The sequence below is a fragment of the Nycticebus coucang genome, chromosome 5, assembly GCF_027406575.1.
Source record: "Nycticebus coucang isolate mNycCou1 chromosome 5, mNycCou1.pri, whole genome shotgun sequence".
Classification (NCBI taxonomy): Eukaryota; Metazoa; Chordata; class Mammalia; order Primates; family Lorisidae; genus Nycticebus; species Nycticebus coucang.
In genome coordinates this window covers 99,391,715-99,535,893 of record NC_069784.1, presented here as the reverse complement: position 1 = coordinate 99,535,893, position 144,179 = coordinate 99,391,715, and the positions used below count along the sequence as shown (strand labels likewise).

The 144,179-nt window shown below is 36.5% G+C and overlaps 2 protein-coding genes and 1 non-coding gene across 4 annotated transcripts; 1 reads left to right on the top strand and 2 right to left on the bottom strand.

The window, feature by feature from the left end:
* Positions 1–34,874: 34,874 nt before the first annotated feature.
* LOC128587031 (small nucleolar RNA SNORA2/SNORA34 family) lies at positions 34,875–35,011 on the bottom strand. Its single transcript, XR_008380463.1, has one exon. It is a non-coding gene; the product is annotated as a small nucleolar RNA SNORA2/SNORA34 family (small nucleolar RNA).
* Positions 35,012–59,029: 24,018 nt separating this feature from the next.
* SERINC1 (serine incorporator 1) lies at positions 59,030–86,768 on the top strand. Its single transcript, XM_053591348.1, has 10 exons — positions 59,030–59,200; positions 71,473–71,634; positions 74,410–74,579; positions 75,807–75,886; positions 76,115–76,252; positions 78,234–78,403; positions 78,496–78,586; positions 82,655–82,799; positions 82,915–83,145; positions 84,922–86,768. Exons 1-10 carry the CDS (start codon positions 59,162–59,164, stop codon positions 85,055–85,057), a joined length of 1,362 nt encoding a protein of 453 aa, XP_053447323.1. The 5' UTR covers positions 59,030–59,161; the 3' UTR covers positions 85,058–86,768.
* A 15,350-nt stretch (positions 86,769–102,118) lies between these two features.
* On the bottom strand, positions 102,119–138,107 carry HSF2 (heat shock transcription factor 2). 2 transcript variants are annotated; one of them, XM_053591346.1, is made up of 13 exons: positions 137,832–138,101; positions 124,288–124,396; positions 124,017–124,144; positions 123,064–123,188; positions 119,754–119,829; positions 115,562–115,623; positions 114,558–114,645; positions 112,428–112,576; positions 111,788–112,018; positions 111,063–111,168; positions 106,316–106,369; positions 103,612–103,696; positions 102,119–103,140 (listed from the first exon to the last, which is right to left on the bottom strand). In XM_053591346.1, the coding sequence occupies exons 1-13, from the start codon at positions 137,922–137,924 to the stop codon at positions 102,845–102,847; spliced, it is 1,602 nt and encodes a 533-aa protein (XP_053447321.1). In that variant the 5' UTR covers positions 137,925–138,101; the 3' UTR covers positions 102,119–102,844. The 2 variants fall into 2 exon arrangements, with proteins under 2 accessions (XP_053447321.1, XP_053447322.1); XM_053591347.1 differs by lacking the exon at positions 106,316–106,369 and having other exon boundaries at positions 137,832–138,107.
* Between the last annotated feature and the right edge of the window lie 6,072 nt (positions 138,108–144,179).

Genomic DNA, 144,179 nt, shown 5'->3' with positions numbered 1-144,179 from the left:
TTAAAAAGTTTGAGGACCCCTGCTAGAGCTTTATTCGTTTTTTGTAATTCATAATTTAGGATAGTAGGAGAGCTCTTTTCCATGTTTATACCCCATGTGAACCATTTAAACCTAAAAAAGAATCTTTAAGCAAATGTGTTTGAGTTTAGCTGCATTCACATGAAAATTTCCATTTATTTTCAAAGAAAGGAAAATATATTTTAAAAGTTTTGATATATTGGACCAGTAAAATGGAGCAAATATAATAATTAAATAATTTCAGTATAAATTTATGGAAAATTCTTATTTTAAACATTAAAATAAGAGATGTGATAAATTTTGCTGAAAGGAAAGCATTTTAAAGCCTATTTTAATAGCCTCAGAACAAAGCTGACTATATTATTTGTCTACCCACAATGTCTTTTCTTTGCATTTTAATCTCTCCAAATGAAAATCAGCTGGTTGTATTTAACACAGATCATTTATTTGATGTGGCTACTTGTGTGAGGATAATTCAGATTTCCCTAAGCTAAAGCACGAACAGATTGTCACTTTATTTTCAGTAATAATATTTATTATTTACAGCCTGACCTTGATACATGATGCCTAGAGAAAATATTAAGGAATAACTTTCCTTTTGTCACATAGTACTTTTCATCAGAAACTGACACATCTCAAATTTTAAAATTTGAGTGAATGACCAAATGCATTTTGGGGTGGGGAGAGTGTTGCATTTTTTGGCCAGGGCTGGGTTTGAACCCACCACCTCCGGCATATGGGGCCCTACTCCTTTGAGTCACAGGCGCCACCCCATATTTTTGTAAATACTATTTTGCTTTGTTACTAATTATTAATTAATGAGCCATAAAGCTTAGTAATACATAAATCTCTGCCCTGGAAAACACTATAAGGTAGTGTAGAAAATAAAAAATATATATTGGTATGTTTTTACAATAGAAGATATAAAGTATGTGACACAAAAATAGAAAAATGAGGGGAAAGCCAAAGAATTTGAAATACCAGGAAGGCCTTCTTGGTGGGTCCTAAAGATGGGTTCTGCCATGTTGGATAGAGAGGGAAAGGGAGGCTAGTCCACGTAGAGTGAACACAAGTGCAAAGATATGAAGATGGAAAAGCACGTGCTGTGTCAAGACATTAGAAAAAAGTCCAATGTTATTAAAATATAAGAAGATGGTAAGGAGACCATTGGAAGTAAACCTGGGAAGGTAGACAGCTTCAACTTGTGACTTTATTCTAAAGTAATGAGCAGTCATGGAAAGGATTTGAGCAGGGAGAGTGATATGATCACATTAACATCATTAACTTGGTATAATGTGAGAGCTGGCAGGCTGTGTGGGCTCAGGGACAAAGGTACAGAGACCAAGGTTACAGTGGTGACCATGGGAATGGGGAGAAAGGAAAGGTGGATGAGATGGAGGAAGCCTGGACAGCTAGAGAAATAATACAATGTAGAAGACAGACCCGACGGAACAAGTCTGGTGTCTAGGTGACTAGAGCATGAGCGTTATAACTGGTCACAATAGATTAAGTCCAGAAGAATTAGTTTTGCATGGGAAATTTTGAACAAGTAGAATTCAAAATGCTAGAAAGGTAGCCAGAAGGAGAGGTCAAAAATTGTGTCATCCTTTTTTGTTTGTTTGTTTCACATAAGTAGCAAACTCACCATCCTGAAGCATGTACGTGATGCTAATTCGTTTGCCACCTCTCGTGACATGTTTCGGTTTAACTGACTTAATTGGTCTTGTTTCACTCACGTCTGACATAGAAACTGTGTTCCTGGCTTGTACTGCTTCTATCCACATAATTTAAAACAGAATTTTAATTTCTGTTTAATTTCTGTTCTTAGAACAGAACATGATTTCTTAGCCTTGGATGTCTCCTCTCTTTCAACACCATCCTAAAGGAATTCCTGTTCACTAAGTTTTATCTCTTTATCTTAAATTTTTAAAAAGTCTTTTCTCCCAAGTATACTCTTTAGTGTTTCTCTCCAGTTAGTAGGTTTTAAACAAATCCAAGTGCCCATCGATCCACGAATGGCTTAATAAATTGTGGTATATGTACACCATGGAATATTATGCAGCCTTAAAGAAAGATGGAGACTTGAATTGTTGGAAGGGGAGACAAGATGGCGGACTGAAGCCAGCTTTCAACAAAGGCTCCCGTCCAGAAGGAGAGTTAAGGGACAGGAATTTAGTAAGTATCCTGGTGGACTTGAGCCTCACCAAGAGAGAAGGCTGAAGAACGCACATCAACACCGCTGAGGCAAGTTGTGATCACAAGGACGCAAACAAAAGGTACAAAATCCACCACCAAGCGGACGGGAGTCCCCCTCCCCCATGAGACCGGCTCTGGAGCCCCACAATTGAACAAGCGGGCAGAAATTAAAGCCCCTCCCACTACACTCCACGGGAGAGACCTTCTAAAAACTGGACCTACCTCCCCTACTGGGGTGCCGTGGCGTTCTCCTGCCGGACATAGGGCTGAATAAAACTTTGGGAATCCTTTGCCGGCAACCCTGAATCCCCGGCGCTCCCCTCCCGCCCACTGAGGTCTGGAGGCCTGTCCCCCAGGACTTCGGATCCTTGGGTGATTTCTCAAGGGGAGTGGACAGTCCCCGAGTTGCGACTGGTCAGCATTGACTCTGAGGCGCGCCAAGTGAGGAGAGGGCACTCTGCTGAGGGGGAGTAACGCCTTGCGGCACTTCCCTGCGGTGCAGTGCAGCAACCCTCCCCGGGCATATGGGGCCCAAGACTGAATCAGACTCTGGCCTCCCCGCTGAGAGCTGAGAACCCTTACTCTCACTCGGGGTCTGAGGGCCTATCCCCCAGGAGTTCGGCTCCTTGGGTGATTTCTCGAGGGGAGTGCACAGTGCCTGAGCTGCGTCAGGGCAGCGCTGACTCTGGGACACGTGAGCGAGGAGAGGGCACTCTGCTGAGGGGAAATCAAGCCTTGGCGGCACTTCCCTGCGGTGCAGTGCAGGAGCCCTCCCCGGACCGTAGTATTGCGTGAAACTGAATGAAACTCTAGCTTCCCCCCGCCCCACTTCCAATCCGGGTCTGGGGGCCCATCCCCCAAGAGTTCTGATTCTTGGGGGATCTCTTAAGGGGTGTGGACCCAGCACAAACTGCGGCCGCTCAATGCTGACTCTGGGGCGCGGGACAGAGGAGAAAAGGGTCGCCTGAGTGCCCACACCAGAGCAGCAGTTCCCTGGAGGTAGATCAACAGTCGTTTTTTCTTTAACGGCAGAACGCTCACTTCTGGATATTCTGAGGCCACACCCCCTGTCTCCCTGGGCAACCAGAGGAGGCCACCGGTGACAGGGCTCACAAACCCGGAAGCCTCCAGGGCGGGGCCGACCCAGAGAGGTGTTCAGACGCAATTCTCCAGCAGCAAAGACGTTTGAACTCAAAACAGCCCGTCTCCTGTAGGCGACGACAGGAACAGAGACAGAACCTCACAAAGTTGTCTGTTCTGTTCTGTTCTGTTAGCAGCATCCATCAGGGACGGGGCTAAGCCTGAGTGAACACCTCCTTCCCATCACCTGCATCAAACACTCAAAGATGTCAGGCCCCATCTCCTCCTGCTAGATAGCGGCAGTCTGCGGGGGCCTGGCAGACTTCCTCGCGATTCAGGCAGGTGCAAACCCCTGGAGTGTCTGTTCACTGCAGGCAACTGGGTTAGCCATCTGCAGAGATACCAGTGACTGGGTCCGACGGAGGGGCAAAGTGGGGAAGGAGACGTCAACCTTCCCAGACTGCTCTCTTTGCAGGGTGGCTCCTCCTGACTCCACGCTGCACTGGGGTGAGCTGTCTCAGAGGAGTCACCAGGCCCCTGTGATCCAGTTCCCAGAGACCTCTTGAACCCTTCCACCCGAGACAAGTGCCGATTGAGACAGTTGATTCAGACCTTTTGAACTGGGCTAATAGACTGAGGACTTTTCAGGTGGTGCCCTGGGTGTGCGATTGTAGGAAGGTTTGATTCTCCTTTTCCAACTGGGGCCAGAGGTGGGCAGGCGGGGTGACTTAATTGCTGATTTTTCCACACAGCTGAGACTTCAAGCCAGAGTAGAAGTTGCAATAGGATCGAACAGAAACCAGCTGAAAACAAGACAGAACCACTTTGCTCCACCACACCAGACAGGGCCCCAGTTTCTCAGGCCACAACACTGTACGGGCCCTCGATAAAACCCCAGGGGAAAAACCAAAGGGAGTAAACCATGGGGCGGAATCAGCGGAAAAACTCTGGTAACATGAATAACCAGAATAGATCAACCCCCCCAAGAAAAGATATGGCAGATGTGATTGAAGATCCCATTCATAAACAACTGGCTGAGATGTCAGAAGTCGAATTCAGAATTTGGTTTGCAGACAAGATTAATAAAATGGAATTAGGAATTCGAGGAGAAATTCAAAAACTGTCTCAAGAATTTAACGAATTTAAAGACAAAACCACCAAAGACTTAGACACACTGAAACAAGAACTTACAGCCCTCAAAGATATGAAAAATACAGTAGAATCCCTCAGTAACAGAATGGAGCAAGCAGAAGAAAGGATTTCTGACATTGAAGATAAAGTCTTCGAACGCTCCCAATCTCTCAAAGAGGAAGAGAAATGGAGAGCAAAAACGGATCACTCACTCAGAGAGCTCTCAGATAATTCGAAAAAAAAATAACATAAGAGTTATAGGAATTTCGGAGACTGATGAAGTGGCAGCCAAGGGCACAGAGGCCCTTCTACATGAAATTATGAAAGAAAATTTTCCAGACATGCCTAGAGAATCTGAAATTCAGATAGCAGACAGCTTCAGAACCCCAGCATGATTCAACCCCAATAAGCCATCTCCCAGACATATCATAATTAGCTTCACTAAAGTTAACATGAAAGAGAAGATTCTCAAAGCAGCCCAGCGAAAGAAAGCTATAACGTACAAAGGTAAGAATATTAGAATAACTGCAGATCTCTCTGCTGAAACTTTTCAAGCAAGAAGAGGCTGGTCATCAACTTTTAATCTCCTAAAGCAAAAAAACTTTCAACCCAGGATCTTGTATCCAGCTAAACTGAGTTTCATCTATGATGGAGAAATTAAATACTTCAATGACATTCATATGTTGAAAAAATTTGCCATAAGTAAACCAGCTCTTCAGGATGTTCTCAGACCTATCCTCCACAATGACCAACCCAATCCTATACCACAAAAGTAAACTCAATCAGAAACTTCGGATCAAACTCCAACTTCCACACTGGCGAAAGGATTAAAAATGTCCACTGGACCTTTGAAAAACTCGATACTCAAAATTCCACCAGACTTATCCTTACTCTCCATCAATGTGAATGGCTTAAACTGTCCTCTAAAGAGGCATAGGTTAGCTGACTGGATACAAAAACTTAAGCCAGATATTTGTTGCATACAAGAGTCACATCTCAACTTAAAAGACAAATACAGACTCAGGGTGAAAGGATGGTCATCCATATTTCAGGCAAATGGTAATCAGAAAAAAGCAGGTGTTGCAATTTTATTTGCAGATACAGTAGGCTTTAAACCATCAAAAGTAAGGAAGGACAAGAATGGTCACTTCATATTTGTTAAGGGTAATACTCAATATGACGAGATCTCAATTATTAATATCTATGCACCCAACCAGAATGCACCTCAATTTATAAGAGAAACTCTAACAGACATGAGTAACTTGATTTCCTCCAGCTCCATAATCGTTGGAGATTTCAACACTCCCTTGGCAGTGTTGGATCGATCCTCCAGAAAGAAGCTGAGCAAAGAAATCTTAGATTTAAACCTAACCATCCAATATTTAGATTTAGCAGACATCTACAGAACATTTCATCCCAACAAAACTGAATACACATTCTTCTCATCAGCCCACGGAACTTACTCCAAAATTGATCACATTTTAGGTCACAAGTCTAACCTCAGTAAATTTAAAGGAATAGAAATTATTCCATGCATCTTCTCGAACCATCATGGAATAAAACTTGAATTGAGTAACAACAGGAATCTGCATACCCATACAAAAACATGGAAGTTAAATAACCTTATGCTGAATGATAGCTGGGTCAGAGATGAGATTAAGAAAGAAATCACCAATTTTTTGGAACAAAATGACAATGAAGACACAAGCTATCAGAACCTCTGGGACACTGCAAAGGCAGTTCTAAGAGGGAAATTTATAGCACTGCAAGCCTTCCTCAAGAGAACGGAAAGAGAGGAAGTTAACAACTTAATGGGACATCTCACGCAACTGGAAAAGGAAGAACATTCCAACCCCAAACCCAGTAGAAGAAAAGAAATAACCAAAATTAGAGCAGAATTAAATGAAATTGAAAACAAAAGAATAATACAACAGATCAATAAATCAAAAAGCTGGTTTTTTGAAAAGGTCAATAAAATAGATAAACCTCTGGCCAACCTAATCAGGAAAAAAAGAGTAAAATCTCTAATATCATCAATCAGAAATAACAAAGACAAAATAACCACAGACTCATCAGAAATCCAAAAAATCCTTAATGAATATTACAAGAAACTTTATTCTCAGAAATATGAAAATCTGAAGGAAATAGACCGATACTTGGAAGCACGCCACCTTCCAAGACTTAACCAGAATCAAGTGGAAATGTTGAACAGACCCATATCAAGTTCAGAAATAGCATCAACTATACAAAACCTCCCTAAAAAGAAAAGCCCGGGACCAGATGGTTTCACGTCAGAATTCTACCAAACCTTTAAAGAGGAATTAGTACCTATATTACTCAACCTGTTCCAAAATGTAGAAAAAGAAGGAAGACTACCCAACACATTCTATGAAGCAAATATCACCCTGATCCCCAAACCAGGAAAAGACCCAACAAGAAAAGAAAATTATAGACCAATATCACTAATGAATATAGATGCAAAAATATTCAACAAGATCCTAACAAACAGAATCCAGCAACACATCAAACAAATTATACATCATGACCAAGTTGGTTTTATCCCAGGGTCTCAAGGCTGGTTCAATATACTTAAATCTATAAATGTAATTCAGCACATAAACAAATTAAAAAACAAAGACCATATGATTCTCTCAATTGATGCAGAAAAAGCTTTTGATAATATCCAGCATCCCTTCATGATCAGAACACTCAAGAAAATTGGTCTAGAAGGGACTTTTCTTAAACTGATAGAGGCTATCTACAGCAAACCCACAGCCAATATCATATTGAATGGAGTTAAATTGGAATCATTTCCACTCAGATCAGGAACCAGACAAGGCTGCCCATTGTCTCCATTGCTTTTCAACATTGTAATGGAAGTTTTAGCCACCGCAATTAGGGAAGAAAAGGCGATCAAGGGTATCCATATAGGGTCAGAAGAGATCAAACTCTCGCTCTTCGCAGATGATATGATTGTGTATCTGGAAAACACTAGGGACTCTACTACAAAACTCCTAGAAGTGATCAAGGAATACAGCAGCATCTCAGGTTACAAAATCAACATTCATAAATCGGTAGCCTTTATATACACCAACAACAGTCAAATTGAAAAAGCAGTTAAGGACTCTATCCCATTCACAGTAGTGCCAAAGAAGATGAAATATTTGGGAATTTACCTAACAAAAGACGTGAAAGATCTCAATCTCTATAAAGAGAACTATGAAACTCTAAGAAAAGAAATAGCTGAAAATGTTAACAAATGGAAAAACATACCATGCTCATGGCTGGGAAGAATCAACATTATCAAAATGTCCATACTACCCAAAGCAATATATAATTTCAACGCACTCCCTATTAAAGCTCCACTGTCATATTTTAAAAACATTGAAAAAACATTACTTCGTTTTATATGGAATCAGAAAAAACCTCGAATAGCCAAGACATTACTCAGAAATAAAAACAAAACAGGAGGAATCACACTACCAGACCTCAGACTTTACTACAAATCGATAGTGATCAAAACAGCATGGTATTGGCACAAAAACAGAGAAGTAGATATCTGGAATAGAATAGAGAACCAAGAGATGAATCCAGCTACTTACCGCTATTTGATTTTTGACAAGCCAATTAAAAACATTCAGTGGGGAAAAGATTCCCTATTTAACAAATGGTGCTGGGTGAACTGGCTGGCAACCTGCAGAAGACTGAAATTGGACCCACACCTTTCACCATTAACTAAGATAGACTCTCATTGGATTAAAGATTTAAACTTAAGACATGAAACTATAAAAATACTAGAGGAGAATGCAGGGAAAACCCTTGAAGAAATTGGTCTGGGTGAGTATTTCATGAGGAGAACCCCCCGGGCAATTGAAGCAGCTTCAAAAATACACTACTGGGACTTGATCAAACTAAAAAGCTTCTGCACAGCTAAGAACACAGTAAGCAGAGCAAGCAGACAGCCCTCAGAATGGGAGAAGATATTTGCAGGGTATAACTCTGACAAAGGTTTAATAACCAGAATCCACAGAGAACTCAAACGCATCAGCAAGAAAAAAACAAGGGATCCCATCGCAGGCTGGGCAAGGGATTTGAAGAGAAACTTCTCTGAAGAAGACAGGCGCACGGCCTTCAGACATATGAAAAAATGCTCATCATCTTTAATCATCAGAGAAATGCAAATCAAAACTACTTTGAGATATCATCTAACTCCAATGAGACTAGCCTATATCACAAAATCTCTAGACCAGAGATGTTGGCGTGGATGCGGAGAAAAGGGAACACTTCTGCACTGCTGGTGGGAATGCAAATTAATACATTCCTTTTGGAAAGATATATGGAGAACACTCAGAGATCTAAAAATAGATCTGCCATTCAATCCTGTAATTCCTCTGCTTGGCATATACCCAGAAGACCAAAAATCACAACATAACAAAGATATTTGTACCAGAATGTTTATTGCAGCCCAATTCATAATTGCTAAGTCATGGAAAAAGCCGAAGTGCCCATCGATCCACGAATGGATTAATAAATTGTGGTATATGTATACCATGGAATACTATGCAGCCTTAAAGAAAGATGGAGACTTTACCTCTTTCATGTTTACATGGATGGAGCTGGAACATATTCTTCTTAGTAAAGTATCCCAAGAATGGAAGAAAAAATACCCAATGTACACAGCCCTACTATGAAACTAATTTGGGACTCTCACATGAAAGCTATAACCCAGCTACAACTTAACAACAGGGGGAAGTGGGAAAGGGGGAGGTGGGTAGAGGGAGGGGAATCGGTGGGATCACACCTGTGGTGCATATTACAGGGGTATTTGCGAAACTTGTTAAATGTAGAATATAAATGTTTTGGCACAGTAACTGAGATAACGCCGGAAAGGCTATGTTAACCACTGTGATAAAAATGTGTCAAATGGTTTATGAAGTGAGTGTATGATGCCCCATAATCATATCATTGTATACAGTTATGATTTAATAAAAAAATTAAAAAAAAAAAAAAAAAAAAGATGGAGACTTTACCTCTTTCATGTTTACATGGATGGAGCTTCTTAGTAAAGTATCTCAAGAATGGAAGAAAAGGTATCCAATGTACTCAGCCCTACTATGAAACTAATTTATGGCTTTCATATGAAGGCTATAACCCAGTTATAACCTAAGAATATGGGGAAGGGGGAGAGGGAAGAGAGAGAGGGGAGAGGACGGGCAGAGGGAGGGTGATTGGTGGGATTACACCTGCGGTGCATCTTACAAGGGTACATGTGAAACTTAGTAAATGTAGAATATAAATGTCTTAACACAGTAACTAAGAAAATGCCAGGAAGGCTATGTTAACCAGTGTGATGAAAATGTGTCAAACGGTCTATAAAACCATGTTCCATGATCAAATTAATGTACACAGCTATGATTTAATAAAAAAAGATAAATAAAAATAAACAAATGTGTATCTTCCCTATTTAAAATGAGATGAGACCATTCCATTTTCCCTGGTGCTGCTTTCTGGTTTTCATTTCTTAATTGACATTTAAGAGCAAGTGAGTACTTTTTTTCTAGGATTGATATGGATTTGATTTGACAAACTCACTAACCTGAAATCTTTATCAACTGTGTCCATCAAATTTATGTGAGAAACAGCTTAATGAATCACTATACACTTCTAAGTTAAAAGCAACACACAAAACCAGTCCAAATACACAGTCCATAGGGAGGGTGTTCTCATTGGTTTTTCTTTGCATTTCTTCAACCCTGCTTCCTTCATCCCAGAAAAGATTATTCCACCATAGATTTATGTATAGGTCAGATTTTAATCTCATTTTACTCCTTAGAATTCCGAATTTGAATTTCGCTTATGATACTGTTTGGCTATGTTTTTATCACATTAAAATGTGATACTGTATTGCCATGGTTAATCTGCCATGAACCACTCCAACCTCTATGGACCCCCAGTGATTTTTACAAATGTTATAGTGTCATGACTGTCTTTCCATCATATTATGAGACCTGGAAGGCAGGGCCTATTCCATCCTAATTCTTACATGCCTCATGTCTGCCACAGTACCTGATATATAATAAGTGTGCCAATGTTTAATGAATAAATACGTGAAGAAATGAATGGATGAATGGGAGACACAGACCTGATGGCTCTCCAAGGATGTTTCAGAGGCACTGAGTTTGAAATGTCATTGCTATTTCCTTGATTCTCTCTCCTGATAGTTTTCAATTTGTTTACAAATCAGGCAAGAAGGAAAGCCAAGTGAGTTAGAATTAGTTTAAAAACACATGAGCTAATACATCATATGCTTAGTAAATTAAGATGTGCTTTCTAAACTGTTCCCTTTTAAACAAATAAATATTGTCAGCAATATTTACTTAAAATTAAATTAAACCTTCTTTGTTCATTGAATTACCTTTGTAACTTTTTCCTATTATAAAAGTAACACTGTTAGTTATGAAAGACTTGGAAAATATCGAGAAATCATGAGAAGAAAAAAATTATTCTTTTGAAATACAACATTTTACACTTTTATAGTTAATTCTATCAAAGTTTTCTATTTCTGACTTTTATAACTTAAAGTTATTTTTATTTAGCTACTAGATGGATATTTCTTTACAAATATTAGGGACTACTTATAAATATTTTGCTTTGTTTTACTTAGTCACTTTTATAATAACATTTTCAGGCATATAGAATGATATAGCGATACAGAGCTAAAATGCAACTTAAAAAAATAAAATACCAGCAGTACAATGTACAACCTCTGAATAATATTCTGATCTGTAATGACCTCCCCGCTAGTGAGGAGGAAATTGCAGTTCTGAATTTGACTTTATCATTTTCAAACACGACCTATCCAACAAATTCTGTTACAGATTTTATATTATTTTGCATATATAGCATTGCTTCACATGTATAAATTTTGTGTACATTGATATGGTTTTACACAAGTTCTTTCATGAAATCTATCTGAATTCTCTGAAGGATTCAGAAAACCTTTTATAAATAATATGCATTATTTAATAATATCTTGAGATTTGTGTTATATTGACACAAATAATAGGTAACGGATTTTCTATTAAATTTGCCAATTTAAAAATTAAGCAAATATAAGTAATACTGGTGCTTTATCTTGCATCCCAGAAGCAGAGCCTGAGATGAAGCTCCAAGGATAAGTAGTTCATCTACACAATACAAGGAACTATGGTAGAGGAGGGTAGAGGAGAGATGGAAAATAGAAAATAGCCAATCAAGAGTGCATTGTGATGCCAACTACCACAATGGGCGATTGAAGCTTAATTCTGCAGGTTGGTGTAAAGCACAGGTTTCAAAGGGTGTTTTATTCATCAACTCTCATTAGTCACTATTTTAAAGCTGCTCCCAAGGCATGTTAGTTCTCTAATATTCTTGACTTGGAGGACACACTTGGGGAGAAATATTTTCTACACCTCAAGACCAAGCACAGAGATACAGGTACCAACAACAGGAAGTTACCCGAGTACAGAGAAATGGTGCCATTTGAGAAATAGGGGCAGACAATGGTAGCATCTACTACAGCAGGACAGAAGGAAGCTTAGAGCTCTGTACATTGCCAGGGACACTGTGAATTGCCACAATTATTTTGGAACAACAAAATTTGACATTATGTGTCAAGAGCCTTAGAAATGTTAGTTTCAAGGGCAACTCCATGAAAACAATTATATGTATACGGTGTTTATCATGTTAAAAAATAAGAAATAATTTGACATCAGCAATACAAGATTGGTTAGAAAATTATGTATGTCTGCTGGGTGAAATCTCGCCATTAAAGTTGAGAATTATGCAAATTATATAGATATATGAGAATATGTTTGTGAGGGAGAAGAAAAGGGAAGGAAGTAAAGAAAGAAGGAAGAAGGGAAGGAAGAGAGAGAAGAATTGTATTTTTTATACTGAAAATAATATATCTTTTGCTTGCAGTTTGGCCAAGGCTGGGTTTGAACCCGCCAGCTCTGGCATATAGGGCCGGCGCCCTAGTCCTTTGAGCCACAGGCGCTGCCCAAATAATACATTTTTAAAGGAACATAAGCTTTAGTATAAAATAATTCAAAATATTTTAATCATAATAGCTGATATCTCCATATAAGTTTTGAAGTGATATATCAAACCTCATCTGTCATGACAAAAACTTTGTGAAATAATTGAGCTTTTCATTAATGTCCTTATTTCACTGAGGAGGAAACTAGGCTTGGAAAAGGCCAAACAAGCTAGAAGACAATGGTACTGTGATTAAACTACATTTCCTCTTACTCCTGGCCCAGAGATCTTCACACCAATGATGAATATCTGTTATGATTGCTTATCCAACACACATTTTTTAATAACTGAATTTCTTTTTTAAAAGTTCTTTATTTCATCCTTTCATCCTCAAGAGTAGGTGGTAAACCCAAGACTGGCTGGTAAGAGTCTGATGCACAGTGATTGGTACAGGGTTAGGAATGTGACCCAAGTTAGGCCAGTCCAAGGCAGCCCAGAACATAGAAAAGAGGTGTCTTCTTCCAGTGGAATTCTAGTTCATCTAAATGGTTAGAAGTGTAAAGCCTTGAGTCGCTCATAGCTATAGTTAGTCAGCCCATGAAAGACCCTGCCTGAGCAGTAAGAAAAGGCAGAGGAAAACTGAGATAGAAGTGGGAGAAATAGATTTCTGATGACATTGTTAAAGAGTTCAGACGTTCAGATCTTCCCATGCCTCAAGCTACCTTTGGCCTTTTCAGAGGTATATTACTTTAAAAAGTAATACCTTTTAAAAAAATTAAGATAATTAGATTGGAGTTGCTGTCATTTTTCTACTAAAAATATTCTAGCTAATATGGAAGACAGATGTTACTGGCAAATCTTAGAATGTTGAGTTGACCAAGTTGAGGTTCGCAACACGGTAGTGAATACTACCTGTGCACTATCTTTAGAGTAGTCCATCTCTGCAATATACGAGAAAACCAGATGCTTAAACTATTATCCATTGTACCTTTAGACTCAAATTATAAATCTGCTGAAGCTAGAACTTTAGAGAACTTGGTAGAAAAATGTCAGGATGCTGAAATACCTTAGCCAAATTCTCTCAAGCTTGCCTATTTAAAAGCTAAAAAGAAAACACAATCTCATTTTCTGTCTGTATCTACTAGTCCAGTACAGTTCAGATTCAAATAGCCATAAGCTTTAAAAATTGAGAAAGGCGAATTCTACATCCTAAGAAAAAGTTAGTGCAAGAAACCCAGGGATGTAACAAAAATGTTGCAAATAAGAATAGAATCTAAAAGCAGCAGCAATGATTCTATAGTTCTAAGAACCTTGAGTGCCATTCTACTCCTGAAGAAGGCGTTAGCTAGGATATTTTATGTAAAAATGAAACTCCAATTTAATTCTCTGAATTAAAGACAGTGAAAAGAACTTTCCCTGTGAGGCTACCTAGAGATACTGTGAGAATTAGTTATCACTCCCAAATCCAAAATTGTTCTGAACCACCATAAACCTTTAAGCTATGAATTGAAATATGGGTAGATCATTGAGGCCTAATACTAAGAAATAGAAATCACAAACTCAGATTTCTCCTGAGACTATGATGCAACATGACCTCAGGTTTTAGGTATTAATCTATCACATTGACCAAATGCAAATTGCCTGGATACCTACCAAGGTTTTGAGAAAGTTTTCCTTCCACAGAAACCCTAAACCTGGCAAGTAAACGGTTGGAAATACTCAATCCCTAAACATTCCCTATATCATCAAAATTTCACCAGTAGGAGATGAGTAGCTAACATATGATAGCTACCAAAAATGAGTCCTTCTCAATATCAGTATCAAATGTCAAGTAATTTACTTGGCAACTTTTAATTGTTCAGTGAAGGCTCAGTGCCTGTAACTCAAGCGGCTAAAGCGCCAGCCACATTCATCAGAGCTGGCAGATTTGAATCCAGCCTGGGCCTTTCAAACAACAATGACAACTACAACCAAAAAATAGTCAGGCATTGTGGCAGGTGCCTGTAGTCCCAACTATTTGGGAGGCTGAGGCAAGAGAATCATTTAAGCCCACGAGTTGGAGGTTGCTGTGAGCTGTGATGCCACAGCATTCTACCTAGGGTGACAGCTTGAGTCTCTGTCTCTAAAATAAAATATTGTCCAGTGAAATCCTTCACAAAACAGAATGGCTAGCTAAGGAGCGCACTATCCTACCGGGCCAGAAGGACTTACAATTCCTGATGAGCAGAACCACTGTTTATTAATTTTCTCCCTCTTCCCCTTTATTTCAAAATGATAACTTTATTAAGACTGCTCAATCATAGACTGCTCAACCATGAGAAGCTATATCTGAGACTACTAGGCATAAAGCAAAGATTATGATGTAGAAATACACAGAGTTAGTACTCACTTGAGCGGCACGCATACTGAAAGTACATGGAATTAGCTGTACAATGCACATTTGTGCTGTTTTTTTCTTTTGAAACAGAATCAGAGTACCATGGCATTACAGCTCACAGCAACCTCAAACTCTTGGGCTCAAGCTATCCTCTGGCTTCAGCCTCCCAAGTAGCTGGGGCTACAGGCACCTGCCACGACGCCCAGAAAGTTTTTTCTATTTTTAGTAAAGATGGGGTCCCACTCTTGCTTAGGCTTATCTCAAACTCCTGAGCTCAGGCAACCCACCTGGCTTGGCCTCCCAGAGTGCAAGGATTACACATTGATGCTTTTTACAGAAGGTGTTTTCGTTGTGTATAAAATATTTACAATATGTTTCATCAGAGCAACGTATATATTAAAAGTAACGTGACAATGTATGAATTAAAATACATGTGTTTGCTGGACAATCAAGAGTGATAGAATGGAGGCGCCCTGATTTCACCTACCAAACATCCTGACTACAGAACACCTCTTTTCTTTATGAACATTTTCATTTCTGATGCATGAAGTTTAGATTGGTTGCACTAATTCTTGGGGTACACTTTGACCTTATCCTTCACAAGCAGACTCCACAATTACTGCTTAAGAGGAAGGCACATATCAACCAAATCACCTTAAAAACTTTGGCTAAAGTCTTGGGGGATAATAACTCTTATTCCATTGGCATTATGAAGTTTGTGGAATATAAACCTAGGACTGCCAATGTTCATCTTTGCTACCACTTACAGAGCTTCTGAAAATGGAACCAGCCAGGAAAGCAGAGCTGAGAAGCATGGAGAGAGAGATTCTTGATAACATTGTGTAAGCACTTAAATTCAGCTATGCCCAAAGCCAACAAATACAACCTGTACTTCTCAGCAATTTGAGCCAGTAAATTCATTTTTCTGTTTCAGTAAGTTCAAGATATGTTTCTGAAACTTAGAGTCCTAATAAATATAAATATATTTTCAATCTTACCTCCAATTCAATAGCTCAAACTTTTAATATCTAAGTTTTTCTGTTATATAGCATTCATTAAATTTCTTAGGAAAAAAACTTGCCCAGAAAAGCTTTCTATTAGTAATTCCTTAAAATTCACTTACTTATCCCACTCCTGTCTTAATGTTATGAAGTTTTCCAAGAAAAACAAGAGCTTGGAGGGTGTGTTTGGTTCAGTCATGGAAGGAGAGTTCACTCTGTGTGCTACAGGATGAGGGAAATATTGTAGGGGTCAGACTTTACTCCAACTGGGGGAGGAGCTGGGTAATTGCCAGTCCAGAGGGAGAGCTGGATAATCAGAGAAGAGTGGATTACTCCTTAAGGGCTAGTGCAGGATAAAAAGTCAAATAGTGAATGATTACAGGGAAATCAGGAAAGAGCCACACATATAGCCATCAAAGTGAGACTAAGGGAGGAACTCATGAGAGGTCTATAGAAGCTACCTACGGCCGCTGTTGATTTACGGCCAAGCGTGCATTGATGAATGCATCTGGACTGCTCTTAACTGTCAGGCCAACAGCTGTGAAGAACTCCTTCTGGCCACTTTGGCCACCAAGACCTCTAGATAAAGCTATTGTTTCACACCGTGCCTTCCAAATCTCACACAAGTCTCCTTCTTGCCAGCTTTAACTTAGAATCTTACAGAGGAGAGGATTCTGGGAAATGTGATTCTCAGCATAAACAAGTTTATACACAACAATCTGACCAGTCCTCTCCTGGTCAACTGGGCATCAATGCACAGCTCTTTCACCCAAATTCCTTCTGATACAAAGGGAAATCCATGCTTCTGCCTAGACTATGCAACTCTCTCTTGCAACTGAAACATAGGATACATAGGATTTCTTCTTGCCAATCACAGCTCCCCTTTTGACACCCTGTAACTAAATATTGAGCTGTGAGTTTAACATCTTATTTAGAAACTAGAGGAATGGGAGAAGGAAAGAAGAAATAAAACAATGAGTTAATATAGACCCAAATAAATGTAAGTTAAAATAAAGAAAAAGTACTTGCAACCACAACAAATTCTCTTTTCTGCAACTGGTCATATGATCATAGCTGGTCTGTACAACTTTATTCTTCTACTAGCTACTCCTTAGTCCCTGTGCTCTCAGAAAGCACTTCAGCTGGTGGTGGTTTCTTTCCTGGTTGTACAATCAAAACCTTAATCTCTGAAGGGTGTCTACCTTTACCAGCCACACCTCTGCTGGTCAGTTGCCCTTTTCTATTGAATTGTGTCTCAGGGCATGGCAGTTATGGTTAGAGTTAGGCACCTCAAAATAGGCACCAGACCTGCTCCCCTTTATCTAATGTATAGCAGCCACCCAACTTTTTGCCAATAGGTTAGTTGGCATGAGGAGTCCACTGTGGTCAGGTGTCAGTCTCAACATTAAAACTATCATTGTGTCCTTTGTGGAAATATCCCTCTCTTGGGAACTAAGACCTCCAAATCTTAAAAGTCAAAATTTATAGGAATAAGAAGCAAAAATGCTCATAGATAGCCACTCTGTCAACCTCTTGAATCTTAGCTATTGGAAAATAATACCATATATTGGTCTCAGATTCAGATTAAGACAATAGAACTAGCTCTGGAGAACATTGCTCCAACTGTGGTGCCCTCCAGTTGGCACCAGGCCTGACTTTGCACAAGGTCATGTACTATTGTATCAGGCTAGCTTCTTTGGGGGTGATAAGTAGCCATACTAAGACCAGTAAATTCCATAAACATGAAGCCCTTGCCACACTGCATCTGTTATAAAAAATAAGTTCATCAGTCAGAGGCAATGACCGTAGAAGTCCATAGTGTTGAGTAAGGCACTTGAATGACTGCCATGGATTCAAATCAACCAGGGATGATGGTTTTGGCCGAAGTATTTCAAATGGAGAAAGCAAATCCATACCCAGAAAAGAATCTTTTCTGGGGCAAAAAGCAGCAACACTTCCATGATAAAAATGGTCCAATATAATCACACTGAGAGCAGGCAGCTGACAAGACTCCAGGGAAATGGTGTCATATTAGTAGTGTCTCCAGCTTTGTCAGTTGGCTGACTAGCCATTCAGCAGCAGATATGGCCAGATCATCCCTGGGCTGTTGAGCCCAGGCATCCCCTCCATCCTGCACAGCAGTGCTAGGGACAGATATGGACTAATGTCCACAGAAGAGCACATTTTCCCACAGGAGTCTTTCTTGATGTCACTCTACTGTGAGCATTCACACAGGTCACAAACATCTTAATATTTTGTACCCACTCCGGTCTATCCACATAGCACTTCCTCAGACTATCTTGTGGCCAATTTTCTGATCGTGTTCCTTTGAGGTCTCTAACCATTCACCCAAACACTACACAGTGAACATGGATCAGGGTAGACTCATGTATTTGGCCCTTTTTTCATCCAGGAAAAAAACAGACAACCAGGTGTACTGCTCTGAGCATTTCCCTTAGCATCGTCCTTTGGGGTTCTCTGTATTGAGTGACATCCCTGCAGCCTTCCACTTCCGAGTGATGCTGGCATATTGTGCAGAATGACCTAAAAACTGGACCTCAAATTTTATTCATCCTTAGTCAGTTGGTCATAGGAAGCTCTCCATGAGACCAAGGGACAGGTTGAGGATGGAGAAAGCAAGAAGGCAGAAATAGGAGTGATGAGCCTCTGTGATACTTGCTCCTAAACTGACAAGTGCCTTCGAGACCTGCCTGAGCCCTGCTACGTACCACTTTCTTTTGTCAATGGAGTGTTGTCGTACATACATTGAGTTGGCTTGGGTCCTAACACTTGGTTTGTGATAGGTAGCACATGTGAATGACGGTCAAACTTTTAGTTGCTTGTATCTTCGCTAGCAGTAAGCCAGAAGCTGTTTTTGGTATTTTTTTTTAATTTTTTTATTAAATCATAACTGTATACAATGATATGATTATGGGGCATCATACACTCACTTCATATACCATTTGACACATTTTTATCACAGTGGTTAACATAGTTTTTTTTTTTTTTTTAGGAGAGTTTTCTGCAGAGGAGGCAAAGCTTTGCTTCAAAATTATGAAAGCTTCATGCTAGGATTTACTTGTAAGGATAGTTTCCACATAGCATCTTTATCTATCGCTGACACTTCGGACACCTTAATACAGCCCAAGTTGTAGAGTGGCTTCTATGGCAGCTTGGACCTCATACAGAGCCTTCCATTGCTCTGATCCTGCTCAAAATTGGCAGCAGTCTTTAGAGATATTTGGTAAACGTGTCAGCATAATAGGTCAAATGAAATCTACAAAGCCAAAGAGCCCCACGAGGTGTTATGCCTCTTTCTTAGACACACATGGAGCCAGATGCGATAATTTATCCTTTGCCTTCAAAGAGATTTGTTGACACGCCCCAGACCAAGTTCACCAAGACGGCAAGCCCCTGAGCTTTGGTGTGGTGTTTCTCTATTCTACATACCCTTGCATTTCTAAGATGATGAGTTTTCATCTTACATGTTGTGATAAGACTAGCCTCTTCAGAAGTATCAACACTAATAAAGAAAAACTAAATGATAGTGAACAGGATCTTCAAACCAGCCATCAAGTAATGTTTTGAAAGAAAGCAGACCTTGTTCTGTGTACCCTTAATGAATCCCCAACAATAAAAAAAAAAAAAAGAAAGAAAGAAGAAAAAAAAAAAAGAAAGCAGAACACTAAGATAAGAAATGGAACTAAAAGCGAAAGTCCTAATAGCAATTTGAAAGGAAAAGTAGGTCTGCTGGGCAAGAATCACTAAATTAGGATAAGAAATTATCCCCCCACATCAAAGAGAGAATGCTGCATTCAGCACTAGTTCTAAAGAGCTTTTATCTTCTATTTTTTTCCCCTTGCTTTTAGCCTTGGTGTCTCTTCTACTTTCAACCTAAATGCTGAATCTGATCAATTATTCTCGCTAAAATATACCCAGTTCTAATGCCTCTCTGCTGCCTCCAAGATAAAAGGCACACATCTTATCACCCAAAGGCTCCCACCTATTTTCACAGCTCTGGCTATAACTCTTCACCTCATGCAACTTGTTCTCAGGTCATGATAAATTTCTCACCTTTCCCAGAAGAAATGTATTGTGTTTTCTTAACTTCTAGTTATCCCAGTGCTTCTGCTGGGATGACCTTCCTCTGCTTCTCTTGGATTACTCGGTGTATCCTGAAGACTCAATTCAAATACCCTTTCTTGACTTCCTTGCGTCCCCCAGCATGTGAATTGGTTCCATCTCCAGGTTACCCGCAGCACACAGTCCATACCGACCTCACACAGACAGTGCTGCTGTTCTATCTCCCTGTGCCCATCTCAGTGACGAGAACATAGGAGGAGGATAACAAACATTTGATCAGTAAATCAACGAGTAGATTTACTACCCTCTGGTTTTTCCAAATCCCTTACTGTAGCTTCCTATCTATTTACCTGTAATTTGCTGTTAATTTTACTTAAACCCTTCAAGAGAGAATTTATTTTTCCAAAATAGCTGTTAAAGCAATTACCCAAGTCACTAATAGAATGCCCTATCGAATTTATTTTTTTTAGAGATCACTTAGAAAAGTTCGAAACGTAGTGTTTAATTAGCTGATACTTTTGGTGTCCCAACCTTGCATGAATTGCCATATAAGAAAGGGAAAGAATTGACCTGTTAATTAAATTATTGGTCTTCTTTTTATAGTTTACTCTGTTAAAGTTATGTACTTATCCCAGAGCAATATAGAGAGCCTTCAATTAAAGTTCTTTTTATTTTACAGACCAGATGTGTGAACTTTGATAAATAACCCCATGACTGCTCAATTATCTTTCCACTGTAAAATGAAGATAATAATTCTGGCCCATCTTAAAGGTTACTGAAAACGTGAGATTTTAAAGTGAGTGCAAGTATTATTTAAATGCAGGCCTTATGAGTCTCCTGTGCCTAATGAACATATTGTTGGTACATTTAGAGAGGGATTGCATGAACATCCTCTGTGCTCTATGATTTATTTCACAGTATCTCTATCAACCTGCACAATGTCTGAACAAAACAGAAGCTTAGTTAACACATATTTATTTATTTATTTTTTGTTAACACATATTTAAATGTTTACATTTCAAAGCAAGTCATTGAGACAATGCCTGGAAAATTCAGGAATCTTTGTTTTATAGGTGTAATTAATTATTTGTTCTATCATTATTGTAGGTTAATATGTTACTTGCATAAGAAAGAAAGATGTAGTTTGTAGTTACCATAATGTAGTCTATTAGTCCTTGTATATAGGCTAAATTACAGCCCAGGTAAATCCTAACTCTTTTAATATAGAATAAATTGGTAAATTTAAGGGATCTAAGAAGTGTTAAAATTTCTGCTGATTTTTTTTTTGTGAGGACTATAAATCCCCACTTATGCCTGTTTACCTATGAATGCAAATGTCCACTAGAATACCAGAATATACTAACAATCTATTTTCCCTAAATTAGAAGCACCTGTGTTGCTTTGCTCTCATCCTGTGCGTGTGAAGAGCTCCAACCTCCCGCTGGCCTGACAGCTGCTTTCAATAGCAGAGTGTTGCAGCTATAATTGTGGTGGCAGTGGTGGCAATACGGCTGGACTTCAAGGGAGAATCATCCTACCATTTAACATTTTTTCCTGTCCTCAAACCTCACTTTTATCTTGCCTTATATTCATAGTTCCATTCTTTATGGAGACAACTACAAACAAGATTCCTTAAAAACTAAACATGTTCATTCATTTCACAAAGGTTTACTGCATTCCTAACATGTGTGAAATCTGGTCATATACAGAAGAATGAAGGGTGCAGTGAAAACTCAGGGAGGCAGACCTGACCTGTGATCAGTCTGAATCCAAAGGGGAAGAAGAGGCAAAAGCACCTAATTTCAAAGGGAAGCATCAGGAAAGTCTTTTCAGAGATGGCATTCGGGCAATTCTGAGAGGAGAGTGCACCCAGCTAATATATTCAGGAATTAGTACACTGTGGTAGCCACATACATTTAAGACTCAGGGTATCTATCTACTTTGTGGGTCCTGAAAACTTTTAGTAATTTAGACTCTTGAAAGAAAATGTTTACAGATGAGCAGAGCACAGGCCAGTCAGGACAGTGTGGGGATAAGTGGAGAGCTGTCAAGTCAGATCAACCATGCTATTTACCTCCTGATGGGCTTGAAATGACTAGATTCATCAAGAACAAATCATAGTACCATAATTTGAGCAGGAAGAGTTTAGTATAAAGACTCACTAAGTATAACGGGGGACTGGAGTAATCAAGGATTAGCTAGTAAGAAGTAAAAAGGACTCTAGTAAGTATAGGAATAGCAGGTATAAGGATGAGATAGAGCTCAAGGATGAACCTAGATCACCAGCGCCTCACGGTCCAACTCTCCCCCCAAAGGCAAAGATCTAGACCTCGCTGGAGAAGGCACAGGAGCGGCTCCCTAATGCAGAGAGGATGGTGATGGTGCACTTTTGCGGCTTGCAGAAATACACCCGCAGGATGCTAGGGGAAGCTCTTCCTCGGGAGATGGCTCACAGGAGTCACGCTGTTATGAAACTGCCTGATGGGGAGATGCTGAGGAAGCTGCTGGCTGCTGGGCTCTGTAGCCAGGCATGAAATGCTACTGCAGTGGGAAGAGCCCAGCACTGGAGCAGCTACTCATGCTTTAGACTCCTGATAAAAGGAGCTCACTGGATCCAGGAAGGAAAGCCCCTTCCTCCTGCAGTATCTCATCAATGTCCCCAGTTTCAAAGCTTGACACTGTGCCAGCTGTGAAGAAAAACGTTCAATTGGCCCATCTTTATTTTTACAGAGCAGGTAAAAAGGGTGAATTTAGAATTGAGAAATGGAGAGGGAAGAAAACTGACACAATATCAAGAATGAACAAAAAGCTCAGGAATTGGCACCATCTGTATACTGGCAGAGAAGGCAGAGGCTAAACACAGAGGATTGGTGTAAAGTTATTTTAAGGAGTAATAAGATGGAAAGCATCCTTCTGTCACATTCTGCAGCAAGGTGACTGCCTTCTTTCAACCCAGAAGTACTGGAATCTCATGTTTTGAAGACAAAATATTATAGACGGTCTTTGGACTGGGAGATTCCAAGCACAATGTGAAAATTGTGCAAAAAAAAAGTGGACACACACATAGTGAATACTGAATGCCGAGACCTCTGTATTCTTCTGTTGTAGATTCCAGAAGACTAACTCAATGTTAACAACTTTTTAGCTCCCTGCACATAAAATGAGAAGACAAAGATAAGACACATCTGAAGAAGTCTCCAATATGATCAGTAGAGAAAAAAACCAAAAATTGAATAAAAAGATCTAGAGGGAGGAAAAGTTCAAATGTTCTCAGAGAAATAAAAAAAAAAAAAATCACATCCGTGAAACAAAACAGGAGGCTAAATCAAAAAGGGATATTTGTAAAACAAACAAAATGAACATGATAAAAAGCATGGTGGCAGAGACAAAAAACTCTATGTAGTGATTACAGATATTGTCAAAGAAATCATCTGGTCACTAGAGTACAAAGAGATCGGAAATGGGAAAAAAGATGAGAAACTAAGATAGTCCAGAGGACTATCACAGAAGATATCACAGAAGATTCAACAACAGAAATCAGATTAAACATAGACAAAATAATTCAAGAAACATTTCCCAGCACTGAAAGACATGAGTTTTCTGTTAAAACGTGCCCATTATGTGACAGCAGTGAAGAGGAAATATAGATGCACACTTAGGCCAATTAGTGAAATTTCACGATAACAGATAATCTTGAAGAGAAAAATAAAAAGCAGCTAGAATGTCATGCAGAAAAAAGGCATCAAATGAACTTCAGGCATCTCAAAAGTATTACCAATCTCTAGAAGGGAATCAAGGAATACCTTTAAAAAATCACAAAGAAAGAAATCTTTTCAGCATAGAAATTGATGTCCAGCCTACCAGCGTTATGGTAAAAGAAAGACACTTTCTGGTTTGGAAATTCTCAAATACTGTATTTCCCACACAGGCCTTCTCAGGAAATAAAAGATATGCTACAATAAAATAAGAGAGTAAACAAGAAAGAAGAGGAGATCAAGGACACAGCACTCCCAAATCAGAAAAAAATCAAGAGAATTCTTAGAGCGGCAAGGAAGGAATGCTCCCAGGCAAGTGTTTTACGGTGTCTCTGAAGAGCAATTTATTCAAATAGAAAAAGAAAAGTGATCTCCAGATGTTTGAATCCATAAAAAACAATTTATGGATTACCCCATAAGAATATTCTGTGGGAAATTGGTACTGAAAGACTGTGGGAAGGATATGAAAAATTAGCAGAATGAAATCAATCTAATGAAGAAGCAAGGCTGTCATTAATTTCAAAAAAAAGGACAGAAGGAAATGTAATTTTATTAAACTTCTACAATGCTCAGCCATAAATATTATTTGCATAGTCATAATAATGTAAGCAATGAATATAGATTTAAATGAAATCTTTTAGCATCACTCTACTGTAGGAAATAGGAAGGGGGAGTAGAGAGGGAAGTTTCATGGTGCCAGATACTCAACCAACATATTAGAAAGGCAATAGAGAGAGAGCATCTAAAGTGGAATAGTCAAAATGTATCATTTAGAAATATGGTAACACAGCAAGAAGGACCCTTGGAGTCAAAAGCGATTGCCTCTGCGAAAGAGAACTGGAGAAGGGTTAGGCAGAAAATAACCATAGTTTGTTACATGTCACTTTTGTCTATTTGACTTATAAATTATGAATGTGCATGTATTACTTTTTAAAAAATAAAACCAATTTTAAAAGGACAAGTGAACATATTGATTTTTTTTATATATATATTCACACCCATTAAACCAGTATGTGTAAAGAACTGACTGTGTGTCCATCTCAGTGCTGGGCCCTGGGCATGAAACTGGAGTAAGAAAGGGTCTCCAACCTCAGGGAGCTCATGACGTTAGAGGACCATGGAGAGATGGTGAGAAAAACATGAATAAATACATTAGAGGACATTGCCATAAATGTTGGACATATGGTATGAATTGCAGCATGGGAAATTCAATTGCCTAAGAGAAATACAGGCAGAAAAAATGTGGACAATCAATGGTTTAAAAGAGGTTGCTCAAGCAGAATACCATATCATCTCTTTAATCATACCGTTTCCCTAAAAATAAGAGTCTTATTTTTAGGTGTGCTCCCAAAGATGCGCTAGGTCTTATTTTCAGGGGACGTCTTATCTTTCCTGTGAGTAGGTCTTATTTTAGGAGGATGTCTTATTTGGGGGGAAACAGGGTAGTAGTAACACTATTTTTTTTTTCACTATCTTTTCTGTATGACACACATAGGGAGTCTATTACCTACATCCTTTGATGTAATCCTCCTAATTTTAATGGGGCAACTCCTATTAGACTTATTTCAAAGATGACTTGAATGATAGCACTTTGAAGACTAGAAGAACTTCACATGGGTATGAATGGCTCACACATGATTCAGCCTCCTAGAGAGGGAATACGCTAGATTACCTTCTCGACTGTGATTCAACAATACATTTCTTTCCGTGGGTTGCAGTCAAGAAAAGTTGGAAAGTAACTGGTGTAGGGCACCAGAATCTCACAATGTTTTTGAAATGGACCTGTGTGCTAGAAGACAAGATGACTTTCGTCATAGGAAGCACTAATCTAAAAAATGGGTTGTGACTATGTATTACATATAGTTACCAAGGAAAGTATTTGTTTCCTTGCCTTTAGATAAACTTTAAATTTCCATGTGAATCAATTCAGAACACAATCAAAATAGGCTTAAATATTCTCTTCCTTTGTAATTTTCAAAATGCTAATATTATTGTCCCCTTAAATATATTCTGAATAATGTAATCCAAACTTTAGATACCTAAGTCCCTTTCCCTGCCAATTCAGTCATTGTGTGCTTGCTATATTCGTCTCTTTATAACCTAAAATAAAGGATGTCTCTTTATAACCTAAAACAGAAGAATAAAATGCAATGCTTAACTCTATTTTGTCTTATTCTGCCATCCTATTATCGAAGTACTTTGAATAGTACCTTCACGTGATCTGTATAACTATCACAATACTGCATTCTAAATTGAAATGCAGTAACAGAAGCTATAAATATTAGATGTCTTTTCCTCCTATTATTCTCTATGTGTGCTTTCCATTTTGGTGTCAGATGACCATTTTGAAAAGAGTAGGATGAGATTTCATATTTGCGAAGAGATTTATGTTTTATAATGCTTTAGAAACGTTTGGGGAAATTAAGTGTTCAGCTGTTGAAAGTCTATAAATCATTACTCAAATTCTAGAAGCTTTTAAAATCCTCAGTGTGAAACCTTATTTTCATATTTAAAAATTCACTGCGAATTTATTTATTGCTTTGACCAGAAAATGAGTCAAGTGTTGCCTTTAAGTTATTGTAATTCCCAGGCGTGTTTCAAATTAGCCATGTCAAAACAGGTCTGTTAAAGCAAATTACCCTTGCTTTCTTCTTTTACAAAACATTTCCAAATCTGGAAGGAAAGAGATCTAATAGAATAATGGTAACAAGGTTCCTGTTCTCAAAAATATGAATGGTAAATAACATGTTCTACAGGTGCACATAGATCTATTTTATGAATTTAGCTTTGCTATTCACTGACGTAAAGCTGACTATACATATAAAAAAGTACATCATAAAAGATGCAAGGGTGCAGTCATGAGCTCTTCCTCCCCAGCATCCCTGGTCCGAGAGCAGCTGCTGTTTTCTATCATATGCTCTGTGGAAAGCCTCATTTCTCCTACCGTCATGCAGCTCTTTAAGGAAAAGTCTCCTTCTCTTATTTGTCTTTTTATTTCCCAAAGTACCTAGCTCTGATTTGGCACATATTTAGCATTTGATGAATTAATAATATTACAGTTTTAAAAATGTCATCCTAGAGTCCAAATGGGATGTATCAATTTTTTTGAAAATAATATCTGTCCATTTAAAAATATCTGAAAACCACTAAAGTTAAAAAAAATTGAATGAACTGCAGTTTCTTCATGTGAATTTATCAGAGGAAATGTTTTAAAATAATACCCCTTATTTACTTTTTTCCTGTTTGTCGCTATTTTCTTTTCTTTTCTTTTTCTTTTTTTTTTTTTGTTCCCCAGAAACTAGGTCACCCAAACTGGAACATAGCAGAGCAATCTTAACTCACTGCAGTCTCCAGCTCCTGATCTCAAGCCTCCTTCAGGAGCTGAGCCCATAGGCATGAACCACCACACCCCTGGTTTTCATGTTGTTATTATTTTTTTCTTGCCTGTTATTTTTAAATCAGTTATAATACACACTACATGAAATATTACGTACCTATTTAACTGTACGTAATATTTCATGTAGTGTGTATTATAACATCCTTTTGTTTTGAGGCATAAATTTTCTTGCAAACTGAGCTGAGGCTACAAACCATGCCCGGCCCTCCCTGTGTTTTTAAAATGTGATACATTACTTTGAAGATAAAAGTGTGGTAAGTGAACTGGTGATGAGACCACAGCTCAAGGTGTAGATTTTAGGATGTATTGTGTCCAACCAAAAGACACTCATGCTATCTATAGCTCTAAAGGGCAAATTCTTTGAGTTAATTAGAGATTATTAGCAGTTTTTTTCTCCATTTTTCTATTCTGAGCATTCAAAAAACTTACCTTCTCCAGAAGAGGAAGAAATTCATAGCTGTAAACAGCTGAGGACAAAATTGGCCCTGGTGTTGACACTAAGTCACACTAAGCCTCCCCCTATTTACAGAATGCATCCATTAAAGCAGAATGATCCTTTAAGATAAGACAAGATGCCTGCTCTGGGATTTCACAGCCCATGGGGAGACCCCTGGGCTGTGCATGTGAGTACCTGGGGCCATCTCTCCAGGCTCTACCCCTTTCCCGCGCACAACCCATTAAACACCTCACTGTCCTAGATGCCCATCTCTTTGCTTGTACTATTCAACTCTCAGGCTCTTTTGAAGATAATAGTTCATTCAGATAATTTTTTATTTGGGTAGGAATGGTAAATCTCTATCCCAATTCTGTCATACACATTACATTTTCCAACATCCAGGCCCTGATCTCGAAACTTCCTTCCAGGTTTCAACCTCAGCCCATCTCCTCAAGCAGGGGAAAGTTCACACGCTATTTGGGAGACGATTTTCACATTGTCAAATGATTGTGGGTTTTATTTAATTTGCTGTATTCAGACAATCTGTCCTATTTTTAAGGTTTTAAAAAAGTTATTGATGTTTTCTTTATGACTATGTATATGACTTTTCACTAAATTTTCATTAGACATTTGAAAAAGTGAAATGTGTATATGGGGCAAGGAAGTTTGTGTAAGGACAGTAATTTGAGAACTTGAACACATAGTTTAAATTTCAATGCTGAATTTATTATTGGTGTTACTGCCCTATTAAAATTTACCTTGTGATTATCTACTTACAGATTCTTTTTGTATTTCAAAGTATTTTCTTTTGTGTCTTTTGATAGATATCATTGTATTACGTATGGATTTCAATATTGATTTGATAATGGTATTTATAAAAAATGTACTAGAGTTTTGCTGGAAAGTTAAGTTCTCAGGGACTATTGTGGTCATTTAACAGAAACAAAATAGAAGTTTGGGAGAGAGTTGTGTGAAATGTATGTATTTCATTGATATAAAATGATACTCTGTATCAGTTTTGGATTCGTTTTGGAGGCAGGTGCCATACATCTCACTGTGGTGAATTAGCCATATATGAGTTTATTTCTCCCCGTGTGACAGGTTGAACGTCCACTGTGCAGAGTGGATACAGCAGGTCAGTAGCACCGCCTCTCTGCTCTGCCACCCTTGGCTCTGGCTCTCATCTCTATGGCATTCTCATCTATTACCTACAAAACATGACTCTGGCAGGAATAAAAAAAAAAAACAGAAAGAAAAGAAAAAAAGCAACTAGGATGAAAAGGTAGCACCTAGATAAGAAAAAGAAAAATTTACCAGCAATCTACAGATTTCTGACTATGTTGCATGGGGTGGAGCTGTTACATGGCCTCCCATATACAAGACAAATTAGAAATTAGATTTTCTTTTAGCAGGCAATAGAACATCTTGAACAAAAACTAAGGTTCTTTTTTTTTTTTTTGAGACAGTCTCACTTTGATGCTCTCAGTGGAGTGCTATGATATCATAGCTCACAGCAACCTCAAATCCATGGGCTCAAGTGATCCTCTTAATTTTTTGTTGAATATGAGCTATTTTGTCTTATGAATTACAAAGTATTAAAAAAATTAAGCTGGTCACTTAAAAATCTTTTATTCCCTTCAAGCAATCAACTGTTAATGTTTAATGAACTTAAAGAATGAAGAAATAAACTTAAATTTCAGGTATATTTTTGTGTCTTATTGTTTGGCTTTCAAAATATTCATTATGTCTGGAACAAATAATGCAAACCCAGAGTTTTATCATGAAACAATACTTCTTAAAATGGAAAATTATTTTTCCATTGTACATTAGGATGGAATATAAGGTGTGTAAGTTCTTGAACACGTCCTAGAAAAAGTGCTCTGTACCTTATTGATGAATATCACTATGGCCAGTCCGTAGTGATATTCAAAGTCCTCCCCTTGGGGGACTGTGCACTGATGTGAGCACCTAGTTCATCCTTCAAAGCCATTCTGGAACTCGTTTTATGGAATGGCCATTAAAGCTGTCGTTGTATTACCCTGATGTTCTGAATGTCATCAAAAGGTCTTCCTTCCAATATTTCCTTTATCTTTGGGTAAAAAAAAAAAGTCACCGAGGACCAGAGCTGGTGAGTAGAGAAATACAGTTATTTGCTTACTTGCTAAAAATGCCTTTCCAGCCAGTGTTCATCAGTGAGCTCCTTTTGGACCATTTTTGCACAAACAGTTCTCATGCCAAGATTTTCAGTGAAAATTATCCTAACTCTTTATTGATGTTGATGTTGACCTGATCTGCCATGCTTCTCAAAATCGACTGATGATTTTGATGCACAATTGAACAAATTTTTAAATGTTTTCATCAGATCTATTCTTTACTAGCTGCTTTGACCTCTCTTCATTGATGATGCTTTCTCTACCCTCAGAAAAACATTTAATCCACTTGTACATTGCTGTTTTCTTCATGGCATCATCCTCATAAACTTTGACTAACGTCCAAGAAATCTGTTCACTGCTCTAATTCAAGCTCTTATGTTCTTGCAAAGACACACAACAATAATGAAGGCCACTTAGCAAGACACCGCCATGCATCGTCACAAACACAGCTGTGAGTGGCTGTTGTAAAAGGTTATGAAACCTTACCAAGAAGGTGGCCCAGAGCTGCCAATGTGGGTGCATAGTAGTAAGTTCATGAACTTAATTGTCAGACCTCGTATTTTATAATGCAGTTAACTTTCATTTAAATGTTTTGCTCCTTCTTTCTTCACAAAGAAACATGTGAATTTATGATAAACTAAACTAATTATAAAATTGAAATAGCTTTACTGTTGTCTCAATAAGCATTCCCAAAGACAAGGAATTGCACCACAACTGCTCCACTTACACTTACAAAGACCTCAGTCACAGGGGTGTAAAGTGAATGTGATAGGAAGCCTGAATGAAGCTACTCCATGGGTTGTGCCACCTGCTTAAGGAGGTCCCCTGGTTTCTCACCCCTGGGGCTTGTGTATGGAACATAAATATTTAATGGAGAGAAGTTGCAGGGCTGGGGCTTCACTTCTCCTCCTCCCCCTTCCCAAGCCCAATTTTAAAACAAAGCAAAAAATCCCATTGTTGTCTAAAGCAGTATTTCTTACCTTAGTATCCATGAAAAGGAGATTGGTTAAGGACTTAAAACTGTCCTCTTTTTCTATTAAATATATTAAACACTTTTTTTTTGCAGTTTTTGGCCGGGGCTGGGTTTTAACCTGCCTCCTCTGGCATATGGGGCCAGCGCCCTACTCCTTTGAGCCACAGGTGCCGCCCTTAAACACTTATTTTTATTATCTTTAAGCATTCAAATGCATGTCATTGTGTTAATCTAACTCTTTATTTGTTGTTCTGCTAAATTTTGCTAAAGGTAGCTTATTTTTTCAAGTATTGTTTTAATAGTTTTGTGAACTTATGTTCCTTGAACCTTCATTAACATGACTTCTTCATGGCTTGAGTTTATGTAAAGTATGTATCTCCACAGAGGATGGGTTTGCCAAATTGCCAGTGTTCTGGGTATACTACTAGCTCTAGACCACTTTTACATAAATTTGTGGCTTGGGTTTTTTTTCCAGGCATAAGGGGCATGTGAATCCTGGCCCCAAACCAAAGGGAAGGCTGCTGAGCATTCTTGAAGGAAGAATTTTCATTTCCCTCCACTTCCATCCATAATCAACACCAAGAAAGGTGAGTATCCTTAGTCTCTCCTTTCTCCTGAATAGGATAGTTCATACTCATGTTTTTTGTGAATTCCTGGGTTTACCTCTGGGTCTTGCTCTAATCTCTTTATTTTAAACATTAGCCCAAATGCTCCTGACTCTGATAATCTGCACATTAAAAATACAAAACTTTAAATCACCAAGGTTCAGGCAGATACCCTTAGTACAAATGCTGACTCTAGCACTGCGTTAGACAGAGATTCATAATTTCTTGTTGTTTCTGGTCTTTAAGGAGTTTTCACACTTTTCCTATAACTGCCCTTTTTGTTTAGAAACAGGGTCCTGCTCTGTTGCCCAGGCTGGAGTGCAGTGGCACAATCCTAACTCATGGTAACCTTGACCTCCTGGGCTCAAGCAGTCCTTCCACCTCAACTTCCCAAATAGCTGGAACGATAGGTACATACTACCACACCTAGGTAATTATTGTAATTATTGATAGATGGATGGATGGATGGATGGATTTAATTTTAGGGATGAGGTGTCAATGTTGCCTAGGCTGGTCTCAAACTCCTAGCCTCAGCAGTCCTCTTGCCTCAGTTTCCCAAAGCCTTGGATTACAGGTGTGAGTTACTGCACCTGGGCTAGTTACACATCTTTTTTTTATTTCATAATTTTTAATTTTTTTTTTTTTAGACAGAGTCTCACTATGTTGTCCTAGTTCAAGTGTCATAGCATCACAGCTCACAGCAACCTCCAACTCTTGGGCTTAAGTGATTCTCCTGCCTCAGCCTCCTAAGTAGCTGGGACTACAGGCACCTGCCACAATGGCCAGCCAGCTATTTTTTGGTTATAATTGTCATTGTTTGGCAGGTCCAGGCTGGGTTTGAACCTACCAGCTTCAGTGTACGTGGCTGGCGCCCTAGCGGCTAAGCTACAGGTGCCAAGCCTAATTACACATTTTTTTTTTTTTTTTTTTGGCCGGGGCTGGGTTTGAACGAACCTGCCACCTTCAGCACATGGGGCCGGCAACCTACTCCTTTGAGCCACAGGAGCCTCCCTAGTTACATAATTTTTAAAAAATATTTTATCCAGTAATTTTGTTGTTCTTTCACTCTGGGATCCAAGTTGAAGGAGAATAACTTCTGTGTGATTTGTATTTTTCAAAGCAGAGAGCAAGAGCAAAAGAGCTGGTGAAACCTCACAATGAAAGCCTTCTGCTGAGAGTGGTGTCACCTCTGATCACAGGTCATTGGCTAAAACAAGTCACATGACTGATCCTGATCTAAATGATATGGGAAAGTATGCTCTTCCCAAAGAAAGCACTGTATGCACAATGGAGAGAGATATAGGATCCTCTGGCAGGGCAGGGAAGGATGAGCGGCTGGTAACAATAATACTACCTGCCACAACAGGGATCACGGTGGAAGAGTGAATCTGGGGAGGAAGAAGATGTGCTCACGTCAGGCATGCTATGCTTGAAAGGTCTAGGAGACATTTAAGCAAAGATGCTACATAAGCAATGGATATGTAGATGGCCCAGAAGTTTAGAACAAATATCTGAAAGGGAGGTATATATTTTAGAACAATTAACACTAAAATGGTAGTTAAAATCTCATGGAAGTAAATGCAATCTTTCAGAGACAAGAGGCTACACTTGCTATTTGGACATTGACATTCACATTCTTCCAGTTTTCTTTCATAATATAGCTGTGCCGGTCTTTCATTTTCTAATTTTTTATGGAGGCATAAATGTCAAGAAATATTTCTATACTATAAGGAAAACAATAGCCCAAGTGTGATACTTGATAACTGAAACTTAGACTCAGTTTTTGAAGGATACTAAAGGGAGTGACAGGTGGAAGAGACGGGTATGTCCTGTCCAAAGGGGCATCTGGCACACAGCTCCAGGCAACTATCGCTTAATGGAAAGCCCAACCGAGGTGGTCCAGACAGTTCAGGTTTTCAGGAAAAGCTAGACACAGACTTAGTGGATAATCTCCAAATTGTTAAATATTGAATCAACTTATTTCCCAGTACTGACAGAGCCAAAAAATAATCATTATTATCATAACACACTCTCTGTAGGCCACATTTGATCTGTGAAGTCTCTGATACAGAGTGAGAAGAGAACAAAGAAAGAAATTTGGTAACATTTCAGTATTAAACAGTAAAAGACAAACCCTCTAAGGACATTGGTTGGAGAAGTATGAAAGGACAAGAGTCACAGATCCCAAGAATATTCCTGAATATTTCAAGAAGAACTTAATCTGGTTATTTTAAGATATCGGTGTCCTATTTCTCAGCCATGCACAAAATAAAATGCATTTTATATTACTTGAACTAAAAATATAGTCCTCTGAGACGCTGATGTGTTAGGATACCACTACAATTTTTGAAAGGTTAAGACATGACCTGGAAAGTGTCTTCATTGCAAGTCTTTATATATTTATAAACCAAGACATTTTACTTACCATAGTTGTGCAAAATGTTTGTCTTTCAAGTGCACAAAATATACAATGATGTCTATAACTAAATACAACAGAAATGTGAAAAAACGTTATATAGCATGGTAAAATTTTATTTTTTTAATAATAGTTTAAAGCCAGAAAATATAACACAATTTGTGCTAAATCATTTTTAAAGCTATTTTTAAAGACATAACTATGTCTGAGCATCCAGGCATTTCTAACAAACATGCTAAATTTAGACAGGAAGTGCATTGAGAGAGACAGACACGCTTTCAAGGAATCTTAAATGAAGGGTAGTGTTTTCTGAGCAACTGAACTCAGTTGCTGAACACTGATCACTTAATTGCATAAATGTTATTTGAACCATAGTAAATAAAGCAATGCCCCATTAAATGAATATTTATTCCAGGTTTTCAGAGCCAATATTCCCTAAGACAAGGTGAACTTTATAGTTAAATGAACTGTTTCAAAAGGAAAACGCATTATATTGGTGGTGAAGATTCTAAAATAAAGAACTAGAAAAGAAGAGAGAGGGGAAAGGAACAGAAACTTTAGGAAAATAATTTTGATTATTAAAGGCTCTTTCAGCCATGATCTCTAAATTCAAAAGACTTGACACTTGAAATAAAGCCTCAAAATTAAATTTTTCATTCATTCCTACAAAATCTACCACAAAAGGCAACAAATGTAGGCCCACCCTCTTGCGCTAGGAATAAAAAGAAAATCCTTGTAAGTATGTACCTCATTAGCATGCCTCCAAACATTATGTATAGTTATCTGTTTTAACACCTAAAAAAATATTTGGAGGAACTTTAATAACATCCATTGGAATCAACTTATTATCATTACCATTGGAATCAACTTATTATCATTACCAGAAACAGTAACACAGTTGATCATGTTTGGCTAAATATAATAGAAATCTCTTTGGGTTTTGTTTGTTTTGGTCTACCCGTATTATTTCCCCCTCTCCTATATTTGTTTAGTGTTGGAGTCCCAATTTTCTTTTTTTTTTTTTTTTTTTTTACTGTAGAATTATCTTTTTATTTTGGGTAAAAACCCACAGTCATTTTGGGGAGCTGTAATTAAGATTTAACAGCATTATAATTCTAATAAATAACTTAAATATCCTTGTGAGATAAATATAGTAATATTTTATGGGTATTTTGGAACCCGACAGTATTAAGACTACAAATCACACTAGCCTACATCTATCACCAATGACTCATACTGTTTCTTTCTAATGAATTGACCATTACATTTCCAAAGTTCTGAAATGGCCAACAGACCATAGAAAGATAATTCTTTAGGCTCCTGCTTGAAACCAACAGCTTTAGCAAACTGCTGGCCTTGATTCAGGGCCAACCCAATTTTCTTTAGAATATTATCTGTTCCCCATGCTAGCCTGGGAAATAAGGAGTTAAAAATCAGTGCCCCACCTTCTTGACCTTAGAAGGGCACGTGACATGGACTGATCCGATCTCCATAGCCCTCCATTGCCCCAGGAAAAAGCAGAATGGGCAACACTACAGCTAGGCTAGGCTATTCACTCTGCTTTGTAATTCCCCCAAATAAACAATTTCATTTTTTGGAGGGCAGGGGACAATACTAACCAGGTTAACATAAACCTTCCTGAAAGAAGCCAGCGGTAGAGGAAAAGAAAAAAAGCTAAAACATTAAAAAAAGGGATAGAAAAAGGAAACTCCTGAAAACCTTATTTAAATGCCTGGATCCAGTCATCCTGAAATGCAAAATAAATTCCTTTATTTTCTTAAGCTAGTTTGAATTGAGTTTTAAGAAAAGAAAATATTGGGCAGTGCCTGTGGCTCAAAGGAGTAGAGTGCCGGCCCCATATACCGGAGGTGGCAGGTTCAAACCCGGCCAAAAACTCAAAAACTGAAAAAAAAAAAAAAAAGATAATATTTGTTTAAGTTATTATTACAAATTATAATAGGTACATATAAATTTTTATTAATAACATCAAATACCAACTCTTTATAATAATGGTAGCATTTAGATAAATTTACTACTAATCCATAAACCAATTATAAGGCATATTTTTATGCCTCCTTTGTGACTTTTAAATCTCCACAAGAATTGCTACATGAAAATTTCAGAGACTTGCTATCTTTTATGTACTGAATGCTTCTGTTACCCCAAATTTCAATGTTGAAATCCTACCCCCTAATGTGATGGCATTTGGAGGTGGGGTGTTTGGGGAGTAATTAGAATTAGATGAGGTCGTGAGAAGAGAGCCCTTATGAACAGATAAAAGTCCTAAGAGAGAGTGCTCCTTCTTTCTGCCACATAAAGATAGAAGACTGTTGTCCGTGAACCAGGAAGCAGGCCCTCACCAGACACTCCCAGTAGACACTGATCTTGGAGTTCCCAGGCACCAAAACTGTGAAAAACACATTTTTATTGTTTAAGCTACCCAGTTTGTGATATGTACTTACAGCAACCTAAAATGACTCAGACACTACCCTTTCCTGACTCTTTCATGGAAAATATGCAAATATTACATAAAAGTAAGAGAAAAGAATCTAAAATCTCTATAATTCATGAGCTGCAGAATTCATGCCTCATAATCTAGACTTTACTATATTCAGTATGAATATGAAGAAAATATGTTAGGCATATTTGTGGCAAAGTAAATTTCCTCTTACATAAGAAAATGCAATCCCTGCTTATTTTATAGGAACTGGTCAGATATGGGATTCTAAGCATGGAAGTTCTTAATCCTCTAGAGCAGCCAAAAAAAATTCTAGAGGTAGTCTAAAGACAGCATTTTTGTGTGAAGTCTCAACTACATAGCATAAAGGTTTGCAACTAGCAACGTAGGGAAAAACTCAAAGAAAATTATTTCTTGCACTAACTGTGGATGTGTACTGCAAACAAAAATTTATCTATAGAAGAAGGTTAGAATAGAGAGGCAATATTCTCTTCCCTTCCTCACATTACAATTCAGTTTCATTAATATTTACTGAACACCCAGTATATGCTGGATACTGCATATAAAAAATGAATATGATGCAGTCTCTGCCACTTAGAAATTCAAAGCCTAGCAGGAATTTTATTCCATTATTTCTAATATCTCATACAGTAGCCAATGACTTCAGTATTGAATAGTTTATTAGGGAAGGAGCTTTCTCTGGTGCACTAGTCTACTGTCTCAATAAACACAGCATAAAACTGATTAACTTGCAAGAGTATAGTTGAAAGAACTAGTTGTGTTTAATCTTGTTGCTGTAGTTTAAGGCTTTGTCCCATTATGTCAGTTGTATTATTTCATCCTCCTTATCCACTATCACTACCATCATCTAATGAAAATATTCAAAATACTGGTTTTAGGAGATTCTTTGCAATTTTTCTTTAAATTTAAAACTATACTAAAATTTTGAACGTTTATTTAAAAAATCAGAATGTGTGGATGATAAGATTTTTATGCAGGGATTATAAATTCATTTTTCCAGCGATTATTAATCAATAGTCCAAGACACTGAAAAACAACCTAAGATGTTAACACAATTATCTGTTGTATTAAGGATTTTTATCAGATAAAAAGAGATATGAGACTTTCTTGGAGGTGATTTTTTTCCTGTGTTTTTCAACATATTTTCTAGAACCACAGAAATGAAACTATTTTAAAGAAGCTTAGTCAAGGTTAATGATCATCTGCCAATGTTTCCAACGGTACATCACTGACCTTCGTGTTGAGATAATCCTCTATAACATAACACTGTCCCATGTAGTGTATTAAAGGATAACTAATATTCTGCCCCACTCTTCAATTTTTGTGACAACAAAAGCAGCCCTCTCTCTTTCTAAACACCTGCTGGGAGGAAGATCCACCTGGTACCACTGGCCCAATTCCTGTTTTGAAAAAGGGTAAATAGAAGTCCAGGGAAGTTAAATGGCCTGATTAAGGTCACAGAGCCAACAAAGTTCAGATAGCAGGTAGGCTTTTCTTAATCAATATTCCAATATTCCAAAGATACACGAATGTTTTTTAATGTGATAGCATTCTTTTCAAGTTTTCTGAACTTGAAAAACACATAAATGTTCATTGTTCTGTAACTTTTATTAATTTACATTAAATAGATGTTTAAAACATTCTCAAGTAAGAAAGTTCAGGATTATGTGGAATTAACTTGGCCATATATAAAGTTGGATTTACTAATTGGTTCCAAGTTACTAATAGAAAATTCAAAAAAATTCTTTCACTATTAACATGAGTATATGTTTCATGACTCTTTTTTTTTTCTTTTTTGTTACATTTTCTTTTTCTTTTTCTTTTTTTTTTTTTTGCAGTTTTTGGCCAGGGCCGGGCTTGAACCCACCACCTCTGGGATATGGGGCCAGTGCCCTACTCCTTGAGCCACAGGCACTGCCCTGTTAAGGACAACTTAATAAAATAGTTAAAGATTTAAAGCAAGCAGTGAGGATGGAGAAACATGCCACTTATTTCCAGAAGAGCCACAGTATATAAGTGTCTGCAAGAACCGGAATCCCGGGAGCCACTTGCTCCCTGGCTGTGGATTCAAAAACAAAATTTTATATCCCTACAGTGAAGGTACAAGAGAGGAAGGCCAACATCAAGTCAGTGGATTCTAGACTGGCAAGATCACCCTTCATAGAAGACGGTTAATGAAATTTTAAGGCAAGGAAACAATACAAAGAATGGGGGGGAGTAGATTATAAACTTTGAGACGCATAGAAAGGACAAACCTGTGAATTCTGCATACCACCTAAGCAGAAAATTACTGATAAAACTCCCTGGACTTCTCAGGCTTGTGAAAGACTATGAAGTAGGATCTCTGACAAGGTACTACTTATGGGGTACTACCTATGTCAGAGTTACAGAACAATGAACATGTATGTGCTGAAAAGCACAGCATCAAATGTATATAATAAAATCTGTTGGAAATGTGAAAAAGAGAGAAAACTTACAATTTTTCGTACAATATGTCAATACTTTTTATGTATCTTAGTGTATTCAGGCTACTATAAGAAGGTAGTATAAACTGGGTAGCTTATAAACAACAGAAATTTATCCCATTCTGGAAGCTAGGAAATCCAAAATCAAGGTGCCAGCAGATTCAGTGTCTGATGAGGGCTCACTTTCTGTTTTATAGACAGCACCTTCTAGCTGTCCTCATGTGGTGGAAAGGATGAAGGAACTTCCCTAGGTCTTTTTATCAGGGGACTGTCCTGTTCATTTCCCAAAGGCCCTATCTCTTAACATTGGTGATTATATTTCAACATATAGATTCGGGGAGAGAGGAAACACAAAAATTCAAACTATAGCATCAGGCTTTGATAGCACAAAATGATTATTTCTTAAAACTTACAAATTGTTGAAAAGGCTAAAATTATTCTAATTAATGAATGAGGTTGAGTTTAGACAGAAAATATATAACTTATATTAGAAAATATATTCTCTTCAATAATTCATGAACCGGAGATTAATGAATTACTAGGACACAAAACTTCAGTTACCCCAAAATAGAAGTGATAAACGTCATATCCTAGCTAAAATTAATAAAGCTGTAATTTAATGATAATGACTTAAACAAAAAGGCTCGTCCTTGTGGAAAATGGAAAACGTGTCCTAAATAATTATTAGGCTAAAAGAAAACCAAATCTTCCCATAAAGAATATTGAGAAAATCTCAAAAAATAAGATCTCTTTCTATTAATATGTATGTAAAATATGACAAAGTTATATTCAGACAAACATATAACCTTCTTATACTTAAATTACTTAAAAGAGAAAAGGAAATAAAAATAACAAATACTTTAAAAGAAAACATAAAATGTCAGAGCAACAAAAATAATAAGAGTCAAACTAGAAACTTAAAGGAAAAGGTAGTTTGATTATTAAAAGTTAAGACTGTTCTCTGGGGAAATTTTTTCTTTGGAAAAAATAATAGGAATTAGTAGGAAAAAATATATTTTTTGAAAAGTTTATCTTGCTTCCAGAGTAGTCAACAGAGTAGTATCTTGTTTTCAGAGTAGCTCTGATGTAGCCCAGAAGTAACGGCAGATCACAGATCTGGAAAGCACACAATCTCCTGACATGCTCAGGGCTTCCCTATAATCTGGGTTTTACTTATTTTCTCTCTGTTCAGAATTTTTGTCCCCTAAGAGCTACCCACAAACAACTACACATTCTCTCAACATGCTTATAACTAATTTTTCTTAAACCCAAACTCTTTCTGTATGTAGCATAAATAAATGTATAAATCTGTTTCTCTCTCTAGATCTTGGAGTCCAAACTAGAAAACAGTCTCCTTTGACGTGTTCCAGTCCTTCTCTGTGCTGGTGGCCCTCTGCTGCCCCCTCTTGGTCGTAGACAGTACTCTCTCAAACACTAAGTCATGTAAATTAAACCTCTATAAAAATTCCAGCATTTCAGAAATACCTGTGTAACCATTGGTGGGGCTTAGCTTTTAGTAATGTAATATAATTACAGGGTATTCAGTATTCATAAATTCTAACATATACTTAATGGATTTGTCAACTGTAAGAACATGAAATTTTTACCAAGTCGTTTCAGAAATTAACTTCAGTTCAAAGCTTTCTAGATTAACTTTAGATTTCCAGATAAAACCGGTGAAGGTACAGAAATAATGATCTTTTCCAATAATTCAGTGATTCTTGACATTTTCTAGTCGTAAACAGCTCTAAATCAGATGAAAACCACCGCGCAGGAGAGTGCTTATTCAGAGGGTAGCCACTAGGTCCCTGTAATGAGTTCCCACAGTCCATTTCCAAGGAAGGGCATGTTGCACCGGTTGTGAGTAGTGCTGTCTGCCGACAGCCTTCAGTTGCCCACTTCTTCAGGAAGACTTGGTGTACAGAAATCACATGTGCCTTCCAGTGGCCTCCATCAATGACAAATCATTGATGTCATTGATGTCACACAGGGTGTGAAAGTCAGGTAATCTTCACCCGACACAGGCAACTCTAATTCCAGCTCCAGAGCTTCTCCCATGGAGTCAGCTGAGGCTACAGTTGTGCTGAGCCCAACATAACTTCTCCTGCTGTGTCCTCTCCCTCCCTGCTGCAAGCATTGATCTCTTTATTAAGAGATCATGCTGAATTTCATCTCAGAGTCTCTTTTCTGAAGACCTCAACATGTGGCAACTACCAATGCTTTCTTTCCTTATTCTAGAAATTTTTCGAAAGTTACTAGAAAAAAAAAAATTTAAGTTTGCAACCAATTTTTGAGAATTTAGACCCATGTTTAAGTCTCAGACTCAATTTTGTATCAAACACTTCCAAAAGTAGACAAAATTCTTTGGGAATACAGAAAAACCAGTGAAAACAAGAATCCATGAAGAGAAATCTCAAGAGCAAGACCCAGTGAAAATTGATATCAAAAAACACCAGAAAAACTATACTTCATGAAATTCCGGGCATACTCTGAAGTCAAAAGGTGATATTCTTAATGTGAATTGGAATAAAAAAAGATGAACATCACTTTTATTATTATTTATCATCACCTCCATGTCTTTAAGTTAGTATTTTAAGCTACTGTATACTCCTACAGTGATTATAGTTTACTGGCTGGCTCACCATCTTTTCCAACTGTCTTTTAGTGTGGCTTCCTGTACTGCAAAGGTTGGTCACTAAAAATTATGTTTCCCAGACAATTGTGATGCTCTTATTCTAAATGGGATTTAGGTTTACCTTTCTCATGCACCTTCTTTGGCCTTGAATTCAGACCTGATTTTAGAAGGGAGAACTGTAGAGTTTAACAACAACTACTTTATTGGTGCATATCAGGCAGGTCTAGTGCGACCCTGAAACCAAGATTTCTCATGGTAATTTCCCTTTTCCCAGTTGCAGGTAGGGGTGGCATTTAAGGAACTTACTTCCTGAAGGAAAACATGATGTACCTTAGAGGAGAATGGTATTTAGAAACCAATATCTGAGCACTAGCTCTGCCTGCTGCTCCTGAGATTCAGTTGTTTCTAGGATTTTGCAACAGGCAGAGGTAGGAAATATCTATCTATACACACACAACACAAACACACACACACACACACGGACACACATGCACACACACACAAAAAACACATCTGTCCCTACGGTGGATAAAAAGCTGTGCATACCCAGTGATAACCCAATTTAAAATCAGTACCCCACAGGGATGATTTCTAGCCTTCGGTTTTTCCATATTTGTAATGCCTTTATCTAATAGTGAGAAATCTGGTTCTCGTTATTCTCAATTTATTATTTTCTCCTTTCTCCCATATGTGATCAAACTCATAACCCAGATAGTTACCTTCTAGGCCCTGCCCACCTCAACAACTCCAGCAGTTTTATTAGCCCTACAGAGTCTACAGATGCTTTGCCTGGCTCAGGAGAAGGAAAGTGAAAGGAGTCAATAAATATTTTTTAAAGAAAGGAAAAGGAAATTGAAGGGGAAAGAGGAAGATGTTCTTTTAAAAAATTACATTTTAAAAATCAATTCTGTCCTTTTAAAATATTACTCATCATTGAATGAGTTAGGCTTTCTGAACAGGTCATTTGTAAGAGGTTTCTTTGGAATATGAGGCCAAGGTAGTTTCAGGCTGCCTAATTTTCATAGAGCAAAAGCTTTCTTCTTTTCTGTTATCAAGTTATGTGGCTTCCTACAAACATGACTTTTCTGTACAGTTCTTTTTGTAGCACTATTTCTTCTTAGGAAAAAAGATATACCAACTCAGTCTATCCAGTCCTTGCACAGCTCCTAAACAATCAAAAAATCAATCTGCAGGCCTTTTTGGAAGAGGTAGCAAATGCACTAGAAAAATCTCATTTTTACTTATAATAAATGCCGAATTAAAAATCCCATACGTGTTTAGGAATAACAAATGACAAATAATATGTGACTAGACAGAAGAAATTATTTATGATCACACTACAGGTAAGGCATTTTTTAAAAATTATGTAATATTCACAATCAAACTTTGGACTTTCCAATCAGCTTATTTTTCAGCTCTGTTTTCAATGACTAAAAGCACCTTGTGGGTTTTGTTGTTAAAAGTAGCTATACTTTCGCAAAACTTGCTTCTTTCTCCATCTCTTTAATCTCACCTCTTAAGTAAAGACTGACACCATCTTGAAAACAGGTTGATTTTAATGCCGTGAACCTTAAAATTAACTTGACTGGTATTTCAAAAGCTAAGAGGAAAAGTTTTTTAAATTCCTCAATGTTGCAAGGTATTTTTTAGTTTTATAATTTGAGGCAACTCATATTTCTGCCTTTTTAAGTTAAATTCTAAAACAAGGCACAGATCCAAGTTTTATTTCCAGAATAATCACTTGTTCTACCCACTTATGTATAAAAATAGCAAATGTTTTTAGGACCCATTTATTAGATGGATGAAGTGTTACTGAAATATGCCATCACAATGTGCCAGATATATTACTCTTGTTATTTCTGAGAAAGAACACCACAGAAAAATGAAACTTTGCTTTGTGATCTAGGGCTCAATTTAATATTTATGTTGCATTAAAGCCTTCTATTTTCCTGAAAGTTGGGGAATGGGGTAGCAGAAATTTTCTCAATAGATACTACAGATGTCTTTTCTCTAAACTTGTTAATGTTGTAAGGGTAGTAATAGGTATTTATTTGGGACCATCAACATGCCGCTTGGACTCTTTTTTCATATAAAATAATAAACAATCTAGGAAAAAATAAACATGATTTTCAGCTTTTTATTTTATCTAGATTTTGATATCTTAGATTATTTCTAAGAAAATAACTTTGAAAGACATCAGAAATTTTGAGTCTCTTAAAGAGAACTTTCATCACAGGTCAGCAAAAGGGAAAAGGGGACCCTAAGTAACCATTCCGTTTCATCCAAATATTCCTTCAATTATCTCCCTCTACTATCAAATTCACTGTTACACACGTATTTATAAATATTTATTGAATGTGGATAATGTGCAAAGGCACATCTAGTACTATCAGTGCATATATGCTTCTCCAAAGAAGACCTTAAGAAAACAAACCAGCCCAGGCCAGGTGGCTCATACCTGTAATCCTTGCACTCTGGAAGGCCAAGGCAGTGGATTGCCTGAGCTCAGGAGTTTAAGAGCACCCTGAGAATTTCTAATGAAAATAGAAAAACTATCTGGGCATTGTAGCAGGCACCTATAGTCCCAGCTACTCAAGAGGCTGAAGCAAGGGGATCACTTGAGCCCAAGAGTTTGAGGTTGCTGTGAGCTCTGATGCCATGTTACTCAACCCCCCAGAGTGACTGAGTGAGACTCTGTCTCAAAAGAAAAAAAGAAAGAAAGAAAGAAAAAGAAAACAAACCAGAACCATCATGAAAATTTTGATGTAAATACTTTACAAATGAATTATTTAATTTTTAATAATATCAAAATAATTTCTTAAAAGATTAAGTTCTTTCCATAGCCCCAATTACAAAAAATGTTTAGGAGAATAAAACATTCATTAACCATGCAATGACAAACTCTGCAGTTACCAAGAAAATTATAGCACCTGTGGTAAGCTGACTAGTGGCCCCTCCAAAGGAGTTCACATTCTAATTTCATGACTGTGTAAATACAATGCCTTATAAGACAAAAAGGATTTTGTAGATATTATTAAGCTTAGGATCTAGAGATGAGAGAGTAGATGGGATTATCTGGGTGGCTCCAATGTAATCAGAAGGGTTCTTATAAAGAGGGAGGCAGAGTCAAAGATACAACAACAGGAGAGATTGGAACGAGGAAGGGCCACAAGCAAAGGAATGCACACAGCCTCTGAAAACTAAAAAAGGCAGGAGAAGGAATTCTCCCCAAAGCTTCCAGAAGAAATGCAGTCCTATCATCACCTTGATTATCACCCAGTGAAAAAGTCTTATGAACTTCAGAATGATGAATTTGTGTTGCTTTAAGCCTCCAAGTGTGTGGTAAGGTTAGGTAGGCAGTTAAGACATGAGCAGGGCAGGTGGTGTATGCAATGAGACTATTTTGGCTATTTCAGACTGGCTTGAGTCAGGCTGACCTAAATTGTCATTGTGAGTTGTCATGGGAATGGGGCTAATCAAGACCTTGCAAATGGGTTGCCTTGAGAGAGAGATTAATCAAAGTTCCAGGACTTTCTAATGTGGACGGATAGATGTAGTTATACTCAGACTGACTTGAGTTGTTTTGAGGACAACCTGATTAGGATCTTGGGAAACTTCTAAGAAGCAACTGATAGCCCTCCAAAGTTGTGTGTAAAATCCAGTACTGTGCTTTCCATGATCCCTGCAATCACTAGGAGCCCTGGCTTGCTTTACAAGCCATTAAGATAACATTTCTTTCCTTGCTAAAACTTTACTTGCTCTTGTTCTCCTTAACTGTATCCATGACTACCTCAAGCCATCACCATGCCACCCTAACTGTAATTCGTTACAGCAGCAACAGGAAAATAACATAGGACCTTTTTGAACACTGCTCTGTGTCACAGCACACCTTAGATGTATAATTTTGTTTACTCATACGCGCTCTATCAAGTAGATACTCATAATTATCCTCGTTTTTACAAATGTAGGAAGTAACACGAATTGTTTAAGCAGTTTGGTGCAGACAGAATTCTTAAACATCACTAGATTTCCTCCTGACCAATCAAGTTAATGTTTCTTTGTGAACCAGCATACCAGAATAGCAGCAATTTTGTTATTAAAGAGTTCTACAAAAGTGCTTATAGTTTTTTGCGGATTTTATTTTGTGCCTCAATGCAAATTTTGTTACATTTACACTGTTGTAAATTTGAATGATTGCTTGAATTTCATAATAAATGTAAGTATTTCTGTTTATTATTGATGGCTGTATCCCATTTCTAACATTTTCTAATGTTTTACTTCTGGGAATTTGGTGAGATATCTATCTCTTATTGTCTTCCCCTCTATCTAAATTTTACCAAGACCACAAGCCACCACCAAACACAAATGATATTTAAGTAACTTAAGGCTAAATAATGGGGGATGGGTGTTCTTTAAAATAACATAGAACTGTTAGAGCAGAATGTGTGTGTGTGTGTGTATATATATAACTTATGTGTGTATACATATAAACACATATATGTAAATATATACATATATACATATATATAAATGTGAAGTTACAATATGAGATTTAACTTGCTTGTTTGTTAAAAACTCAATATTTCTCCAGGAGTGAAATATAGAAAAATATTTTCTAGCATATACATCAGCAAATTTCTGTTTAGACACCATAGCACTACTGAGGAAGATACATGTCAGATTCATATTGTTTGATGTTAGAGATGTATTTCCCAAGGGATTAAAAATATGGTACTTTCAAATTTGACATTAAGATACTTGATTTTAGACTATACCAAAGTAATAACTGCTTCTTAATTTTACTAAAAAGGTAATCTTCCTAGTTGTTTACTACAGAAATAATAATGTTTCTGTAATAAATGTTAGAAATAATAATGTTTCTCTTACACTGCAGAATAAGAAGCTAAGATCAAATCGCAACAATTATTACTGATGAGGATGCAAAACACAGAAAGAGCACTGCTTGCTGACAGATCACAGGTGGAGCGTCAGTTACCAGAAGCAACAAAAAGCACTCATGTGAACAGATGGTAGTAAAAATCAAAAGAAATCAAGCAGGTGAGAAAGCGGAGAAGGGGATGGGTAAGAACATACTTTTCAGGTACAGTGAACACAATCTAGGTCAGGGGTTCTCAACCTGTGAACCTGTGGTTCACAACCAAGAGGAACTATATTAAAGGACCTCGGCATTAGAAAGGTTGAGAACCATTGATCTAGGTGATAAGCACACTTATGACCCTGACTCAAGAAGTACAAAAGCAACCCATGTAACCAAACCATTTGTACCCATGTAATATTCTGAAATTAAAAAATAAAAACAAAGCTTTATAGAGTATCAGACTCATAGTAGGTCCTTAATAAATGATGACTATTATTTTTAAAGAATCACATTTTAACCTAGACAGCAGACCAACTTGCTATAGAAATCTCTGAGACAGAAGTAGATCCACTCATTGTAATCTTAATTATACAAATCTATACTTCCCAAGCTGAAATGTTATTTTTATAATTATATCTGTACAATTGTTGATCAAACTTTCTAAAAACCTTAAATTCTAAATGATATTATCTTATGTGTAGGAATGAGATGTTACTGATTTATAATGATTAAACCAAATTTTGAGCATTTTTTCTAAATAAGGCATATATTCATTCAATTCGTTTTATTACTTGCCTAACATACACCTAACATTTTTCTAGCCCGAAGATACAAAAACTCCTAAGACACATTCTCACAGTCTTCAAGAAGCCTAGTCTGTTTTGGAAATAGAAACATAGTAAAATAGCAAGGCAATGATGTTAGTCAGTCATAAACTGCATAGGTCACTTGGAGAGTGGGTGAGTGATGAAACAATGTTAGGGAAGAGTCGAGTTTAAAGAAGAGGTTGTCAGGGGAGTTTCTTACTGGAAAAGCAACTAAGCAGAGTTTTAGTGGATGGATAGATGTCAGTTGATAAAAGCATTTTGCAGGGGGGAGGTGGAGGTAGTGCTGAGAATATTTTAGTAGAACTACATACATAAGAAAAGATAGAAAGATAAGAAAGTTCATTGCATGTTGAGTAAACTCCAAGTAGTATAGAGTGACTGAAGCATGAAATGAAATGCAAGTGACCACATTGGACTTCCAGTTCTAAGATGAGGGAAGAAATTAGCATTTTCCCCATTCTGTTCCTGGAAATGATCCAAGTAGAATGAGGAGAAAGAAAAACAAAACCACACTATCTTTTTCTCAGCAAAATTAGGAGACAACTAAATCCTAGATGAAATTGGAAAAAAAGACTGACAAACAATTCTTAGAGATGAAATAATAGTACATTCATGAGAAAACAAAGAGAAAATGAATTGGCTATAAATCCAGAAATAAACAGTAAAATTCATTTCTTAAGAAGAGAAGCCACACCTTGAGATAAAAACCTAAGTTCCTTCTAGCAATGGTAAAAACCAACCATATGCACTGATTACAATGTTTCTCTGTACCTGGTTTGCATATAAAAAGTAGAGGTAGCGTTAACTAAGTACATGAAAATAAGTCATGTAAGGAAAGAAGCTATGAAAGTAGAAGAAAAGAGAAGAAAAATAAATTTTGGTGGGGTGGTAGAGAATAAGAAGGTGAACAATCTCAACCAACCAAGAAGAAATTAAATATAATGACAACCGCTCCCCACCCCACCCCCAAATGAAAACAAATCCTAGGTCAAAAGGAAAGCTTCACTTAGGGTGGAAAATGGTCCTGGCTATTTCTTCTTCACCTTTAATTAACTAGTCCTGAAATAAAATCACCATTGAAAGATGAGAAACCTGCTAATGGGTACAATCCACACTATTTGGGTGATGGGCATACTTGTAACTTTGACTCAAACTGTACAAATGCAATTTATGTAACCAAAATGTTTGTACCCCCATAATGGTCTGAAAAATAAATAAATAAATAAATAAACAAATGGTGAGAAATAAAAATATTATGAGCACAGAATCCATATAAAGATATAATAAGGAATAAATGAAAACTGGGATAAGAAAGACAAATGGTAGGTGATGATCATGGAACAGAAAAACAATGTCATCGAGCAGATAAAAATAGCTAACCATGATCTTAAACAAATTAGCTTCTATGAAACAATAGTACAAAAAAAGATAGATATAAAAACTTAGTGATGAGATAAAAATAATAATAATAGGAAAAAAGGAAATAATGAATTCTCAGGGGCCAGGCACTAAGTGGAATAAAACTGAATAAAATGAAATGAAATAACAAATTTAAAAGGGTTGGAAAGAAGATGATATGTATAGAAGAAGGCCAAAAGAGATCCAACATATAAATAATTGGTATTTTAAAGACAAAAATAATAGAAATAAGTAAATATTTAAAGACATAATTCAAGGCAACTTTCCTAAAAGAAATATAACTTGAATCTACCCCAAAAAGAGTTCCCCAGGTTTCAGGGAAAGCTGAGTCAGAATCTTCAATATCAAGATATATCCTAGTAAAGTTACTGGATTTGAAATTAATAAAACAACCCCGTGGGTAAAAAAACTTAAGTTACTTATAAGGGAAGAAAAATCACACTGCCCTCAGACTTTTCCCCTAAACATTTAATTTTTAAAAAGACAATTGAGAAATGAATGAAAAATCCTTACGAAAAGAAGTTGGATGTGGAAGGAGGCATCTGCTTCCAGCTGCTAGGGAAGCTGATGTTGGAGGATGATTTGAGCGCAGGAGTTCGAGGCTGCCATTTATTATGATTGTGCCTGTGAGTAGCCATTACACTCCAGTCCAGGCAACATAGTGATATCCTCAACTATCAAAAATAAAAAACCTAAAGAAAAGAAGATCTATGATCCAACAATTTTATTTCCAGCCAAACAACAGTTCAAATAGTTCAAAGGAAACACACAGGTTTATACAAGAACTTAAGGAATCTTGCTCTCATGAGTTTTTTCTTGAGGAATCTACAGAGAAGAACCTCACTTAAACAAAAGCTGACTCAAGTGTAATAAAATACTGAAGGTGAATATTAACTATACTTTATGGTAGACCTAATATTAAACAGAGAAGAGCGCATCAGAAGAGAACATAACTATTGTAGGCCCTTATGCCTAAAAATACTGGTGGGAAGAGAAAATTATTTGAAAAATGAGGAAATGAAAAGAGAAATTGGAGACATAGGCAGATGAGGAACATGACACATTCAACTTCATTCTTTAAACCAGGGATAGAATATGAAAATGACGTTAGAATGACATAAATGTTTAAAGCAATGGCCATTGTTAAGGTCATAGAGCAGAGGAAATCTAGTATCTAAAGATGTTTAATTTTTTTCTAATCAATTTGTGGTTTGCCAGTTTACAACACTTAAGTATTAGGCATTGTTGATTATCCAACCAAAAGCTGTTATCTCCTGACTACAGAGTAGGACTAATAGGTATGACTGTCCAGTAAGAACACTATATATAGATTCCTCATCCAAGGAGGTGTAAATTATACCACAGACATTAAAACATTTTAAATGGAACATTTTAAAATCATATTATAAATAGTAATATAATGATGGGAAATTTGTGTATTTTCCACATACAATAGTGAAATATCTTAGTCTACCACATTTGTTGTAACAGATTTCTAAATGATTAATGTAAATGTGTTTTTAACAGGCATGTGTTAAAATGTGTATATTGTACTGTTTCAATTTGTGCAAGAGAAATGTTTCTAATAACAACATCTTTAGTATGATTCCTCTTAAAATATTACATTATATTTAGCTCTAGTTTCAAAAATTTTTATAGCTTTCATAATATTTTTAACTTTGCCAGTATTGTTTGCCAGGAGAGAAAGTAACCTCTTAAAATTAAAAATTGTTAACTAGTTAAGGTGTGCAATGTCATGAGGAAGGCCATCAAATCTAGCAGACTTCTAAGAAAGTGAAAAATTGGAGCAATTTAAGAAATCCTAGTGACTTGAGTTCTTAACTACTGTAATAAAGGTTCAAATGTTATATTATTTTTTAGTACTTTTGTTTGTATAATCCATATAGAATGAAATTTATTGTAATTTTTATTATTGACAAACATGTAATACAACCAATTTGTAAAATTTGCTTGACGGAGGAGCAGCTCCTACACTAGATATGGCCCAGTAACAGAACTTGAATTTGGTTCAGGCATGATTGAAAGCTATGTTCTTCCCAGGCCCATGTGAGAATACAGAGGAGTAAATCTATCATAGCCACCTTTTCCTGGAGGTAGTTTTATTTAAATAAAGGCATATAACACAATTCTTGCAGTGCGACTGAAGAGTCTGATGTCTAGAGGGGAGAAGAAGTCTGGGAAAGGTCTTCCCTATGATGGGAAAGAGACTTTGAGGGAAAACAGTCCCTCTTTTTTTCCTCTCAGAATTATCATGCTTTGATTAATCATTCCCAGAAATTCCCCCCCTCTAGAATAGGTTCTCATACTAGGTATACCTCCATCCTCAGCTGCTCCTGATATGGAGTCTTTGGCAAGATTTATAAAATAACCCAGAAATTTTCTTTTAACAAACAATGCATGGAAATTGTACGTTGATAAACTAGCATGAACAAGAAAAGGGCTTATCTTGTAGCTGTTTCATTTAGAAGGGCTAGAAGGGCTTAAAGTCCCTCTCCTATTCCACCTTCAGTTTTACTCAGGAGAAAATTGGGTGTACACCTCTGACTGAGAGCTAGACGTAGAATTTAAAAGGCTATGAAAATTTGAAGTGATTAAAACCCAAGAAAACCAAAGAGAAGAAAGTCTCTGGTGTGTGGAAATAGTAGCTAATATTTGTTGAGCCTTGGACGCCGATCACACACTGTTTTATATACTTGCTCTTGATTTTCACAGCAACAGGAAGGTGCTGTTCCTCTTCCCATTTTAAAGTTGAGAAGTTTGAGCACGGAAAACAGAATTTTCCCGAGACTACACAGGTAATTTGGAGTAGGGCTAGACATTAAACATGTCTCTAAGACACTTCCTTCTACTGACAATTAATCCAAAGTCATTTTTGTTTAGAGATGCAGTGGGAAACATTCATCTTTTGAACCCCACTTGTGTGTGAGAGTGAATTATTAAACCATAATTCCCACATATTATTACATTAACTGACTCTGATTGTATTTTTCCTCTCTTCCTGAAGACTGTCATTTGGGATTGCTGAAATTCAAAGCAGTGTACAGCCATGCCTGGATCAAAGCATACCATAAAATTGAACCATGGAATGCACTTTCATGGCATCTCAGCTGCTGGATGAGTATTACTGGCAAGTGGAAAAGTGCACAGTATTTTTATTAATGGTGCTGGGAATGCTCTCTCCATAGCAGAAAACCTAGGTAGAAAGAGCTCTGCTTGTAGCTCTACAGTTCCTAAGAGGATTTCAAAAACTGGATATTTCCAGAAAGGCTGAATGCTACTACAAAATCTGAGTAAGTCACATCAAGTAAGGCAGGAAACTCCCTTTGGAAGATTTCAGTGGAAGATGGCTTGTGGTTGGTTTATACATGAGCTTCATCTAATATTAAATCCTTAAAAAGATATGATGTTTCTGGAGAAAGGGGACAAATAAATGACCAATACCTGAACTAGTGGAAGCCAGCTTTACCTACACCAGGAGTCTGAATGAAAGCCTGGGAAAAATAATAGAACAAGTGATACAGCTGGATACTACCAAGCAGCAAAGCCTAGGACATTGGCAGGTAATACAAAATAGGGCATGGGATATGAAGAGCTTAATACTAGAAAATGCTGAGAAGCCTCATGGAGAAATTAAGATATTACCAGTTACTTACTGAGTTGGGTAAAACGGGAAGGGTGTCCATACTTTTGCTGACTCCAAATCAGTGACAAAGGCAAAAATTTCAATCAATTAAGCCAATTGAGGGAGCACCCCAGAAAAACACAAAATATAGATCTATGGCTGTTTTTCTCAAGGGGAATTTAGATGTTTCAATATTGAAAGGGCAACAGGGAATATAGAACATAAATTGGCAAGGGCAGCACGGGTAGTGAGACAAAATGGTTACATTCTGCGAGACTCAGGAAAATCTACATTTTACTTAGGACGAATGTTAGAGGAGAAAAAGGGAATGAGGGAAGCACCAATTATGTAGATGTCCCTGGGTAGGTGAAAAATATCTGATATTTCTGTTCTGCATCTGTGAAGATAAACTTGTACTTCATCATTAGCGTACAATTGAACAGATTTTAGTTTAGGAACTAGATGCAGCTTGCAGACCCGAAGTTATAATTTTCATTTCCTTATTTATGGAAGGGCAGCAAAGAATTTCCTTAATAAATAATCAGTGGAGCCAGTCTTTCATAGGTGCCTGAAGCCTTCACCTTCCCTTTCGCATAGGAGTTGGGATTAGGGGGATGGTTCTGAGATCTTTATTTTCTTTTACAGTTTTAATTTATTTTGAAGTTGAAGCAAATCTTCAACAGGGTAAAAACTGTAGGGAAAAGAGAATCCAAAGTTCTTGATACTTTAACAAAAAGAGCTTTACATAAGAATTTGCCAAACAGTTATCGCAGTAATGAAAAATACAGGCAGTAGAATGAAGTGTTGAATTCTGGGTGAGAGGCTGGGCACCTCACACCTGTAATTCTAGTATTCTGGAAAGCCAAGGGTGGTTGATCCTCTGAGCTCAGGTTATTGACACCAGCCTGAGCAAGAGTGAGATCAGCTACTCAGGAGGCTGACCCAAGAGGAGCTCATAAGCCAAAGAGTTAGAGGTTGCTGTGAGCTATAATGTCACGGCACTCCACCAGGACAACAGAGTCAGACTATGCCCCTCCCCTAAAAAAAAGAATACTACTAAATGAGAACCAACAATTACTATCTGAAGTTCAGCTAAGAGCAGACTGTTTAAAATGTCAGATCCTCTGGGGATCACCCTGTTGTTACAATTAATTCCTGGAGAAAGAAAGCTAAGGACATAAACTCAGATGAATAAAAAAAGAGATCAGGATATCTGTGCATTGACTATATTCAGGAAAAAAAATTGAAATGAAATAGATTCAATACGTAGAATACACAGGATTAAAACCACTTTACATAAACTAATAACTTATGCAGAGAAAAGTATGTTTGCTTGCTTGTTCGCCTTTTATCACCTGGATAATTGCCTCAATGCTCCCCTTTAGCATTTAGAACTGCACTTGTGGCTGGACACGATGGCTCACACCTATGATCCTAACATTCTGGGAGGCCAAGCTGGGTGGATAGCTTGAGCTCACAAGTTCAAGACCAGCCTGAGCAAAAGTGAGACCCTTGTCTCTACTAAAATTAGAAAAACTGAGGCAAGAAGATCTCTAAGCCCAAGAGTTGAAGGTTGCTGAGTTAAGATGTCACGGCACTCTACCCATGGCAACAGCTTGAGACTCAGTCTCAAAAAAAAAAAAAAAAAAAATGCATTGTCCCACATGGGGACTATTGAAACTTGCAATGTGCTGGTCTAACTGAAATGTGATCTTACGTGCACATTACAAACAGGATTCTGAAGAGTTGGTGTGAAAAGATAATGTAAAACATCCTATTAATGACTTTATATTGATGTCATGTTGAAATGATAATATTTTGGATACACTGAATTAAATACATTATTATAATTAACTTCATTGGTTTTTGTCCTCTTTTTAATGTGGCCACTAAAATTTTTAAAATTACACGTAGTTCAGATTTAATTTCTACTTAAAAGCACTGATTTAGACATTACCTTAATAGCATATTTAACCAGAATTAAAAACTCTGATAAGTGCCAAACTACAAGTAATTGGTTACTTTCTGTAGCATAATAAATAACATTTTTGGGTGAATGCATGCTTTATTTTAATAAAAGTTCTTCAATATGATTTTATTATATTTTACTAACTTCTTGCGAGGGCAATAAATCTTAGAACCTATTTTAGCTAACTTCCCCTAAGATGCAACGATATTTTAGAAATACTATTAACATTGTTTCAAGTAGTCCCTCCCTTCTCAATGATTACAACACAGTACATTAAGCATGAGAAATATATTTGAATTCTGTATCACTTTATTATTTACACAGTAAACACTTCATTTTCCCCCTGAATTTACATATGTTCTGCCTGAAATAAATATATTTTTGTAGACATCTACTTCACTGATACGAATACGTCTGGAATCATCAGAATCACTGGCTTAGACTCCAGCAGTGGAAAGAACACTGTTCACTTGTGATTTTTAACCTTAAGGTAATGAGTAGAGTATTTGTATGTCTGACATTATATCTTAGCTTTTGAAATTTTTTTTCAAAAATAACAATGTCTTAATTGACAAAATCATGTCTTTAATCAGAACCTGGTCTCTTTCAATTCTAAGTTTATACTGACCCCTATGGGTTATTATATCCTAATCTATTTCTAACTAAATCTTAAAATACTTCAACACATTTACATTTAGGATTTAATTATTTGTGGATGAAAGACATATAATACTTTTTATATGTTCTTTACCTCTTAGATTATGTAACAAATTACGCATCAATATTATACATCCTTTGGGAACTTATTTTGGGGGGCCAAGATGTTTTAGTCTTCATTTGTTTTAGCATTGATCTACTAAAGACCAGGGAACTAAGCAGTATAATTTCTAATTTCCAGAAAGATATGATCTGTTTATTTTCCTTAAAATATGTTCCATTCTTACAATATTCCATTTAAAAGTTAACTTTAAAGCTTATACAGAAATTTGTATAAGGCAGGAAGGAGTCCAGGACCAAAGGTGAGTCTAATGTCAGTCAACCTTGATGGAGGAACATTAATACTAGGTTAAACTGAGAACTTTTTTTTTTTTGAGACAGAGTTTTACTTTGTCACCCTCAGTAGAGTGCTGTAGTGTCACAGCTCACAGCAACCTCCAACTTCTGGGCTTAGGCAATTCTCTTGCCTCAGCCTCCCAGGTAGCTGGGACTACAGGTGCCCACCACAATGGCTGGCTATTTTTTGTTGCAGTTTGGCTGGGGCCAAGTTTGAACCCACCACCCTTGGTATATGGGGCCAGTGCCCTACCCACTGAGCCACAGGCACCACCCTAAACTGAGAATTTTTAATATTGTTATGAAAGATTCTAAACCATATTCATATGGATTTCAATAGGAATTATAGGGGGTGGTAAAAGATTACAGATCTTTATTTTCTTTATGCTGAAGCTATGGTTTTATTGCCAAGCAGATAAATTATGAAACCCAAATTATCATTTTTCATAAATATTTTCTCAACACTTAAATGACTGATAACCAATAAGTCTATTTCAGATAACTTATTCAGTCACAGAAACCTAAACCATTCCGGGATTTACACTAGTTAATATTGACTTTTATGAATCCATTACTGAAAGTTTTACTATGAACAGGATAAGCTTGGTAACTCTAGATTTTTTTAAGGCTCAAATAATTATACCTATGCTCTAATTGGGACTTCAATTCTTTTTTTTATTCCATTTGTGAGAATGAACCTGGAATGTCCCTTGAGGAAAACTCTAAGGCTGCCTATAGTATTCCAGAATTTTCAGACCCATGTCTGTTCATGTCTACTCTGATATGTATCTTGGCTTTTAGTCCTGATTTACCCTATAGGATTATTAATTTTACATTTCACTTACTAGAATGTTAAAGTTTATATCTTGTCCTTAATTGGCAGAATGAGAATTTATGCTGAAATTTTGCTGAAGAATATAACCTTGAATTTGGATGCCACACTCTGATTGAAAGTTTAGTTATAAAAAAAAATGCTAGAATTGCAGAAGGCTATCAGTATTTATTAAACTCTTACAGAATTATACTCTTATGATTTCCTAATAAAAAGATTACCAGCTCATAAAAGGGGCATTGTTTGTGCTGTTATTTGTTCATGTAATTCTGTAACCTAACAATATCACACTCAAGTACAAAAGGGTATTACTTCTTCCAAACCCTGTATATGAACAACTAAAATATAACAGGACATAGTGGTATACTGGAGGTAGATCAAATTGACCAGTTGCTAAATATTCAAGAATTTAAAAAACTTATTTTAAAACTGTTATGGCTGGGATACAGCCATGCTGGGAGTATTTTATACAATGGAAATCAGCAAATGCTACATCTCAGGGCTCTCCAGACCAAGCGAGAGCCAGTTTACCAACATATCACTGATTACATCTCTACTTCACACCACACATACAAATCAGTTTTAAATGGATTAAAAACATAAGTGTGAAGAACTAAGTATAAGATAGAGGAAAATACTTTTAAAATCTTGAGACTGAGAATGAATTCTTAGAAAGAAATAAAATCATGTAACTCAAAGGACAAATTTGCTAAGTTTGAATACACTGTAATAATTTTTAAAACTATACTGAGGGATCATCAAAGGATACAGCAGAAAGGTGAAAGAGTAAGACCAGATTGGGGGATGATAATTGCCACACACATAACAAAGAATTCATATCCAAAAATATACTTATCAAAAATGGGCAAAAGACTTACAAAGAAATTTTTTTACAGAGTAGGGTGTTCTCATGACCAATAAATAAAGTTCTCAACCTTACCAGTTATGAGGAAAATGCAAATTAATAGCATAATGAGACAATTCACTTCTTCCATGTTCATTAAAATTTGACAAAACCAATTATTGGTAAACATGTGGAACAACTCATATACTGTGAGAGAAAGTGTATACTGAGAAAACCACATGGAAGAGCAATTTTCAAGGGTCGGTAAATTGAAGATACTGTACAGATCGCTAGTTAGTCCCGAACATTCATTCACTATGTTCATTTCGAGCAAAGCAATCAAGAACAATTCTCTTTGTAAAGTTTCATTTCTTGAGGACAGTGGAAAATTCAGAGTTATGACATCATTCTCTTAACCTTTTTATAGGTCTAAAATATTTCACATTGTAAAGATGTCTGTAGTTTATTGGGTGATACACACCTACCTCACCTTTTGATATGTTGCATTTAAGTGCCCATCAGGCATCCAGATGAATCCTCCTATGGAGATGAAAATGTGGATCTGGAATTCTTTCTTGAAATTCTCCACTGTAACCATGCCATCCCTTCTTGACTCCCTTCGGTAGATCCTTTTCTGATATCCTATACTGGTAGATTCCCCAAAACGTCTTCTCAAGGCTTATGACAGAACAAATTTATGCATAGAAACTATGATCTTTATAGTTAAGATACCACTATTGAATTTGTATACGAGGCAGTCTCATACAAAGTATAAATTACCATAGGCTTTCCCGAAGAAAAGACAAATCTCCCACCTGAGTAGATCTTTATATGAATGACAAAGATTAAATGTCAACTAGGCTTCATCCATAAAAATATTAACATGTGTGGGAAGCAAATGTCCATATCATAGATCACAACATCATATCCTTTCCAAGGACACAGACCAGGAAATTCTAGGGAATTTGAGGAAATTATCTGAGAAATTGAAGTAGCCCTTCAAGTTGAGATTATTCCTATTCTAGGTGAGCAAGCCACAGAAAAAAACTACAATCTTGTTAGGGAAAAAAGAAAAGGATACTAGGCTGTACTGATTGTCTACACAAGGTGCTATCATTTATAAGAGCATGTCATAAGATTTAATCCTCACAATTCTGTAAGGTAGATATATTACCAATAAGGATGCGGAGACGCTAGGAGTCAAGTATCTTAGATATTTTTATAATTTATACTGAAAGCAGAGTTTAAAATGTAGAGCTTGGGGTAAAGGATGTATGAACAAAACATTAAGAACAAAGGGAAAAGATACAAACTAAAGTCAATTTGTTTCAATATTAAGGTCTCATGTAACTCCACAAAATTTCTTTTTGGTTCTTCCTCAATCCTGTATCTTCACTATAATTGCAATATAAATTACTTTAAATTTTGTACCTCATTAACTCCTGGTTTTCAAGTTTTCATTTTCAAACACTGAGCAGGTAACATTTCACAGATTTTATGTTCAACACATCCAAACTAAACCCATTATCTTTTATCCAAGATATTCCTATTCCTTCCCTTTTGATCCCTGCAATTAATGGTTACGGGTCTCCCAGATTCCTAGGTCTACCAGTAATTTTTGTAGATTTTATGACACTTTCTTTTTAGCTGTCAAACTCTTTTCCCAGAAAAATTTTCAAGAACCAATGACTATAAAAATTAAAAACTAGCCTTAATACATTCCCTGCAGATGTGCATTGTCACCAAATACGTGTCACATGTGTCTCAACAGCTCCTGACATTCAAAATCTATTGTATGTCTGAGTTTTTATGATTAGTATGTCTTATCTAATTTAAAATTTTCATATATGCAAACTTCTTCTAATATTTTACTAGGCAAGAAATAAATATGCCTCAACAGCAAAATAAGTGGGTTAATACAAATATCCCATTAAAACTTGTCCCGGGCAGCAGGCTGCAGTCGCGAACGTAGGTGAAACCAGTAAATGCAAAAGTGGAAAAAAAGGGAAATAAGTGCCGGTGGAGTGGATAAACAGAGAAAGACGAAGCAATGCCCCCCAAAGCAGTTACGAAACAGTCCTCAGATGTGGGAGGGCGACAATCGCCAACCACCGCCTCAGCTCTGTGCTCTACTAATATGGGAATTCAAGTAAACGGTAAAGGGTTTTTCACACGCCGTGTTCTTAATTTGGCAAACTGCCGCCGGCCCTGCATTAGCCACAAGGTTCCACCCGGCAGCTTTGAGGAGATTCCCCCAAAAGGAGATTCACCGGCCGCGGTAGAGAGGGCACAATCCCGGGGCCGCGCCCTCCGCACGTCTGACTTCTGCCCGGACCTCGGAGGAAGTGACGCAAGCCGAGGGGTGGGGCGGGCTCTGCGCCGGAAGTGCCTAGCAGATAGTAAATAAGCCCCAAAAGGCGAAAGTGAGGCTGTCTCCATCTTGTCTGCGCCCTCTGGAATTGGCGACGTTGTGGAGATGGGGAGCGTTCTGGGGTTGTGCTCCATGGCGAGCTGGGTAAGGTGGTTTTTTTGCAGCCTCCGGGGCGCTAGCGTGAGAGGCGGAGAGCAGGCGAGCGGGCCTGGCGAGGGCCCGGCGGGGAGGTGGTACCCCACCCAACAGGGAGTTCTTTCATCCCCCATGTTCTTTTCATCGCTCTGGTCCCTCCGATTCAGCTTCGGGGCGTTGGTCTTGTGAAGAACTGACCATGTTGGCCGTGAGGTGCAATGGCGATGGGAAAACGGCCCAATGGAAAAAGTCAAGGGAGCAGATATTGCTCCTCCCCGACCCTTCGCGAAAGCAGTCTCTTGTTCTTTCAGGCCCCTTTTGGGTTTTTTTCTTTTTGTCTGCGTAGGCCATCTCCATAGAAGTCTTTAGTTCCTTCTTTCTGTGGAGAACCCACTCTTTCTCGGCATAGCTTCCCCGCCGACCGCAGACTGCAGCACTGTCATTCCCGGAGGCATGTCGGCCTCTTTGTTCTGTGGCGCAGACTATGATTAATAAATGCCGGGGATTTGGGACAGCCTAGCGGTAATAATTGATGCGGTAATACCGTTTTTGAAATAAACAGCCCTAGCTCTTCCTTGGGTCTTCTAGTCACTAGTCAATTACGTGGTTCTCAAGTAATAATTTTTGAACCTGAAAAAGCTGGTCAGTTCTGTGGTATTACACATCTTTTGTCTTTAGACATAAAACATGCGTGTGTCATCTGAAATTTCATGCTTAATTAGGTGTACGCTGCATTTTCATTGAGTTGTTAGAGTGAAATCATTTCATTATAGTGGCATGATTTCTTGTTGCAAGTGGCACAGTTTCAGTTTTTTTTAAGATAACCTCTCCCTCGTCCATTATAGTAGACAAAACATTTACAGTACAGTTAATAAAGATGTTTGTAATTTGGGACTAGGTATTTGGGGTCAAGTCATATTTCTTTAGTCTGATTTCAGAATTCCATTTCTAACAATTGTTATCTGATTTACCCGATTTCACTTTTTTTATATATATCAACCAACATAATGATAATTTTACATACCTTTTTAAAATTTTACATCTTTTCAAAAAGGCATTGATATTATTTGAACTGTAAATACTGCATTTTAATAAAATAATATGCTGCAGGTGTTGTTACTCCAGCCAGGCCATCCATGACTCTGTTGTATATATTTTTTCAATGGGGTATGGAAACCTTATCTCGATAATATTATAGAGTTTACTTGAGTTGATTGACTGTTTTGTACAAAAGAAGGATATTTAGTTTCATAAAGAGTATTGAAAATGAATAAGTGATTATTATAAACGATTGTTTTCTTTTTTGGAGGGGAAGATGTCATGTAATTTAATTTGTAATGTCAGATTTTATCTACATGGTAGTATCAAGTGGGCATGCAGTAGTTCTGTATATGTAATAGAGATTTAAAAGGAGAGATACATGTTTTCCATTTTGTTCCAAATCTCCAGTTGAGTGATGAGCAACCTTTTTTGTCTGAAGGATAATGATTATTTAAGAACAGCAAATGTTTTAAATATATTTGTACTTGTATGTGTTTTAAGTCAGAAAATAGCTTTAGTAAACACCATGGAAAAAATTGTGTTTTCATAATACTTCTGCATGTTGGATCACAGCATCTATTAACTAGAAGAATGATACTACCTTTTAGTCACTGTTAAATATTTTTAGTCACTATTAATACCAAAGTGCATTAGGAAAGTAGTGACAAGTAGGCAGCTTTCTTCCAATAATTAGATCTCTAGAGATAGAGAACCTAGGTGGCCAGGGTTGCTCATCATACTTCTAGGTCATTGTGGTTGGTTAAAGAATTGATTTTATTTATTTTTTTAATTTTATTTTTTCATTTTTTATTTTTGTATTTCAGAGGAGAAGATCTCAGTGTTTTACCCAGACTGGAGTGTATTGACTATGTATAGGCAGAATCTTAGCATATGCAGCCTTTAACTCCTGGGCTCAAGTGATCTTCCCTCCTCACCCTCCCCAGTAGCTGGGGCTACCAGGGTGTGGCACCCGCAGCAAGTTTAGAATTTATTTTAGAGTTTGCAGTTTTAGTCATTTTCCACCACTACCCCTTTTTTTTTCTTCCTTATGCCTTTGTCTCTTTATTGATTATTCAATTTTAGTACAGGTCAATAGTAATTGAAGGAGAATTTGCCTTACAGTAAACAGATTACCTCTTCCACATTCTTAACAGTCAGTATTTACTTAAGAAGTTTTGATGAAATTAAAATATATTCATATTTTCAAAAGTAGCATTCACATCGTTAAATTAGATTAGGTAAGCCACAATTCAAAGCAAACCAGCCTCATGATTTTTTCAAGTTTCTGTAGGCCTCGTCAAATTTAGTAAAAGTTTTTTCTTATAAAAGATAAAAATACCTAAATATTAAGAGAAAAATGATAAGAAATAACCATTGAGATTACAATGTTAAATTGTTGATTTTTTTGTTTGCTTTTTCAGAGGCCTAGAATTAGATTGATCATAATTTTTGGTTCATGAACTTTTTTGATTCATGCATGGTTGAATCTTTGTTTTCTGGTAATTATTTAAAGCATTATCATAGGCGTCCCTGGATCTCCCATATTTTTGTGCTTTTCTCCATCCCATTCTCAACATTGGTGTAAGAGAATAGAATTGATTTTTTTTTTTTTTTTTTTTGTGTGGCTGGACCTTGAATGCAATAACTACTCATATCTTTCTCTCATATATCTAATGTTGTTAAACTGTTAACAAGAAAGAGCTAGTAATTTCTGTGTGCCTGTTTTGTGCCAGCTTTTCCTAGTTTTTATAAATACGACTTGTTTTGTAGAAATGATTCATAGTTGCCACGAATGATCAAGTAATGCAGAAGGCAAAGCAAGTAAAAATGTCCCTCCAAATTCCCACCACGAATAGCATTCCTCTGTCTCAGTGCATATGCATGGTACACATGGTTGACTAGACACAAAATACTTTCTTAGGAATCTTAGCATATTAAACATGGCTTGTTTTAAAACAAAGGAGTAAATCTAATTTTTCTTGAATTTAACAAAGGAAAAAAAATTAAAGGAATTACTAAAAGTTAAGTAAGCATTTCTTCAACAGGAGATTCCTAAAATTCCTAGAATGTTCCTCTGAGGAGTAATTTTCAACTGGCCACAGTTTTCCTCCCACTTCTCACTCCCCTTGCATTGCACTTTGCAATGTCTGCAGACGTTTTTCCTCGTCACAAGTTGGGTTGAAGAGCGCCACTAAGATCTAGTGGGTAGAAGCTATGGATGTTAAATATTCTACAATGTACAGCACAGCCCCCAACAACAAAGAATTACTTTGTCTAAGATGTCAGTAGTACCATGGTTGAGAAAGCCTGTTCTAAGCTTAAGAAAATGTTGTATAAAACATTGAAATTGAAGTAAATTTTTAAAGGACATTTTCATTTTAGACTCACTGCTATCAAAGGTAGAAATAATTAATATTTACTTCTTCTCCTACATCCTACTTCTTATTTATTAACTGTATAATTTTATAATTCCCAAGCAGATAGTTCTGTGCAGCTTAATAAAACCGATGCACTACTCCCATTTCCACCTTTGGAGGCAGTGTTGCTTTAGGTGTTCATCATGGTATTTCTAAGTAACATGTATATGATATAGCTTTGTTTTTTTTAGAACTGGGGTTGTTTTAGACATTGTCTCTTAACTATGGTAGATGAAGATTAGCAACTATCCCTTGATTTTAACTGGCCCTACTCCCCATGCCTATCAAACACATACTCATGATGTTCCCTTATAATACTAATAATTTGGTGACTATTTAAATGAGTTAATATATGTACAACTATAGTAAGCACTTAAATATGTTCTTCAGTATTCTTATTACTTTGTAATGCCTCTCATAGTTTAGCCATGTAATAAATTTGCAATGGCATTTCCTTTCATGCACAGCTTTTTCTGTTCATTGGAGTTACTGCTAGCTTTATTTTCTATGTATTTAGTTCATTTAACCCCAAACTTTTCCCCAGCTGTATACATCTCTGTAAATTCCGATGACACGTGATAATTAATTTAACCTTGTGGTTCTCTCCTGGAATCTACTGATCTGCTCTAGAATGTATAGGTAATCACTCTTTTTTTATCCTGGGTCTCATTTTATCCTTAAATAAGGATAAATGTTGCCTTTGTTGGGTTGAAAACTTTTTTTCTGCATTTCTTGTTCTTTTTTTCTTGATTTATAACTATATTTTGGTGTAATGTTCCTTGAGAAAAGAACATAGGAATTACACTTTGGGCTAGAATTCTAGGTGGAAAGTAATTTCCCTCAGAATTTTAAAGGCGTTGCTCCTTTGCAGTTCTGACTTGCAGTGTTGCACTGTGCTGCCAGCTAGTCTTAAGTCTCTTAGGAAACTTTTCTAAGTGGTCTCTTCCTCCTCCCCATCAATTGATTAAATTTGAAATCTTTATTTTCTCATCTGTATTTTCTGTAGTCTGTTATTCACAGTGCTTCTTGGACTGAAACTCTAGGTTTCTTATTTCCTGTTTTTTTTTTTTTATCTCATTGGCTTTTTGCACTATTTTCTAAGAAATGTCCTTGATTGTTTTTGGGACTTTGTGGAGTTTCTAAACTTCTGCTATGTTATTTTTAATTACCAAGAGTTTTTTCTTGTGCCTGTTTCGTGGAAACACTTTCTTTATAAGATACTCTGTACTGTATGTTTTACTTAATACAGAGTCTGATAATTAAGTTTGTGAGGTCACCACCGTGTGGTACGTTGACAGCACTATATAGGCAACTTGGTAAGGTTTGATAAACTTCGAATATCAATGTCTCAGGGCTGTGTTTGGGTCAGCATGTGGCTGTTTCTTGCTGAGCAGTGGTCTGCATTGTTACATGTTTTTGTGTGCTGTCACAAAAGTGTTGGAGCTTGAGTTACAGCAGTGAACAAACATCCATATATTTTTGTTAAGTTTGGCAAGAGTGGAAGTGAAATCAGGGACCTGTTTAAGTTTATGGGAATAATGCCATGAGGAAAATGGCAGTGTATCAGTGTATTAAACGTTTTTCTGAGGGGAGTGAAAGCATTGCTGATGAAGAGAGGCCAATAACAAGCAGAACTGATGAAAACATTGCAAAAATTCAAATTATGCATCAAAGGCATTGGCTGACTGTGAGAAGTGTAGCAGACCAAGTAAAACATCCATAAAGAAGCAGGAGAATCTTAACTGAAAACTTTGGCCAGCAGTTCATGGCTCTTGCATCACAACAGTGCATCAGTTCACGTGACACTGTGAGGGAGTTTGTAGCCAATAAACAAATAACCATATTGGAAGATCCTCCCTTCTCACCTAACCTTATCCCCAGTGACTTTTTACCCAAAGATAAAGGAAATACTGAAAGGAAGACATTTTGATGACATTCAGGATATCAAGGATAATACGATGGCAGTTTTGTTGGCCATTCCACAAAAAGATCTAAAATGGCTTTGAAGGCTATATGAGGTGCTGGCGTTGGTGCCTAGCTTCCCAAGGGGAGTACTTTGAAAGTGACTGTAGTGATATTTTCTAGGATGAGTTCCCAAACTTAATTGTCAGACCGTATATACTTCATAAGTATATTTAAAACACTAGATATTTTTATGCTTTCATTTCTATGCATAGTTTGTTTATGTTCCCCTATGTAGACCCCCCATTCATGCTAGAGTTTTGTTCAATATTCAATGGTCTTTTGACTATTCTTATTTAAGAATGAGATAGTAAAGACTTTGGTTGGACTTGTCAACTGTACTTGCTGTGCAACCATCTGAAGGTGCCATTTTATTGTAGAAGTCTGTGCAGGTATTTAGGCCTTTTGATACACATAGACCAAATTTCCAGTCTCTTTCCTGGGAAATACTATGTATACCTGCATTCTGGGGGTATCCAAGTAGGAGAAGAATGCTGAGGTTCTCACCTTCCATTATATAAACTTAATTTTATGTTTTTAGTTTGGTACTCATGTCAGTTCTACTTGTTCATCTGTCAAGACCCATGTTTTGTCCTTCTTAGTTGGTTAGTCAAGAAATGGAATGAAATATGGGGGTCTGAACTGCTCTTTGAAAACATAGTGAACCGTCCTATTTTCAGTCTACCTCAGTATTGCTTATAGAGAGGTACCTGGTGCAACCAATTCCTGATCTTTTTGAGGATTCTGCTAAAAAAGTGTGTTGCTTGTTAGCTTTCTCCTTTAATAATTTAGAATTCAGTTTTCTTGCTCTGTTAAGGCAGTTACTACTTTCTGCTTTCCACCTTCCAAATTTGTTCTCCTGTTCTTTTTGATCTTTTGTTTTATTCTTTCATTTAAAAAAAATCCCTTTTTCATTTTATTGGGGATTTCTATAGGGAGTATAGGTAAATTCATATTGTTTGCCATCTATAACCAGAAGCCCTTTGTGCCATTATTTTTATGTTGCCATTATGATTTATACCCCAGACATACTTCAGGCATGAGGCCCAGCATTTGAAGTTTTAGTAGGGTTTCCAGCTAATTCTGATAAGGTGCTACAGTTTGAGAACCACTGCTCTAAACTTAAGTGGATTCAAATCTCTCCACTAGTTCTTTTTACCATGGCTTCTCCCTGATTTTTTTATTTTAATTTCATCTCCTAATTAAGCACATTATTTATTGTTCAGTAGATTTTTCAAAGAAGTTTCATGGGTACAGAAAGCCCTGATTCTTTGATATTTGTAAATGCCTGCCAAATTCTTGAGGGACATTTTGACTAGTATAGTGGTATACTCATTTCCTTTAGAATTTTATAGTTATTTTTCCATTGTATTCTGTCTTATATCAGCCTGCCATCCACCCCCTCCCAGCACACTTCTGCACATGGGCATTTGACTTATTTCTTCTGGTTGAGTATCTGAAGAGTTTATCTTTGAAGTTATATAACCAGATAAGTCTGACTTTAAATCTTTTATCACTTTTCTTTCTTCTCCAAAATAGTGTGCTCCTTTGGTCCACAGATTTATGTCTTCATGTAAGGAATTTTTCTCATATTAGATCTTTGAATATCCTTTAATTTGTTTATTTAGAGGACTCTCTATTTTAAGGATTTTTTTAAGTAACTAATTTACATATGGTAAAATTCAATCTTTGTAGTATACTGTTCCATGAATTTTGACAAATGCATGTAGTCATATAACCTATAAAGAACAGTCAGAATCCTAAACAATTCCGTCCCATCTGTTTCTGTCTTTAGAATTTTCACCTTTCTAGAAGGTCATAAATGGAATCACACAGCATATATAGCCTTTTGTGTTTGGCTTCTTTTACTTAGCATAATTCATTTGAGAGTCAGGGTTGTTCCCTATATTGGTAGTTTGTTCATTTTTGTTGAGAAGCATTTTATTCTTTGGTTGTACCACAACTTGTCTGTCTATTCCCTGCTGTGATTTTGATGATTACAAATAAAGTAGCTATAAGTGTTCTCTTAGAGGTTTTTTTGTGTGATGATTAAGTTCTTTTTTTCTTGAGTAAATATCTAGGAGTGGGATTGCTGGATCATATGGTAGATGTGTGTTTGACTTGTAAGAAACTTGCCAGATTGGTTTCCAAAATGGCTATACCATTTTTCTTTCTCACCAGCAAAGTTAAGAGAATTCTGATTATGCTGCATTCTTATCAGTAAGTTGGTATGGTCAGTTCATTTGACTGTAGCCATTCTGGTATGTGTGTGGTAATGTCTCTATGATTTTAATGTGTATTTCCCTAATAACTAATGATACTGAGCACTTTTTATATGCTTATTTGCCATCCATGTGTCTTCTTTGGTGATGTATCTATTTGAACACCTATTTTTTAACTGGCTTTTGTTATTACTGAGTTTGGAGAATTCCTTTTATATTTGGGACAGAAATGATATATTAGATACCTTTCTTACATTTTCTTCAAGTCTGTGGCTTACCGTTTTTTTCTCTCAACAGTGTCTTTCAAGAAGGCAAAAGTTTTCATCTTGATGAGGCCAAAATTATCCATTTTTTTTCTTTTGTGGTTGTGGTTTTGTATGGTTTATAGGAAATCTTTAAGTTAATTTTTATGTATGGTTTGATTATGGCTTAAAGTTCACTTTTGAAAAAAATATATGGCTATCCACTAATTTTAGCAACATTTATTAAGGAGATTATCCTTTCTATATTGATTTGCTTTGGTACCATTGTAAAAAATCCCTTGGCCATATTTGTGTGAGTCTGTTTCTGACCTGCTCTGTTCCAGTACAGTTTTTTGTGCTATGTTCACCCGTTTGCCCATACCACTCTGTTGATTGCTGTAACTTTAAAGTTAGTCTTGAAATCAGGTAGTATGTCTTCTAGCTTTGCCTTTTTGTCAGTTGTTTAAGCTATCCTAGTTCCTTTGCCTTTTCATATAAATTTTTGAAGCAAGTAGTTTATTTCTGTAAAACTGCTGTTGGGCTTGTGATTAGAATGAATCTGTAGATCAGCTTGGAAAGACATCTTAAAAATAATGAGTCTTCCAGTCCATGAACTTGCCTTTTATTTAGGTTTTTGATTTCTTTCACCAGTGTTTATAGTTTTCATCATTTTGCATCTTTTACACCTTCTTAGATTTCTATCTAAGTATTTCTTTGTTTTAATATCAGTTTCCAATTGTTTTTTACTAATCCACGGAAATATGATTGATATGTGTGGCTCTATGTCCTGTGATCTTACTAAACTCACTTGTTTAATACCAATTTCCAATTGTTTGTTAACTAATACATAGACATATATGTATATTGGCTCTGTGTCCTGTGATCTTTTTAAAACTCATATCAGTTTCCAATTGTTACTAATACATAGAAATATGATTGATATGAGTATATTGGCTCTGTTTCCTGTGATCTTACTATACTCAATTGTTAGTTTAGTTGCATTTTTGTAAGTTCTTTGGAATGTTCTATGCAGACAATTGTGTTATATGTGAATAGCGCAGTTTTTATGTCTTCTGTTCCAATTTGTATGTCTTTTGTTTCTTTTTCTTGCCTCATATTGACTAGGACCTCCACTGTGCCGTCGAATAGAAATGGCCAGATAGTTTCTCCTTGTTTCAGGTCTTAGAAAGCATCCAGACTTTTCAGACTTTTTATTCGTAAATGCCCTTTCTCAAGTTGAGAGTAGGGTATTGAATAGGTATGGAATTTGTCAGAAAGCTTTTCTACATCTATTGAGATGACCATTTCTTTCATCTGTAGTATGGTATATTTCACTGACTAAAAGTGGAACCAGACTTACCTTTCCAGACTGAACCCTACCTGGTCACTGTGTATTATCTTTTTTTATATACTTTTATATTTTGACTTGCTAAAATGTCATTGAGAATTTTTATGTTTACATTCATGAGGGGTTTTGGTCAGGGAATTTTATGATTTAGGATCAGTTGTTCTGGCCCACGTTTTAAATAAGAAAAAAAAATATGTATCTTAACAGTTTTTATTTTTCTTCTTCCTTTGCATATAGATTTCTGTGTGGTACAAAGGATTTCCTTCAACATTTCTGTTACTTGGGGATTTTTGCTAGTTTTTGGATTTCTGGTCTTTTCCGTGCATGGAAATGTCTTCGTTTTGCCTTAACTTTTGAAAGATATTTTCACTGAGTGCAAAATTCAATTTACAATTTTTTCTCTTAGTGCTAACTGTTGGTTTAAAATGTTTCTTACTAGAAGTGTGATTTATTTCTTTGTTTCTCTGTATATAGTATGTATTTTTCTGTCTGTTTTAAGATTTTTCTGGTTTACATTGTTTTAAGGTAATTTGATTAAGATGTTACATGGTATAATCTTAATCATGATTATCTTGCCAGGGCTTTGTTGAGCTTGGAACTGTGAGTTTATAGTTTTCATTAAGTTTGGAAAAATTTTGGCAATTATGTCTTCAAAAGGGACTTACTTGTCTCTTCCCTTCAGTTGACTTCTCTATAGTTGAAGTCCAATTCAGAGACTCTTGTTTCACTTGTATTAGACTGCTTGAATTTCTTTCACAGTGCTCTAATCCTTTGATTATTTTTATCTCTTTCATTTACAATCATGTCTATTATGTCTTCAGGTTCATTTATCTTTTTGCTGTCTTATATGTAATTTTGGGGCTTAGGTATTTTATTTTTCGTTTTTAGAAATTTGATAAGGGTTTTTAAAATTATCTTCCATGTCTGTCTTTAATATCATCACATTTTCCTCTACCTCCTTAAGGATGTGAAATAAAGGTATAAAATATTACAGTGCCCTATTTATAAATGAGCTCAAGTCATCTATATCATTTCTAAGTTGGTTTTGACTGATCAGTTCCCATTTTAGGTTGTACTTTCTTGTTTTGCATGCCAGCCAATTTTTATTAGCTGTAAGGTACAAATTTTATTTTAAGTGTTGGATATACTTATAAAGTTTAAAAAGTATTTTTGGGCTTGGTTCTTGGACGTTGGTTATTTACTTGGAGAGAATTTGGTCTCTTTGATGTTTGCTTGTAAGCTTTATTAAGTGGAACCAGTTTAGCCTTTAGTCTAATGGCTGATTTTTGTCTAATACTGAGTAATATAGCCTTTTGATATTTCTACCAAATGACTCATAGATCATAAGGTTTTTCTACTCTGGGTGGTAGAACTCCCAGACTCAAACTTGAGCCTTTGAGTAATTTATTTATGTGATCAATGCTTAGTTAGCTAGAGCTTGCTCTCTTTGTGGCTCTGTCAATTCAGGGTTCTGGCCTGTGAATTTCTTCCTGTGAACTCTAGCTGCCTTTACTTCCCTGAACTCTCCTCTCCATTTCTTCAAGTTACATATAGACTAGCAGGCTCTGCCTGGATCCTTTTCCCTAGGCTACATTCTTCCCAGGCTGAAAGATGGGCCAATCCTAGGGCTCACATTGTCTTCTCTCAGAAATTACTACCTTACATTGTTTGTTGTTTATTATCTGAAGAACCATTATATTATTTATTTTTTTCCATTGCTTATTGCATCTGCTCACTGTTTGCCATCTTTACCTAAATTTAGGGTAATGATCCTAAGCCTTTTTTCCATCAGTAATTTTATTTTTAGCTGTCTCTTGTGTTCCTTGGTAGTTAACTTAATAGTTCCTTAAGTTTGTTTTTCCTTTTCTCATTTCTTTCTTTAGCCTTTTAATTTCCCCTTTCCATTTTGTTTTATTCTTGTTTCATTTTTGAGGGGTTTTTTTAGCGTATTGTTATTTTTCTGTAACGTAAGTGAAATACTGGTAGAGAATACTGAGTTATGTTTGTATCAAACCAGATTCTTCATATGTCTTTTCTTTATTTCTTTCTTTGAGGGGAGCTGTTTATTTTTAGTGTTTGCTATAGTATGTTTGCGTAGTTACTGTAACATTTCTGCTGGAACTTGCTGAAACTTAATATAAAGTAGCTCTGTTCCACTTTATATTGGTTGCTATAGTGTGTCTGGCTACATTATTGCCTTACTATGATTTCTAAGACACTTTTCTCCCAGAGTTATGGGTTTAAGGCTAGAATATCCCAGTTCATCCAACTTCTAAAGTGTAACCGTATGGTGGAGCTCAGTCCAGCTTATGGTCAGTCCTTTAGATAATTACTGTTTGCCTTTTTCAGGTATTTATTGTTAAATGCTCTGAACCACTCCTAGACCGGACGCTATCCTAGTCCTTTGGGGTGTACTACTAGTTAATTTTAGAGTTTACTGGAAACAGTTAGCTAGGCCCAGTTGTTTACATATCTGACTCTAGTTAGTTTTCATTTTGTTATTACCATCACCAAATCAAAAGAGATTAAAGAAGGGCGGTGCCTGTGGCTCAAAGGAGTAGGGTACCGGTCCCATATGCTGGAGGTGGCGGGTTCAAACCCAGCCCCGGCCAAAAAACTGCAAAAAAAAAAAAAAAAGGAGGTTAAAGATAGAGATGCCAATACACTTTTTTTTCTTCCTGGAGGAAAATAATTCTTGGAATTTTATGAATTCAGTAGTATAATTTTGGGGAACTAAGGGGCAAGGGCTGGATGTTTGCTTAGCAGCTATGCTACTCATGATTATTACATTTTTTTCTTAGATAAGCTTTGGTTGCTTTTTGGTGATTTTTTTTTTTCTTTTTGATATCTTCATGAATTTATTAATTTTGCTTAGTATGCAGTGCAAGGGCCTTTTTTGTTTGACTTTGTAGATAATATATAGGAACCATATACCTTTTGACCCTTGGTAATAACTTTGCCTTTTTTTTCCTTTTTGAATAGGTACAATTTAAATTTTCTTTGTATCATTTTAAGCTATACTGATTTTTAATAATACTCTTTTTCCCAGATACCATGTTTGTGTGGCAGTGCACCATGTTTGCTATGCAGATGCTGTCCTAGTGGAAACAACTCTACCGTAACTAGACTGATCTATGCATTTTTCTTGTTTGTTGGAGTGTGTGTAGCTTGTGTAATGTTGATACCAGGAATGGAAGAACAACTAAATAAGGTTAGTTTTTTTCTTATTTATTTACTAATTGAAGCTGTATTATGTATGTACAAAACTGATTTCTGGTTATTGAAAAGAGAATAATGAATAATTGAAAAGAGAATTACATATTATAAGAATAAGATAATATGTAATCAAATTTTAGTAGTTTATAATCTTTTAGGAAAGACAAAGATAATACAAGTTAGCTAATTTTATGATGTTGATAATGGATGTGCTGTGTTCATTAAGGAAAAAGGTAATTCTTACTAGGTGAGTGTCAGAACGTCAGGTCTCATAGAAAAAGGGACATTCTAAGAATGATTAGAACTTTTGTATGCTATGATTGAAAAATAAGAAGCCCATGAGTATAAAAAAGAGCTTTTTAAGTGGAGTGTCTGTGCTTTAGAAAGGTTCTTTTAGTGATTAGGAAAGTATAGAAGTCAAATCGTTAAGTGTGGAGGCTGTGCAATGGTGTAATCAAGAAGTATATACACAGGGGTGGCGCCTGTGGCTCAGTCGGTAAGGCGCCGGCCCCATATACCGAGGGTGGCGGGTTCCAAACCCAGCCCCGGCCAAACTGCAACCAAAAAATAGCCGGGCGTTGTGGCGGGCGCCTGTAGTCCCAGCTACTCGGGAGGCTGAGGCAAGAGAATCGCTTAAGCCCAGGAGTTGGAGGTTGCTCTGAGCTGCGTGAGGCCACGGCACTCTACGAGGGCCACAAAGTAAGACTCTGTCTCTACAAAAAAAAAAAAAAAGAAGTATATACACAGCCTGAAATAGATTTTCTGGATGTAGAATTGACTGAGTCTGGCATTACATTAAAGATTGTCAGTGATAGAATCATAAATAACAGCCAGATTCATTCTGATCCTAGAAAACTGGGAAGAAAGTGTTTCTGTTAACCCAGAAAGAAAAGTTTTTATTAAAGAGTGTCCTCCACCCCACCAAGGGAGTCAGGTGTGGAAGGATATGGGGAACATAAAATACATTTAGTTTCTATCATGTCAACTTTGGGAACTTGCATAATATATATCTTAGTCAGTTCAGGCTACTGTGACAAGAATTTGATAACGCTTAACCAACAGAAATTTCTTTCTTCATTCTGGAGGCTGAAAATCCAAGCCAGGGTGCCTGTGTGGTTGGGTGCTGGTGAGGATCTTCTTCCTGGCTTACAGATGGCAATCTTCTTCCTCGCATTGTTGAGAGAAAGAAGCAACAGCTCTCTCATATCTTTTCCTAAAAAGCCACTAATTCCATTGTGAGGGCTTCCTTCACTCATTATCTAATTATCTCCCAAAGGCCGCATGTCTCAGTATCCTCCCATTGAGTGTTAGGGTTTCAGTGTTCAATTTTAAGTAGCAAAAACATGAAGCCCATAACAGTAAAATGTAGGAAGTAGAAAATATGAGTGTACAATTCAAAAGAGAAATCAGAGCTAGAAACTGTCTTGAGATAGAGATTGAAAGTTGATAGCATGGCAGTGTATGGTGGAGAAGACCATTTAAAGTGAGCAGAGCTAAAATTTAAAATTATTTAAATAATTTAGGTCGGCCAGGCGTGGTGGCTCACGCCTGTAGTCCTATCGCTGTGGGAGGCCGAGGCGGGTGGATTGTCTGAGCTCAGAGGTTCGAGAGCAGCATGAGCTGGAGTGAGCCAGACTGAGACCCCGTCTCTACCAAAAAAAAAAAAGCCATTGTGGTGGGCGCCTGTAATCCCAGCTACTTCAGAGGCAAAGGGCAAGAGAATTGCCAAAGGATGAAAGAAAAAAAAAATTAAAAGAAATAAAATTATTGGGTGGCACCTGTTGCTCAGAGGAGTAGGGTGTCAGCCCCATAGGCCAGAGGTGGTGGGTCCAAACCTAGCCCCAGCCCAAAACTGCAAAAAAATAAAAAATAAAACTATTTAAGGGAGTTGATGGAAAAAGGGAAACCTGTGAAGGAACGATAGAAAAGAAGAGCCAAGAGAATGTATAGGCTTTAGAAAGAAGGTGTTAAGAATGACAGGGACAGTGTCCACGTAAAAAAGAGATAAAGGCATGTGAGGATTAAGCAGTAGCCTTTGAGTTTGACAACTGATACATAACTAGTTGTTTCCTTAGAGTGCTGGGGGCTGGAAGTAGTGGCAGGAAATAATTCTTTTATATGTGTTATGTATATGAATAATATATGAAGTTCTGAATAACAGTTCCCCTTATTTCACATGCAAATTCTTCTTTGTGTTCTGATTCCAGTATTACTTTCTGAAATAGTCATCAGTGTTTTTAAGATTCTGAGTTAAAACATTAAACTGTCAGCTCTTATACTGTTGAGCCAAATCCATTCATGATCAAAAATAGCACTTGTATTAACTAGTAGAATAGGGAACCAGAACAAAAAACTGATTTAAGTAATACTGGCTTTGAAAGCCATTAATGTTCTTTTTAGTACCTAGAGGCAGACTTAGTTGCTCCATGAATCTTTAAGCTCATAATAACTTTTTCTCTTTCCTTATGCACATAGATACACCTCAGTATATCTCAGTAGAATGCAAGTTTTAAGAATTCAGCATAAATCTATAGCTCAGTGAGTGTCCAGTTTAGTAGTGGGATAGGTAGTTTATCATTTGGTCACATAGAAGTTCAGAACTCTTTCCTTTTTGTCTGTTTAAACTATATCAGATTTCATCTTGGTGGTCCTCAGAGTCTGTAAAACAAGCTCCCATTTTCCAACCCAACTATTTGATTACATAGAATTTTCATTTTTGCCTAATGAAAACGTTACGATTCATAAACTCTTGTTTTAACGTTTTTTCTAGATTCCTGGATTTTGTGAGAATGAGAAAGGCCTTGTCCCTTGTAATATTCTGGTGGGCTATAAAGCTGTATACCGTTTGTGCTTCGGCTTGGCTATGTTCTATCTTCTCCTGTCTTTATTAATGATTAAGGTGAAGAGTAGCAGTGATCCTAGAGCTGCAGTGCACAATGGGTAAGAAATGTCAATATAAAAGTCTGGGCAGCCTCTTGTCAGTAATTTCTAATCTGTCTAGAGCAATGTTTTTCAACCTCATTAATCTCACAGCATACTTGAGCCTATAATTAAACTTCCGTGGCACACTTAAATTACACTGATCAAAAAAAAACAGTAGAAAATGAATATACTACTGTGCTTCGAACTTCTTTTGAAATGATTTAATTAATGGTCTTTAAAATTTTTCTCAGTACACCTAAGGTCTCTCACAGCTCAGCAGTGAGCCATGGCACACAGCTTGAAAATTACTGATCTAGAGAAACTGTAAGGTGAATTAAACTTTTGTAATTTGCAGTTATTTTGTCTGTACATGAATGACAAAGTTTAAGAAAATGTTCTTGTCAATACTAGAGAATTTAATACTTTGGAAATTAAATAATAGCCTTTAATAGTTAATAATTAACTTCTGATCCATAGTGGGTTTTATTTTTATCATAAAAAGAAGGTCTATCATATTTGTGACTATTAAAGGAAGAGCTGTTTCTCCTTCTCTTTGTTTTTGGTGGACCAGGCCCTCTACATAGAATTCTCAGCTCCCTAGACCTAAAGAGCAGCCAAAATAGACAACTTCATACCTAAGCAGGATATTGATTTTTTTAAACAGTGGATTGCACAGTACAACTCAGAGAAACCGCAGGGTTCCTTTTATCAATCTCCCTTAGCAGAGAGCACCACTTCCAGTACTCTATTTGAGTGTTTTGATTTAATATCTGCTATTACTTATCTGATGGTATGTGCTACTAAAGACAATAGGAATAAACAGTGGGATATACATATTAATGAAAAATAGGTTGTTTTTATTTTGTTCATTTTATTCCTTTAGTGGTTGATTGTTTTGAAATACCAGTTTGGGATGGAGGCATTATTGTGCATTTATTAAAACTATTTGCAGAGTGCACCTTACACTTTCACATTTTACCCCTCTTGTGTAAAATAAACCTGTGAAATGGAAATAATTCTAATTTTATCATAATGAATTAATGGCAAATATCTTTCTTAACACTGTCTCAAAAGTAGTTTAATGTAATAGTCATCTTTTCTGATTTTCAGAAACTCCTCAGAAAGCCTAGAATAGTCAAGTAAAGTGTCGCTGTTCTTTAAGATTCTGTTAAATCATTTTATATATGAAAATATTTATTGAATGAGTGTTTATTAATAAAATATTATTTTTCTTTTTTGTTTTAGATTTTGGTTCTTTAAATTTGCTGCAGCAATTGCAATTATTATTGGGGCATTCTTCATTCCAGAAGGAACTTTTACAGCTGGTAAGAAATCTTTTTTTTCTTAAATTGTTTTATGTGGATATTTTATATAGTAATCCAAAATAATTGTTACCTGGATGTTGTTACTGTAGTTGTTTTTGTTGTTGTATATATGTTTGTTTTCTCCCTTATTTATATAGCATTTATATAAAATTTTATTGTCCCTTTTGTGTATAAGGACATAATAACAACCAAACCAGCGTTCACTTGTATGTGTGCTTTTTCTTTCAGTGTGGTTTTACGTAGGCATGGCAGGTGCCTTTTGCTTCATCCTCATACAACTAGTCTTACTTATTGATTTTGCCCATTCATGGAATGAATCATGGGTTGAAAAAATGGAAGAAGGGAACTCAAGATGTTGGTATGCAGGTAAGTTCTATCTCATAGAACAACCTCAAGATAATTGAAGATGAGAATAGATATGTAGAGCATAGGAAAAAAAATCACTTAGGATTTTTATGGTCTATTTTTCTGTGAAGAGGTTTTTAGTTTAAAAGTTTATGGGTGGTATCATATCATGCTATATCAGCAACTTGTTGAATGGATCTTTTGTCAGATTAACTGGGAACATACCTAAGACCAGGAAAGAATCCAGAAGAATACCAAATAGCTAAAGTAAATGTTCCAAAGCCTATTGCTGAAAGTGTGTGTATTTATATAGTGTAATGTCTAGCCTACAGCAGGTTGAATGTGAAATATTAAAGGGAAGAAGACTGCTAGAAATAGGTAAACACAATGATGCAATTCATAAACAGCAGCAAACAGAACAAATATGAAAAACCATTCTGGAACATTTTATTTAACTGCAAAGGGTGCTTTTATGTGTATCAGTAACAGGTAAGGTAATTCCTATAGTAGTGCAGTTAATGATTATTTACTTATGGAGAGTTTGAATCCTGTAGCTGTACACTAAATTGGGAATCAAAACAGATGCTTACAGGGGCCAAACAGGCAACAAAAGTGAGGGAAGAGCGCTAAGCGTAAGAGGACTGAGTTTAAGTGCATACTCAATCTTTGGGCAAGTAGAAGGGACAATGGTGAATTAGAGAGTGTGAATGCCCCTTTTAAAGTGCATAGCTAATGCTCAGCTCCATCTGTTAGTTGCCTTGTGAAAATAAAGTTCAGTATTACTTGATTGTTCTTTGAAGAAGCCATACATCTGGACTTTTATATAAAATTATCTGGTTTTCAGCTAAACAAAAAATTAAATCAGAGTGTAAGCTAAATTCAGTTTATCCGTTGGCCTGATACTTCTCTAATACAATTATTTTGTGGTATTTGATCTCAGAGGTAAAAGTAAAAAAGAGTTTGATACTCAAATAAACTTTAGTCATTTGGAAACTTCACTTACATAGAATACCTTTTTTTTTTGTAGAGACAGAGTTTCACTGTACCGCCCTCGGTAGAGTGCCGTGGCGTCACACGGCTCACAGCAACCTCTAATTCTTGGGCTTACGCGATTCTCTTGCCTCAGCCTCCCAAGCAGCTGGGACTACAGGTGCCCGCCACAACGCCCGGCTATTTTTTTGTTGCAGTTTGGCCGGGGCTGGGTTTGAACCCGCCACCCTCGGCATATGGGGCCGGTGCCCTACTCACTGAGCCACAGGTGCCGCCCAGAATACCTTATTCTTTAATGCAAAGTTTTCTATCTGTTTTATTCCTGGCCCAGAATAAAAGGGTCTGGAACACTGTTGATATCCAAAAATAGATGTTGAATGTATCCCCTGTCATTGAGGCAAATCCATATCAATACTTGTATATTGAACCCTTATTAGCACAATGACTAAAATTTTGTGTATGTTAAAATTTATGTAGAAAAAGCTAAGGTTGACTTAATTAAATAATGACTTACTCTTGCATAATACATATATTTTTAGATGCTAGTTGATGAAGAAAAGCATCATTGTTTTGTGAGCTTAACATTAACAATGAAAACAGTTTTCTTTCTTAATGTCCTTGTTTAACCTGAATAATTATAGTTCTTTAAAAGCCTTAAGTAATATTCCTCTTATAGTTATTTTTCCTTATTTTGAAAATAATGGCTAACTTAAGTGAATGTGGTTTTTAAACTCTGTAATATAGATATTACTACTAATAAAAATTATATTTAGTATGTTATTTATTGTTCTTTAGAAAATGTAATAGTAAGCTGTGTGTAAAAACTAAAACTCTTTGGCAATAAAGGTCAGAATTAATTGTATTCCCTGGTTTCATAGCCTGCACAATGCTGATAATGTTAGTTGCTTAAAGTATATTTTTTATTAAAATGACATTGTTTATTAAACAGATCCCATGCCTAATTCCTAATTGTTTGTGGTAAAAGCTAATTCCAATTATATTTCCTTTACAGCCTTGTTATCAGCGACAGCTCTGAATTACCTGCTGTCTTTAGTAGCTGTCGTTCTGTTCTTTGTCTACTACACTCATCCAGCCAGTTGTTCGGAAAATAAGGCGTTCATCAGTGTCAACATGCTTCTCTGCATTGGTGCTTCTATAATGTCTATACTGCCAAAAATCCAAGTATGCTTTTCATAGCATTAGTTTTTATGAAGCCTACACCTTTCCAAGTTTTCAAAACTCATATTTATCTTGCTTAATCTCCTTTTTTGTAGGAATCACAGCCAAGATCTGGTTTGTTACAGTCTTCAGTAATTACAGTCTACACAATGTATTTGACATGGTCTGCTATGACCAATGAACCAGGTATGTACTTTTGTGTGTTATTTATTTTTAATGAGCTCTGCATTCTTTCAAAGATTGCCATTTTATGATTAAGCTACTTAAAAATGAGGCTCCTAGAGGAATAAAGAATGTAAGCAATACCATTTTTTTTTTTTTTTTGTTGAGACAGGTTCCCACCCTATGCCCCTGAGCAGAGTGCAGTGGGCGTGGTAGCTCACCACAACCTCAGACTCGGGCTGCGGGCACCCCGCTGCCTCAGCCTCCAGAAGCCGCTGGGATTACAGGCGCTCGCTGCGGTGCCCGGCTGGGTTTTTCCATTTTTTTCATGAGTCGGGGTCTCACTGTCGCTCAGGCGAGTCTCAAACTCCTAAGCTTAAGTGATTCTCCCTCCTCAGCCTCCCACAGTGCTGGGATTACAGGCGTGAGCCACCACGCCCGGCACTATTTTTATCTTTGATGTATTACTATTTTTAATACTTTATTGCTAAAAAATGCTAATAGTCATGTGAGAACCTTCAGCGAGTTGTTTGTCTTGATGTTGATAGTTGCTGACTGATCAGGGTGGTTGTTGCAGAAGGTCGAGGTTGCTATTTTGATTTCTTAAAGACAATGAAGTTTGCTGCATCAGTTTTTCTTTCAAGAAATATTTCTTTGTAGCATGCAAGACTGTTCAATAATATTTTGCCCACAGTATAACTTCTTTCAAAATTGGAGTCAGTCCTCTCAAATGCTGCCTGTTTTATCAACAAAGTTTTGGTAATATTCTGAGTCCTTCATTGTCATTTCAACAGTGTTCATAGCATCTTCACCAGAAAACAGATTGCATTTCAACAAACTACTTTTTTTACTCATTCATAAAAGCAACTCTTTATCGGTTTAGATTTGATCGTAAATTTGCAGCAGTTCAGAGTTCAGGCCCTAATTGTAATTCTAGTTCTCTTACCATTTCCGTCAACTTCCTGTACTGAAGTCTTGACCCCTCAGAGTCACTTATGAGAATCAATTGTTTCTAAGCTCTATTACTGTGATATTCTGACCTCTTCCCATGAATCACAAATGTTTTTAATGGCATCTATTATGGTAAACCCTTTCCAGAAGATTTTCAATTTACTGTGCCCACAACCATCAGAGAAATCATTATTTGGCAGCTATAGCCTTCCTAAGTGTATTTATAAAAATTGAGACATGAAAATTAGAATTATTACTTGATCCATGAGCTACAGAATGACTGTTATCTTAGGAGGCATAAAAACAACATTAATTTCCTTGTCCATCTCCATCAGAGCTCTTTGGTGACCAGGACCATTGTCAGTGAATAATAATATTTTGAAAGGGATCTTCTTCTGAATAGTAGTTCCCAACATTAGCCTTTTAAAATCTTAGTAAAGCTTTCTGTAAACAGATGTGCAGACGTCTAAGCTTTGTTGTTCATTTATAGAGCCTAGGCAGTGTAGCTTTAACGTAATTCTTAAAGGCCCTAGGATTTTTAGAATGATAAATGAACATTGGCTTCCACTTGAAATCACTTGCTGCACAAGATATTCAGCCTGTCCTTTGAAGCTTTGGAGCCAGGCATTGATATTTCCTTTCCAGTTACAAAAGTTCTAGATGGCGTCTTCTTCTAATATAATGCTTTCTTTTCATTCAAAAAATCGGTTGTTAAGTGTAGCCACCTTCATCAATTTTCTTAGCTGGATCTTTTGGATAACTTGCTGAAACTTCTACATTGCACTTACTACTTTGCCTTGCAGTTTTATGTAAAGGAGATGGCTTCTTTCTTTAACCCTAATTAACCAACCTCTGCTAGCTTCCTTTTGGAACTTCCTCACCTCTCTCAGCCTTAATAGGATTAAAGAGAGTTTGAGCTTTGCTGTGGATTAGGCTTTAGCTTAAGGGAATGTGTGTGACTGGCTCAGTCTATCCAGACCACTCAAACCTTCTCTGTATTAGCAAGATGGCTGTTTTGTTTTCTTTTTTTTTTTTTTTTAATTGTTGGGGATTCATTGAGGGTACAATAAGCCAGGTTACGCTGATTGCATTTGTTAGGTAAAGTCCCTCTTGCAATCATGTCTTGCCCCCAGAAGGTGTGGCACACACCAAGGCCCCACCCCTCTCCCTCCTTCCCTTTCTCTGCTTTTCCTCCCCCCCCATGACCTTAATTGTCATTAATTGTCCTCATATCAAAATTGAGTACATAGGATTCATGCTTCTCCATTCTTGTGATGCTTTACTAAGAATAATGTCTTCCACTTCCATCCAGGTTAATACGAAGGATGTAAAGTCTCCATTTTTTTTAATAGCTGAATAGTATTCCATGGTATACATATGCCACAGCTTGTTAATCCATTCCTGGGTTGGTGGGCATTTAGGCTGTTTCCACATTTTGGTGATTGTAAATTGAGCTTCAATGAACAGTCTAGTATAAGTGGAATAAGTGTTTTCCTTCCATAGTTTTTCCTTGTATTCACAGTTTGAAACCAAGAGGCCTGGCTTTTGACATGCCTTTCTCCTTAAGGTTAATCATTTCTATCTAGCTTTTGATTTAACGTGTGAGGTGTATGACTGTTCCTTTCACTTGAATACTTAGAGTCTACTCTAGTAATTTCAATATTGTTGTGTCTTAGGGGCTCGGGAGAGAGAGACACAGATTTTGTTTTATCAATTAAGTTTTGGTAATATTTATTATTGCCACACACATTTATTAAGTTAATCATTTTATATGGGCATGGTTTGTGGTACCCCAAAAGAATGTTACAATGGTAACATCCAAGATCACTGATCATAGTTCACCATAAAATGTATAATAATAATGAAAAAGTCTGAAATAATTGTGAGAGTTACTAAAATGTTCACATATGGGTGAGCATGACATTGGAAAAAGGGCACTGATAGTCTTGTTCAACACAGGCTTGCCACAGACCTTCACTTTTGTACAAAACCACAGTATCTGCGAAGTGTGTCTTTTTAAAAAATGCACAATATAATGAGAGGTATACCTGTATGAGAATTATAACAAAATGTCCAGTTTGTACATACATACAGAAAGAAATAAAAGCTCTTCAAATGCTTGCTGATTGAACTGTAAACAGTGTAAGTTCTTCACATTACCAAATTACTCTGAGTACCTTGCAATTAAATATGATAATTTGGCTTTGTAATGAATCTTTATAGACTAGTTATTGGATTCCATGGGAATAGGAATCAATATAAGTCAATTAGTGAGAAATTATTATTTTTAGAAGATGAAGAAAATGATCTTTCCTCCTAAAAAAATTATAAAATATGTTATCTGAATCTCATTTCATTGAGTTTACAAACTGTGAAGATATTTTTATCACTTGGAGAAAGGTGGGAGTTTAGTTATTTTTTGGTTTTCGTGATTTATATATTAGAGAAAGCTTTTTCCTAGGTAAGTGATTAGAAAAAAATTAATTAGTAATTTACTTGGAGATTAGCTTTATCCACCTGGCCCTAAGGTCAGAATTATGTTCATTAGTAAGATGGAGTTTGAAAGATACTGCTTTGTAGGAGGAAAATATAAACTTTGGACCAATCCTACTTCAATATGCCTTATTTGGTCATTCGTTCAAAGTGTGCTAGGGTTTGTAAGCTATCTTGCTTTTTCAATAATGTTCTTTGACAAACTGATAAACCTTATAAAGTCAGTATTGTAATCTCACTCTTTCCTGCAGTAGGAAAGCCAGTGCATTATGCAGTGCAGATTTAGAAAACCTGAGTTTTATATCTGAATCTACTAGAATTTTACTAACCTTGAAAAGTCATCTGTAATTTTACTTCCTAATCAATAGACAGTATATATCTCAGCTTGCAATTTAAAATTGAATGATTTAACTTTTCTAAGCATTTCTATAAAATTAGAACTATAAAACTTAAAATGAAAAAAAAAGAATCTCATTATTAATAAATATAAGTTTTTCTGAAGTATTTTGTTATTATACATGTGCCTTTGCCAATAAAACTTTTTGATTTTGCATGTGTATGAAGAGTTAAAAAGAATTCCTGTTATGCTGTAAAAAATAATTTTTATGTTATTCTCACATTTTAATTTGGCCTTAATTTGTGTTACAGAAACAAATTGCAACCCAAGCCTACTCAGCATAATTGGCTACAATACAACAAGCACAATCCCAAAAGAAGGGCAGTCAGTCCAGTGGTGGCATGCTCAGGGAATTATAGGACTAATCCTCTTTTTACTGTGTGTGTTTTATTCAAGGTAAGAAAAACTATGGAATTTTTTTTTTTTTTAATGAGCCCAGCTATCTTTTTATGAATTGCTTGTCTTAAAAATGCTCTTTTCCTTCTTTCTTCCTATACTTTCTATTATACAGCATCCGTACTTCAAACAATAGTCAGGTTAATAAACTGACTTTAACAAGTGATGAGTCAACATTAATAGAAGACGGGGGAGCCAGAAGTGATGGATCATTGGAGGATGGCGATGATGTTCACCGAGCTGTAGATAATGAAAGGGACGGTGTCACTTACAGTTACTCCTTTTTTCACTTCATGCTTTTCCTGGCTTCACTTTATATCATGATGACCCTTACCAACTGGTACAGGTACTTACAGTTAATGAAAAGTTTGGATGTGGGTTTTTTGTTGTTTTGTTTTTTTTTTTAATTTGCAGTGTTTGGCTGGGGCCGGGTTTGAACCCATCACCTTTGGTATATGGGGCCAGCATCCTACTCCTTTGAGCCATAGGCGCTGCCCATTTTGGTGGTTTTTTAAGGACTCCTTTGCAAAATATCATATGAAATACTTTTTAGTTTTGATGTATTTAAATATTTACAGCTAAATGAATAGTGATCCGTGTGAGAAATGCAAAGTTTTTACCTCCTTACTTTAGCAATAATGAATCATTAAAATAGTTCCAAATCTGGAAGAGATTAAAATAAGATACTTCATGAAACTAAGTTTTTAATGGAAATGTATGTTGATAGTTGATCTGACAAGTTTATTTTTTAATATTATAACTAATTCCCAATATAGTGCAGTAAAAGGTACCTCCTTTTCTGTTTTGTATGCACTTTGTCAGTAAAAGCTTTTTTATCATTTCAAAATTAATTTGTAAATCTTAATAAGGAAGCAATTTTTAGTATTTCATTTTTTAAAATTCTAACTTTGTCCAAAGAAAGATTTGGTTAAGGTTCAAATTGAAGTGTAATGTTTTGGTTGTTATTAATAATTTTTTTTTTTTTTTTTTGTAGAGACAGAGTCTCACTATATTGCCCTCAGGTAGAGTGCCGTGGCGTCACACAGCTCACAACAACCTCTAACTCTTGGGCTTAGGCGATTCTCTTGCCTCAGCCTCCCAAGCAGCTGAGACTACAGGCGCCCGCCACAACGCCCGGCTATTTTTTGTTGCAGTTTAGCCAGGGCTGGGTTTGAACCCGCCACCCTCGGCATATGGGGCCGGTGCCCTACTCACTGAGCCACAGGCGCCGCCCCTATTAATAATTTTTTAATGCATAATACCCTTAGATAATTTGTACGAAGGCTTTCAGTACCAGCAAAAGGTGGAGAAGAAAAATTATTCTTCGCTGCATTTCTTTGAGAGTAGCCTTCACTGATTTTATTATTAAAAAGACTGTATTTTGTAAAATTCCTACCCTATAGCACATTTTAAGGTATAAGAATCCAAATAGTTCTTAGTAATTCAGCCTTTGGGCCAGAAGGATTTTTGGTATGTTTCATTAACACAAAAATCAGCTAAACTTTGTGGGATAAATTTCCTTTCCAGTCTCGTACATCTGAGAAGGCAAAGGTGAAGGGGAGATCAGAATGAAGGGCTCTTAAATATACCTCAAACAATCTTTTGCATAGGTCACTATGAAAATGTTTCGAGACAGACTGTATTATGGTCCATTATTTCACTTCCAAGAAACATAGTTGACAGCGTCCTTTCTGATGCACCCGTGCAGATTTCAACTCACTCAGCTTATAGGTGTTGTGGGGAGAGCCTCATTTAAATATTTCCATCTGTGTGGATTTTACATTTCTTGATTTTTATGTATCTCAAAACTTTTGTATGACCCCCAAAATAGTAATATCTTCTTTATCCAGAGTTCACATTCCATTTTTTCTTCTAATAACATGTCAGAAATAAAGTACCTCAAAGTAATTATTTCAGAGACCTATGTGCTTTACTCCATTAAAGGCAATGAATGATTTTTATTTTCACACTGTATATGGAAAGCAAGACAGCAGATTAGATGCAGCAGCTATGTATCTGGGATATATAGAACACTACTGAGTTAAAGAAGTATCATAGCCTAATGGTTGATAATGTAGTTCCTTCCGTCTGCCCTTTTTAAAAGTTTTTCCTTAAATTTTAGGTATGAACCCTCTCGTGAGATGAAAAGTCAGTGGACAGCTGTCTGGGTGAAAATATCGTCCAGTTGGATTGGCCTCGTGCTGTATGTTTGGACACTGGTGGCACCACTTGTTCTTACAAATCGTGATTTTGACTGAATGGGACATCTAGCATGAAAGTCCCACTACAATCATTGCTTATTTGAAGAGTATTCCAAACTTTTGTAAAGTTGTGTATGTGTGTGCTTCCCATGTATCTTTTCCAGTGTTGTTCTGGCATGAATTAGATTTTACCGCTTGCCAATTTATTTTCTTGCCAAGTGCACTGATACGTGAGTTAAAATGAATTGTAAAGGGAGAGTTTTATGACTATGGTGTTAACATTGTTAGGCCCTATTCTCTGCCCTGTACCTGTGAAATTAAGAGTGAAAACAAAACTGCTTGACAGTTTGATTTTAAAATTGTGTTGGACCGGGCAGCGCCTGTGGCTCAGTGAGCAGGGCACCGGCCCCATATACTGAGGGTGGTGGGTTCAAACCCAGCCCTGGCCAAACTGCAACAAAAAAATAGCCGGGCGTTGTGGCGGGTGCCTGTAGTCCCAGCTACTCGGGAGACTGAGGCAGGAGAATTGCCTAAGCCCAGGAGTTGGAGGTTGCTGTGAGCTGTGTGACGCCACGGCACTCTACCGAGGGCCATAAAGTGAAACTCTGTCTACAAAAAAAAAAATTGTGTTGGACCTTAAGCTGTTTCAGAATGTTTTATAAAAGCAAATGCATGGCTGCCTTTTGAAATATTTAATATGTTGTCTTTCAGGAGACTGCAAAGAAGGTGGCTATTGTAAAATTGTCTAAACAAGTCACTTAAATGCCAGTTGTCTGAAAAATCTGTCCACATTTTCTCCTTGATATGAAAGTAGGAGAGTGTTTGCTTGCTGGATAATACTGTAGGTCATATAGATGGAGCTTGAAGCAGAGTCATTAAAGAAAGTCAGATTAGTGGTGATAGGTACTAAATTGAATACCCAGTGAGGAGATAATCTTTCTTGGGTAGAGATGGCTGTTGCCAACAAAATGAACGTTGTTTTGGTCATTACAAACTCAGGCAGAAGTTTGGGTTAACAGAGATACTAGGAACTGAAGGATTTAGACAAGGTTTTGAAAAGGATAATCATGAGTTAGAAGGAAGTTATTGGAAGCTATTTTGAAAGGTTTGAAAATCAAAGGTGATAACTTTTTAGAGGGTAGGAAAAAACTGCAAAATACTAGACTTTTATAGGTACTTTGATAAAACCTACTCTAGTTCTCATTTTTAAAATGAAGAAACTGAAAGTCATCCTTAATTGCTCAAATAGCCAATTACTGGCAAAGCTGCGGAATTCCAAGCCTACCATTCCCTGTGACATTCAAAAATAATTTCTATTAAAAATAATTGCATAATTGATTTCACACCTCATTTTGGTGGGTAATTTATGTGATGTGGATTGCTGGTGTTCAGCATGCTTTCTGCCCATAAACTGAGGTCAGGAGAATGATGGAACATTTTAAGTTCTGCTTACAGTGCACTACACAGTTCAAAAGATGTTTAAAATGCTTTTGTATTTACTGCCAAGTAGCTGAAATATATAATTATAATATTTCAACCAAATGAAAAAGTATGACAGTAAACTTAGAAATTCTTAGTTGTTTTATGTCATTGGTGTCTAATGAAAGCTTTTAAAAATCTACATTTGCATCTTTAAAAGTATTTATTAAAGTAAATGGAATATAACAATTCACCTTATTCCTCAACCTTATTGTGTGTGTTGGCTATTGTGTTCCACAATTTTGAATGCCTGTGTTGTATCTCTAAATAAATGAATCTAGAGAAAGTGTGTAGTATATTTTTTAGCAACTCAAATTTAGGCGGCTATAGTAATACTCAGACTTCCTTTTCTTTCTGTTGAAAAAAGAACCTAACACTAGAAGTACCCGTTTTCTGTCCCCAAAACTGAATTGTTTTGAAGATACTTTTTACTCTTTGGTTGTCTGTAAAGTAATCCCTGAAGTTGGATCTCAAGGGTAAAATGGTGTTCTCACCCTAAAGAGCCTTCAATATGTTAATTAGTTTGGAGAATATTTTTAATATATTCTATGTCTGTCATTTTTTTTCTAGTTGCCAATTCATGCTTCTCTTCTCACTGACAATTAAGATCGTATAGAAATTTCCCTTACTAAAAAATATGGAAATCCGGTTCTACTGATAAAATATTCCAACCTGGAAGAGCTACCAAACTTTAATATATTTTATTCAATAATTATTTTGAAATGGTCTGTGCTTCTCCAGTATTTTAGGTAACACAATGCCAATAGAAGTCTCAGGCATTTATCCCAAATAAAATCATATGTTCACACAAAAATCTGTACATAAATGTTCATAGCAGTTTTACTTGTAATAGCCAAAATTGGAAACAATGCAGATTTTTTCAGGTAGTGAATGGCAAACACACTGTAATACATCCATTATCATCTAATATAGTAAAAAAGGAGTGAACTTTCAGTACATGTGACAACTTGAGAGATGGGTGCAAAAGCCAAACCTGAAAGATTGCATACAGTATAATTACATTTATGCCATGTTTAGCATCTTGCAATGTTAATATTATAGAAAAGGCAAATGGATTAATGGTTGCTTGGGGTCAGAGATGGAAGAGGAGAGAGATCCTTGTGGATTATGGGTTGTGGTGCCTTTGGTGTGATATTTAAAGTTTTATTGCACTCTCAAAGCCATCTAGATTTTTTTTCTGTTACCTTATAAACATAACTTTGCATGTATGTTTGTGATACATTTTGAGTTAATTTTTGTGCAGCGTTTAAGGTCTGTGTCTAGATTTCATTTTTTGCATAAGGATGTCCAGTTGCAGCACTGTTTTGAAAACATCATCTTTGCCCCATTATATTGCCTATTGCCTTTGTCTTTTTTTTTGCAGTTTTTGGCCGGGGCTATGTTTGAACCCACCACCGCCAGCATATAGGGCTGGCACCCTACTCCTTTGAGCCACAGGCACCACCACCTTTAACCTTTTTTTAGAAATCAGTAGGTAGGTCTATTTCTGGGCTGTTTTGTTCCATTATCTATTTGTTCCTTCACCCATACCAAACTATATGGATTACTACTGTAGCTTTACACTAAAGACGAGTAGTCATCAGTCTTCTCATGTCAGTTTTCTCCTTCAATATTGTGTTAGCTATTGTGGGTTGTTTGCCCCTGCATATCAACTTTAGTTATCAGTAACAACAAAATTGCTGATTTTGACTGGGATTGTGCTGAATCTAAGATCAAGTTAGGAAGAACTTAACTTGACAAAACTGAGTTGTCTTATCCATGAACATAGAATATCTATTTAGTTCTTTGATGTCTTTCATCAGAGTTTTTATAACTTGCTTCATGTAGATATTGCACATTTTTTTAGATACATACTTAAGTGTTTCATTTTTGGGATGCCAGTATAAATGAGATTGGGTTTTTAATTTCAAATTCCACTTTCTCATTGCTAGTGTGTAAGAATGCAGTTTACTTCTGTATATTAAGCATATATATCCTACAACCTTGCTATAATTCCTTATGAGTTCTAGTTTGTCTGTTCTTTTGGATTTTCTTCATTCTTCAAGTCAGAGATAATTTTAAATTTTAGTTCTTCCTTCTCAAGCACTATACCATTTATTTCCTTGTCTTACTGCATTAACTGGGACTTCTGTTAAAATATTAGAAAGGAATAATTAAGGAACAGCTTTGCCTTCATCCTGATTTAGTAGGAAAGCTGTTAATTTCTCAACATTATGTTAACTGTAGGTTTTTGGTAGTTATTCTTATCAAGTTGAGAAAGTTCCCCTCCACTACTATTTTACTCAGTTTTTATCATGAATGTGTTTTCGATTTTGTCAGATACTTTTTCTTAATTTAATGATAGAATTATGTGATTCTTCTGTAGTCTGTTGAGATGATGGATCATATTATTATTAATTGATTTTCTACTGTTGAATCAGTCTTGTATACATGGGATAAATCCCATTTAGTCCTGGTGTATAACTCCTTTTATACATTGTTTTGATTTGCTAATTTTTGTTGAGTATTTTTACATCTATGAGAGATTCTAGTTTGTAGTTCTATTGTCCTGCAGTATTTTTTTCTGGTTTTGAACCTCATAGAATGAATTTGGAAGTATTCACCCTGCTTTTTCCTTCTGGAAGAGTTTTTTGAGAATTGGTATAGTTTCTTCTTTGAAAGTGTTGGTTTGGGGCACAGAGTCTTCCTTGGTTGCCCTCAGTAGAATGCTGTAGCGTCAAAGCTCACAGCAATCTCAAAACTCTTGGGCTCAAGTAATCCTCTTGCCTCAGCCTCCCAAGTAGCTAGGACTACAAGCACCTACCACAATGCTCAGCTAGTTTTTTTGTTGTTTTGTTTTTTTCTATTTTTAATAGAGACAGAGTCTCGCTGTCAGGCTAGTCTCAAATTCCTGAGCTCAGGTAATCCACCTGCCTCAGCCTCCCAATTTTTTTTTTTTTTTTTGTAGAAACAGAGTCTCACTTTACAGCCCTCGGTAGAGTGCCTTGGCGTCACACGGCTCACAGCAACCTCCAGCTCTTGGGCTTACATGATTCTCTTGCCTCAGCCTCCCAAGTAGCTGGGACTACAGGCGCACGCCACAACGCCCGGCTATTTTTTTGTTGCAGTTTGGCCGGGGCTGGGTTTGAACCTGCCACCCTCAGTATATGGGGCCGGCGCCCTACTCACTGAGCCACAGGCGCCGCCCTACTCCTCCCAATTTTTCAAATGTTTAGAAGAATTCACCAGTGAATCCTAGCGTCTTCTGTTTTGGAAGTTGATTAAAATAGTTTTAAAATAGATATAGACCTATTTGGAGTGTTTGTTTTCTCTGGTGTGAATTTTCGCAGATTTTTGTCTTCTGGAGATTTGGTCTGTTTCATCTAGGTTATCAGATTGTGGGCATAGAGTTATTCATGACATTCCTTTATTATTGTAATGTCCATGGGCTCCATAGTGATGTCTCTCATTCACCTGATATGAATAATTTGTGCCTTTTTTTTTTATAGTCTAGCTAGAGATTTTATTCATCTTTCAAAGTCCAGCTTTTGGTTTCATCAATTTTCTCTATTGATTTTGTTTTCAATTTAATTGATTTCTGCTCCAATTTTTTTTTCTGCTTGCTTTGGATTGATTTTCCATTTTCTGGTTTTCAAAGGTAGAATCTCAGACCATTCCTTTTAATTAATTTTTTTTTTATGTTTGAGATTCATTGAGGGTACAAAGAATTAGGTTACACTGATTGCGGTTGTTAGTTTTTAAAGTTCCTTTTGTGATTGTGTCCTGCCCCCAGGAGGTGTGCCATACACCATAACCCTCCATCCCACACCCTCCTCGGTCCCTCATGACATTATTACTTTTAGATCTTCTTTTCTAATTCACAGAATTCCACAAATTTTGACAAATTGTACTTTCATTTAGCTCAAACAACTTTTATATTTTTCTGGGTATTTTGACCCATTTGTTACTTAGACATGTAGTTCAATCACGTTTTAATATTTTCTAGTTCTTTATTGATTTCTAGTCCTAAGAGTAGACATTCTGTAATTTCTATTTTTTAATTTTTTTCTGAGACAGAGTCTCACTCTGTCACCCTGAGTAGAGTGTCCTGGCATTATAGCTCACAGCAACCTCAGACTCCTGGGCTCAAGGGATTCTCTTGCCTCAACCTCCTGAGTAGCTGGGACTAATAGCCACAACGCCCAGCTATTTTTAGAGGCAGGATCTCGCTGTAACTCAACTGGTCTTGAACTCGTGAGCTCAGGCAACCTGCCCGCCTGGGCCTCCCAAAGTGCTGGGATTAGAGGAATGAGCCACTGCGCCTGGTCTAATTACTATTCTTTTAAACTTAAGATGCATTTTATGGCCCAGAAGGCCATCAATTTTGGTGAATTTTCAATGTGAGTTTGAGAAGAATGTATTAAGTTTTTGGATATGTAAATTATATCCAGTTAATTAATGGTATTGTTGAATTCAACTATGTCCTTCCTAATATTCTACCTGCTAGAGATGTCCATTTCTGATAAAGGGTGTTGATTGTCCAATTATAATAATGAATTCATTCTTCTGTTTCTCCCTATTGTTCTATCAGTTTTTGCTGCATATATTCTGACCCTTTATTCTCAAGTGCATACTTGTCAATCATAACTTCTTGGAGAATTTGACTCCTTTATCATTACGTACTGTATGTTTTATTCTTTTTTTTGTTAATTTATGTATTTTTGTTAAATCATCGCTGTGTACATTAGTGCAATCAATGGAAACTAGCAATGAAACAATGTGCTAGTTTCATATGCAATCTGAAATATTCTCATCAAACTGTTCACCGTAGCCTTCATGGCATTTTATTAGTTACCGTATGTAGGCATTTGCATTCTGCATTTAGTAAGTTTTGCCTGTACCCATACTAAGATGCACCGTAGGTGTGGCCCCATCCATTACTCTCCCTCCACCATAACCTCTCCCCTCCCTTCCCCTTCCTTGGCCCTTTCCCCATAGTCTTGTGTTATAGTTGGGTTATAGCCTTCATGTGAAAGCTATAATTTAGCTTTATAGTAGAGCTAAGTACATTGGATACTTTTTCTTCCATTCCTGAGATACTTTGCCAAGAAGAATATGTACCAGCTCCATCCATGTAAACATGAAAGAGGTAAAGTCTCCATCTTTCTTTAGGCTGCATAATATTCCATGGTATACATGTATCACAATTTGCTAGACCATTCGTGGGTCGATGGGCACTTGGGCTTCTTCCACGACTTAGCAATTATGAATTGGGCTGTAATAAACATTCTGGTACAGATGTAGAGATCTTTCACATCCTTTGTTAGGTATACTCCCAAATATTTCATCTTCTTTGGCACTACTGTGAAAGGAATAGAGACCTTGACTGTTTTTTCAGCTTGGTTATTATTGGTATATATAAAGGCTACAGATTTATGGGTGTTAATTTTGTAGCCTCAGACATTGCTGTCTTCCTTGATCACTTATAAAAGTTTTGTAGTAGAATCCCTAGTATTTTCCAGATATACGATCATATCATCTGCAAAGAGTGAAAGTTTGATCTCTTCTGACCCTATGTGGATACCCTTGATCATCTTTTCTTCCCTAATTGCAATGGCTAAAACTTCCATTACAATGTTAAAGAGCAATGGAGACAATGGGCAACCTTGCCTGGTTCCTGATCTAAGTGGAAATGATTTCAATTTAACTCCATTCAATACGATATTGGCTGTGGGTTTGCTGTAGATGGACTCTATTAGTTGAAGAAATGTCCCCTATACCAATCTGCTTAAGTGTTCTGATCATGAAGGATTGCTGGATATTATCAAAAGCTTTTTCTGCATCAATTGAAAGAATCATATGGTCCTTATTTTTTAGTTTGTTTATGTGTTGAATTACATTTATAGATTTACATATATTGAACCAGCCTTGAGACCCTGGGATAAATCCCACTTGGTCGCGGTGTATAATTTTTTTGATGTGTTGTTGGATTCTGTTTCTTAGGATCTTACTGAGTATTTTAGCATCAATATTCATTAGTGATACTGGTGTATAATTTTCTTTTCTTGTTGGGTCTTTCCCTGGTTTGGGGATCAAGGTGATGTTTGCTTCGTAGAATGTGTTGGGTAGTATTCCTTCTTTTTCTATATTTTGGAAGAGGTTTAGTAGTATAGGTACTAGTTCTTCTTTAAACGTTTGGTAGAATTCTGACATAAAGCCATCTGGTCCTGAGCTTTTCTTTTTAGGGAGATTTTGTATAGTTGATGCTATTTCAGAACTTGATAAAGGCCTGTTCAACGTTTCCACTTCATTCTGGCTAAGTCTTGGTAGGTGGCGTACTTCCAGGTATGGCTCGATTTCTTTCAGATTTTCGTATTTCTGAAAGTAGAGTTTCTTGCAGTATTTGTTAAGGATTTTTTGAATTTCTGAGGGGTCTGTTGTTATTTCATCGTTACCATTTCTGATTGATGAAATTAAAGATTTTACTCTTTTTTTTCCTGGTTAGGTTGGCCAAAAGTTTATCTATTTTATTGATCTTTTCAAAAAACTAACTTTTGGATTTATTGATCTGTTGTATATTTATTTTGTTTTCAATTTCGTTTAGTTCTGCTCTGATTTTGGTTATTTCTTTTCTTCTGCTGGGTTTGGGGTTGGAGAGTTCTTACTTCTCCAGTTGCTTGAGATGTCCCATTAAGTTATTAACTTCCTCTCTTTCTGTTTTCTTGAGGAAGGCTTGCAGTGCTATAAATTTCCCTCTTAGGACTGCCTTTGCAGTATCCCAGAGGTTCTGGTAATTCGTGTCTTGATTGTTGTTTTGTTCCAAAAATTTAGTGATTTCCTTCTTAATCTCATCTATAACCTTTCTATCCTTCAGCATAAGGTTGTTTAGCTTCCATGTTTTTGTGTGGGTATGCAGGTTCCTGTTGTTAATGAGTTCAACTTTTATTCCATGATGGTCTGAGAAGATGCAAGGAATAATATCTATTTTTTTTAATTTGCTGAGGTTAGATTTGTGGCCTAGGATGTGGTTGATTTTGGAGTATGTTCCATGGGCTGATGAGAAGAATGTGTATTCAGTTTTGTTGGGATGAAATGTTCTGTAGATGTCTGTTAAGTCCAGATGTTGAATGGTTGAGTTTAAATCTAAAATTTCTTTGCTTAGCTTCTTTTTTGGAGCATCTATCCAGCACTGCTAAAGGGGTGTTAAAATCTCCAACTGCTATGGAATTGGAGGAAATTGAGTTGCTTACGTCTGTTAAGAGTTTCTCTTATAAATTGAGGTGCATTGTGGTTGGGTGCATAAATATTAATAATTGAGATCTCATCATATTGAATATTACCTTTAACAAATATGAAGTGTCCATCCTTATCCTTCCTTATTTTGGTTGGTTTAAAGCCTATTGCATCTGTGAGCAGGATTGCAACACCTGCTTTTTTCTGCTTTCCATTTGCCTCGAATATAGATGACCATCCCTTCACCTTGAGTCTATATTTGTCTTTTAATGTAAGATGTGATTCTTGTATGCAGCAGATATCTGGCTTGAGTTTTTGTATCCAGTCAGCCAACCTGTGCCTCTTTAGAGGACAGTTTAAACCATTCACATTAATTGAGAATATTGATAAGCCTTTCAAGAGTCCAGTGGACATTTTTAATCCTTTTGTGACTGTGGAAGTTGGAATTTGATCAAAATTTTCTGGGTGGGTTTACTTTTGTGGTGGAGGATTACGCTGGTCTTCATGGAGGATAGGTCTGAGAATATCCTGGAGAGCTGCTTTAGTTACGGCAAATTTCTTCAACATGTGAATGTCATTGAAGTATTTAATTTATCCGTCATAAATTAAAACTCAGTTTAGCTGGGTACAGGATCCTGGGTTGAAAGTTATTTTGTTTTAGGAGATTAAAAGTCGATGACCATCCTCTTTTAGCTTGAAAGGTTTCAGCAGAGAGATCTGCAGTTATTCTAATATTCTTCCCCTTGTAGGTAATGGTTTTCTTTCATCTGGCAGCTTTCAGAATTTTCTCCTTCATATTAACTTTAGTGAAATTGATTATGATGTGTCTGGGGGAATGTCTTATTTGGGTTGAGTCATGCTGGAGTTCTGTACCTGTCTGCTATCTGAATTTCAGAATCTCTTGGCATGTCTGGAAAGTTCTCCCTCATAATCTGATGGAGAAGAGACTCTGTGCCTTGTGAAGCCACTTCATCACTTTCGGGGATCCCTATAAGACGAATATTGCTTTTCTTCGAATTATCCCAGAGCTCTCTGAGAGAGTGATCTGTTTTTGCCCTCCATTTCTCTTCCTCTTTGAGAGTTTGGGAGCATTCGAAAGCTTTGTCTTCAATGTCAGAAATCCTTTCTTCTGCTTGCTCCATTCTGTTACCGAGCGATTCTACTGTGTTTCTCAGATCTTTGAGGGCCGCAACCTCTTGTCTCAATGTGTCAGAATCTTTGGTCATTTGGTCTTTGAATTTGTTGAATTCTTGAGATATCTTTTGGGTTACTGCTTAGAATTCTAATTCGATCTTATTTGCTATCCAGATTCTGAATTTGATTTCTGACATCTCAGCTATGTTTGTACATGGGATCTTGTGCTGTTTCTGCCCCATTGATTCTTGGGAGAGTTGATCTACTCTTATTATTCATATTGCCAGAGTTTTTCTGTTGATTTCACCTAATGATTGTTTTTCACCGTTGCCTCTGGCTGTCCTCAGAGTTGGGGAGGTGTCTCTCCAAGATTAGACCCCAGTGGGATCACTCTATTGTTGCCAGATCTTTGTAGGGAGTGACCCTGTATAGTTCCTCTGGGGCTGACCCAGCTAGGGAGTTCTGGTTATGGAAGCAGCTCCGGCATGTGACACACCAGGATCCAGCAACAGGGCAGGTGGTGGTGCGCACGGTTCTGGTAGTTCCTTGCGCTCAGTGACTTTGGCACAGAGCACCCAAGGCTCCAGTAGTCTCTGGCCAGGAGAAGGGCTCTGCTCAGAGGCAGGGAGGGCTCCGGAGGGCACGCTGCTACGAATATCCCTGGCCAGACAAGCGGGCCAGTGTGGAGGCAGGGAGGATACAGGAGGGAGGACGCAGGGTTGCGCAGCTCCCACAGTTTTTGGTCAGGGCATGCAGAAGCCCAGCAGGTGCAGGTCACAGGTTGGGGGTCGCGGCTCAGCTCTTATGGAGGTCTGGGGGGCGCCAAGCCCAGGAGTTTGAGGTTGTTATGAGCTGTAATGCCATGGCACTCTACCCAGGGCAACAGCCTGAGGCTCCAGTGTGCCAAAACCAGTCTCCCTCTGCCCCTAAGGGTTAAGGCTGTAAGGCAGCTCAGTCCCCACCTTTAGGCTGCTCAGTCACTAGGTTACTAGGTCCCGCCGAATCCTTGCTCTGGGACCCTGAGGGCGGAGCTTGCCGGGACAGTTCTCTCACAATGGCTTCCTGCAGCCCAGCTCAGCGGCTCAGTCGGGGGGCCCTAGACAATGCCCAAAGTTCTCTGCATTCCTGCGCAAGCTCTCCCTAAGGCAGTTCAACCAAATGCCAAGTACAAAAACACCAGAACAGTTCACCCGGAACTGCAAGCCCTTTCCGGTTTGCAGTCAGTCTCACGGCTGCTTATACTTACGGTTGCCAGTGGGATTAGGTTGATCCAACACATGCAACCACTTGCCAGTTTTCCACCGTTTTTGTCCTCTTGGGATCCAGAAGTCCCTTGCTGACTCCCTGTATCCTCAAAGGGATGATTATAGGCAGATCCCACCAGCCAGAGATGCCTGGAGTCTTATCTCCCCAGACTCATCATGCCCAGTTGCAGGGAAGCTGCTACTCGGCCGCCATCTTGCTCCACCCCCCTGGACCAAGTTATTTTAAGTCCTGTATGTTTTATTCTTGATGATGATGCTTGTTCTGTAGTCTATACTAAAATTAATAGTTATTTTTGCTTTCTTTTGATGCTTTCTTTTGATTAGTGTTAGCTACCATGGTGTGTTTTTCTCTATTTACTTTTAAAGTAGGTTTCTTGTAAACAATACATAGTTGGATCTTGTTTTTTGCTCTACAGTGACATCTTTTAATAGGTGCAATTAGACCACTGACATTCAAGGTATTTATATTTGGATAAATATCTCCCATAATGTTACTATTTTCTGTATGTTGGCCTTATTCTTTGTTCCTGTTTCTCTTCCACTTTCTCTGCCTTTTATGGTTTTAATTGGGCATTTTATATGCCTTTGTTTTCTCTCCATTCCAGCATATCAATTATCCTTTTTTTAGCAGTTGCTCTAGAATTTGCAACATACATTTACAACTAATCCAAGCCCACTTTCAAATAATAATATACTGCTTCATGGGCAGTGAGTAGTACTTTACAGTAAAAAATAATCCTAATTTCTCCCTCCTGTCCCCTTCTATCATTTATACCATTTGTAACCATACTTAGACATGGTTTACGTAAATGTAGAACCTCTGTTAAGCTGACTACCCAAGGGACTGTAACAAACTGGTCAAAACACGGAAGTGGTAAATGTAAGAAATAGGCCTACTCAATAAATACATGTGGGGCATGTCTGGTCTGTGAAAATTAGGTCAACTTATGGAGGTGATCGCTGTAGTGAGGTGGTCAACTATGGAGCCTCTATTATATATGTGTGTGTGTGTGTGTGTGTGAGCATATGTAATAAATACGCCATTTATTTGAATTAAGAATACAAATTGGTATCATGGTTATATTAATTTCATACAGGAACAATTTGGTTTAACTTAATGATAAAACACTAGATCTGGTATTTGGGGCAAATTTCAAATTACTGATACAATTTATTTAGTAGTTATAAAATTACAGATGTCTTTAAATAGTTTGGGTATTTAAAGGGTGTCCATAAAGTTCATGTGCAATTTAATAATATGTAGTAATTTGGTTATTTTGGTCAGTTTTTAAATTGTTCACAATACTGCATTTTTAAATATCATGTGTCATTTATAAAATTCATCTTTGTTATTATCATTTGTGCCTTATTTCTTGCTCAATCTTAATAGAGATTTTGTTTCAGTAGTTTTTATTATTTTTTTTTATTTCTATTTTTTGTAGAGACAGAGTCTCACTGTACCGCCCTCAGGTAGAGTGCCGTGGTGTCACACGGCTCACAGCAACCTCTAACTCTTGGGCTTACGCGATTCTCTTGCCTCAGCCTCCCGAGTAGCTGGGACTACAGGCACCCGCCATAATGCCCGGCTATTTTTTTGTTGCAGTTTGGCCGGGGCTGGGTTTGAACCCGCCACCCTCGGCATATGGGGCCAGCGCCCTACTCACTGAGCCACAGGCGCTGCCCAGTTTCAGTAGTTTTTAAAAGAAACAAGTTCTGGCTTTCTGTTCTTACTTGCATCTTTGTTTTCTATCATTGATTTCTGCTGTTATCTTTTTTTTATTTCCTTTTTTCCATTTAATTTGGATTTATTCTATCTTTTGACTTAATCTGTTTTTGTTTGTTTTTGAGACAAAGTCCCACTTTTTCACCCTTAGTAGAGTGCCATGGCATTGTAGCTCATCGCAACCTCAAACTCTTGGGCTCAAGTGATCCTCTTGCCTGTTTTTTAATTTTAGTAGAGAAAGGGTCTCACTCTTGTTCAGGCTGGTCTTGAACTCCTGAGCTCAAGCGATACACCTGCCTCAGCTTCCCGGAGTGCTAGGATTACAGGGATGAGCCACCATGCCCAGCCCATTTGACTTAATCTGAATGTTTAGTTCATTTGTAAAGAAAGCATTTAAGCCTAGATTTTTTTCCCTAGGCATCATAAACTGTTACCTTACAAGTGTTGGTATGTAGGAGTATTATTAATATAATTATTTCCAATATTTCTTGCTTGATTCAAGTTTACAGTTCAATTTCAAAAAATATTAAGAAATCTTAAAATGATATTACTGGTTTCTAAGCTTATTTGTATTGTGGATAGTCTGATACCACTCCCTTAAAATTTATTGCCTGACTTTATGACCTAACATGCCATGTATCAATTCTCAAAAAATAGTCCATGTGCTTGAAATGAAGGTCTAGGCTCTAATTCTTCAATGCTGCAGTATCCTAGATGTAAATCCTAAGTATCATTTGGGCATTCTGCCAGTCTACACACGTTTTTTCTCACACTGGTCTAATATCCTAAGTGTATCATCTGTATGAAACACACTGACACACCCTTTAAGAATATTTTGCATTCAGTAAGCCATCAACTTTTATGGCCCTACTTTTATTTCCCTAAGGCAAAAGAAAGCTATGGGGGGATGAAGATTGGGGTACCCCCTTTTTTGTTTTTGAGACAATCTCTTTTTGTCTCCCTTAGTAGAGTGCTATGGCATCCTAGCTCACAGCAATCTCAAACTCTTGGGCTCAAGTGATCCTCTTGCCTCAGCCTCCCAAGTAGGTGGGACTACAAGCACCCACCACAATGCCAGCTAGTTTTTAGAAATGGGGTCTCTTGGTCAGGCTGGTTTCAAACTTGTGAGCTCAAGCAAGCCGCCTACCTCAGCCTCCCAGAGAGTGCTAGGATTACAGGTGAGAGCCCCACATCAGGCTGGGGGTGGGGTACCTTTTTAATTTTGTTATCGTCACACTGTGGTACTCATTTCCCAGACAGAACAGAGAGACTTCCTATGGCAAAGAAACTAGATTATTTTTAAGGAAACCAGAGCTTTCTAATTCCCATGTATACAGTTGCCTAAAACTGGTTTTTGCCTGAAAAGGTACGGCAGAGCAGGGCATCATCCCCATCCCTTTTAACCTTTGCATACTGAATGGTATTTGTGCTTTATCAAAATGCCCAAACCATTACTCTTTGCATACTTGATAAAGCACAAATACATTTTTTATCCATTCTGCATCTTACCAAGGCACTTTGGAAAAATTCTCTCATCAGTATAAGGCATTTTTAAATGCCAGTGAGAAAGAGATAACCCTAACTGGTTTAAAAAAAAACAAAACCTCTTTTGAGTCAGACGGTTTCTAATTTTTTGCTTTCAACAAAATTGAAAAGATGATCTAATTGAGTCACCAGTTGATCATAAAAAATAACTTGATTAATAGTGCATTCTGGCATATAATTCTGAACAAGTTCAAAGAATTGATTATCTCTGCTATATATATAAACTCCTTTCTCCTCTATTTTGTATTATAAGCAAATTTCTTAGGACTTTAACATCAATGAAAATAGAAACAGGAATAAAACTGACACCGAATAACTTATTAACCCAATACATGTTTATCCCACTAAAAGATGTAATTTTTAAAGAGATAAGGCTTGCTCTGTTGCCCGGGCTGAAGTGCCACAGCCTAATCCTAGCTCATAGCACTCTCAAACTCCTGGGCTCAAGCAATCCTGCCTCAGCTTCCATGTATCTGGTTACCAGGCACATACAACCACACGCAGCTAATTTTTCTATTCTTAGAAAATAGGAAAATTTGGTTGGTTTCAGAACTCCTGAGCTTAAGTGGTGCTCTCACTTTGACCTCTAAGACTGTTAGGATTCTAGGCATGAGCCAACATGCCCAGGTAAAAGATGTACTTCTGATAAACATACCATGTTTAATAACGGGTTATCAAGATTTGGACTGTATCGTATTAGTAAACAGTACAAGCCATTAGATGAACTCCCCAAACTGTTTGTTCCTCCCTCATCTGAAGTCTAAAGTCAGTATTGAGGACTGATGGCTTTCCTCCAAGCCCTACTTCAGGAAGCCAAGTTCTTTCTTGCTTGTCTACCTGGAAGCTACATGTGCCCCTTCATCAAGTCAGTGTTGGGTAAAGGGTGTAGGATCGCGTGGGGGAAGTTATTACATCAGACCTGAAGTGCTATACATAACTTCTCCTATTTTATTACATAGAACTTAATTACACAGCTACCCCATTTGTAAAGGTGGGAACAATCTAGTTGCATGATAGGAAGAGGAAATGGTTTGGCAATCAGTTAAGACCCTATTGTGTTTATTCTGTTTTGATCAGTTGCATAATTGGAGATAATTTCTTAAATGCCTGGAACCTTGTAAGTACAGGAAACAATCTGGACAGGATCATCAATGTATAACTTTCATGCATAATAAAAAGATGAAATTCTTTGGGGGAAGTGAAATGGATGATAGAGATCAAATCACTATGGTATTCACATTCCTTTAAATAAATTTAAAAGTAGCACTTATCAACCGTTATTTTAAAATGGCAGTATTAACAATATCCTAAATTCCCTCCCCCTACTGTTTAAACTTTAGATGAAAAATCTTAAAACATCAACTTAAAAACTACCAGGCTAGTAATCAAGTTTTAAAAAAAGTTTTAGTGTGCTTTTAGAGCTCCAAAATGCCTAAGGAGAAAAAAATTAGTCATATCCTAAAGTGAGAAAGGAAAGGCAAAAAGAAAAAAAGCTTTTTCAGTTTTTTCCTTTTAGTTTCTAAATTCTTCTTAACCTTTAGGAAAGTGACCTCTTCAACTCATGCAGAAAACTGTTCTAGGGTTTTGAACTCATCAAGATCCCACTGTCAGAGCCAAGTACCTTAGCTTCTATCTTCTTTCTAAGGCAGGGTTAACTATTTTTCTGTGATAAGCTTTACTTTTAAGTATTTGTATCATAGTAAAAGAAATTCTAAGACAATGAGAGACTGAATATGGTCTTTTTAAAAATTCATCATCAAGGGCGGCACCTGTGGCTCAGTGTGATAGAGCGCTGGCCCCATGTACCGAGGGTGGCGGGTTCGAACCTGACCCCGGCCAAACTGCAACAACAACAACAAAAATAGCCTGGCATTGTGGTGGGTGCCTGTAGTCCCAGCTACTTGGGAGGGCTGAGGCAAGAGAAACCCCTGAGCTCAGGAGTTGGAGGTTGCTGTGAGCTGTGATGCCACAGCACTCTACCGTGGGCAATAAAGTGAGACTCTTGTCTCCAAAAAAGTAATAATAATAATAATATTAAAATAAAATAAAATTCATCAAATAGTCTTATACAATATTCAGATATTAACTGCACCGCTTCCCACCCTCTGCCTGAGATGGAATTCTTCAAGCAATAAAGTGCCCTGGCTTTGCATTAAGTCTCTAAAATCCTTGTGAGCAACTTTCAAAAGGAAGGACATTTGACTTTATCTTCTTTCATGGTAAAAGTTATAGGCCCGAAGACAAACATATTCAGAAAAGAAATCAGTATTTGTCTTGGTTCGTTGCGAGGTTGTTTCTGGTCCCTATCTTAAACATTGTTACTATTAAATTTGGAGCCTTTTTAATTTTGTGAAGGCAAAAAGTGGAAGCCTAATGAACACATGTGTATGTGAAAATAAAAAAATAAAAATAAAAGTTATAGGCCGTTGGTGGCATCCAGTGATAATGTTCTTACTACATTTGGGACAATGAGAGGCATACTTCTTTCAGTTTTTTATTAGAAACATAGAAAACTAGTGAGTATAATTTATTAACACAGTACTTTAAAATACATTAAATTTAGAGACATTATATTTCTCCCTTGTAGCCATATACAGTCTATTTTTTGAGATGAGGCAAAAAGAAGCTGGTATAACTCATATTAAAAATAATGGACAACAGTTTAAAGCCACTACTTCCTATGAGATGGTTTCATTCATGTGGGTGTCACCGCCAAAGAAGACACACAGCAGACACTAATACTCAACATTTATTATATTTATTTTACTAAATAGTATGGTTCAAAAAAACACAAACCAGAAAACCTTTACTTAAAACTACTCCAACTAAGTGGATGAGGTTGACTCCATCCCATCCCCACTTCTTTCTATATATATGGAGCTGGAACCCTATCAGACAGTGAGCACTCAGGTATGCTTTGCCTTTCCTGTTGAATATGAATGAACTTTTCTGAACATAAATGAATTTCTCTGTACCAACAGACAAATGAAGTTTTACAAGATACAGGCACTTTATGTTCCCAGTTTTAAAAATAAGCCAAGTGAAAAATATTTAATAAAAGTAACTGGAACAGAAAAAGCTTTAGGAGTTCTACCATTAGTTCAAATGACTTATACTCAATGCAAATAGACAGCATCAAACAAGTAAAACAAACACAAAAGTTTAACTGGGGTTAATGGTCACACTTGTGAAAAAATCCAATTTACTATAATTGGAGAAAAATGGCCATTTGAATTCAACTTAAAGATATGCCAATAATGTGCATTGAATTGTGCACGTATGTCAGCTGAGTAACATTTGAAAGCTCTGCAAGAATGTGTGAGAAAAAGCAAAAGGTGCTTTTATTCCACAGTATCCGATTAAAGAAAACAAAGCAATTTACAAAAAAAGTACCAAATGATACTTTAAAATAAATAGTTCATCATTTTGATGAATATATACAGGTAGAGTCCACTTCTGGGGGATTTAGCTATCTAAAAGTGGCATATCACTATCCAGAGGTGCAGGAGCAAGTTCGCATAAATAAAACAGTGTAGCTTCACTAGCTTCCGCTTCAGTCAATGGCTCCAGGCGAACAAGCTTACTTTGGGTTGGTTCTGGGTCTAGGCTGCTATCCAGAAGCTCATCAACTTCTATGGGTTTATCTACAGAGGACATAACTTCTGAAGATGCTGTTGTACTCCCCTGTTCAACAGTAGAAGCAGGGTTCCCATCAAGGAATGCAAGAAGTGGAAAAGCAGTGTACTGGATAAGCTGCTTATCTATAAAGATCAGAAAAACAACTCTTTTTATCACCAGCTTATACTGAATTCAAGCCAAAGGGAGGAAAATGAAAACTGAGATGTGTACAAATGCAATCACCATGCTCATACAGCCAAACAAGAAAATGACATGATGCTTTGTCAGTTAAGTTTTAAAATAATCAGAGAAGTTAGTTTTTATTAAACAATAAAGAATGAGGGTTCTTACAGTTCTCCTAAAGTTAAATTAACAAAAAATGAAAAAGAAAAAAAAAAAAAAAAAACCCCACAACTTAAAGAGAACCGTTACCTCACCTATTCAATTTTCTCTACATGGTAGAACCTTGACACACTATACACCGAAGTGACGCCAGTATATTTTGTGTTCAGGTATTATATATGACAAGACTTTCCTTGGTTTGCATTTGTTTCTACATAGGATTAAAAAAAAAAAAAAAAAACTACAGAAACTAATACTATATCTATACCTACCTGGTTTGGATTTAGATTTTCTTCCCTCTTCTGAAACTGGCTGAACTACATTGTTCTTGGTAGTTTCTAATCCTTTATTTTCAGACTAAAAGGAAAAAAAAACATGAAAGTACTCATTTCGTATTTTATGTTCCTAAACAATAAAAACTGATACAATATACAATATTGGTGTATTACCTGAAATGTATAGGAAAGGGAAACATCAGGAAAAATGGACTGGAGAGAGAAATGTGAGTAGAGGTAACTGGTTAAGAAGACTAATGTTATCACCAAGAGGATGAAACAAAAAGTATGAACTAGAATGACAGTAAGTGTGAATGGAGAGGTTATTTCAAATATTAATAGTAGAACAGACAGAATGGTAAAAGAAATGAATCAAAGACAACTTGTTTCAAAATGCTAATTGGAAGATAATTAAATTAATTTTAAACAGTTATGATCAAAAAATGTATTATACATTTCACTCATAAACAGACTATTTAGCATTAATGAACATATTTAGAATAGGTCAGGACATATTTAGAATAGCTTTGGAAGCCTCAAAATTAAGATGATGGTTCTTCTTGTCCTTTTTGTGGCTCTTTAAGTTCTTTTCAGTTACTTAAATTGCTTCTTTCAGCCACTTTCTTCTTTCCTTATATCTGATTGTGGCAGGGAAATTAAATCTTTAATCATGTTAAATCCTTCAGCGTTCTTTTCAACAATGTTCATACTTCGAGGTGCAGAGGTTCGTAAATTTTCTTGAATACCTGCAAGTCCCAGACATCTGCATGCTGTTTAAGTACACACGGTGTAACAAACATCTGTAAATTATTACTAATGATTCCCCTGATATTCATCGAAAAGTGATGTAGTGTAAGTTTCAGGATTCAAAGATAATAGCCTTCCATATATAATAAAAACTACTAACCTTTAAAAAAATTCATAAAAAATTATATCATTGGCATTTATAAAGCATAAACATCAATGCAATGATACCTATTTTTGTACTTTGAAAAATAGGTATTTTACAAAGAAGCCTACTGCTACTCAAAACATGGGGACCAGGATGACAAAAGGGTTTCATTTCCCATGCAAATTCTCATTCATTTATAGTGGTCACATAAATTGCTATACTGAGGAGTGTAAGACATTCTGATTTATTAAGAAAGCGTTACAATCTGTGACATAAAATACTTGCCACAAACAAGGGAATGACAGCTAATGTGCCAATTATTTGAAAATGTTAATCTGGATTCAAACTATAATGTAAAGTCACTCTCTAATTTTTCTACATTATTGTAGAACAACATCCAATTTACTGCTTAATTTCTAATTCTGAAAATTGTATTCAAGCTACTGGTTTTGGAATAAGGAAGATCATCAAAGAATAATACAATGCCTAACAATAAATAACTGGTAAAGTGTATTTACTAAATGAATGTATGATGAATCTACTTAACATAACGTCTGTGACTTAGTAACATTCAATACCATCATATTTACTGAAACACAGAGCTGAGATGTTCCACAGAATCTTATCATGTAAATATAGGCAAACTGGTCCATATGCCAAATTCAGCATGCTGCCTATCTACAAAGAAAGTTTTATTAGAACACAGCCACAACTTAAGTATTTGTATCTGCTTTTGCACTATAATTGCAGAACTGAATAGTTATGATAGAGAATATGTGGCCTGCAAAACCAAAAATATTTACTAGGTGGCCCCTTACAAAAAAAAGTATTTCAACCTCTAATATAAATCATCCAGATAGTGAAGGTATACTCAACTTTCCAGTTTACAATTTCATAAATTCTTTAAGTTATCTGCACTGTAACCTTGAAAATATAGGAAATCTAGTCAAACTATCCTCATTGATGATAGTTACAAACATTCCATCCCCTCTCCCTATTTACTCAGATTTATTTGTGATGTGCTTATTATTTTTGGACTACAAAGAACAAGAACAAAAATAAAATTCTGACTTTATTAATCTGAAATGTGGACTTAATTTTTTTATATTCAATGAAAAACGGGTTACTAACAATATTGTATAAGACAGAGGGAGTATATAACTATTTAAGAAAGTTAGACTAAATTATTTATAAACATCTGCTCTAGCAACTTTAAATTATCCTTACTACTCATTAAAAAAATAAGTTCTAAAGAATCTCTTAAATTTGCTGAACCCAATTTCCTGTAAGTTTAAAAAATTAATAAAATCTTCATTATTTAAAAAGAAAGAAGTCCAAAATCTATATATCACTGTTCCAATTTCTCTGTTCTCCAGTAAGTAACATTTCCTGAGTTTTTGCTGAATGCTAATAAAATTAAGGAAACATTTAGAAAAATATGGGTACCAATGAAAAAGGCTGAGAAGTTGTTTAAAGAAGGAATAAGAATGTAAAATGATAAAACGCAAGGAAATGTTTTAATCATTTATTTCAACGATATACCTGAATATGCCGAATTTATTTAGGTGATCTCCCAGCATCAAAAGAAGTCAATTTCATAAAGTAAATCCCACAAATGGCAGAATTGGGCAGTAATTCACCACATCACCAAAAGCTAATTTTTCATCAAGAATTTTATTATCTTGATCACACATCGTAGGTAAGAATATAAAATGCTTGTTGTAACTGGAGTGATACTGCTCTCTGCTTACAGGGCTTTTTTCAGGTATTTATAGCTATGGGTCCTGAGCAACATGAATTAAAACTTACTTTTGTATTATTGATGTAATCTGTGGGATTCATCTGCACAGAACTAGTGAAAAGCTGAAAGACCAAACAAGAAAGATGATAAGTTTAAAAAAATATTAAAAAAGAATTGTGTGTTCAAAATTTCTATATAGCCATGTTGGGTAAAGAGATGTAGCTCCTGCAGCACTAGGAAGTTTACATACAGTAAACAAGTTTGGAAGAGAAAGGCAAAAAAGAAAAAAGAAAAACAGTAGCAGAACAAGCTAGCCCATGCATTAGAATTTAATGTTGTAAGAATATTTTATAAAACAGTGAGATAAATCAGTTGAGACAAATGATTTATCCCTTCTCCTTCCTGATTCTCCATTCAATGGCACTTCCTGTAGTTTTTTTTAACCTCTCAGTGCCTCTGGCCTTAAGTGGTACCTAGGGCAGAAGATATGTGCTCTGACATCGAGTCTTCACTAAGTACCTGCTAAACAGGTAATACATTTATAGAATCTTCTCTGTAACACTAACTCCAAAATTATACCTCAAGCGAGCCCTCTGACCAAATGGCAGAATCTATTCTATTCTGTTGGCTCTATTCATCTCACCTAGCAGGGGAAGTTGTCAGTGCTAAAACAACTGCTTACTATACCCCTCAGTCCAGCCAGTTTACGGATAAAATTTCTGTTCAAGTAATACGCTTCAAAGTCATTCGTTCCACAGGAATTTGCTGAGCATCTGAGAAATAATTGTCATCATGAAGTATTTAAGATGAAGATGTTATTCTTGCTCTCCAAGAGCTTAAAATCTAATAGACAAGGTAAGACCAACATCTAATAGAAATGTACACAATCCAATACTTTAAAAAGGATGCTTGGGCTAAAGAGTACTGAGGAGTTGAGAGAATGGGAAGTGAGGAAAGTATACACAAAAATACACACACACTGAAACAAAAAGCCCTTGATAAAAAACCATGTGATAATGTATCAGTACCTGAATAATGTTAGGTTAGAACTTGAAAAGGAGAAGGTAAATGAAAACAGTACATTGGTATAACATTAGCAACAACAAAGAAAGTATAGTGTATTCTAGAAATAAGTAAGGCCAGTGCAAATAGCACAGAAATTCTCAACTGAATAGTTACATACATAAGTTCAAAAAGTACAGCATGATCAGTCATGAGGCCATATTCTGTCAGTAACAAAAGCCATATTTTGCCATACTTTGTCTGTAACAAAAGCCTTGGGAATGGCCTAAGCAATGAAATAAAGTCATATGAGATACCAAATGATTTTTAGGATAGAAAGAAATGCAGAGAAGCAACAAGTAGGTAGATCCGTCCTCCATTATCTCAAGACTGATTCCTCTCCTTAAGTTCCACGTTCACAAAAGTCTTACAAAAGTCCCCAGCTTTGCCTTTTCATTTCCTTTTTCTCCTTTCTTTCCAACTACTAACCCAGAAAAGAAAGGGAGCCCAGATTCCTTGAGAGTATACAGTGACATGTGGCAACTAATCTCTGCCAGTTCAGTGTTATTCCATATGAGGCCTAACCAGATTTTGCTCCTACTGAGGGTGGCACCTGAAAAGGGTCAGTAATATAACCTCCTGTCTTCTCTCTTTGCCCCACAACGCCTACCCACTGACTTAGGGATATCTTACACATACTCCCAGCAGAAAAATGGTTTAAAACAGGAAAAAGGACATTACATATAAGCTGACACAACTGGCTGAGTTTTAAGGCCAGATCCTTCCTGCTGTCTGTATTCTGGGTTACCCTGTACTCAACTCTGCAGACAGAAGTTCTAAATCAGTCAGCACTTTATTCACATTTTCATCATCTTTGCCATTCCAGAAAACAAGGTAACCCATAAGTGAATTTGTTTTTATGACAATAAAGTATAATTCAAGGATAAAATAATCAAGATCTTGTATGATGATCAATAGTGGAAACTGAAAGTAGGTATGACTTGTGAACATTGTTTTAGAAAATAGGACTTAATGAGTGAAGAGATAAAGAGAAACCAAGATGATTCTGTAGTAACTATACTGGGTGAGTAAACAGAAGTCTGATACCACAACAGAAAATAAGAAAGCTGTACAGGGAAGCTATTACAGAAAATAAAGAAAAGTATGGCATTGAACACAATGTAAGGCAAGAAATAACTGATGATGGAATTAGAATTTATGCCAAATTTACTTTTAAAAAAAAGTTAATAGAATACTGAGGGTGACAAAGTGAGACTCTGTCTCAAAAAAAAAAAAAAAGTTAATAGTTAATAGCTGTCTCAAAAAAAAAAAAAGTTAATATTTGAGAGCAATCTTCTAAGCCAAAAATCTCATCAAGAGGAGAAAAAAGTAGAAAAAATAAAAGGATAAAAGACTGGGTACAGTGGAGAATGCCTACAAATTAAGACAGTAGAAAAAAGAAAACCTCTTATAGAAAACAGAGATGATTTGGCAGACGAAAAAAAAAAGGACAAAAAAAGTCAGTTCCTCTACAATCAAGCTAGAAAAGTTCTATTGTACAGAACACTCAATAATGTTAATATTAGCATGAATTATTTATAATTCTTGCAAAGGTCCTTCATGTTAGCTTTCACGAACCAGCACGAAAAAGGAGAATGAACCAGAGCGGGAATGGTGGGGAAAGAGGAAATAAGACACCCAAGAGACATACACAAGAGAGAAAGATAGGATCAGAAGGACTGGAGCAGCTGAGACTGCAGCCAGCACTGAACCGTGGTTCTAGCTTTATTTATATAGTGCCTTAAACAAGGCTACTAAATGACATAAATCTTGGCACATGGGGTAAAGATTAACTTTAAGGAGAAAATGCTACATGCTCGCAGGCAAGATAAAAAGGAAAGTATGTAGGAGCTACATGACTTCTGGCAGAGTAGAAAAGAATGCTTGTTGTTAAAGGAGGAGAAGCAGCTCAGGGTCATCCTTTGAACATCTCCCCAGGTAGCGGGGGCCCTGCTACCTCACAGCCCGTCCTCCACCTAGCCATTAGCCATATTTAACAGATAGAATACTAGGCAAGAGAGGTTAACTTTCCCAAGGTTAGTAACATAGCTAGTAAATAGTGTCAATAATGGAACATAGATTTGTCTGAGTAAAAATAAACCTTCTTCCACTAGCCCAATGTACTGATGTAGCAAAACAAACAAAAAAAAAACCACACGCAGTTTACTTACAATGGAAAACCAAAATAATATAGGCAGCACATGGTTAGAGTAAATAAACAAGACAATATAAAGTTTCAGAAAAAATAGAATACAAGAGGTAACAAACACAACTACTCATTTCTAAAGACTTGTAGTGAAAAAATTAAACCACAGTATTAGCAAAACATCAAAATCCTTGTTTTTTAAGATGAGGAAGATGTATAGTTATTGAGGGGAGATGGAAAAGACTAAGGACAGAAAAAAAAAATAGAGAGAGGCAGCAAACAAGAATATAAATTCGCTTTAAAGAGGAACTAAGTACTTTCTCTAAGAAGAAAAGACATGAGGAAACACCACTATGCAGTGAATTAACCTTCTGTGAACAAGGAGGAGTTGGATAGATAAGATCTTGAGGACAAGTGTGGTAAATGTTCCAAAGTTGAAGATTTGTAAAGATTGCAAAAGATTTGTAAATTTCTAGAATTGTATAATTTTATTTTATTCTTAGCGATTTAAAGGAGCAGAGATATCTTAAGGGTTCTTGGATTCTAGAGTGGGAATAAGAGCTGATAGAATCTGTTAGGTTACCATTAACAAGTTGAAGTAGATGATCAAAATGGGTGCTTAACTGACATAATTATAAAGGTCAGCACAGAAAGGAAATATTCAAGGAAAAGTGAAATCAACCCTCAGAAGTGCTGATGATTTGAAAGGTGACAAAGTCATAGATCATTGACAAAGACTGAAGAGAAGTAGAGGAGTAAGGCAAATTAATGACTTGAAACAATATTAAGAATAGAAAGACTAATTCCTTTAGCCTCACTGAGAGATCTTAAAGGGTAAGACAACAGAATCTTTTGATGTGAGAGAAGTTGCAATATAAGTCAAGAAACAAAAAGAAGCAACAAAATTTTTCAGAATAAAAAGAGAAAGCTGTTCACAACATAAAATGAACTAAGAACTAAGGAAAAGATTAATCTGAGCAGGACCATGCCACCCAGGAAGCTTTAGGTAAGCAAAGGAGGAATACACGAGCAAGACAAGAAGAGTGATTAGTGCCAGAAATGGTAGTTAAGGATTCATAGCCGAGACACTACTGGAGTCATGTTCATAGAGATAGTAGTGGGTACTGAAGCAGGAGAACCTTGGGACTCAAGATAATAAAATCTTTTAAAAATATAGCAAATTATTAAAATATATTTGAATACAAAAATGTTAATTTGCAAATTAATATGTCCATGCTATTTCCTTGCCAAGTACCTCTATCAATAAATTTCCACAGTTTTCTAGTAAGTGATAATTTATTCCAGAGCAAAATATAACAAAAGTGACAAGTCCTGACAAGATCTGGACTTAATAGTACTGCTGCACAGATCTGATCTGTTGTTACAGGGGGGATTAACTGAACTGCCCTATTGAGAAGCAGGTAGTGATCACCCTCCTTCAAAGTTCCAAATCCATTTATTTGTTCTTTATGATAAATAAAACAACACTCATTTTAAAAGCAGAAAATGTAAAAACAACAGTGTATAATACAAAAAAAATTGATTTTTAAATAATACATATAAATGCAAAAATTACCAATACAGAAAAGATTACCCAAAATACCTACATCAACGAGGAGATCTGGGTCTATGCTAAACTGTCTTCCTGACAGCATGGCTTGGAAGTCCTCTAAACTGCAATCAATACTGTCAAGATAATCCAACAGCTCAACCCTAAGAAAAGAAGATTTAAAAAAATCAAATGTTAGGTTTCCTTGTTTTTGCATTTAAAAGATCATCATTGCAACCTGATTAGGCAAAATATTGCTGGCAATTGCTGAATGCTTATCAGTTCTTAATCTCAAGAAAGCCCATTCAAGATTGGGATTCCTACAAATGTGGTTAACTGAGAACTCATAGTCTTTATACAAAACTATAGTATTTTCACCAAAAACCTTCTATAACACAGTCTGACTTACCTTTTTCCTCTATAATTATGAAATGTTTAATCTCATTACTAATTGTTACTAATACTAGTTTTTTATATGTTACAAAATAAGTCTCTTAACAGAAATTATTCTACAGTCCTAATATAGAGACAAACATACAAAATCACAAATACCTCAAAACAAATATATATCATTAAAGAAATTTGAGGAAATGCCAGGAAAATCCAAAGACTACTCTTGGATAATTAAATCCCTTTCATTACAGAGCTCAACCATGAACAGAACAAAGAAAGATGGAGTATATGGGTTTACCATCTCAAAAGACTATCACTAAACAGAAATACAATATGTGAAGTGCACACAGGAAGCAAATATTTTTAGACAACACCTAGATGAGCACTCACTTTCCCAAAAGATTGATGTTATCATTCAAAATGGAATCCATCATGGTCACAGGATCTTCTGTGGTCAGAGTGGATGAACCATTTAGCTGGACAGCGCTAGACATGAGAGGGTTGGTGCCTGAACCTATGGATTCTCTGGCTGGTTCACTCTGTTCTCCACTCTGAATGACTGGGGCATATTCATCTTCATTGTCATCTTCAACAATGACAATATCAGGATACTGGCTACAGCTAGATCAAAAGTATTAGAAAGAAGACCAGTTACATTATCAGACAAATTCAGTAGTATCCATTCATTTCCCATGAAAACTCTCTCCCTATGCCACACATATTGAAAGACTTAAATTTCTTGAGTAGCTTAATCACAGTACTAACACTTCATAGGGTACAAGATCACAAAGCATCAGTGAAAACTGTTTAATTACAAAAAAAAATAAAAATCAATCAATTCTTATTACTTTTACATTTGGGGGAAGGAGAAGTGAGGCTTTACCTGGTTGAATAATTTGGCTTAATTGTTCAGTTTAATCAATTTGAGATAGATACTGATTTATCAAAAGAACAATGAAATTTTAACTTTAGCTCTACAATAAGAAAAGTGATCCATATTTTCATAAATTTTATCTCACAAACTCCTTACTTGGAAGGATCAGATATAACATCTTCATTAGTTTCTGGAATAACTGGGATATTTTCTTCATCTGCATTATCATCAGTGACATCATAAATAATGATATCATCTGAAATCCGCTCCCTTGGCTTTAAACCTTCAGTCCTACTGTGTGGAACCTAAAAAAATCAGAAAGAAAAACACGTCTAAAAATTGAAATCATACAACTATCAAACAAATTATCATTTAAGAAACAACTGGGGACCTACAGATAAGCAAAACAGACATGCCCTCTGCTTTTATGGAAATTATATCGTAATTGGTATTAGTAGTACCAATTCACAGAGGTATAAGAGCCTTATATTACTCTCTCACGCGTGCTCTCTCTCTTTCCCCTCTCCCTCCTCTCTTTCTCTCTTTCTCCCCTCTCTCTCTTTCTTTCCTCACTCCTCCTTGGTGTTGTCCTGCAATCCCCCCTCCCCCCACTAATAAAGACCTTTCGTACAAAAAAAAAAAAAAAAAAAAAAAGAGCCTTATATTATTTTCATTCCACTTAATTATTTCTTTTATTATAAGGGACTCTGAAGATGACATGTCTAAGAAAGTTTGTATGGAAATATCTTCAAATCAGAAGTATTTGTTATACTTCAAAAGTAAAAAAAGAAGTCTTAAGACTTCACTAGAAATTTCAAGCGTAACTAGATGGCCACTGTGACAGTAAAGAGATGATTTTGGCTCAAGCTACTCTGTTTTTACACACATTTTCTTACTCATTAACTAGTTTCACTACAAGAAAAAAATACTTCTACTATGTCATAGTTAAATGTCAGCCTGGCTTTTTATTAATTTTTTTTTTAATTAAGCTACAGATATATTCAAGACATAGTTACATTAATAGAATAAATTCAATTTTCTAAAGCAAACTAAAGACATTATTACAAAACTCAATAAATATCAACCCAATATAAAGGCAAAAGATATGAAATATTTTAAAATATATAAATCCAGTTAAATTAAAAAATCTTCATTTACATGAGCCTTCAATACTAAAAACACTATAGTTTTAGGTATGTTTAATTATTTAGAAATAGTGATGGCAAGAGAAATCAGATGTGAGATTAACTGATAGGTCCAAGAACAAAAACCTTGATAATAATAAATATGAAGCAAGATTTAGAATTTTAAATTTGAAAGTAATGAAGATAATAAGATAATAGAGGTCTAGACTCTGGACTGGACTAATTTCCCATTGGCTATAAGTTTTATAAATTCGAGAGTCTGTGACAAAAGTAAAGGTAAACAAAAATATTTTTTCAAAAAGTCAAAAGCAGGTCTAGTCAGTGCACATTTGTAATAAAAAAATACCCAACAGAAGAATGCATATTATACTATCATAATTACATCTCACATTCAATTAATGTAACATATTATAGTATTGATATGAACTAAATATCAATGTTTAATAAATCTCTAAAGCAATACTAAAAAAAAGTCACACTGCAAAATGATATGTACAAAATAATACCATTTATATCAAGTTTAGATATATGCAAAATAATACCAAATACTATTCCTGAATTCACACATACACAATGGCCATTGGAATGATAAATATTAACTAAGGTACTGATTACCTCCAAGTGAGATGAGAGATGAAAGGGGGAGAGAAATGAACTTGGAAACAGGCAACTGGAACAACCACTATCTTTATAATGAATTATTTGTTAAAATAATCTGAAGCAGGGCGGTGCCTGTGGCTCAGTCGGTAAGGCGCCGGCCCCATATACTGAGGGTGACGGGTTCAAACCCAGCCCCGGCCAAACTGCAACCGAAAAATAGCCGGGCGTTGTGACGGGCACCTGTAGTCCCAGCTACTCGGGAGGCTGAGGCAAGAGAATCGCTTAAGCCCAGGAGTTTGAGGTTGCTGTGAGCTGTGTGAGGCCACGGCACTCTACCGAGGGCCATAAAGTGAGACTCTGTCTCTACAAAAAAAAAAATAATAATAATCTGAAGCAAACATTGACAAAGTCACAATTTAATAAAGGTGTGGAATAAGCACTTAGTCCATTATTCACTGAACTTTGAATGCATTAAACATTGCAATAATAAAATTTAGTTTGAGATAATAAATATAAAATGGACTCTAATTAAAAAAATTACTTTATGATGGTGAGTATCACTTGGTTCCTTGACTATGTGCTGAAACAGGTTCTTCTTTTGAGCTCCATTAGTGTTTAGAAGTAGAGGCCTGAAAATCAAGAATATTCATGCAGTTCAGTGAAGCAAACATACAAAGAATTTAAATTGTTTCTATTAACTTACACACACACATTCACTTTAACAATGAATAAAAATTTCAGTACGAATAAACAAAGAACTCCTAAAAATAATATCATCTTAGGAAAAGAAAGGGGAACTATAGTCTAGGACTTTTAGTTCTCCAGGTCTCTATTCTTTTATACTATTTTTGTTATAATAAATACAAAAACTAGTCTCTCCAGATATACATCACTACCTACTGAGCTACACAACTGTATTTACATAATAAAAAATAAATAGGTAATATCTTCAGAACCACCTACTGGAGACAGCGTGCATTAAGGCCACAAAGCTCTGGTGATAATCAAGCTTCCCCAATATCTTATAGCCTTACAGATAATCTCTTTTCGTGCCATATATTCTTTTTGTCCATTTTGGTTCTTCTATTTTCACCCTGACAGTGGTAGCTACTGATATTTATTGCTATTACAATCCATAGATGAGATAAAGGTTTAAAGACTATTGAGTGGATTAAACATATAAGAAATCAAGTAAAACAAATTTTGATTTTTTAAAAATATATGGCCTCATTTCTTAGAATTTCACTCAGGCCTCCTAATGCTTCTTTAAATTGCTAGGATGAATAAAAAATGAATTATTTATTAACTCTACATATGTCTATAAAGTGACCACTTAGGATAGGCTATCCTTATCTATCACAAACATCAGCAGGAAAAAAGCAGCATTTAATAACATACTCTTGAGGTGTTAAAGGTATAATTTAACACGGGAGGACTGTTATTTTGGGACAATAGGCATACAATAAGTATATGTAAACCATCCATAGTTAAACACTAAAAAGTCTGTCTACATTTAGGTCAAAATGTTTTGTCACAAAAACTTACCTTTTACGTTTTAAACTCACAAGTTGGTTATTTTGAACCAATGTAACAATAAACTGGACAATCTGAAAGAAAAATATAAATAAAATTCTTCCATTATAGCAGTGATTCTCAACCTTTCTAATGCCTCCTAATGCCAAGACCCTTTAATACAGTTCCTCATGTTGGGCCCCAACCATAAAATCATTTTCATTGCTACTTCATAACTGTAATTTTGCTGCTGTTATGAATCGTAATGTAAATATTTGATATGCAGGATGTTTGTTACAAAGGGGTCGCGACCCACAGGTTGAGAACTGCTGCATTATAGACTCATTAATTCTTTTGTCTACATTACCAAGTCTTATAAAACTAATTCAGATGATACACATGTAATAACCTCTATTCTCAGTCACACAATTTTTCACACATTAACATTTGAAATTTGTATGCATCTTACAACTGACATCTAAATAAACATACCAACTTCCAGGAGTTATTTGTTTTAGTACTAAGTACCAAACTTGCCTAGATGTAGATTCCAACTTTTTACTTCAAATATTTTCAAGATTACATTATAATACAAAAGAGAAATCTCATGTTTGATCCGTAACATATTTCTTATACAGTAATTAAATTAGAGACAAAAAAAAAATCTGCCAATTCTGTCAGAATAGATTATAAAATTTTCAAGTTAAAAAGGTTTACTAGCTGACTCTATAATGATTAATGTTAAGGCGTATCTGTCAATCTTTTTACTGACAGTCAAAAAAAGCTAATTTAATCTTCAGTGTGATTAAATTTTGAGGGAAAATTATTAGTTAAACACATTAAGACACACAAACAAGTCTTCATATTTTACAGCAGTGTTTCTTCAAGAGTGGTCTCCAGACTAACTAGGAACTTATTAGACATGTAAATTCCCAGCCCTACTACAAAGTTGCTGAATGTGAAATTTAGAGCACGGGGCCCAGCAGTATGTTAAGCAAGCTCTCCATTGGGTAGTGATGTGAGAACTACTGGCTTAAGGTATGCATTTATACATATTATATGTACTGTCAAATTCCTAAAGGTGCCAAAGGAACTGAGGACCAAAAAACTATTGTATAGCTATTGGAACTATTGTACAACTCTAATATTGTGTATTCGCCATGATCTAAAAGAGGATATTAAATGGTCTTCTCTATAATGAATATCAACTTTTCAAAGGACAAAATAACAGACATGTTAACTCAAGAGTTATAAAGCAGAGTCTATTAAAATGCTGGTCAGTCCACAGACAACTCAAATGTATAAGCAAAAAAAGAACAAGTGATCCCATCGCAGGTTGGGCAAGGGATCTGAGGAGAAAATTCTCTGAAGAAGAGAGGCGCGTGTCCTTCAGACATATGAAAAAATGCTCATCATCTTTAATCATCAGAGAAATGCAAATCAAAACTACTTTGAGATACCATCTAACTCCAGTGAGACTAGCCTATATCACAAAATCCCAAGACCAGAGATGTTGGCGTGGATGTGGAAAAAAGGGAACACTTCTACACTGCTGGTGGGAATGCAAATTAATACATTCCTTTTGGAAAGATACGTGGAGAACACTTACAGATCTAAAAATAGACCTGCCATTCAATCCTATAATTCCCCTATTAGGCATATACCCAGAAGACCAAAAATCACATCATAACAAAGATATTTGTACCAGAATATTTATTGCAGCCCTATGCATAATTGCTAAATCATGGGAAAAGCCCAAGTGTCCATCGATCCATGAATGGATTAATAAATTGTGGTATATGTACACTATGGAATATTATGCAGCCTTAAAGAAAGATGGAGACTTTACTTCTTTCATGTTTACGTGGATGGAGCTGGAACATATTCTTCTTAGTAAAGTATCTCAAGAATGGAAGAAAAAGTATCCAATGTACTCAGCCCTACTATGAAACTAATTTATGGCTTTCACATGAAAGCTATAACCCAGTTACAACCTAAGAATAGGGGGAAGGGGGAAAGGGAGGGGAGGGAGGTGGGAGGGGGGCAGAGGGAGAGGAATTGGTGGGATTACACCTGTGGTGCATCTTACAAGGGCATATGTGAAACTTAGTAAATGTGGAATGTAAATGTCTTAGCACAATAACTAAGAAAATACCAGGAAGGCTATGTTAACCAGTGTGATGAAAATGTGTCAAATGGTCTATGAAACTAGTATATGGTGCCCCATGACCACATTAATGTACACAGCTATGATTTAATAAAAAAAAAAAATAATAAATAAATAAAATGCTGGTTAGTCACTAAACAGCTTATTCAGAAGAAAATGTAGATAGCTAATGAATAAATTTATGGAAAATTCAGAAAATAGCTAATGAATAAATTTATGGAAAATTCAGAAATTCAGAAATTCAAAAATGTCAGTGTTTGAATATATAACATAAATCACCGGCCAAATTTCTCCTGAAATTTATTCATATCTCAGTTCTGTTTTGGCACTATTACATCACGTTGTGCAGAGTATTTTCTCTAATAAAGAAGATGAGGCATCTAACATTCATAGCATCTAATTTCTGTACCCGACATGTCCTATTACTGGCACCTCACATATTATTCTCAATTAATCCACAGCCAAAGAGTAAATGGCAGAGTTAGGAACCACTCCCCAAAACAGAGTAAAAATTACTGATTGTTATCACGTTATTACATAAGTTCCACTCACCAAAACAAACACATTCAAACTTAAATTTCAGTAGACATAATGTTAGAATTGTGACATTCATGAAAATGTCAGCAACCATCTTTGCTTTTATTTATTTATTTATTTTTTTTTTTTTTGAGACAGAGTCTCACTATGTCGCCCTTGTAGAGTGCTGTAACGTCACAGCCCACAGCAACCTCAAACTTTGGGCTCAAGCAATTCACTTGCCTCAGCCTTCCAAGCAGCTGGGACTAACCACCATTACTTTTAGAAAAAAAAGTCTACAGATTGTTGAGTGTTGAGTTGATAATTAACCAAAACACAGTTTCTGAAAAATACTAATAGATTTTTCTCTGTAAAGTATAGGATAAGGTATATATATATATAGTTTTAAATTAGATATTTAACAAAGCTGTTCATTAGAGTTGCCTAAAGACGTTTTAAAAACTTAGACTAAACACTTAGATTCAGTTCTACTACATTCAACCTTCTCTTGCATACTGATTTAAAAAATAATAATAATAATATATCTATTTTGACCACAGGCCAAAGGCTGCAACTGCTATTCATCTCTGCTCTAAGCCTGCTCCACCAGACCCAGATCCTGTCACTCATAACCCTATTTTTAGCTCACGGGCTTTCTGAGCAGGAACAAGCTGAAGCTTCTCCCCTCCCCGCACCAAATCCCTACTGCTTAAACTCAGAGTCCAGTTTGCTCATAAGTAAAAAATAGCTGCCTTAATTACTTTTATGTTTCCCCTCTTATTAAGAAATGAAAGCTGATATGCAAAGAAAAATCACAAAGACACAAGGAAACAGAGGGATTCCAATTCCCCCATTAAATTTTCAACTCAGATACTAAAATTTAGGATTCATTTTACAACACTGTATTAAATGCTTTTCTTCATAGACTATCATGGCTTCCACTGATGAACCATTTATTGAACTCATAATTTGGTCAACTGATTTGAAAATAATTATCTTCTGAGATAAAATGAAACTTTTTACAGTTTAAAAAAAAAAACCACCAAAACATGGCAAGGCCACTTTAGAATTTAAAAAAGTTAAGAAATTGATAGTAATATTAAGCTCCTAAGACTATAATCTCTCAAAATTGTTATATTAGGCTAACTATAATCTACAAAAAACTACCCTGTTTCCCCGAAAATAAGACAGTGTCTTATTTTAAGGTGTGCTCCCAAAGATGCGCTAGGTCTTATTTTCAGGGGACGTCTTATCTTTCCTGTAAGTAGGTCTTATTTTCGGAGGATGTCTTATTTTCGGGAAAGTACTAAGACATTATCTTGAATTATAGAATGACCATCTTTGGCTAATGAGAAATACTTTGATTAAAAAGAATATATGACGCTTGGCTTAACTAGTTTGACTGTTTTACTACTACCTGTGTACCCAATGTGTAAGAAACTAAGATCAATGACTGACCACCCAAATAGAGACTTTTTGGAATCACAAACAGTACTCATTAAACAAATGCAATTGTAAGGCTGAGAAAAAAGAGTTTCTTACCTTTCGAATAACTTGCTGCTGTTGTGCGTGCTTTGCTCGTAATTCTGATACTTCCTTCCAAAGGGATTCATTCTCACTATGATATAATTTATGAAATTAAAAAAAGAACAAAAAAGACAGTCAGAAAGTAGGGCTCAGTATCTTTAATTGAGAATACAGAGAACAGGGGTAGCACCTGTGGCTCAAAGGAGTAGGGTGCCGGCCCCATATGCCGGAGATGGCAGGTTCAAAACCAGCCTCGGGCAAAAACTGCAAAAAAGAAAAAAAAAAATACAGAGAATGTAACTATACTTATTTTTACTGTGTACTTTTTTTTTTTTTTGTAGAGACAGAGTTGCACTTTATCACCATTGGCAGAGCCGTGGCGTCACACAGCTCACGGCAACCTCCAGATCCTGGGCTTAGGCAATTCTCTTGCCTCAGCCTCCCAAGTAGCTGGGACTACAGGCACCCGCCACAATGCCCTGCTATTTTTTTGTTGCAGTTCGGCCATGACTGGATTTGAACCCACCACCCTTGGTATATGGGGCCCTACTCACTGAGCCACAGGCACTGCCCTTTACTATGTTATTTTTTATGAGAGTGGGAAAACTTTGGTTCAATTACGTAGGAATAAAATACCTTGATTCAACTCCAGAATCATTCCTTAATTGTCATATCTGCTGCTCATGGAAATACACAAAAACTTAAGAAATACATCTTCATCCATACAGTAGTTGGCAATTTACTTCTTTTAACTATCTGGTTTAAAAATAAGCTAACCTTTCAATCATGGCTATACCAAATGATTGGGCCTCATTAATCACCTTAGGAAAAAAATATAACATTCACCTAGTATTTACTAGGTTCTAGGCACTATGCTAACCATTTTATGTGTATTACTTATTTAAAAATTCTCTAAAAACTACCAAAAACCACCAAGAAAGGAATCATTATTTTATAGGTGGAGACACTAATATGAATTAGTGAATTTAGACAATTGAGGGAACTTGCCAGAGATCAAATAATTTGGTGTTAAAGTCAAACTAAAGTTTCAGACTCTAAAGCTGTCCTAAGATCTGTCTCAAACAAAACCATATGCATACTTTTTTTTTTTTTTTGAGATAGTCTCACTATGTCGCCCTTGGTAGAGTGCCGTGGCGTCACAGCTCATATCAACCTCAAACTCTTGGGCTTACATGATTCTCTTGCCTCAGCCTCCCAAGTAGCTGGGACTCATAGATGCCCGCCACAATGCCTGGCTATTTTTTGGTTGCAGTTGTCACTGTTTAGCAGGCCCTGGCCAGGCTTGAACCTGCCAGCTTCGGTGTATGTGGCCAGTGCCCTACTCACTGAGCTACAGGTGCCCAGCTACCACTAAGATGTTTTGTGTTTGAAAATGATATCCAAGAATATGACAAACTAATATAACAATAAAGAATTATTTTCCTTCATTCAACCTTTTTTTATGGAAACTACATTAGAAGCAGCACTGATAATGCTGAGATGCGATGACAGATAATCCATTCATTAAATGTTTTAATTCTTGATCTTTTGTTAATCCCCACAAAACCCATCTTCCTTAATCCAAACTATAGTAGAACCTCCATAGTTGACCACTTCCCCACACTGACCACCTCCTTAAGTTAACCTAAATTTCCACAGACTAGACATGTACTAGATGCAGTTATCAATACAGTATGCCTACTTCCTTAGGTTGACCACCTCCATATGTTGACCAGTTTCTTACAGTCCCTTGGGTGGTCAATTTACAGAGATTCTACTGTCTTAGAAAAGAGACTGTAGGCTGGGTGAAGTGGCTTTTTTCTATAAATCCATAGGAGGCTGAGACAGGTGGATTGCTTGAGCTCAGGAGTTCAAGACCAACCTGAACAAGAGGAGACCCTAGTTCCACTGAAAACAAATAAACTAACCAGATGTGGCAGCACATGCCTATAGTCCCAGCTATTGGGACAGATGAGGCAAGAGATTCTTTTGAGCCCAAGAGTTTGAGGTTGCTGTGAGCTATGATGATGCCATGGCGCTCTACCCAGGGAAGTAGAGTAAGACTCTATCTCCAAAAAGAAAAAAAGAAAAGAAAAGAGACTGTAGATTTACATATAAAAGTATAGAAAAAAAAGATTTTTCTTAAAATTTACTCAATAACATTTTTGACTCAAATTTAAAGAGTCCAATACCTAACAAACACATACCCAACCCTCAAATTAGAATTATATATGAAAATAATACTTTACCTTTTTAATTCAGATAGCCTAGACTCAATGGTTTCTTGTTTTATTTGAACCTTCTGAGCACTACTGATATACTGATACTACTATATACTAAAGATAAGTAACAGAAAATGGCTCCAAAACTTAAAAGATGACTCTTAAAAGACTCCTTTTAAGAGCTAAACTTGAGATCTAAAGAATTGGATCAAAGGGCAACCAATAAACAAACACAAGATCCAAAGTACAGTTAACAGTGTTAAGTGGTTAAACAGGCAAAATGGGAAAGCCTACAGCTTATTATACTTACAAGGCTTAAGAATTATTCAAAACAAAAACAAAATCAAAGTTCAAAGTTCCTCTTTCAATGAAGGTATTTGCATTAAAAATAATTAATGTCATACAGTTGAAATAGGAGAGAGGATACATAAAATTAACTACTCTCAAGCCCTTGGCAACTATTAGAATAAGGGAAGATCCCAGTTAGTTATTAACAAGAGTAATACACATTTACTCTATACATAGTTATTACTATAGCAAGTTAGGATAATGGCACCAAGATATAGTAAAATAAAATAAAGCATCTTTCTGTAGATAAAAGTTTTGACAAACACATTCCCAAATCTATATGGAAGTAGGTATTAAGTAGGACAACTCTTTCCTATTTTTCCTATTTTTTGTGTCCTACTCTTTCTAAGAGGTAGAAAAACTCTTAAGAAATAGCCATAAAATAAAGCATAAGGAACAGGTAGGGTTTTTATGTCAAGTATGGCCTCATTTGTCTGTGGACACCACATGAAAGCTAAGCTAAGTAGAAGCATATCTCTTATACCAACATAAAGACCGACTCATCAGTAAGACATACTTCAAATTGTTTTGATGTGCTTAGGTTTATACATTCTCTGATTACCATAATTAAAACATAGCATTAGGGTAAAGTCTATGCCCACAAAAGGAACCAATACTTGCAGAAAAATGTTCTTTGATCCTGGCTTCAGCAAAGAAGTTTAAGTACTTAAACACCAGACAACCTCCAATACCTAACAAACACATACACATACCAAACCCTCAAATTAGAATTATATATGGAAATAATACTTTACCTTTTTAATTCAGATAGCCTAGACTCAATGGTTTCTTGTTTTATTTGAACCTTCTGAGCACTACTGATAATTTTTGTTAAATCTTCCTGACGAATTTTATTTTCTTCTGGTTTTGAAGATGAAACCTTTCAGAAAGTAAATTTAGAAAATCAAACAAATATTAAATATCAGTAATTGTAATTCAAAGATTCCCTATTACAGGAGGTTTTTGAAGCCTGTTCTGGAAGTGCGATCTAGATCCAAAAAGCTCAAGATGAAATTCTAGGGAAAGGATAAACTTCACAGTTGAATGGAAAAGGAAGTAAAAAATAATCGGCTCATTTTTTTTTTTAAAGTTTCTACAAGAACATCTTAAGAGTCTTTCTTCCCTGCTTCTGCCAAATTTCCTGTAATTCCCCCAGCTTCTTTATTACCACATTCCATGTTTAACTGAATTTCTATAACAGGAGCATGTTAAGCCATTTTCTTCCATGGTCCGCCCCTTTTATGGACTTAGTAAAATATCTTATTCTCACAAAAGATAATGTATTCAAAAATATATTGTCAATATCTACTAAGTGAAAGAGACTTCTTGGGGGCACAGGATATCCATGTAAAACAATGAACTACAGAAAAAGCCCTCCAGGGAGCTGGTATTCTACTGGAAGCTAACGTTCTTTTTGAATGAGCTATCCCATTATACTGAATGACTCTTTTACCCTCATTCAGAATGTAAACATTTTCTTCCCCTCTAGAAAGCATTTGAAGACTGAGCCTTCAATAAAGTTGAGCACAGGAGAAAAACACAGAGGGAAATAATTAAAGTTTTATTGGTCTAAACTCATCCTAAAAAAGAACATCTATGTACTTCTGTACATTCTTAATTGTAGCAGCTGAAATAAAAACCTTTGCCAAGTATATTCTATGTTCAATATTCTAACATGAGATGTTAATTCACATTAACAATAACTTACCTTCCTCTTAATGTTCTCCAACAAGTCATCCTGGCCTTGTTTGAAGTAAGGATGCTGAAATTCAACAGGACCATCTCTTTCCTGTTTTACAATTCCAGAGTCAATATGTACTACTTTACGAAAACCATCTGAAAAAGATTCAAACTTCAAATGAATGAAAAAGCAGCAGTTTGTGTACAGAATATATTTTCCATTATCGTCCTGATGAGAAGAAATGATTTAATTGGTGGTTCATAACAACACTCCAAAGTAAACTGCTGACAATACTCACACATATTCAGTTGCCTCACAAAGCTTGCCATATTATTGTGTTTAAAGTATTTGGGAAGAATTTCTTTGGCAAATCTTTGTTCATCCAAGACTAAAAAACTTTGGCCATTCTGGAGAAAAAAAAAAAAAAAAGGTTAATTAGTTAAGGACCTCTGAAACATCACAGTGAAAAACAGACAAAGATATGCTCAAAAACTGTCTTGAGTGGTTCTTCCACGATCCTTTAAACCAACATTCTATTCCTGATAATGGCAAGAAGAAACAAGCAGCACTTAAGTGCCAAATTGCAATTAAGCTTTTGGATGTCAACTTCAAAACTTTAGGAGTATGTCTCAAACCAAAAGCCACTTCATATTCTGTAACAAAATATTACAATTTCCATTAATGAAGAAATGATTGAAAAATACAGTATGTAGCCAGAATAATGAATAAGCATTGTTTTAAAACCAATGCAATTAGACAAGATAAATTTTTAGAGGAAGAACATTTCAAATTATTTGCAGCAGAAATAATTACATCCTTGTACAATCAGTTGAAAAACTCTAATAATAAAACACATAATTATTAAATTAATATTAAAAGCCATGAGTGTTTTTCTACATAAAAAATAAACATTTGGAAACTTGCTATAAAAATACAGTAATCAAAACAGCATGGTACTGGCATAAGGATAGACACAGAGATCAATGGAATAAAGAAGCCGAGAAATAAACCCTGATAAAGGATTTTGACAAGAGTTTCAAGACCATTCAATGGGGAAAAGACAATCTTTCTAACAAATTGTGCTAGGGAAACTGGACATTCTCATGCAAATAAGTCAGACCATTATCTGACATCATATACAAAAATCAACTCTAAATGGATCAAAAACATAAATATAAAAGCTAAAACTATAAAAATGTTGGCAAAGATTTCATGAATACCAAAAGTACAGTCAACAAAAGCAAAAATAGACAAATACATAAATTTAAAAACTTTTATACAAAAAACACTATCAACAGAGTAAAAAGCAAACCCTCAGAATGTAAGAAAAGATATATGAATTACATTATCTTCTAAGGAGTTAATATCTAGAATAATATAAAATTCCTACAATTAAGAAACCACCAACCTGATTAAAAAACATTAGGTAATGACTTAAGTAGACATTTCTCCAAAGAAGATATACAAATAGTCAATAAGCACATGAAGACATAGTCAACATCACTTATCATTAGGAAAACGAAAATCAAAACCACAATGAGATATCACTTCACATCCACTAGTTCAGTTATTATAAAAATCCTATTAAAATAAGTATTGGCAAAGATGTAGAGAAATTAGAACTTTTGTTCATTTCTGAAATATAAAATAACATGGCTGCTGTGGAAAACAATATAGTGGTTCTTCAAGAAATTAAACATAGAATTACCATATACTCCAACAACTCTGGTTCTAGATATGTATTCAAAAAAACTGAAAGCTGGGATCTGACCAGTCATTGGTACCCCATGTTCACAGTAGTATTATATTCACATTAGTCAGAAGGTGGAAGCAACCTAAGTGTCCAGTGACAAATGGTAATATATACCATAGGTGGATAAACAAAATGTAGTATGTACACACAATAAAATATTATCCTACCTTAAGAAAAAAAAAGGAAATTCTGTCCCAAGTTAAAACACTGATGAACCTTGAAGATATTATGCTAAATAAATAGGCCAGTCACAAAAGGACTAATACTATCCAATTTATATGAGGTATTTTAATAGAATAGCCAACTTCATAGAGATAGAAAGTAGAATGGTGGTTGTCAGGGGATTTTCTCAGAGGGAGTTGGAAGTTATCTCATGGATATAAAGTTTCAGTTTGGAAAGATGAAAAATGTTCTGGCATAGATGGTGGTAATGGTTGGACAAAAATGTAAATGCACTTAATGTTGCTGAAAAGTAGGCATTTAAAAATGGCTAAAATGATTAATGAAACTAAAATGATATAAAAGATCCCAATAGTAACAGAAACATGTTAAGTATCTAAAAATAAATTTTTAAAAATGTACAGAATCTTTAAGAAAATATTATAACTATAGAGGTACATAAGGATAGGAAAGTCAAATGCAGTACCGTAAGCTGTCTAGTCTCCCTAAATTAACCAATACATTAAATTCTCTCAATTAAAAAAACTTTTTAGCATAGAGATGGAATGCTATCACAACCAAATATGCAATACTTTGGTTCATTTGAAAAATAATTATACAACAAGCAAGAAAATATTTAAAAAAATGGTAAATTTTACAGATAATTTTTTTTTTTTTTTTTTGAAATAAGATCTTGCTCTAGAAGTGCAGTGGCACAATACAGCTCACTGCAGCCTTGAACTCCTGGACTCAAGAGATCCTCCTGCCTCAGCATCCTGAATAACTGGACTATAGGCCTATACCACCACACTAAGCAGAATCATACCTCAATGCAACCTCGAACTCCTGGGCTCAAGTCCTCAGCATGTTAAGTGGCCTATAGGCATGCACCACTGCACTATGTACCCCAGGCTAGTCTCAAACTCCTGGCCTCAAGTGATCTTCACACCTCAGCCTCCCAAAGCACTGGAATTATAGGAATGAACCACCACACTTGGCCCATATAAAATTATAGTGCTTATTAGAGTTTGGTACTATGCCAACCCAGGTAAAATTACAGTGTTTACAAGAGCGTGATACTAAAGAAGAGATGATTAAAGAGATGAATGGACAAACGAGAGGACAGAAGCAGCAGCAAATCTATTGGAGAATTTAATAGGCAATGAGTAACAACAACATTCTAATGGGGGGATGAGAATGGAAAAGGATTATTTAATAAACTTTCCATTCAGGAGGAAAAAAACAAAAGCTATCTCACTCTTCACAAACAAGCTTTTGGAAACCTGACATACTAAGCCTGGAATATCAGATAAAAATAAGGAAACTGCTAGTTTCTCACCCATCTCTTTTTTACTAATACAAACACAATTTTGTTTGAAGAAAACCCAATGCATAATTTAGAAGAGGCCCAGTCTTATGCATATTTGAAGAAATGTACAGCAAAACAAATAATTTTCCTTAGACAACAAAACTTAACATGTCTGACAATAACCAGTATCATCAACATTAAAAGTGCATACATCTTTTCCTGCCTTAAAAGAACTTTCCCTCTTAAACTTTACTTCCCTCTCAATCTGTTCATTTTTCTTTTCCTTGTATGTAAAATTTAACAAGCACAAATTTCAAATCCCCCTTTTCCAATTCATCCACCTACTTTTGCTAAAAACTGGCTTTGGTGGCTCACGCCTGTAATCCCAGCACCGTGGGAGGCTGAGGAGGGAGAATCGCTTGAGCTCAGGAGTTCGACACTCGCCTGAGCGACAGTGAGACCCCGACTCATGAAAAAAAATGGAAAAACCCAGCGGGGCGCCGCGGCGAGCGCCTGTAATCCCAGCGGCTTCCGGAGGCTGAGGCAGCGGGGTGCCCACAGCCCGAGTCTGAGGTTGTGGTGAGCTACCACGCCCACTGCACTCTGCTCAGGGGCATAGGGTGGGACCCTGTCTCAACAACAACAACAACAACAACAAAAAAACTGGCTTTGGTTCCTTTGTTAATGAAATTGGCTTTCTAAAATGTCAAATTCTAAATTCAATACCCTAGTTTTGATCTTCCTACACTTTTCTGTTGGCATTTCATTTGGTACTACTAACAATCCCCTCCTACGATGTTCTATTCTCTGAGCTTTGACTGTATAGGTTATTGGGTTTCTTACCTCTCATACTCTTCCACCTATCAAATAAAAGGCAGGTGTGTTTCTTAAGTTTCTATCCTTGATCATCGTACCATTTACATTCTTTCCTTAGACGATCTTTAGGATTATCTTTCTCTTTATTAAAGACTTGATTTTCTTTATTTTATATGATGATTATCACATCTACATCTCTTCCCCTGACCATCTCAAATTTCATACTTGAATTTTCAATTAACATTACACAATGTCCTTTAACTCAGTATGTTCTTGACCCATTTGTTTATCTCAAATCTATTTTCAACTCCACCAAAGTCAACTTTTTTTTACATCCTCCTTTCAGTTTAGGAGGATGTAAAACAAAGAGATAAGTTAAAAACTCTATTAACAGCTAGTAATTTAAGGGGTAAACATTTAAAACTTTCATTTTAAAATTAATAAGGCAGGAATCCCATGATCACTGCTTTTATTCAACAACGGGGTCTTAGTTACTATAAAAAATAAAAATTGGGTGTATATGTTTCTGAAAGGAAGAACAAAACTGTCACTCAAACATACAGTGGGTGTATACTTAGATAACTCAAATCATTGAAATAATTTGCTCACTGGTTTATTATCAATATACTTGTATTTGTATACTTGTATACAAAATTACTTGTGTTTCTAATAAGCAGCAACAACTAGAAATGTTATTTTTAAATTAAGCACACACTTGTAACTTCTGTTAAGATATCTTGGAAGAAATCTAACATAAGTGTGCAAAATCTAACAAAAAATTATTTATTAAACAAAATAAATCTAGAAATATGCCTGTTCATATGTATATTCTATATCATAAAGATATCTATTATCTCTAATCTAATTTATAGTTTCAATGCAATTCCAATAAAAATCCAATAGACTTTTCCTTAATGGAACTTTTATTTTAAAATGTATATAGCAAGGCAGAGTGTGGTGGCTCAATCCTGTAATCCTAGCACTATGGAAGGCCAAGGTGGGTGGACTGCCTAAGCTCAGGAGTTTAACACCAGCCTGAGCTGAGGTGAGACACCATCTCTAAAAACAGCTGACCCCATTTCTAAAAATAGCCGGACAATGTGGTAGGCGCCTGTATCCCAGCTACTTGGGAGGCTGAGACAAGAGGATCTCTTGAGCCCAAGACTTTGAGGTTGCTGTGAGCTATGACACCACAGCATCCTATTTTGGGCAACAAAGTGAGACTTTGTCTCAAAAATAAATAAAATGTATATAGGAGAGCAAGAGCAGTCAAGGCACTCCTGATGAATATATTACCCTACCAAAAGGCTTTCTAAAGTTACAGTAACTAAAACAATGAAATATAGGCACAGGATAAATTGTCCAATTAAATGAAACAGAAACTCCAGAAATAAAATCATAGTATCTATAATGGACTGAATGTGTTCCCTCAAAATTCACATGTTGAAGCTTCATCCTCAGTATGGTGGTATTTGGAGGTAGGGCCTTTAGGAGGTAATTAAGTTTAGAAGAGGTCATTAAGGTAGCACCCCCATGATGGGTTTAGTGTCCTGTAAGAATAGAGAGACCAGAACTATCTCCCACTGCCATCTGAGAACACAGGTAGCTATCTGCAAAACATGGGCAGCCCTAACTAAGGAACCACACTCTACAGCACCTTCACCTTGGATTTCCCAATCTCCAGAAGCATAAGAAATAAATTCCTGTTGGTTTCTATTTTGTTATGGCACCCCAACTGACTTAAGACAGTATTTATGTGCAATTGTGGCAGAAGACAAGAAGTGGCAATACAGGTCATTGCAAAAAGAACTATTTCAATAAAGATATTAAACAACTAAATATTACATGGAAAATGTTTAATAGTAAAATTGGATCCTCCAAACCACACACAAAAATCTAATCCATATGGATTCAAGACTTATGTATGAAATGTAAACCTTAAAAATGTTCAGATTAAAGGTGGAAGAGTATGTTTCTCTCCCTAGGGTAGGCAGAAAAAAAAACAATCCGAAGAAATAAAAAACATGAACCACAGAACTGATATAATTTATCCCAGTAGAACCTCTAATAGGTTGAGCACACAAGAGACTAACAAATTGGTCGACATAGGAAGGTAGTCACCTAAGGAGGATCTACTGTATACTAAAATTAAGAATTTCTCTTTCCAAAAGGAATGTATTAATTTGCATTCCCACCAGCAGTGTAGAAGTGTTCCCTTTTCTCCACATCCGTGCCAACATCTCTGGTCTTGGGATTTTGTGATATAGGCTAGTCTCACTGGAGTTAGATGATATCTAAAAGTAGTTTTGATTTGCATTTCTCTGATGATTAAAGATGATGAGCATTTTTTCATATGTCTGAAGACCGCGCGCCTGTCTTCTTCAGAGAAGTTTCTCTTCAAATCCCTTGCCCAGCCTGCGATGGGATCCCTTGTTCTATTCTTGCTAATGCGTTTTGAGTTCTCTGTGGATTCTGGTTATTAAACCTTTGTCAGAGACATAACCTGCAAATACCTTCTCCCATTCTGAGGGCTGTTTGCTTGCTTTACTTAGTGTGTTCTTGGCTGTGCAGAAGCTTTTTAGTTTGATCAAGTCCCAGTAGTGTATTTTTGAAGCTGCTTCAATTGCCCGGGGGGTCCTCCTCATAAAATACTCGCCCAGACGGATTTCTTCAAGGGTTTTCCCTGCACTCTCTTCTAGTATTTTTATAGTTTCATGTCTTAAGTTTAAATCTTTGATCCAGTGAGAGTCTATCTTAGTTAATGGTGAAAGGTGTGGGTCCAGTTTCAGTCTTCTACAGGTTGCCAGCCAGTTCACCCAGCTCCATTTGTTAAATAGGGAATTTTTTTCCCCACTGAATGTTTTTAATTGGCTTGTCAAAGATTAAATAACGGTAAGTAACTGGATATGGAGAACACTTAGAGATCTAAAAATAGATCTGCCATTCAATCCTGTAATCCCTCTACTGGGCATATACCTGGAGGACCAAAAATCACATCATAACAAAGATATTTGTACCAGAATGTTTATTGCAGCCCAATTCATAATTGCTAAGTCATGGAAGAAGCCCAAGTGCCCATTGATCCACAAATGGATTAATAAATTTTGGTATATGTACACTATGGAATATTATGCAGCCTTAAAGAAAGATGGTGACTTTACCTCTTTCATGTTTACGTGGATGGAGCTGGAACATATTCTTCTTAGTAAAGTATCTCAAGAATGGAAGAAAAAGTACCCAATGTACTCAGCCCTACTATGAAACTAATTTAGGGTTTTCACATGAAAGCTATAACCCAGTTACAACCTAAGAATAGGGGGAAGGGGGAAAGGGAGGGGAGGGAGGGGGAGGGGGGTAGAGGGAAGGGGATTGGTGGGATTACACCAGCGGTGCATCTTACAAGGGTATATGTGAAACTTGGTAAAAGGTCTGTGAAGCTAGTGAATGATGCCCCATGATTATATCAATGTACACAGCTATGATTTAATAAAAAAATAAATAAATAAAATTAAGAATTTCTCATCAGTAAAAGGTAAAAAGATAAGCTGCACAAACTAAGAGAAGATATATGCAATACATATACTCAAAAAATAAATATAAAAAATATATTAAAAATTCCTACAAATAATCAAAGACCAACAGGGAAAAAAAAATGGGCAAAACAAACATTTCACAGAAAAAGAAACAAATGGCCAAAAAACACGACAAGGTTTTTTTTTTTTTTTTTTTTTGTAGAGACAGAGTCTCACTTTATGGCCCTCGGTAGAGTGCCGTGGCCTCACACAGCTCACAGCAACCTCCAACTTCTGGGCCTAAGCGATTCTCTTGCCTCAGCCTCCCAAGTATCTGGGACTACAGGTGCCCGCCAAAACGCCCGGCTAAAACATGACAAGGTTTTATAACTCATTAGTAACTGGGAAAATATAAATAATACTCTATTAAGACAACACTTTACATTAACTAGATTGGTAAAAATTAAGATGTTTTGAAGAAGAATTAGATTAACAAAAAGCCTCATACATGGCTAACAGGAGAATAAGTTGCTTTGATATCTTGGGACAACAATTGCTCTATCTTGACGTTAAACATTTTGTCCTGTTTTCCAGAAATTCGTATGGATGTAAAGACCTTATAGAATTCTGCTTCATATACCAGGAGATGTATATAACAATATTCATAACACACAATACACTTGATCATCTCTTTCTTGTACTACTTTGTTTCATTAATTTCTACAACCTCACTCCATTGATTTTCCTACTTTCTCACTATTTCTTCTATCTCCTTTACTGGTAAGCTTTTCCTTATCTTCATCCCTCTAAATGGAATACCACACACCTTTCAGTTCCTTCTAACTTCATGCATCTTTCCAGATGATTTCATTCAGTCCTATGGCTTTACCAGTCACAAGCTCCAAACTCCACCCTGAATGCCAAAGTCCCATAGTCAACAACCTATTCAATATTTCCACTTGTGCACTTGGTATGCAGAAGTCAGTCAAAGCTATTCAGAAATATTGTTGCTCTTCCTAGCTCTATACTTCCCCACCCCTTTAAAATTTAGGTGTGACCACATCACTAAGCACGGTCAATCAAATGTAAGCACAATAAAACAATTTCTAACTAGAATTCCATTTTTACTCTCAAAGTTATTATGACCAAACAATCTCCAACCCACATTTCTCCTATCCTCCCCTATCTCACAAATGGATTCATCCTGTTGCTCAAGCCAAATCTACAAGTCATTCTTAATTCTTCTACGTCCCTCTTCCAACTACTGCTTATTTATCAGCAAATCCTACAGCTCTGCCTTTAAACTAGGTATCAAAGCTGACTACTACTCACCATCTCTACTGCTACTATCCTAGGCTCAGCCACCACTATTTATCAATACTATACTGTAAAACTGCATTGTTTTCTAATTGGACCCTTCATTTGAAATCTCCTTACTACAGCCCTAAAGGCCACTTACACCATCTTCTGCCTACCTCCCTACTCTCATTCTCCTACTCTCTAAAGATACTCTAACCACATGGGCCTTCTTGTTACCTTGAACATGCCATATTCAAGGCCTTTCCATTTTCCATTCCTTGTTGTCTGGCCCACTTTTTTTCATCATTTAATTCTCTGCTTAAACATCAATCACCTCCTCATAGAGGCTTACCTCATCACCCTACCTAAAATACCCACAAAACAAGTCAGTTTACCTGGGAGTTCTCAATTCACTGCTCCAAATTCATTCTTCATTGTCTGCTCTGCAAGCACGGAGCTAGGTTCCCTGATTTTTTTTTTTTCCTAACTGCTATGATGTCAAGCTTTGTAAATAGGGATACTAATCTTGGCCTCTTGGCTCAAACAATCCTCCTACCTCAGCCTTCCAAGTAGCTGGGACTACAGATAACCATGACCATGCCAAGCTATTTTATTTTTATCTTTTTGTATAGATGGGTCTCAATATGTTGCTTAGGCTGGCCTCAAATTCCTAGTCTCAAGGGATCCTCCTACCTCAGCCTCCCAAGCTGCTGGGAACACAGGCCATCACCACTATAGCCAGCTTGCATTTACCTACTTTTCATTTATCAGTCTTCACCACTAGATTGTAATCGCCACAAAGGTAGCCATTTTGACTCAAGAGTGACTGAACTCCTAGTATCTAACATAGTTGTCAAGTCATAATAGATTCATAACAAATATTTACAACTGACTAAATGAATCTTGGACAAATGGACTGAATCATATTTTTGGAATGTTAAATCTTTGATTATATCAGTAATGTCCAACTTGTGGCCTATGGAGCACATGCTGGTTTTATGAGGACTTTTTTGCTCATCTGTGGTGTTCGACATCATGAAAAAGTATGCAAAGACCTTTTTATTTTTTTTGTTAATTAGTTTTCATTAATGTTTGTGTATTTAATGTGTGGTCCAGGCTAACCCTTCCAATTGCATGAGAGAGGGAAAAAAAGGTAAGATTATATCAAAATTTAATAAATGTCTCTTTCTTATACCTGTGCTTTCTCTCTCACACATACACTTATTCACTTCACTAATATTATTCTGTATCTGTGTTTAGGTGTTCTTTCAGTTTCCACCCAAAAATTAGTAAACAACTTCTACTGTAATTTAAACCTGTGAGGCTCAAGCAATATAATACAGATTATATTGATACAGATATATACATATAATATATCCTACTGATAATTTAATTGTTTAGATCCACTACCTTAGAATACTTTTCAAATTTGTAACTTTAACAAACTGTCTATAGCCTCTTAATGTTCATCAACTATTTCTTCTGAGTCTTCAGCTCATTCTTTCTCAAATAAAAAATACTTGCAATGAACCTCTCAACTTTTCTACAGACCCATTTAAGCTGGATTTTAGCCCTATCCTGCCACACTTGGTAGCCTAATTTTCATTCTGGAATACTAAAACAATGCAATGGTTGCTGGGATGTTCAAAACAATACTAATACACTGGGATGTCAAGGGCCTACTGCTTAAATTCATCCAAAACATGAAACATTGGAAAATTTCTGGGACTACACCCAGAAATTTTTGCACCCTCTGCCTTCTATGTCCAATTCATCTCTGCTGATATGAGAGGGATGGAGAAGCACAGTATGCCAGAGAACACAAAAGAGTGGCACAGATAGGTATGAAGACTTTAGTGGAAATCACTTGGTCTTAACAAGCAATCTGAAAAACTGGTTGCTTAGTAAGAACACTAACCAAAGAAATGACCTTCCAGTTCTTCTTTTATAATGCTTCACTTCAACATACACTGATTATCAAATTTTAGTAGTAGTAAAGACTGTCCTTCACTATATAGCAAGAACTTCCATTTAACCTCCACAACCTGTCTCTGAATATCAAGTTTCCCCAGTTGCTTCCAAGCTAAACATGTGCCTCTCTTTAGAACCCTGTTACATTTAAAATAGTTTTTGGTTGTCCAACAGTACCAACTCTGTCTGACTTTGGCAACAGACTCTCCACCAAAGCCAAGAATAGATATATAACATTTTTAAATTATAGGAAATAAATATTTTTTCAGGAAAGTAAAAAATGGAAATATGTACAATGTTTTCTTAAAGATACTTTGGTCCTAAAGATGTTTTTATTATTTTAGAGTCAATAACACATTCATTACGATTTTAATTGCTTAGAATATTAATTTCTAGATTTAATGATGAGAATGAGGTTACTACCTCAATTTTGTCACACTGCAAGTTTCAAGGAAAACTAAAGTTGTATGCCTTATGAATATTGAGCCTAGTTTTCCAAAATATAATTGGTAAGAGCTTGTTTTCCTTGTCTTATATTCAAGCTGGAGAAATAAATTCTTTTCCACCAGAGAACAAAAATTGCATAGAAGATTGCCTGGCTCCCCAGATAAATGCTTCTTCTAAAAGTTGTCAATAAGATTTTCACTTAGTATAAATGGTGAAATTACCTCAAAAAAAGTATAGCACAACAAACTTGAAAGAAACCAGAAACAAACTTAAATATAAAAGATTAAGGGGATTTATTTTGGGTTTTCCACCCAACATCATTGTAATTAAAGTTTTACCTTTCAGTGTTAGCGCTACTTTTAGAGAAAAAAATCTGTGGAAAGCAAGAGTGAGAGAGACAGCTGCCTAAGGAACCAGGCTTAGCCCTAAAAAATATTTATCCAGATTGTCCACTAATTTTTGGAAAGTAGCATTTTGGTATAAAAACTAAACATGGCACCAATCAGTATTAAGGTTAGCGCTGTTTATGAGAGACTGATCTGGGACCTTAGAAATCTCTGTTAAGAGTCTTACCCCCAATCCTGGCTTCCTATATAATTAGGGATAAGGAATCTAACCTGTTCAAAGCCTTCAATCCTCATCTATACAAGGATGAAGCTAAACTAGATTATCTCATAAGAGTCTTTTCGAACATAATTCTATCTTTGCCATTCCTACCACTTCACTGCATTTTCCAGGGATTTCACTGATTCATCAAACATTTATGAATGACCTTACTGGGTCTCTGGCACAGACACTGACTCTGTCATCAATGAGTTTACATTTTGCTTGTTCCACAGGCATATTAGAAAATGAGTAGTTAAAACATAAGCTTAGACTTAATAATGGGATAAATAAAAATGATTAAGTGATTTGGCTTAACATTCTAAGATAATGCATTTATGGATTGGTATGAAACTCCACATTTGATACTGCTCAGAAAACAAGAATGTTATTAAAACATTTTGGCTAATGAGAACTTATCAGATCTGCCACTGATACAATATCCTTTAAAACCAACTGCCAAGACATTTAGGTGCCATTTCTAGGCAGTAAAATCAAGACAACCTGTCCAAGCCAAAAAGGTACAATAAAGTCATCTTGGGTGGGGAGAAAATCTCAGTACAATCTCTAACATGAATACATGGCTGAGTAACAGTTTGTGCTGATCTACCCTTGTCAACTTCTAATCCTTCCGACTGATGAAAAGCATGAGACATCTATTTATTTTAAGTACATGCTAGTGGCTGGCTTACTTTCACCTTTGTACAACTGTACAGAATTCATCAAATGCATACACAATGACCCCCACAAAAGATGCCTTTTATTTGCCACATAAAAATTAAACCCTAGAATAAAATTCAAGAAATAAACAAATGACACTAACACAAGGCCAAAATATGGTTTCATAATAGTCAAAAATTTTATGTACTCAATATGGTGCTCCTTGCTAAAAGTAAATAAAACTAAGAGTTCGTACAACAGGAAAGGAATGAAAAGAAAGGGAGAAGGAAGAGATGACATTTACTTAACACCTAACAGGTGCCACACTCCAGGCAGGTAGTGTTCGCATCTACACAGAAAAATATGCCCAAATAGATAATCATCTGCAATAAGAGAAATCCACTCTCCTTTATAAAATTATTACAACAGGCCAGGAGTGTATTCTAACACAAACGCATAGTTGATGTTAATCATTCTGCCTAGAATCTTCCTATTTGGAATGAGGTGATCTTGGGTCACCTAGGCAACCCATCCATCTTATGGATGACTCAACTTAGGCCAGACAAGCTAAAGGGCTTGACTAAGATCATCCTTGTTTAAAAGAAATTAGATCAAACCAATAATCAAGGCATCCATATACCACCCTTAGTCCTTACTAAGTTACTGAACACTTAGTAATGAGCACTTTTATCATAATAATCATGAAATCCTATTACACAAATGGCCCAGAATCTCCAAAGAATAATTTGCCATTCTCTATGAATCTGTATGTATTTGATCGTATTTGGCAATTCCTCATTGCTCTATTCACGAGATCCCAGATGCAAAGCGGCCTGTGTGTGTGGAAGAGGAGATCGGGGAGAATCGAGTCCGCGAGGTAAAGATTCCCTCGTATAACCCCCTGCGCGACAATCCCGGCCCGGACTCGGTGTCCGCTCCGCGATCGCGACCCGTGAGCCGAGCGGGCGGACGGAGGATGAGTGTGCAGTAACGTGGCTCCGGCGCCCTGCGCTCGGCCGAGCGGCCTCGGAACGCTGACCCGACCGGACCGGACCGTTACCGGGCTCCGGGGCCGCGACGCCCCGCGCGGGCCGCCCCTCCCCCACCGCGGCCTGAGCGAGCGGCGTCCGCCCGGCCTCCGCGGCTCCCCGCGCGAACAATACCGGGGTCCCCCGTCGGGCCGAACGCCGAGGACTCGGGCTGCGGGCCTCGCGGGCGGCGTCGAACCGCAGGCCGCAAGAGACAGCCACGCGGGAGCGAGAGAGAGGAGGGGCTCGTCAGGGAGTTCGGAGGCCGCTGTGGCCCGACCGTACCTGGCTCCAGGTGATGAATTCGTTCGTATGGGTTTCCTCCACAAGCGTCCACAGCTTGCTGAGAAAAGCCGGCACATTCGAACTCTGCTTCATTGTTAAAGCCGTGCAGGGATTCCAAATTCTACACCCGAACGCGGCGGTAGCGGCGACGGCGGCGGCAGCTGCTCCCCGAGAACGCCCACAACGCAGGCGCAGCAGCTCTCCGGCCCCGCCCCCCAGCTCCGCCAGGCGCGCAACACCCCCGGGAGGCCCGGCTGCCGCACGTGACGGACAAGTCGCCTTGCTCCGCCCGTGCGTAGTGGTCCCGCGCCGATCCCGTTCCTGACCAATCCCAGGGGCCGAGCACAGGACAGAGGAAGGAGATTGGATGTTGCAGAGTGGCGGGGTGGGACCAGAAGGGGGCGCTGCCCTCTCATTTGCCTTTTATTCAGGCGTCTTCTCCGTAGCGGGTTAGGAGAGCGTGTTTGGTTGTTTCACGTGGAAACGGCTTAGGGTTTCTAGGTTGGGGTGGGAGGCTACAAAAGTCCTCAGAGTCTTTTGAGTCATACGTTTGGCAGGCAAAGTGTGGTTTGCATAGAGAAAGGAATAGTTCACGTAGGGGAAAAAATAGCTTTCAAGCATGATGTAGTAGGCCCCCAAATGAAACTGTCTTAACAATAAAGAACGGTGGACTTAAACTTTCACTGGGAGAACATGGCCCCTTTCAAATACGCTTGTCAAAAAGAGGAATTTAAATAATAACTCTCTACTAAGTGCATACCACTGCAGAATAGGAGACGGTGATAGACGTGTCCCATACTGTTTTTTACTGTTTTTTTGTCTGTCTCTCTCCGTTGCCCTGGCACAGTGGTGTCATGGTCATCGTAGCTCGCTGCAACCCCAAACTCCTGAGCTCAGGCAGCCCTCGGCCTCTGCCTCCCGGAGCGTTAGGGTTATCCGCGCACAGGGCCTAGAGCTGTTTCTATTTGCATAAGAAGAAGTGTCATTTGTACTATTTTAGCCAATTAAAATAATTGTACCTCAGTCTACTTTACAGATAAATTCTTGTTTACCTGAAGTAGTTTGGTATTGTGGAAAAAAGTATAGGACAAGGAGTCAGTAGATCTCTCTCAGTGTCGTGGACATTTTGCAATAGATTAAATTATACTGGTCCCTGTCATATAGAGCGATTACTTGATCCATTAGGGCTTGTTTTTCTTGTTTCTTCATTGGGAATAATAATATCTTTTTACCCATTAAGAGTGACTTTAATAAAATCATACCTGTGAAAATGTTTTGAAATTATGAAGACGTCTACAATATTAAACTTTTTTTTAAGACTAAATGAAAGTTCTTTATCAGGCTCGGCGCCCGTAGGACAGTGCTTACAGTGAAACTTTTTTTTTTAATGAAGGTCAGTGTGAAGACAAAAATGTATCAGCAAGTCAGAGATAACACTTTATAGCATAAGATAGACTTACCTCCTAGGTATATGTAAAATAGTACATTAAAAAGTAAAATATACGATATCTTCCAATGAACAATATTCAATATTTATTGAATATTACCTTTGTCTTCAGTACTTGTCTGTTTGCTGAAGCAAAATTAGATATGTGGAGGGATATATGTGGTAAAGAAACTAATATTTGATGAGTTTTTATATTTGCCCAAGACTTTATATCACATTGCATCATTACAACCACAATGAACTTCTTATCCCATTTTCCCAGTCAAGATTTTAAGACTCAAAACTTGATTAATTTCTCTATAGTCACATCGAGTAAATAAAGGGGCGAGAGTATTTACACCCAGGCTTTATTGAACTCAAAAGCCTGCTCTTTTCATTGTGCAATGATGACACCATTTTGAAGATCAAAATGCTTGTATTCTAACGCAAGAAACTAGGTAAACACAGTGATCAGCAATCATTATTTTATAAAAAGAGCTAAATGTATAAAACGAATTTATTTATAAGAAATAAATTAGTGAGGGTGGTTAGGGAATAATTCAAGGAGTATAGCAGTCATTTTCAACTGGTGCGCTGCGGCACACCTGTGTGCTGTGAGAAGCTCTTGCAGGCGTTCTCAAACTTTTTAAACAGGGGGCCGGCACACCTGTGTGCTATGAGAAGCTCTTAGGTGTGCCGCGAAAATGTTTAAAGATCATTAATTGAATTATTTTTGGAAAAAGTCCAAACACAGTAAATATATCCTTTTTAAAAAAATTTTTTTAGGATCAACATAATTTAAGTGTCCTGCAGAATTTTAACTATAGGTTCAAGTGTGCCGTGAGATAAAGAAAAAAGTTAAAACACACTGGAGTACAGGGACCTTAAGCTGTGTCTTGAAGGACAAATATATTTGAATACCTAAAAGGAAGTGACAGAATGAGTAACGACCTCAAGATTGATGCACGGGATTGTATCTGCTGTTGGAGAGCAGCAGCTCAGGGTTTAAGATTGGTAGTATTTGAGGGGGAATATGGCCGCCTGTCATGGCATATTTTCATCTGCATAAAAGTATAATTAAATACAAGCAGAAACTCCTCTTTGGGCATTTAATGTGTGCAATTGTAGGGTGTGCTTAATAGGCACCATGCTTATAATAGATTAATGCTTTGCTATCATCATCATGAAAGTCCTAATTTTTGAACAAGGGACTCTGCAATATCATTTTGCACTAGGTCAGGTTCTGCTTCCAATGTATGGTATCTTATAGACCATAAGTTTGAGAAGAATGATTCTCAAACTAAGCACACATCTGAGTCATTTGGAGAAGGGAGCCTGCCAATAATAAACAGAATATTCATAACACCAGCTAAGGAGATAAAGTTATTAACCAGATAAGGAAACCATAGCACTGGAAAATTAGATGGTGTTATCTAAAATCATCTAGCTAAGGATGGAATTGAAACCATGTCTTTATAATCTGAGATGTATGCTTTTTGCTTTTACAACATCGTGACTCAAATTTTAGCCAACATCAAAATCACCTAGATGGCTTCTTAAAAAACAGATTGCTGCTGCTGCTCCCATTGCCCTCTTTAAGTCTGGGGTGCAGGCTAAGAATTTATGTTTCTTATAACTTCCCTGATGATGCAGATGCTGCTGGCCCTGGGACCACATTTTGAGAATCACTGTAATGCAGGAAAAATCAGAAAACTGACATTCCCTTTCTAACCAGAGAACCCTACCCCTCTTAACAAAATCCAGTCTAGCTCATCCAGAAATAAATTAAACTACTGTGTTTTCTTTTTCTATGAACTTAATTTTTCATATTTATTGTATTTAATAACCTTTCTTAAAAAATAAGTATTGACTACAGAAATGAGGAAGGAGAAGAAAATCATGATTATTGGCTTGTTCACACTTATTTATAAAACCAAGAGGGGAAGAAAACCGAATCAAGTTTTATCTCACAATTACTTGCTTCCTATAATAGTCCACAAATATCAGAAGAAACATATTTAAGCCACTGTCAACAATGTTGGAAGGTTTATAATATTAAAAGATAAAAATAACATTCTCTCAATGGAGTTGCCTCCTATTGACTACACTTTAAAAAGCTGTACTATTGGTGGCGGCTGTGGCTCAACGGAGTAAGGTGCCGGCCCCATATGCTGGAGATGGTGGGTTCAAACCCAGCCCTAGCCAAAAAATGCAAAAAATATAAAATAAAAAATAAAAAGCTGTACTATTTCCATGGCTCATTTGCAGCCTGGAGTTCAAGACTTAGAGGTTTAGAATAATATTAGAAAATAAAGTTTTCCGGAACTTCGTTTAGAAAATAGCAAAGCATATTGTGAAGTAATGTGATTTCTTCAAAACATCTGGTTCAAATTGCCACAAATTTTATCAATCAATTATGCAAAAACTAATTGGAATCAACAGCACAACCAGAGTAAGTCTTTAAAGATTATACATTATTTTCAAGGGTAGGATGACTGACACCAAAGGTGAACTGCATAGAGGTTTCTACCTGCTTTTTTTTAATCTGGACAAAGTGTTTATTTTCTTCAATTTTGGAATGACCTAAGGGTTATGCAAGTCACTTAACATTTCCTAGCCCTTGTTCCTCCTATGTAAAATACAAGTGAAAATACCACTGTATTCACTTCAGGGGATGGTTTTAAAGATCAGATAAATCGCTTTTTTCCTTAGTCCACCGTCACAGTCTTTACAGAAAACTTCCTAAAACACAATTCTGAAAAGATCATTTCTTGACTTAAAACCATTTCGTGACTTCCCATGATTTCCATATCCAAACCCCTTAAGATGGCATAAAATGCCAGCTACCATTCCAGTTATTGTCTACCATTCTTCACAAACACCTTACCCTTAGCCACACCCAACTGTTTGTAGTTACCTTACTGGTTAAATTCTTTCACATCTTTGTATATTTCAATAGGCTATTGCCTCTTCTCCATTTTCCTCCAGTTTCCTTCCTAACCTTCAAGGTAAAGTATAATTCCATACCAACTTCACTTCTTTTGTGAAATCTTCCTTGGTGACCTATATTATAGTACTTATTACATCATATTGTAATTATTTATTTACATGTATGTTTTTCATACTAGACTATGAAACCCTTCTACATAAATTCTATGTCATATTTATGTTCTTCCATCTACAATGAATTTACAGTGCCTAGTTATATATTCAACTCTCAATAAATACTTGTTGAATTAATCAATGAATACATGAACAGGTAAGTGCTAACCATCCGTTTAGTGTTCCATAACCCCCAAATCTGGATCAGCTCCTCCCATCTGTTCTCCTAGATTCTGGAACTTAACCTTTGTAGTATTTGCCAGACTGATGTCACCCATTTACTTCTCAGCAACCCTCACTAGACTGGCAGATTGTGCTTGCATTGCACACTAAACAAAGTCCTAATAACATAAGAACTGCTCGGTTAATATTTTTGAATGAATGAAGAATTTAGCTTTTAGAAACCCTTTGTAGATAAAGTACTGTACCAAATAAGTACATTCCTTACAACTTAGTAAGTCTCAGCGAGTATAAACCTTTTTACAAGAAAAGAAAATGAAGAGAAGGAGGGCTTACTGAATAGTTCAACTGCAAGGCATATGAATGGGGAGCTATTAGTACTGAACAAACACTAGAATCCAGACATGAATGGCCAGACATTAATGAAATGTCATAGAGGCCCAGGCTTGAGGTCATTTATGTCTTGGAAACAAATGACAATGGCAAAATGCTTATGGACCTTTGGATAGGCTTTTGAGTATGTGAAAAGTTAGAAGACTATGAAACTTAATTTCTTAATTTTTTTTAAAAAGGTCAAACAATCGTCTTCCCTTCTTTTCAGGCTACAAATCTGTGCAAAAGACATGGACCAGATGAGTTTTATACCTGGGAAATGTGTTAGTATCACTTGTACCAGGCTTAGGCAGGATCTGCTCTAGATTAAACCTCTATTCTATGCCAAATTTGCTAGAGTGCAACCAATCACCTAACTATTGAATACCTAACGAGTCACCTAACTAGTGTGACAAAATAGTACAGATTGGCACAGAACTTTTCCAGATTTAGTACTGAAAGTCCTATGTAGCCCCAAGCAATTAGAATGTTTTAACCCCATCCTTATTGGACAGTTAGCAGAGGCTCTTGAAGTAGCTATGTAAATAAGAAAGTTAAAAACTTTATTGTAGTTTTTAGCCTTTTTCTCTTTCATAGGCACTCCAACAGCAGATACATTGAAGGAATATGTATCCCATAACTCAAGGCTCTGAAGAAGGCTCAGACACAAGCAGAGCGACGTTGATAAGAAAGAAAACCGAAAGTTGAAAAACCTAAAGGACTGGAAGAATTAGAAAAGCGAAGTGGATTAGAAAAATGGTCTGCATGAGGCTTCTATGATTTCCACTAGAATACAATGTTAGGGCTGCAGTTTCTACTCCTCTGAAACTAGTCTTTGTTCCAAGTGGAAGTGGCATCCAAGGAGGTATTTGGAATTCATCTTTCTAAACAATAGGGTTTAAATGATCATTTTATCCAAATGATTTTCATTAATGAAAATCTTTGAATCCTCTCAAAAATTAAATGAACTGAATTATATGGATTGAATACAGAAGTCTAGTCATACCTTAGTATTAAACTGGAGAAATTGATTTCAGTGAGAAGGGAGCCACTATCACAGCAATGTGCCATGTTCTCAGAGGTATGTAAGGAGAGTTGGCAATGATTGGAACAACTCACCTCTTTCAAGTTTAGCCAAGTACTAGAAGCAGCATCCCCATACCAACCTTAAAGAGAGATGTCTTTTCTCCTGTGTGTGCTCACAGTTGGGTATAGTACAGTGGAGATCAAATAAAGTCCGCCGCTTTCTGGAGAAGACATCTCAGGAT

Bases quoted from the DNA above. Each gene is read 5' to 3' on its own strand.
- HSF2 (XM_053591346.1), bottom strand. From the start codon at position 137,924: ATGAAGCAGAGTTCGAATGTGCCGGCTTTTCTCAGCAAGCTGTGGACG. The intron at 115,624-119,753 runs GTAAGAAACTCT...TTTTTCTTTCAG, and splicing joins AGCAGCAAGTTATTCGAAAG to ATTGTCCAGTTTATTGTTAC. The intron at 111,169-111,787 runs GTGAGTGCTCAT...TTCTTTTCTTAG, and splicing joins AACATCAATCTTTTGGGAAA to GGTTGAGCTGTTGGATTATC.
- SERINC1 (XM_053591348.1), top strand. From the start codon at position 59,162: ATGGGGAGCGTTCTGGGGTTGTGCTCCATGGCGAGCTGG. The intron at 75,887-76,114 runs GTAAGAAATCTT...TTTTTCTTTCAG, and splicing joins AGAAGGAACTTTTACAGCTG to TGTGGTTTTACGTAGGCATG. The intron at 83,146-84,921 runs GTACTTACAGTT...CTTAAATTTTAG, and splicing joins ACCCTTACCAACTGGTACAG to GTATGAACCCTCTCGTGAGA.